Raw genomic sequence first — 111,266 nt, 5'->3', positions numbered from 1 at the left:
AGGCGTGCGACATCCGCCATGCTGCGAGCAAGGGGAAACATGCCGCCCGATTGTGGAAATGTGAGTTTGTATATTAAAAAAATTGGTGGAAAAATAAAAAGTGACATCAGAAAAGTCGAACTCACCGGGAAGAGCAGGCATGGCACAGGAAGCAATGGGTTTAGGCGACTTCTCCACCTTGACTAAGCACATCCCTGCTTCGTGGACGTTTGAATCGACGGAACCATCAAAACAGGAATGCCCCTGTTTTAGCAACTCAGGCAGTGCCTCAAAAACAGTGGACCTTGGCCATGCCGTAGACAGCAGCGGAAAGAAGCATGAATTGTCTCTTGTAGGTTATTTTCTTTGTCATTGAATGCTTTCTTGAGTTGCAAAGTTGCCAGGCTTCATATATTACAAAATAAAGATTTTTCCAGGTGCTATAACTTTGTGAGGTAGTGCTCTACTTACATCGTCTGAACCTGTTTGGTATCCTTTACACTATTTCTTGTTAAACAGGACCAAGACCCAATATGAAATTTAATAAAATGAGTCGGATCACTCGCACATGGCAGCACTCTAGATGGTGCAGAGATACTATGTTCCCGTCCGGAAAGGAAATGGGAGAAAAGTAATACCCAAGCAATCCCGCTGTCAATACGTCTCACATACAAATAGGAGCACTCACCGTGTTGTGGTAGGGTGTGGTGCTCGGGCAATCCATCAAGAGAGAGGGATGTAGAGAAAAAGGAGAAGAGAAAGGAAAAGAGGGAGCTTCCCGTCTTGGCCTAGAAGGCGCTGCGACCGGGCTCGAGAATAGTCGGGCTTGGCAGCCAAGTGATCTAGGGTAGCAGGTGGGTCCCCAGGGCTTAAGCCTCAAAATGGTCCACTTTGAATGCTCCTACCACTCTAGAGGGAAGTTTGGCCAGCAGCTGAGGTAGGCTAGACCGAGTCAAGCTAGGTCTAGAGGGTGGGGGTTCGGCCAGCAACTAGGCTCTAGCCGAGGAAGGTGAGAGGGAAGGGGCTTACCGCGGCTGGCTCCCGAAAAGACCTTAGGGCCTGGCCAGGGCTCAGGCAGACCAAGAGGAGTTTGTGGCCTGTGCTCAGACCTAGACCTAGTCCTTAGACCGGTCTTGGGCTGGGATTGTTGGCTCATGAATAGGTTGAGGCAGGCCTGTCCGACTGAGAGCTAGAGGGAGCTGGGCTCAACATAAGCTGGACCTGTTCTAACCTTTGAGACACCAAAGGTGTAGATCTAGACATACCACCAGAGAGCTACACATCCAAGGTGTAGTTGCTGCTTTAGATCTCCTCTAAGCGGGAGAGCTACACGTCTAAGCATAGTTGCTGCGCAATGACCCTCCTACATGGCCGGGGACGGCTGGACCTTGTGGCTGGAATTGGACAGGTGTGCGAGTGCCCAATTGGAGAGGAGTTAACCGACGATAGATCTTCATGATGGCTCCAAGGAAGAACCTCGTTGGGGCTCCGAACTCCAGTCGTTCCACACACTTCACAAGCATTCCTCACGTGATCCAAGAACATTTGCGCTCAAGGCTGTGAAGCAATTGAAACCAAGTTCGAGCTGACTCATTGTCGCACAGAACACAATGTTTTAAGAAAAACAATAGTAGACTTTGAGTTTGAAGCATATTAAGCCAATCCCAAATTAATTCTTGATCTGAAACTGCTTACTTGCAAACAAAGGCTTGAAGAAATTAGTTTCAAAAACACAACATTCTATGTTGCTTTGCTTAGTGGTAGATGCTTAAATGGGAGACGCTTGACAATAGTTGGCAAACCCCATGATTGGGACGTAGTCCTTATGATAACTGAAAATTTAAATATTTCAAAGTGATTTTGAACATACGAAAACAGAAAAAATCATAAGCGCTAGATAAAGGACACGTTGCCTTTCCACAAACATTTCTTCTTTTTCTTTTTTTTTCTTAGAATAAACGCTTTAAATTTGACTTGCTTGCTACTAGTCCGAATTGAGGGGGAGGGGGAAGATCTACAGGGGCTTTGGGTCTTGGGTTCTTGATATCTTCATCTCTTTGTCTAAATCAATACAAGAACGCTTTGTTTGACATCCTACGGCCAAGAACGCTTTGTTTGACATCCTACGGCCATGTGGGATCTTATATGTCATTATGAAAAAAATTTGTATTTCTTTTTGTTGACTTCGTGAGAAGAAAAAAGGTTGATTCAAATTAACTGAAAATTTTAACCTCAATAACGAATTTCAGACACCCACTTGAGTACATTAATTTGCAAACGCCTTTGAGCATGTATATATAACTAGTAGCTGGGGATCGCGCAGCCCTCTTCGTCCTCATGCAGTCGCAGTCACGCAGCCCTCTTCGTCCTCATGCAGCCGCAGTCACGCAGCGGCAGCCCTCTTCCTGCTGCCGCGAGTTCCTTTTCGTCCTCGTCGTCTCCTCGCCCTCTCACTCTCGTAGAAACAGGGAGAGAAATCAGAGTGAAAAATAGAGACATCGGTTGACAGGGAGAGGAAACGTAGGGGGAGAAGCTAAGAAGCAGGGAATGAAGAATTGTTTGGTCGATCATGGCGACGGATCAGGTAAGCAGGAAACCTTGTTTACCCTCTTCCTTCTTTTCGATGGTTTTTTGAGATATGCATGTTTGATGGAGAAATAGGAGAGGGAAAATGGGATATCGGTCTTAATATTCTGGATTATCCTGTTTTCTGGATCGGTTGATTTTTGTTCCTTTGTTCTGTCTTTCCATTTCTTCGTTTGGTGGACTAAGGGTTCTGGGTGGTTTTGCAGGAGAATCGGGAAGGCAATCTCAAGCACTTGGGGTTCTTCCGCGTGGCGGCGATCAGAGCCCTGGCGTGCGTCTCGACCTTGTATGGGCAGGCCAAGGAGAATTCTGGTTTGTCGCCGTGAAGCTTTTGGTTGTTGCCTTGTTGGATTTATTTCTTTACGTTTTGCCTTTTCTCTGTTCTTGATTCGCTGTAATTTAAGCATCTTTTGTGCTTATTAACGGTGTTTTAAGTGGCTTCTTGTTTTCCTCTGCCCTTTCGATGATTAGTGATAAATGGAAGTTTGGGTTATGGGCTTGCTTTTTGGCTGCCTATAAACAGTGGAATCGATGGTCCGATTAGTGTTGATAAAGTTGTTAATGATAAGGATTGGTAGTTGGATTAGTGTTGATAAAATTTTAAGGCTTGTTGCTGTGAATCGATTTTGCAACTTGTCTTAGCGGAAACAGCTTTCATGGATAATGTTGAATGATCTCCTGCATTATATCATTATAGTACTTTGTATTCGTATTGAAGCTACTTGTCCGCTATCCATTTAAAAAAATGTTGGTTGATCGTCTGGTTTTACGTAGTAGTTAGTGGTGTCTGAGATTGAACAGATGCACTGAAACTAGATAGCTTATAGGAATGCTTGTATCTGTTAGAAGGCAAGAAATCTTTTCCCTTCTTTAGATGAACCATATTTGATTCATTTTTCAAGTACGCAAGGTAATATCCTGGAAAGAAATGGCGAGCCTGTGTTGGGGATGCAGCTTTCTGGAACTGTTCTCCTGATTCTGCTGCCTGATAGGATTGTCTTCTTACTATATTCTGTTTGTTCGCATGGTTTCATGTTTCAAACTTTGACAATCGTGATATAATATCAAAATCTTCTCTTCCAACAATCTCCATCTTAACTTTAGGTGGATGAAACTGTGACAAAGTTGAACCTCTTCATCCCTCCTCCTGTGAAACAAGTCTCCTCTGAAGCCTACGGAGCAGCTCAGAAGGTGCCTCCGGTAGCAAAATCCTTTGTATCCAAGCCCCATCAAGAGCTTCTACACAGAGTACGAGCCAGCTGCCATGGAGTACATGGTGAACGTATACCATGCCCTCTACTCACTGCCATTGTTTTCCCATCTTGCAGAGGTTGTGGTCCCCACCACAGCTCACTGGTCTGAGAAGTACAATAGGACTGTTGTTCACAGGACCGCAAAGCACTATCCCTTCTTTAGCTATCTTCCTCTTGCACCAATTGAGAAGATCTCCGAGACATTTTGAGGGGAAGAAGAAGAAGAAGAAAGAATCAGGTGAAATGGAGGGCATCACCGAGATATGTGATTGATGATCATCGCTGGGTCTTGTCGGTGTTAAGAAGTGCTTTGGAGGGTTTAGGCTATCTTATGCCCAAGGTGCATGTATATTTCTTAATCAGCGTGCCCTGTATAGTTTTTCTTGTTAGATCATGTTGAACTTGGTTCAAATGCTTGTGTACGTGGTTTCATGTTCCTCTCTTGTAATTCTAGAAAAATATTTCCTTATTATCGAACTAAGAATTAATTTTCTGAAAATCTGGAAATATATTTCTTTATCATCAAACTCAGAAATATATTTTTGGAAATATATTTCTCAGTCATCACACACACATCAAAATGGGAATCAAAAAGATTTTTTCCATTCATTTTTTCCAGGAAATATATTTCCAATGCCAGATTTCCAGGCCATCAAACATATGGCATTTTTGTTCGTTTTGTTGCCGTTGGTACTTCAGAATTGATTTTTTTTTTCTTTTGATATTTTCACTGTTTTGATGATACTTTGGGAGTTCTTTTTTAATGTTATTCATGAAGCACCTGTAACGACCGCAGCAGTGACGTTTTGTGAATATGTATTTACTATATATATGTGTGTATAGGGATAGTATGTATTTTTATATTTTATTTTTTTGTATTTTTCCAGCTTGATTGGCTAGGATAGCCCCAACGGCTCCTTTTAGAACCAAACTTTGCTGGCCGGAAAGAGGGCTGGGCTGCCAACCTTTTTTATTATATATTGAGAAGAAAAAAGGAAAGCACTAAGGAACCTCTCTCTATCTCTCTCTCTTTATCTCTTTCCAGCATGATCCCCATTCAAAGCCACAATGATTCCTGTAAGATTAAGAAACAAAGAAAGAAAGAAAAGCTCATTTTTTTGGCTTCTTTAATCTAAACCATTATGTATTATGTATGCATACGAAGAACTTTAGCAAGCTTGTTGAATTTTACGAGCTTAAAAGGAAATGAGTTCCCTGAGTCTCCATCTAAACCCACAAGCATATGTGCTTAAGAAGATCTAATTAAGTATGGCTTGGTGAAGTAGAAATTGATGTCAACCATCGACATTTTTTGTCTGAATGAATCAAATGATAAACCAGAAACAAGTTTGAAATAATTAAATAGAGAAAATTCTTTGACAGGACCGAAGCTAAGTATTGCCCTACTAAGATTGTGTTAAGTGTTAACTTTTAACACATAGGGTTCGGGGCAATTTTTATTCTTATTCTGTACGAGGGTATTTTTATCCTTACGCCAATCCAAAAGCTCTTTCCAACCCCCTGATATCAGAAGATTCTCCTTTTTCTTATTTTTCGTTCGTTATAGCTTGCTCGAACACCACCGACCTCGACGGTGAGTCTCTCTGTTACGCTCGTAAGTTTTTCAAAAAGGCAGTTTATGAAATTTTTAAAATTAAAGAGTGTTTTTGAAATACTACTTAATATTTGGGTCGATGTTGAATGTTTGGTAAGGGGAGGGTTTATCGAGCCCGAACCACCTCTTTCCATCTTCTATTCTAAAATCCAAGAGCCCGGACAAAGTTTCTGCCCGTTGGGGCATAATTTCCTTTTTTTGTCCTTGCTCGAATGCTCGTGGAGAAGGGCTGTCTTCCCCTCGCAGAAGCTCTCTGCATGCAGCTGCTCATTCTCGTAGCGCACGTCTGCATCAGCTCCTCTTCCGCATCTCTATCGAGGTAAGCCGCAGGCTTGCCTCTATCGCGTTTTATTTCCAAACGCCTGTGTTTCCTGTCTGCCTTTCCACAAATCGCAGCCCTAGTCGTCTTCTTTGCCTTTTTAACATAGGGAGGGTCGTTTTAGATATACTTTATGTTTGAAAATGTGTTTAATTGGATCATTAGTTTGCAATGGACTGCTTACAACATGGATGTTATATGAATATCGAACATTCATGCGTTGTCGTTTTTCTTTGTTGGTTGCTAAATGCTTTTATCGGTTTAGTTATATTTGGGCCTATACATTGCACTTCCGAGCATTCATGGCATTATTGGCTTTTGCTTCAAACTGTGTATAGTTTCTTCTCCTATTCTTTCATAGTTCCAAATATTGTATTGTTTAGATCTTTCGTATAATTCTGTTTTTCTTGTATTTGCAGTTATGACTTGTGACCTATTTTTGTTGATGGCTGGTCAAATTTGTCGTGAGAAAGGGAAGGCTGAATTAGGCAGCCCATTGTTGTAGACTGGCTTTAGCAGTCGTTGTTTGGTATGCATTTTCATTCGTTTTCTTCTTCCTTTCCTTCTTAATTGATGGACTGCGCTTGTCTAAGACAGTCTTATTGTCAAAAAATGTTTCCCCTTAATGCAGCCCCAATTAATTGTCATTGTAACCTTTGGGAATATGATGAAGGTTCATGGTCCACTACAAGAAGCGCGTTGCTTTGTTCTTTGAAGAAGAAATATGTTTTCTATAAATTCTATAGAATAACATAGTTTGATTTCTTTGCTAATGTATTTTACATTTGTTCTTCTTTTTATTTGTATTATTCTTGCCCTGTGTGCTAAGTGTTGTACGTTCATCTTGGTTGCAAGCATTTTCCGTTTTGATCTTCTTGCATGTGATTATAGTTTTGTGAACTTTTTGTGATTTTTACTGTTCTTTAATAGTTTAATTAGGAAAAATTGTTTTTGAGAACTTTTATTCTGTTATACTTTGTATAGAAACTGGGCAGAATAAAAAGAAATACAACACAAATACCAAAATTGTTCAAAAAATTTTGTATTTTGGTTTTGTAAAATCCTCTACTTCTGTAGAGTCAAAAGAATCCTTAGTTTTGGTATCAGCTCTTTACAATACAATGTCTTTTTAAACCAGATTTGTGAACCTGTCAGAACTCAAAAAGTCTGCCTCTGTTCTACATCCGGACACTTTTTTTTTACTTTTGCTTTTTACAGACAACCTTATAGTCAGAGTCTAACAATGTCCAATCCCATAGTTGTCATTATCATTTCCCTAATGATTTTACAAAAGTTGCTACATACGACTGGTTTATCCTGGGCTTCGTTCAAGGACAAAGAAGAGCTTAACCTAAACTTCTTGCAAAGCTTTCGATCAATGACCTAACATTTATGCGAACTTGTCACCCTTAGACCAATTTTTTATGTAGAATATCCTACTTTTATGGGAGAGTTGGTTAAGTTCATTTTTCTACCCAGTCTACCCATCTTGTTTTGCATTCACCCCTCTCTTTAGGGACTAGAGTTCATGCCTCCTGGTGATATACCATTTGATGTCAAGTACTTTTGCAAAAAAAATTTTTTTTAATTGTTTTTAAAAACATTTTAAAGATGCTTTCTCTCACAATGATATGTCTTTGCTTTACTCTTAGTATCCTCTCGAGTATGAGAAAATTTCAAGTTTTTGTTGTCAACCAATGGAAGAGGCAAATTGAAAAAATTATGGATATGAACATTAAGGAAAATTCCTATGAAGCTGAGAAAGTCAAGACTAGAAAATGCTATTGACTCTAGTGTTCAAACATTTGCAAGGATTTAGCATGAAATATACTAAGAGAGAAGCCACAATGTTCTGTAAGATCTTGGCAGGTAGCAAAATGAGAGTTGAGAGATGGGCTCGGGGCTTGTGTAGTAGTTCCTCTCAGTCAGTAATCAAGAGTACCGGATAGGCATATAGTTGATTTATGTCTATTTCGCGAAGATAATGACTTACGAACCTTTAGCTCGTCGAAAACCCGTAAGGTGAAGCGGGTTGGACACGTGTTAAAGCTACACATAACCACCAAAGCGGTGGAGCTTCGTAGTAGCCTTTGAGGTGGTGAGGTATTCCCTCAAAGGTGAAGGTCGGTCTGAAAAAAAAAAATCAGAAGTCAAAAAGCTGAATGCAAAAGAAAGAAAAACAAAAGAAAATAAAGAAAAAAAAAAGCAGAAGGTGTCTGCCAAGAGATGAAAGATATGAGGGCTGAACTCGCAGGAATTGAATGTGACAATCTTTCGTGGATGTGCAATTTTGGGGTCAATATCTGCTCCTCTTTTTGATTACCTTAGATGTCGAGGATGATTCTTTTATGTTCACATTTTGGAAATTCAAAGATACGCCTTCTAGAGGTTTGACGACATTGATGTGAAATGAATTCTAATGCTCGTACGGTACTATGGGTAAATGAATGACGTATTATGTGCACAACACAAGCACTCATGCTTATGTCTTTAATTGATGATTTGAATTATTTCAAAGTAAAAACTTGACATCTCTTGTTATGTTTCGAGGTTTTCTAGGCATTAACCAATCCCCTTTAGTCTTGAAAGGTGTTTGCTATTTCATTAACAAACCTCATGGAATAAATGAAGCTCCTCAAACCTAGTCCAGTTATGTTGAATGTGACAAATTGTCCATCTTTTCCTCTGTTGTAGGTGAGGCAGAACATTTAGAAACCTGACCTATTATTCCATCTTGACCGAGTGTCTTCAACCTGTTGAAATGTCTTCAACATATTTTTCAATGACATAACTAAGACTTAGGGTTGAGGCTATCATGGAAGATCTCTTATCTGTTTTCAAAAGAACCAGTCAATTTTTTGAACTGTGACATTTTTGAAGAGTTTATCCTTTGAGGTTGCATGAGTTTTGTTCCTGGCTTCATCTAATATTTGTCTTGACTTGCAATACATGGTTTTGCAAAATGGTGTGGAGTTGTTCTTCATCGTCACCAACTACCCGCCCATGCCTTTGCTTTGACGACTGGGCCCTTCATTAGTATTCAGTTTCTTCTCGTGTCTTGTTTGTTGAGTTTGACTAGTATGTGTTTGTTTATCCATAAATCGGGACAATATCCTACATTGGGGAAAAATTATGATATTATTGAATTTTTTCTCATTGATTTTGTTTATGATGCTTCACTCATTTAAGGCTGGCTGGTGGACCTGTTCCCCATCGATTGAGGTTATTGCTTTTAATTCAGTTCTTCCCCTTCCCAAAACTGAGATGTTTTTCTAACATTGTTGGAGAAGGTTGGCCGAGGTTGGTCCAAAATTATGTCAGAATGTCAGTTTTTTAGGCATGAAAATGACACAATTAACACTTATTTCAGAATGTCGTGGAAAGCTTATTTTTGGATTTGTTATTGGTCTTGAATTTTTTGATGTTCTTATCCAGATGTTTGTTTCTACAGGTAAGGCCAGGATCATGAACTAGAAGGTCAACTAGAGGAGGCTGTAGAGTTGGTTGACAGCATCCTTAGGAAGTGTTCTTGATTGGCTGACCATGAAATAATGCCTTTTCTTTAGAGAAGATGGTCGGTGCTACATATTTCTCTTGTTCTAGTAGTCAAAGTGATGTTATGTCTACCTTATGTCTTAAGGATGGTAGTCAGAATCGCTTCCTCGATTCGGCACTTCCAGGGCACATGACATGATGTATATGAACTATTCAACTGCCAGTACATATCCAAACACCTTGCCAGACCACCCTCTCTCTCCACAAAATTGTGTTGAACTTCTTGCACCTCGCCTTGAGGAAAGCATTTTGAATACCTAGAGGGATGGTAGGAATATGCAACCAACAGTTAAACTTACCAATATGTTGGGCATCAAAAAACAAATAAATGGTGGTAATGATTGGGCCTGTAACACTTTGAATCTGAGCACTGAGGTGGGTATGGGGACAGAGTTGAGCATTTTGCAAGATGGACAAGATTTGCAATGTAACTGTTGTGCAAGGGAAAGGGCTATCTTTGAGCCTCAGCACACACATACCATCTCCAATTTCAGTTTCTTCTTTCCAATTTCGTTATGAAAAATACTGATGTTGCATTCGTAGTTTGCAGATTTTTATGGATTCAGTTGTAAGCAGCCAAGTAGCAACAAATGTTTCTTACTTTTACAATTTGTATTATCACAAGTGCGTATGTCGAGATATACTGTAATTTGCTAATGAAATGTTTTTGCAGGCATGTGATTTTCTTGAACAAGGCTATAGGCCCACGATTACCATTATTACAACAAGGATTTTTTTCAGAATTCACATGACAATGTTCTGCCTGGTAGGTGTCTTGAACAATCATGGTTCAATTTTTATTTTATCCTGCTAGAGGTTTCAGTTTAAACTAGTATACTCAAGTTTTTTCTTTCATTTCGCATCCACCTATATTGTTGAATTTTTAAATGTATTGTAAAACAATGAATTCCAAATAAGGTTTCAAGCCATTCTGTATTATATCCAACAACATGCATGTGTGGTAATGACCTTTTTTTGGGTCTTATTCTCTAGAAATCAAGGGGACAACGGTGCATTGGATGAATGGTAAACAAGAGGACAACAAAGATAGAGGTAGAAATTGGATCTGCTGGTGCACTGGATGGAACACTCTCTCTCTCATACGATACACACTGATGGGAAGGTCAGGTCAGTTTAACCTAACAAGAAGTCAGTTTTGTTGTTTAGGTACTTGTCCATATGTGTAAGGAACGGTTGCACCATTGGTGAGGGATAGTTTCTTTCTTTTTGTATTAGTCACTCTTAAAAAACATTGAGTACCTAGGGGAAAGGGATAAAAGTTCACCAAATACCATGATTAAATTCATGCAGTCCCACCTCATCTACAGCCCAACCAATCCGCATTCATAATTATGGTTAGGGAACTTGTCTGAATCACCCATTGCCACCTTCGTCGTTTATGTTACTTCAATAATATAATAGAAAGAGAGAGGGAGAGAGTGCGAGTGTGTGGGTGAGATTCCATGTGCTTGAATCTTCCGGCGGTTTGAGCCATAACCGACAGAAGTCCTTGGCATGGATGGACCGGTTCAATGGCAGACGCTAGCGGTTCTTCAGTTGATGCATGGGTCTGAGTTGTGGAAAACTAGGTAGTTTCCAGCTTCTGTGCCTGAATTGAGTAGTGTAACTCTCTTCCTCATAGATTCCAATTTTCTCAAGCATGGGCTATTAAATTTGTTTTACACTTGCCTTTTTTGTACACTAGTCAAAAAGAGCTATTAAATTTGTTTTAGACTTGCCTTTTTTGTACACTAGTCAAAAAGAGAAAATGATTGTACATGTACATTGTACCCGGTGTGCTGAGGACTGAAGATTTTCAATCTAAACTTAGATTAGGAAAATCTGTAAATTTTATATATATAAAAGATTTTCAAACCAAACTTGATTGGAGAAATTGTAAATTATATATATATATATATATATATATATATATATATATATATATATATATACACACACACACACACACGTGTGTGAGAAGGATTCCTCTCATGAGAGCTGGAGGAATCCACGTTATTTATATAATAGAAAGAGTTATTTATATAATAGAAAGAGAGTGCGACTGTGTGAGTTCGCGCCCTGTGGTTGAAGCTGCCTGCCCTCCTTTTCTTGTTGCCTGAGTCGAAACCGACAAAAGTCCTTGGATGGGCCCGTTCAATGGCAGACCGCCGGTTGAACGTGGTTTTGGTTGAAATAAAAAAAACCTGGTTTTGGTTGAAATAAAAAAGACGGTTGAAATAAAAAAGACCTGTGGGTTATAAACATATTCGGATGGGCTAGCTTCTATACTTTTGCAAACTAAGAAGTTGTCGGTTGCACCTCTTTTGAGTTTGATGGAAAACAGGCTTGTCCTTTACATATAACCTTTCCTTTTGTTGGGATTAATCTGTGCGTCCCGCTACTTCTTGTGTGATGAGTGAAGGGAACTTTGGGTGTTTTGTTTAGTAAGGTTGATCTCTCTCGCGGAAAAAGGAACTCAACAAAGGCAATGGAGCTTAGAAGCACAAACTCAATTGCAGAATTGTTGCTTATGACTATAAAGTTTACTCTCAAAACACCCAAACTCCATTGCTTTCCATAGAGCGACCTTACTAAACTAAACACCCAAAGTTCCCTTCACGCATCACACAAGAAGTAGTGGGATGCACTGGTGGTTAATCTCAACAAAAGGAAAGGTTATATGTAAAGGACAAGTCTGTTTTCCATCAAACTCAAAAGGGGTGCAACCAACAACTTCTTAGTTTGCAAAAGTATAGAAGCTAGCCCATCCAAATGTTTTTCTATATATGCACCCACCCACAGACCTTGCAGGTCTTTTGATAAAAGATTTCAACCAACTAAAATATATCAACACACTTCTTAGACAAGGTTAAGTTAGACAAGGTTAAGTTTTCCTTCCTTTGTAAAGCAAGAGGTACGCATTTCTGCAATGCAACTACTTTTCATAACGTAGTTGTTTTGGTAAAAAAGAAAATTATAAATGTTATAATTATACTTTAGTTGACAAGTCTACACAGGTCAACTACTTTTCATGCCATCTTCCAGCCTATTTCCGCCTGAAACTTCTCGCTGCCTTCCAACCTCAGCTGCCCGTCATCCGCTCCAATGAATGCGGAAGGGAGGCCCATGGACGCTGCAGCATTGAAGGTCGAGAAGGTCTACAGGAGTTATAGGACCAGACGTCAGCTTGGAGTTACAGGACCAGACGTGAGCTTGCTGACTCCGCTGTCGTCGCCGAAGTGCTATGGTTGTTCTCTTTCCTCATGCTTCCCTTCTCTTTCAATTCGGACATTTTAAACAAGATGTTCAAATTTGCAGGCCGAAGTGCTATGGTTGTTCTCTTTCCTCATGCTTCCCTTCTCTTTCAATTCGGACATTTTAAACAAGATGTTCAAATTTGCAGGTGGCAGGCCATCGATTTCGTCCGCCTAAACCACCGCACGATCTCCTTCTTCAATTACAGCAAGCCGGAAGCCCTTAGCGGAAAGGCATCTAAGGTCTGGTTTTTTTGGTGCTTTTGTTGCGACTTTTTCGTCCTTTGTTGGTCCTTTTGGGTAGTAGCTGAAAATTAGCCGAGATGATGCAGCAACTCATCAACCCTACCCACTGGCTGCCTGAAAACGGTTTCATTGGAATCTTGATTTTAAAATTGGTTTACTAAACAGTGACTTCAAATTCAATCTTAGTTATTGTTTTTATGCTATGTATTGCTCACGCACTAGAGAACCGCCTTATTGAGCATCTGAAAGAACTCTTCTTGATTGCTGCTTCATCTTGAACCTTTTCTTGCTTATAATGATTTACTTCAAAATAGATACATGTGGATCTACATCTTGTCAACTTAGCTCTGGGCGCCATTTCTTTCTTTTTCATCTATAATGTTGGAGGAGAAGTGGTGTTCAGGGCCCAGGGGATGGGACAACAGTAGATTGTTTCTGGTGGTTTACAGAATGATACAGAACAAGGAAAAAACCTTGTCTTTTGTGTGCAGCATGTTTGCATGCATCTGCAGATGCAGCATATCTCCTTTAGCTTTGCTGCATGCCATGGTAAGTTATGATTTATGTTGTGAGTAGACCCCATTGTCATCACACTACCCCAGCGATGACCCTTAACTTTTTACTCCTGCAATATCTATGAATAGTTAAGATTATGTTCATATACTAATCGCTGTTAACATGTTAAAGTGCTTTGGAGAGTTCTCTCCTACGTGCTTTGGAGAGTTCTCTCCTACGTGCAAGTTGACTTTTCCAGGAAGGATTGAAACATTAGTAAAATATGGTTAAAATTTGATTATTAAAAAACTGTGTGGTCTAGGATATGTTTAAAAAGGAAGGGAGAAATGAGGCTATATGTTTTTCTGGTCTGAGGTGGTTTTTAAGTTCTTGAGTAGATATTCTTGAAGGGTGAGGCTTCATAATTGAATGAGATTCCTTACTGTAGAGATTAAATCATGAGCTCTTTGGCTGTAACGAATCAACCTCATGATTCTGTAGGCCTGTCATCATTTTTTTTAATGTCAAATTAATAAATGCTTGCTGATAGTACGGTCACATTCTTCTGGAGTTTTAGAGAAGTTTACTTCTATGGCTTTGCATTTCTGTCAATGGGTGATGCTACTGTGCTTATTACAGAGTTTCCTGCTAGGCTGCTACTGATATTTGGAACATGCAGTTTGCTATTTATTTTTTAGTTATTATGTTTTTTAAATCGCTTACATATACAATCTCTATTTGTGTGCTATTTCAGCAAGAGAGGGAGCTCTATGAATATTCACCCAGGAATGGAAAAATCATACATGTGAAAAGTGGAGAGCTCCTTGACACAGCAATAGGTCAAGGTCACCCTCGTGCCAAATGGATCTTTGTCATGTGCACCAATAAGAAGCTCTATGCAGGCGTGGTAAACTACTTTCTTTATTTATCTTCAGATTTGGCTATGAAAATTTTCTGGTGTTCTCGTTCTTCTTGTCAACCACTTGACTCTAAAACATTGTGATTAAAACATTGTGATTTGCCTTGTATTATTGAAGATGATTTTCATGTATCTCCCGATAAGAGGAAGCCTTGTCTATAGCTAAAAGGGACATTGGTAGCTGAAGGCAGTTGCCTACTGATCTTAACAGTCTGTGTCTCCTTTGATGTCAAGAACTTTTGCAAATTAAAGATGATTTCTCTCACAATGATATGTCTTTGCTTTACTCTTAGTATCCTCCGGAGTATGAGAAAATTTCAAGTTTTTGTTGTCAACCAATGGAAGAGGCAAGTTGAAAAAATTATGGATATGAACATTAAGGAAAATTCCTATGAAGTTGAGAAAGTCCAGACTAGGAAATGCTATTGACTCTAGTGTTCAAACATTTGCAAGGATTTAGCATGACTAAGAAGCCACAATGTTCTGGTAAGAAAATGAGAGTTGAGAGATGGGCTCGGGGCTTGTGTAGTAGTTCCTCTGAGTCAGTAATGTAATCAAAGTACCGGATAGGCATATAGTTGATTTATGTCTATTTCGTGAAGATAATGACTTATAGCTCGTCGAAAACCCGTAAGGTGAAGCGGGTTGGACACGTGATAAAGCTATACATAACCAGCTTTAGCAAAGCGGTGGAGCTTCGTAGTAGCCTTTGAGGTGGTGATATACTCTCAAAGGTGAAGGTATGCCTGAAAAAAAGAAAAAATCAAAGGAAAAAAAAAATCAGAAAAACAAAAGAAACTAAAGAAAAGAAAAGAAAAGCAAAAGGTGCCTGAAAGATACTGAACTCGCAGGAATTGAATGTGACAATCTTTCGAGGATGTGCAATTTTGGGGTCAATATCTGCTCTTCTTTTTGATTCTTCTTTTTGATTACCTAAGATGTCGAGGATGATTCTTTTATGTTCACATTTTGGAAATTGAAAGATATGCCTTCTAGAGGTTTGACGATATTGATGTGAAATGAATTCTAATACTCGTACGGTACTGTTAGAATATCACTTAATAGGGAACCAGGTCCGGATATGGACCCGACACCCATGGGCGCGGGAACTGAGGATGGCTCGGTGCCCTAGGCGGGTTTCCTCTCCCTCTTATTTTTTGATCAAGAATTGTAATGTGTTGATTAAGTGATAATAGACTCTCTCTCCTAGGGTTGCGGTTTTGCCCCTAGGTTAGAGCTTCTCTGTGGTTTTTTACCTCTTCTTGAGATTTTTCACGTATATCTTGTGTTGCTTCTTCGTTTCTTCTTCAGTTGCGTGTTTCTGCCGGTCTTGTGTCGTTGCCGTCGTTTCCGCCGCTGCCGCCGGTGTTGTCTTTTCCGCCGTCGTCGCCCTTTGCTTTGTCGCCTCTTACGCCGCCGTCGTCTCCTGTGCACCGTCGCCTCTTGCGCCGTCGTTGCTGCTCTTGAGCCGTCACTGCCTCTCTTACGCAGTATTCCCTCTTGTGTTTTCTAGTGGATATTGTTTGTCTTTGGTGCTCGTGATGGCCGCAGAGATGACTCCCAAGATCGATGTTGCCTTTGGCACGGGCAACAAGGAGCGAGAATGTGCCTGTTCAAGTCACCTCTATTCGGCTGAACAAAGACAACTATCTCTCTTGGTCTGCTGCGCTGGAAATTGGAATCACGAGTCGTGGTCGTTTGCCCTACATCACTGGGGAGAAACCCGCGCCTAGTAAAACCGATCCTAGCTGGGCGACTTGGGCGTTGGAGGATAGTCAAGTTAAGGTGTGGATTATTAGTTCTGTTTCTACTGATATTCAGCCTTATTTTGCGAAAGTCAACCTCATATGACATGTGGATTGTTCTTGCGAGGATGGATTTGAATCCATTAGGAGTCAAATCCTCAACTGTGACGAGACTCCTGGGATTGAGGAGGTGTATGATTGAGGAGGTGTATGCTTTGGTGGAATCTGAGGAACAACGCCGTCAGGTGATGCATGTCGACTCTAGTCATGGGAGTTCACCCTCAGCTTTTGTTAGCCGTGCTCCAGGGACTGGGCAGCGTCCTATTCGGCGTTGTAGTCATTGTAACAAGTTGGGGCATTCTGTTGATTTCTATTGGGATATTCACCCTGAGAAGAGGCTCACCCGTGGTCGTCCCCCTTCTGGTCGGCGAGGTCCTCCTGTGCCCGACTCTAGTCATGGTAGCTCTTCCAGTGTTGAAAAATCAAAGCTTTCCTCTGACCAAATCAAGGAACTGCAAGCTTATATCAGCCGGCTTTCTACTACTCATGAGAATGCCTCCACGTCTGAGGGTGCTCAGTTAGCCCAAGCTCTTGTTGCCACAAGCGATCAAGGTAATCCCTCACTTGGTGATTGGATTGTTGACAGTGGAGTTACGCATCATACGACAGAGGACCCTAAGATGTTTCAAGAGTACAAATTGTCTTCAGGGCAGCAACGCGTTCTGTGGCTGGAAAAGGGAGTTTGTCCTTGTTAAATAAATATCGTCTTCATAATGCTCTTCATGTTCCCAATATCCATGTGAATTTGTTATCTGTCAACAGTATTACAAAAGAACTCAATTGCAATCTAATCTTTTATGCTGATCATTATTTCCTGCAGGACTTGGTGACGGGGAAGAAGATTGGGATTGGTTCGGTTATTGATGGTCTCTACAGATTGCTTCTGCTCTCATTTAAGCCACTAGTGGACAGTTGTCGGGCGTGGAGGATAGGTCTACCATTATGCGATGGCACGAGCATCTTGGACATCTCTCATTCTAGTTGATTAAGAAGTTGTTCCCTAGTTTTTTTACTTCTGTTTCCATGGACTCCTTCACTTGTGAAGTGTGTCAGTTTGCTTTGGTTCACTCTGATGTTTAGGGTCCTTCGAGAGTACCCACCTGTCGTGGTTTTCATTACTTTATGACTCTTATTGATGACTACTCCCGGTGTACGTTCGTGTACCTGTTGAAAGAACGTAGTGAAGTCACAGTCATTGTCAAAAATTTTGTTGCATTTGTTGAGAATCAATTTCAGACGTCTGTTCAACTTTGCGCACTGATAATGGTAGAGAGTATGTTTCCCAATCCCTGGATGACTCATGAGGAGCAAGGCTATTGTTCATGAGACGTCCTGTAGCTACACTCCTCCACAGAATGGCGTGGCCGAACGGAAAAATCGCCATTTATTAGATGTCACCCGTGCTATTATGTTCCACAGGCACGTTCCTAAGCGCTACTGGGGTGATGCCATTCTCACCAGTGCCCACCTTATTAACCGTATGCCTACTCGTGTGTTGAATGGTCGTACTCCTTATTCTGTGCTCATGCCCACTCATAACCCCTAGCCTCTTACTCCTCGGGTGTTTGGGTGTATTTGCTTTGTTCATAACCATAGTCCAACCATCAAGAAACTTGACCCTCGGTCTGTCAAAGCTGTCTTCTTGGGGTATTCCTTAACTCAGAAGGGATATAAATGTCTTGATCCTACTACTTCCAAAATCTATGTCTCCCGGGATGTTACCTTTCATGAACATGGGGCGTATTTTCCTGTGAATCCTCTTCAGGGGGAGTGTATAGGGAACATTGTGAAAGAGTATTCTTCAAATCAGCTTATTCAGTTTATGGACTTCTTGGATTACAAGGCTAGTTACAATGTGGAAGATACAGTTCGAGATGATAGAGACAGTCATATGGAAGGGGGCCCTGTGGATGATCAGCCCACAGCCCGTGATCATTTATTTGGCCAAGTGTACACCAGAAAGAAGAAAGATGTGGTTGAGGATGTTGATGTAACCAATCCCAATCCTGTGAGTTCCCCGAATGAACCAAGTCCAATGAATGAAGAGCTTTTCATAGCCTTGCGCAAGGGGACCAGGTCATGTACTTCTCACCCTATTCAGAGATTTGTCTCATATGCGAAATGCTTTATTACTTCTTTGTCTATGTCTGTGATTCCCAGGTGTGTGGAAGATGCTAGAGAGGATCTTAAATGGCTACAGGCCATGACAGAGGAGATGGATGCCTTGGCAAAGAACAACACGTGGGAAGTGGTTGATATTCCCGAGGGGACTCACTTAGTCGGTTCTAAGTGGGTGTTTAATGTGAAGTATAAACCTGATGGTACTGTGGAACGGTATGAAGTTCGCCTGGTTGCAAAGGAGTTCAGCCAAAAATATGGAATTGATTATCTTGAAACCTTTGCTCCTATTGCAAAACTGAAGACTGTGAGGGTCATCGCACTTGCAGTGCAAAAGAAGTGGGGCATGAACCAGCTTGATGTCAAGAACGCCTTCTTGAACGGCCATCTAGAGGAAGAGGTCTATATGAGCATGCCTCCTGGATATGCTCAACAGAAAATGTTGTCATCTCAAGAAGGCCCTGTATGGACTGAAGCAGACCCCCAGAGCATGGTTTGAAAGACTGAGGGTGGTAATGAAGACTAATGGGTACAAACAGGGTGATCATACCTTATTCATTAAGCAGAGAAATGGCCTGGTGATTCTTCTTGTATATGTTGATGATATGATTGTCACATGTGACGACGAAGAAGAGAAAATGAAGATGAAGGAGAGGTTAGCTGTTGAATTTGACCTTAAAGATCTAGGAAAATTAAGGTACTTTCTGAGAATAGAGATTGCTAGATCAGAGAGACTTGTTATGAGCCAAAGGAAGTATACTCTGGATCTTCTGAAAGAAACAGGTAAACTGGGATGCAGGCCCTTTCTAACTCCCATGGAGTCCGGTACAAAGATAAGTATCAAAACTGGTAACATCCTGGATGAGGAAGGAAAAGGACGGTATCAGAGGCTGGTTGGTAAGCTTATTTATCTTACTCTTACTCACCCTGATATTACTTATGCTGTAAATGTGTTGAGTCAATTTATGCATGCTCCTACTGATTGTCACTAGAAGAGTGCAGAAAGAGTGTTGGGGTACCTGAAGAATGACGCAGGTAAATGACTTCTTTGTGTTAATATTGAAGGATACTCTGACGCCGATTGGGCAGGGTGCACAGATACTAGAAGGTCTACTACAGGGTACTGCATCTTTCTGGGAGGAAACCTGGTGGTATGGAGAAGTAAAAGACAGGAAGTCTGCTCTAGGTCCAGTGCTGAGGCTGAATACAAGGTTGTTGCTATGGGGGTTACAGAAATGTTATGGCTGAAGATTCTTCTTGCAGATATTGGAATTGAAGTGGAAGAGAAGATGAAGATATATTGTGACAATTAACCTGGCAAATAATCCTGTCCTGCATGACAAACATGTGGAGATAGATCGTCACTTCATACGGGAGCGTATAGATTCAAAGGAGTTGATTCTTCCTTATATGAAGTCTGAAGATCAAATTGCAGATGTGCTAACTAAAGCCTTATGTACATCACAATTTGAAAAGAATGTTAGCAAGCTTGGCATGTTTGACATGTATGCCAAGCTTGAGGAGGAGTGTTAGAATATCACGTAATAGGGAACCGGGTCCAGATATGGACCCGGCACCCATGGGCGGTGCCCTAGGCGGGTTTCCTCTCCCTCTTATTTTCTGAAAATCAAGAATTGTAATGTGTTGATTAAGTGATAATAGACTCTCTCTCCTAGGGTTGCGGTTTTGCCTCTAGGTTAGAGCTTCTCCGTGGTTTTTTACCTCTTCCTGAGGTTTTCCACGTATATCTTGTGTTGCTTCCTCGTTTCCTCTTCCGTTGCGTGTTTCTACAAGTACTATGGGTAAATGAATGCACAACACGAGCACTCATGCTTATGTGTTAAATTGATCATTTGAATTATTTCAAAGTAAAAACTTGACATCTCTTGTTGTGTTTTGAGGTTTTCTAGGCATTAACCAATCCCCTTTATTCTTGAAAGGTGTTTGCTATTTCATTAACAAACCTCATGGAATAAATGAAGCTCCTCAAACCTAGTCCACTTATGTTGAATTTGACAAATTGTCCATCTTTTCCTCTATTGTAGGAGAGGTAGAACATTTAGAAACCTACCTATTATTCCATCTTGACCGAGTGTCTTCAACCTGTTGAATGTCTTCAACATGTTTTTCAATGACATAACTAAGACTTAGGGTTGAGGCTATCATGGAAGATCTCTTGTCTGTTTTCAAAAGAACCAGTCGATTTTTTGAACTGTGACATTTTTGAAGAGTTTATCCTTTGAGGTTGCATGAGTTTTGTTCCTGGCTTCATCTAATATTTGTCTTGACTTGCAATACATGGTTTTGCAAAATGGTGTGGAGTTGTTCTTCATCGTCACCAACTACCCGCCCATGCCTTTGCTTTGACGACTGGGCCCTTCATTAGTGTTAAGACGTGTTTATACTCAGTATTAGGCTTGAGAGGGCACTTGTGTAATAATGTTTCTTTTTAATGACTTTCTTGTAACTTATCCCTCTCCTCTAGTCTATATAAAGAGGAGTTAGGGATTCTTTCGAGGTTAATCAAAGTTTAGCTCTCTTAAATTCATCATGGTATCAGAGCACCAGCCGTCTCCTCCTCAGCGAGTTGTCGCCGACTGAGCGGCGCCGGCCGCCGCCTGATCGGCGTCAGCTGCCGCCGCCCGACCCAGCCCTGCTGCCCCTCGTCGCCCTACCCATTGTCCGCCTCCGCCTGCGCAGCCTGCGCCCGTCCGCCTGCACCCGTCCACCTGCGCCCGTCCGCCCGTCCGCCTGCGCCCGTCCGCCTGCGCCGCCGCCGCGTGTGCACTCTGCCGTTGCTCCGCCCAGCAGACTGAACGCCTGCGCCCGTTGCTGCTTCGCCGCCGCCTCAACGCTGATTTTCCTCTCAGCGTCTTTCCGCTGCTCCTGCTCCGCCGCTGCTCTGCACGCTGCTCCTCCGCTGCACGCTGCTCCGCCGCTGTTCCGCCGCTGCTCTGCCCGAGGTTTTGCACGCTGATTTTCTTCTCAGCGCCGTCTCTGGTATCTCTCTTCGTTCAGCTCTGCTGTTGCCTCTTCCCGCCGATCAGACTTCTGGATTGCTACATGCGTTAACTGCATATTGCTTCATGATCAGCATGTTGTCTTTCGATATGTGATTGTATTCTTTTTGCCTGCACTTCATATTCCGTGGCTCGGTTTCCTCCTTGTGTTGAAAGATGTCTGAAATTAGCAGTGGCGCTAATCCCTCTTCCTTTGTATCGTCGGGAGAGATGAAGAGTTCCCCATTTTCCAGCATTATCACCAAAATGGATGGGGGTAATTACGAGATGTGGGCCATGCAAGTAAAAAGAACCTTGATCGCTCATGAGAAGGAAGATCTCATATTGGAGCCCGAGCCCGTACAGAAGGTAGGAAAATATACTACTTGGTTTAAAGATAATTCGTTGGTTATGGTATGGATTGTTGGTACTCTCTCTCAAGAAATTGCAAATGAAGTTTTGCACAAGGACAGTGCAAAGGATATGTGGGATTCCCTTACTGCCACGTATTCACAGGCGAGAAATGAAACGCGCATTATGCAGCTTCATCATGATATTCATCAGATGCGACAAGATGGCCGACCTCTTCACACTTATTATTCTAGTCTCAAATCCATGTTTGAGAGACTGAATAGCTACTTTCCCGCATGCAAGTGTGAACAACAAAAGGCATACAGAGATATGCTTATGGTAGGGGTCTTTCTTTCTGGTTTAGACTCTGTTTATGAATCCGCAAAGAACCAAATGCTTACTAGTCTCTCGATTCCTCCTATTGATGAGGCTTATAGTAGGCTCAGCAGAATTCCGATCTCTGCATCGACTGTTCCTGATACCACTTCTGCTATGCTTGCTACTCGTGGCAGAGGTGGACCCTTTTTTGCCAGAGGACGAGGGGGCCGTGGCCGTGGCAATACCCCTTCGCGCCCTGTATGTCAGTTTTGTCACCGCATTGGTCATACTGTGGATAAGTGTTGGCAGAAACATGGCCGTCCAGCTTTTGCAAATCAGACTGTATCTATTGATTCTCCTGAGCAGCCTAAGCCTCAGCACACTGCCTCCTCCAGTGAGCTGCATGTAGATGACATTCTCTCTCAGTTGAGGCACTTGATTGGCGACAGCGCCCATCAAGCCCCTGGTGCGACCACTTCTACTGTTTCTACCGCTGCGAGTGCTTCTTCATCTGGTATGTATTCTGCCTGTACAGTCTGCTCTGCTCCTGACACTACAAATTGGCTTATTGATTCTGGTGCATCGACACATCTCTGTGGGGATAAGACGCAATTCACCTCTTACGTCCCTACTCCACCGGGTCGTTCGGTTATTCTAGCAGATGGAAAATATTCACCAGTTGTTGGACATGGAGAGGTCCAACTTACTTCATCATTGCCGCTGCAGCACGTTCTTCATGCACCCGAATTCCCCCATAGCCTACTTTCTATCAGTCAGATTACCAGAGAATTAAATTGTCGTGCTATATTTGACTCTTCCTCTCTTGTGTTTCAGGATATACTGACGGGCAGGGTGATTGGCAGTGGCCGTGAACAGGGAGGTCTCTACAGGCTAGTGCATTCCTTTCCCTTTGTTGGATCTACCTCGTCGGGGCCGTCCTCATCCTCGGCTTATACTTGGCATTTACGTTTTGGACATCTCCCGTTTCAGAAACTGCTGCATGTTCTCCCTCAGCTGTCTCATAAGTCGTCTTTTCAATGTGAGTCTTGTCAGTTAGGCAAACACCATCGGTCATCCTTTCCTCCGCGGTCCAGTAGAAGTAGCCACTCTGTGTTTGAGTTACTTCATTTTGATGTTTGGGGCCCGAGTCGTACTCCTGACCTTCAGGGTCATCAGTATTATCTTGTTGCTGTTGATGATTACAGTCGTGTTAGTTGGGTTTTTCTTATGAAACACAAATCTGAAGCGGGTCATGTAATCAAAAATTTTATCAATGAAATTCTGACTCAGTTTGATACTTGTGTCAAGATTGTGCGCTCTGACAATGCTCTTGAGTTCTGTGCTTCCTCTTTAAAACAATTTTTCAGGGATAAGGGTATCATTCACCAAACTTCTTGTGCCTATACCTCTCAACGAAACGGGGTTGCTGAAAGAAAATACCGCCATATTCTTGATGTCGCCAGAACCATTATCATACACAGCCATGTTCCCCATTCTTATTGGGGAGATGCTGTTCTTACAGCATGCTATCTTATTAATCGCATGCCGTCATCTGTGTTGGGAGATCTTATTCCTTTCTCTGTTCTTTTTCCTGACAGAGAATTGTTTTCTGTTGCACATCGTATTTTTGGATGTGTTGCCTTTGTTCAGTTGCTTGGTCCTGGGAGAGATAAGTTATCCCCTCGGGCTATCAAAACGATCTTTGTTGGTTATTCCCGCACTCAAAAGGGATATCGTTGTTATGATCCTTCTACTCGTCGATATTATGTGAGTGCTGATGTTACATTTTTTGAGTCCACCTCTTATTTCTCTCCAAATGGAACTCAATTAAGGGTGCCTGAATTTAGTGATGAAGTCCACCTTCCTTTACCTCTCATGAGTTATCCACAACCCGTTGCTTCGCGTTTTGGGGCTATCTACCAACATCGCACTAAACCTGTTCAACCTGCCCCCTGTGCTCCTGTGCCTTCGCCCAGCATGCCCAAGGTACTTCCTGAACACACAAATCCTGCTGACCATTCTTTATGTGATGATGACACAGGGGACTCTCCAGAGCATGCTCCTGGTCCTCATATTAATGAACTTGATATGCCCATTGCTCAAAGGAAAGGCAAACGCAGTTGCACTTTGCATCCTCTCTCTGGTCATTTGTCCATGGCTAGACTCACTCCTACTTACCGACAGTTTGTCAAGGGACTGTCGGCTGTAGCTCTTCCACAGACTCCCATGGACGCTCTTTCTGATCCCAAATGGGCCACAGCTATGCAAGAAGAGATGGATGCCCTTCAGTCTAGAGGCACCTGGACACTAGTTACTCCTTCATCTGATGCAGCTATTGTTGGTTGTCGATGGGTATTTACTGTTAAATACAGAGCAGATGGTCACATTGAGCGATATAAGGCTCGCCTGGTTGCTAAAGGCTATACTCAGACTTATGGGGTTGATTATTATAATACCTTCTCTCCTGTGGCACGACATGCTTCTTTTCGGGTTCTTCTCGCTGTTGCCGTCAGCAAGAATTGGTCTCTATCACAGCTTGATGTCAAAAATGCCTTTCTGTATGGTGACCTACATGAAGAAGTGTATATGCAGCAACCACCAGGGTTTGTTGCTGAGGGGGAGTGTCAGAAAGTGTGCAGATTGAGAAAGGCAATTTATGGTCTGAAACAAAGTCCTCGAGCTTGGTTCCAAAAATTATCAGAGAATATTGAGAATGAGGGCTTCAGACGTTCTTCGGCTGATCATTCCCTTTTTGTCAAGAAAACTTCTACAGGTACAGTGATAGTTCTTGTCTATGTTGATGATATCATTGTTACAGGGGATGATATTCAGGGGATTTCCAACATCAAGGGCGTCCTTGGACGACACTTTGTCACCAAGGATCTTGGTGAGCTACGCTATTTCCTAGGTATTGAGTTTGTCAGAAATCAGAAGGGTCTTATCATGTGCCAAAGGAAATACGTTACTGATGTTTTGCAAGAGACATGTATGCTAGGATGTCGACCTGCCTCTACACCCATGGACATCAATACTCGCTTGTATGATGATGATACTGAAGATGTTGATGCTAGACAATATAGAGGGATTGTTGGGAAGCTCCTATATATCACTGTTACTCGACCTGATATTGCCTATGCTGTCAGCAGAGTGAGTCAATTTATGGATAAGCCCAAGAAAGGTATATTGATGCTGATTATGCGGGATGTCACCTTGACAGAAAATCCACTACTGGGTTTTGTGTGTTTATTGGATCCAACTTGGTCACATGGAAGAGTAAGAAGCAGACAGTGGTTGCCAGATCAAGTGCAGAATCTGAGTATAGAGCTATGGCTCAGGCTACTGCTGAAGTTATGTGGGTTAGATCTCTGATGTTGGATCTTACTGTGGAAGTGCCTCTTCCTATGCAATTGTTAGGTGATAACAAAGCTGCTCTGTTTATTGCTAATAATCCTGCTTTCCATGAGAGAACCAAGCATGTTGAAGTAGATTGTCACTATACCAGATCAAAAGGGGTTTGTAAGTACCTCCCATATTTCAACTACAGGGCAAACTGCTGATATTTTTACTAAAGCTCTTGGAAGAGGACCATTCCAAAGTTGTTGTTCCAAGTTGAGCTTATTTGACATATACGCTCCAACTTGAGGGGGAGTGTTAAGACGTGTTTATACTCAGTATTAGGCTTGAGAGGGCACTTGTGTAATAATGTTTCTTTTTAATGACTTTCTTGTAACTTATCCCTCTCCTCTAGTCTATATAAAGAGGAGTTAGGGATTCTTTCGAGGTTAATCAAAGTTTAGCTCTCTTAAATTCATCAATTAGTATTCAGTTTCTTCTCGTGTCTTGTTTGTTGAGTTTGACTAGTATGTGTTTGTTTATCCATAAATCGGGACAATATCCTACATTGGGGAAAAATTATGATATTATTGAATTTTTTCTCATTGATTTTGTTTATGATGCTTCACTCATTTAAGGCTGGCTGTTGGACCTGTTCCCCATCGATTGAGGTTATTGCTTTTAATTCAGTTCTTCCCCTTCCCAAAACTGAGATGTTTTTCCAACATTGGAGGAGAAGGTTGGCCGAGGTTGGTCCAAAATTGTGTCAAAATGTCAGTTTTTTAGGCATGAAAATGACACAATTAACGCTTATTTCAGAATGTCGTGGAAAGCTTATTTTTGGATTTGTTATTGGTCTTGAATTTTTTGATGTTCTTATCCAGATGTTGTTTCTACAGGTAAGGCCAGGATCATGAACTAGAAGGTCAACTAGAGGAGGCTGTAGAGTTGGTTGAAGGCATCCTTAGGAAGTGTTCTTGATTGGCTGACCATGAAATAATGCCTTTTCTTTAGAGAAGATGGTCGGTGCTACATATTTCTCTTGTTCTAGTAGTCAAAGTGATGTTATGTCTACCTTATGTCTTAAGGATGGTAGTCAGAATCGCTTCCTCGATTCGGCACTTCCAGGGCACATGACATGATGTATATGAACTATTCAACTGCCAGTACATATCCAAACACCTTGCCAGACCACCCTCTCTCTCCACAAAATTGTGTTGAACTTCTTGCACCTCGCCTTGAGGAAAGCATTTTGAATACCTGGAGGGATGGTAGGAATATGCAACCAACAGTTAAACTTACCAATATGTTGGGCATCAAAAAACAAATAAATGGTGGTAATGATTGGGCCTGTAACACTTTGAATCTGAGCACTGAGGTGGGTATGGGGACAGAGTTGAGCATCTTGCAAGATGGACAATATTTGCAAGTGCAATGGGCAGATGTAACTGTTGTTCAAGGGCAAGGGCTATCTTTGAGCCTCAGCACACACATACCATCTCCAATTTCAGTTTCTTCTTTCCAATTTCGTCATGAAAAATACTGATGTTGCATTCGTAGTTTGCAGATTTTTTTTTGAGAATGAAGCTCACAAAAATGATGGATTCAATTGTAAGCAGCCAAGTGGCAACAAATGTTTCTTACTTTTACAATTTGTATTATCACAAGTGCGTATGTCGAGATATACTGTAATTTGCTAATGAAATGTTTTTGCAGGCATGTGATTTTCTTGAACAAGGCTATAGGCCCACGATTACCATTATTACAACAAGGATTTTTTTCAGAATTCACATGACAATGTTCTGCCTGGTAGGTGTCTTGAACAATCATGGTTCAATTTTTATTTTATCCTGCTAGAGGCTGATTTCAGTTTAAACTAGTATACTCAAGTTTTTTCTTTCATTTCGCATCCACCTATATTGTTGAATTTTTAAATGTATTGTAAAACAATGAATTCCAAATAAGGTTTCCATTCTGCATATCATTTTGCATATTATATCCAACAACATGCATGTGTGGTAATGACCTTTTTTTGGGTCTTATTCTCTAGAAATCAAGGGGACAACGGTGCATTGGATGAATGGTAAACAAGAGGACAACAAAGATAGAGGTAGAAATTTTATCTGCTGGTGCACTGGATGGAACACTCTCTCTCTCTTTCTCTGATGATACACACTGATGGGAAGGTCAGTTTAACCTACCAAGAAGTCAGTTTTGTTGTTTAGGTACTTGTCCATATGTGTAAGGAACGGTTGCACCATTCGTGAGGGATAGTTTCTTTCTTTTTGTATTAGTCACTCTTAAAAAACATTGAGTACCTAGGGGAAAGGGATAAAGGTTCACCAAATACCATGATTAAAGTCATGCAGTCCCACCCTACCTCATCAACAGCCGAACCAATCCACATTCATAATTATGGCAAGGGAACTTGTCTGAATCACCCATTGCCACCTTCGTCGTTTATGTTACTTCAATAATATAATAGAAAGAGAGAGTGCGAGTGTGTGGGTGAGAGTCCATGTGCTTGAATCTGCCTGCGACTGAGCCGGAACCGATAGAAGTCCTTGGCTTGGATGGACCGGTTCAATGGCAGACGCTAGCGGTTCTTCAGTTGATGCATGGGTCTGAGTTGTAGAAAACTAGCTAGTTTCCAGCTTGTGTGCCTGACTTGAGTAGTGTAACTCTCCTCCTCATAGATTCCAATTTTCTCAAGCGTGGGCTATTAAATTTCATTTACACTTGCCTTCTTTGTACACTAGTCAAAAAGAGAAAATGAGTTACATGTACATTGTATCCAGTGATGTGCGCTGAGGACTGAAGATTTTCAGTCTAAACTTAGATTAGAAAAATCTGTAAAGTTTATATATAAAAAAGATTTTCAAACCAAGCTTGATTGGAGAAATTGTAAATTCTATATATATATATATATATATATATATATATATATACACACACACACACACGTGTGAGAAGGATTCCTCTCATGAGAGCTGGAGGAATCCATGTTATTTATATAATAGAAAGAGAGTGCGAGTGTGTGGGTGTGGGTGAGAGTTCGCGCCCTGTGGTTGAAGCTGCCCGCCCTTCTTTTCTTGTTGCTTGAGTCGAAACCCCGACAAAAGTCCTTGGATGGACCGGTTCAATGGCAGACCGCTGGTTGAACATGGTTTTGGTTGAAATCAAAAAGACCTGATAAGGTCTGTGGGTTAGAAACATATTCGGATGGGCTAGCTTCTATACTTTTGCTGCAAACTAAGAAGTTGTTAGTTGCACCTCTTTTGAGTTTGATGGAAAACAGGCTTGTCCTTTACATATAACCTTTCCTTTTGTTGAGATTAATCAGTGCGTCCCACTACTTCTTGTGTGATGCGTGAAGGGAACTTTGGGTGTTTAGTTTAGTAAGGTTGATCTCTCTCGCTCTACGAAAAAAGGAACTCGACGAAAGCAATGGAGCTTACAAGCATAAACTCAATTGCAGAATTATTGTTTATGACTATAAAGTTTACTCTCAAACACCCAAACTCCATTGCTTTCCGCGAGAGAGATCAACCTTACGAAACTAAACACCCAAAGTTCTCTTCACGCATCACACAAGAAGTAGTGAGATGCACTGGTTAATCTCAACAAAAGGAAAGGTTATATGTAAAGGACAAGTCTGTTTTCCATTAAACTCAAAAAAGGTTGCAACCGACAACTTCTTAGTTTGCAAAAGTATAGAAGCTAGCCCATCCAAATATTTTTCTATATATGCACCCACCCACAGACCTTGTCAGGTCTTTTGATTTCAACCAAACCATGTAACTAAAATATATAGACACACTTCTTAGACAAGGTTAAGTTTTCCTTCCTTTGTAAAGCAAGAGGTACCTACTTTTCATAACATAGTTGTTCTGGTAAAAAGGAAAATTGTAAATGTTATAATTATACTTAACAAGCCAGCCTATTTCCACATGAAACTTCGGGCTGCCTTCCGACCTCAGCTGCCCATCATCCGCTCCAATGAATGCGGAAGGGAGGCCCATGGACGCTGCAGCATTGAAGGTCCAAAAGGCCTACAGGACCAGACTTGATTTTAAAATTGGTTTACTAAACAGTGACTTCGAATTCAATCTTAGCTATTGTTTTTATGCTATGTATTGCTCACGCACTAGAGAACTGCCTTATTGAGCATCTGAAAGAACTCTTCTTCATTGCTGCGTCATCTTGAACCTTTTCTTGCTTACCTTCAGTTTGTTTACATTTCACTAAGGAAGCAATCAAATATGTCCTGCAAGTAGCAAATGACAGGTGTGATCAATATCTATGAATAGTTACGATTATGTTCGTATACTAATCGCTGTTAACATGTTAAAGGTGCTTTGGCGAGTTCTCTCCTATGTGCAAGTTGATGACTTTTCCAGGAAGGATTGAAACATTAGTAGAATATGGTTAAAATTTGATTATTAAAAAACTGTGTGGTCTAGGATATGTTTAAAAAGGAAGGGAGAAATGAGGCTATATGTTTTTCTGGTCTGAGGTGGTTTTTAAGTTCTTGAGTAGATATTCTTGAATGGTGAGGCTTCATAACTCAATGAGATTCCTTACTGTAGAGATTAAATCATGAGCTCTTTGGCTGTAACGAATCAACCTCATGATTCTGTAGGTCTGTCAACATTTTTTTTAATGTCAAATTAATAAATGCTTGTTGATATTACGGTCACATTCTTATGTAGTTTTAGAGAAGTTTACTTCTATGGCTTTGCATTTCTGTCAATGGGTGATGCTACTGTGCTTATTACAGAGTTTCCTGCTACTGATATTTGGCATGGAAAAATGTAGTTTGCTATTTATTTTTTAGTTAATGCTTATAGCATGCTAGAAATTATTAAGTTGAAATATGAACTTATAAATAAATTTCAAATGAAAGATTTGGAGGCAGCCAAAAGAATTCTAGGTATGAAAATTCGTAGAGATTGAGAGAAGAAGAAATTGTGGTTGACGCAAAAGGAGTATGTTAATAAAGTGTTGGCTAAATTCGATATGAAGAATGCAAAATTAGTACACTTGCTCAACACTTTAAGTTATCTTTGAAAGATTATCCCCATCTGAAAAAGAGAGCAGCGTTATGAGTAAAATACCATATGCTAATGTAGTTGGATGTCTATGATTTGCACTAGGCCTGATTTATCTCATGTTGTAAGTGTTGTCAGTAGATATATGACAAATCCAGGTCAAAGACATTGGGAAGCAGTAAAATAGATTTTGCGATATTTGAATGGCTCATCAGATTTTGGTTTACTTGGTTTACTATTTTAGGCTGGTACAAATATTTCTGATGCTCTTATCGGCTTTGTTGATTCGGACTACGCATGTGACTTGGACAAAATAAGATCAACAACAGGCTATATATTTACTCTAGGTGGAAACCCAATTAGTTGGAAAGCTGCATTACAGTTTATTAACAACTAAATAAGAGTACATTGCTGCAGTAGAAGCTGCTAAAGAAGTAGTTTGGTTAAGAGGACTTGTTAATGAATTGGGTATTATGTAGGAAAATGTCAAATCACACTCTATCACTTTGTTTCACTGACAGCAGTTTCTTAAGGCTATGTCAGTCCATACTATACCAACTGGTCATCAACAGCCATTACTAGACTGTAAATGGCGAAAAGCTATGCAAGATGAAATGGATGCTCTCGTATAACGTGGTACCTGGGAATTGGTTGATCCACCTGAAAATTGTGACATTGTTGGCTCGAAATGGGTATTTACTATCATTCAAATGGGTCAGTAGAGCGATATAAGGCACGATTAGTGGCTAAGGGTTACACCCAAACATACGGAGTAGACTTTTTTGAAACGTTCTCTCCTGTAGCCAGGTTGGGCATTATTCGCCTCATTATTTCTGTTGTGGTACACTATGATTGGCCTATGTATCAGCATGATGTGAAGAATGTCTTTCTCTATGGTGATCTTGAAGAGACTGTATACATGCAGCAACCGCCAGGGTTCGAGCGATATGTGGAGTATAGTAAAGTGTGTCGTCTGAATAAGGCAATTTATGGACTCAAACAAAGTCTCAGGGCGTGGTTCCAAAAACTGTCTGAGGTAGTTTCACAGTGTGGATTTAAACGATCTCCTTTGGATCACCCTCTATTCATCAAGAAGACCTCCAAAAGTATAGTTGTTATGGTAATATATGTTGATGTCATTATCTTGACAGGTGATTGTGATCAAGAAATCTCAGCTACAAAGGCTTTCTTTCAGAAGCACTTTGTCACGAAGGATCTTGGTCACTTGCGATATTTCCTTGGGATTGAGGTTGCGCATAACAAAAAAGGTGTAGTGTTGTCTCAAAGGAAGTATGTACTTGACTTATTGCAGGATACATGGATGATAAGAACCAAACCGGCTGATCTTCTTATGAATCCACGTCTTCATCTTCATGATAATCAATCGGAACTAGTGGATTCACGATCCTACAGGTCTCTCATTGGCAAACTTCTATATGTTACTGTGACAAAACCATGAATTAACTTTGTTGTTGGGAAACTAAGTCAGTTCATGGAAAATCCTAGGAAAATCCATTGGCGTTGATGGTTTTGAAATATCTAAAGTCGTCCCTGGGCAGAGGTCTCTTGTTCAAGAAATGTGAATCCCTAGAAATTGCTGCTTACAGTGATGCCAATTATGCAGGGCCGATGACAGAAAATCCACCACAGGCTTCTGTATCTTTGTTGGGGGCAACCTCATATCATTCCAGAAAACAAAATGTAGTTTCTAAATCAAGTGCAGAATATAGAGCAATGGCTCAAACGACCACTGAGATGACGTAGGTTAAATCTATGTTAACAAATATGAGTATTCATGTTCCTCTCCCTATGAAAATGTATTAGGACTGCCACTTACATTGCAAACAATCCAGTATTTCATGAGAGAACATAGCACATATAGGCGAATTGTTCGGGACCTTATACAAGGAGGTGCTGTGTCTACTATTCACTAGCTTCTGAAGATCAAACAGCAAATATGTTTACTAAGGCTCTTCCTATTGGTGATTTTTTTCGATGTTGTGACAAGCTGAGCATGATTGATATCTATGCTCCAGCTTGAGGGGAGTGTTGAAATTAGAAAGCTTAGGTTTAAGTTTGGTAGTTTTTTTATTATTTAAAAGTTAGAGTCTTCTTTAGTCATTTATGATAAGATTAGAAAGAATAATGTTTTGATTAACCTCGAAATCTGCCCTAACTCCTCTTTATATAGACTAGAGGAGAGAGAGAAGTTACAAGAGAACCATCTAAAGGAAAAGTTATTACAAAAGTACCTTCTTAAACCTAAAACTGAATATAAACACATCTTAACAATTTACATCTTTATGTATAACTCTCGTGTGAAGACTCCAGTCGACTCCTATTCTCTCTTTAAATAAGAGATTAGGGTTACCAATAATATTACGATAGCTCTCTCTCTCTCTCGTTCTCTTTCATTCCATCTCTTTTCTTCATCGTCTACAGCAGATGCTATGATTGTGTTGTGATTGAATGAATGTAAGTTTGTGATGAAATGACTATGTGATTGATTTTGTTTTTAAAACTACTATGTAATTGCATGTACATGCTAATAATGATAATTGTTTAGGACAGATGAGATGAGATATCGAGTCGAGTATCTCTTCGACCCTAATTATGCATTAGAAAGCATCCTAGAATGATAATTGCATAAGAAAAATACGAGCCAATCACGAATCGAGACTACTCTTCGTAGTTGAGCTAAGTTTTGAAAGATGTGATTGATATGTTTGAATGATGTGAATGTTGCAACATATTTTGTATGTTTTGCCGTTGACATGATGCAATTGAATGACTTTGAAGGGTAGTTGTACCCGTAATGTTACGACGACTAGCTAAAAATGATGACTATATGTGTAGCCCTCATGGGGAAGGCGTTTGGAGGTTTGGGTGTACCTATGAAGTGAACCAACCTCATGTACTAGCCGGTCATTTTGTGAATGTGCTATCATAATGATAAGTAAGAAAGATTAATAGATGTGAGACCAGTGGGTTGTGGCAATGTGTTTGGGAGATGTTCCGCCTTCGCCACTAGTCTCTTCTGTTCGGAACATAGGCGGTGCAAGGCCTTAGGTTATCGTTGTGTGATGTGCTTGGAGCATTGGGCTCCCGCCTTCCCATCCTAGGTATCCTAGGAAAGGCTAAGTAACTCTCCTTGGAATTCACACATCGATGGACAAGTGCTCTACCGCTACAGCATGAACGAGTTCGTATCGTTTCGGGCCACCACTGAGGTTGTCTCTTACTGTAAGTTGCCCGTGGTGTGCACATGCTTGTGTTTGCACCTATAGGAACTGTCAATTCAAACTAATGTAAATGAAGTGAATGTGAATGATGTGTTTATGCATGAATTGCATGTGACTAATAAATATGTTGTTGCGGCTTCGTAGTATATGTGAGATGCTTCCATGACAAGTCAAGTGACTGCATGCTCCTATCATGACATGATAGTGTTTTTGTTTTCGTATTTGCTATATTCTATATTTGAGCCCTTACCTTGGAGGGTTAGGTATTTATTTGGTGTGTTGTCATACTACGAAGGCTAAGACTTCTGTTGTTTTCCTTTTTTCAGGTTTTGACAATCCTGTGGCAGTTGATCAGATGGTTCAACTTACATCCTATTGGTGAGATTTTAAGTCTATTGCAGTGCCGGAGCTTCATGTTTAAGTTTCTTTGATATCTTATTTTTGTTAGGCATCAATGTCATGGTTTTGAGCTTTGTCACATGGGTACTGCTGTAAAGGCAGCGTACCCGTACCAGCCAGGTACGACACTGGTGCTGGTACTGGTACTGTTCTGGGTACCTCTTGGGTACTGGTAAAACAGTACCAGGTACGGTCAACGTACCTAGGATTGTATCCGTCCAATTTAAAACTCGATCAAAGTTGACCAAGTCCTTTCTTATCCAAAATTTATGATTTTAGTTTTGTTCTTTACACCATTTATACTTACATTCAGGAAACACATACAAAGTTGTGTTTTCATATTTTTTTCAATAGTTTCTTCTTTAGAAACTATAAATTTTGAATCATGAATGCGCTATTTTGTTTGAATTCTTATTTTATGTTATATATATATATATAGACGTACCCCCGTACCCAAGGTTTTTGAAAATAGTTCGAACCAGTACCCGTACCAGCACCCATACCGGCACCCATACCTATATGACATAGGTTTTGAGGCATTTTTGTCCCGTGTGTTATTGAGAAATGTGAAGTAATTTTGTATGAATGAAATTTATTATATAATGAAAAGTTCGCCACATTGTCTTTAATTTGCATCGCTCCTTTCTTTTTGAATCGTTGTTTTATTGCACCATTGTTTTAACGAAAAAAAAAAGTTATTTGAGGGTCAAAGTGTTGGGGTGTGACAAAATTAGTGGAGATTCCATAAAACTCTTAATCTAGTATCTTTTTTTATTGCTTTTCTATCTTCTAAATTTTTTGAACTCCCTAGATTTCCTAGAGAAAAGCATTTTTTCCAGAAAAAATACAAGAGAAATCCCTACTGAGACAAAACCAAGAGTAATATTTGTTACCATGATTTTAAGTGAAAGACCATTATAGATATGATGAAGAAAATAATTAGAGAGATTTCACCATGTATCGTGTGCAATACATCAACAACATTTGCAAGGTTAAAGAGAACATCACAACTGAAAACTTTCGTCAGTAGCATATGGATGTAGAACACACTCTTATAGCCCTATTCAGCACAGGGGTGTGGGTGTGTGTACATAAATATTTCATTTTGAGTTTGGATTTTCAAGTCTCCTTCCTCTCTAGGATCTACAAATCCTAAGGTGGACATAGATACATACATATAGAAAGCAGTAAAATCAATTCCATCTTGAACTAGATATTCAAGTCTCTTTCCCTCACGAGGGTCCACCAATCCTAAAGTGGAAAGGATGGTTTTGAAGAAAAATAATAAAAAATCAGGAAGCAAGAGTTATGGATATTTCTGATTATTCAGCAAAAATATTTTACAGCTGCAGAAGATCCTTGGAGCAAAGCAAGAAAAGATGTAACGTACCGGTCCTGTTTCAAGAACATGTGATATGACATCAAATGCTAGTGACATGATGCGCTCGGGAAGAAAATCCAGCTTCTGCATGCATCACAAATAAACAACTTATCCCCAACTCATTTGGATTTCAAAGCGCAAAATGTAAGCAATTGAAGCACGTTCATATTTGGTTCTAGTAACTTAAGTTAGTGGGTTGAGTATTTTTTAGCTTACTCTCAAAATACAATCAAACTAGTTTAAGCTTGGGCTAGCTGACATTAACTAAATCTAAACACTTTTAACATAAAAGACACTAGAAGTTGAGTCCATGTTAAAGATTAGAGGTGCTATTAAAGATTGAGAACGAGTTGTCAAAAGTGTTCCAAAGAGACACCATTTTTAGATTTAGGATTTTAATTTCTTATTGCTTGTTGTGATTAGTTGTAAACATTTGTATTAGTATTTAGTTGTATTTTGAAGACATTCTTGTACTAGTTGGAAAGAGTTCATGCAACACAGTTAAGTGTTTTTGAACCATAATGTGGACTTTTAATTTTGTTAATAAAAGTACTTCAATTAAGTAATACATATATTGATATTCAATTGTTGTTTCCAAAGTTTGGACCGAATTCACTACTTATGACCGGCAAAAAATATAGCTGGTGTGTGGTTTCACTTTGTATTGCAACATGGTATTTAATTTTATATATGTGAAAGAGATTTGAATTATATTATAAGATTACATCAACATCAATTACTACAATGAGAAATAATATAAGGAAAAAATCAACATATCCTATCAATGTATCGAAACTTTAAGCTGATAGTGTTGCACATAATTGAAAAGATGTTTTGTTGTATAAATTCTCTAATCAACTTGATCATAATAATTCTCCATTAGGTGATTTGTAAGTTATGCATCAACATCTCCAATAATACCAACATTTAGATTGGACCTCCCTACCATCCGACCCTAAATCTATGCCACTAAAATTGTTAGTTTGTTTAGAGTGAGTATCTTCCAAAAGAGACCTTTTTATGCAACTTCAGATCTAAGATCCAAAGCTATGTCACCGTGGTACGCGGGATGGACCCGCGTACCTGTACCGGTACGCCGGTACGTGGTGACCAAACCGTATGAAAATGAAAAGCAACAAAAAAAAACCCTACGCCGTCTTCTTCCTCAATGCCTCTCGAGTCTCTGACTTTCTTCCTTCTTCCAACGGCGGAAGATTTTTAGGCAACGGCGGCAACCGGAGATGGACGACCGGTGGACGGCGATGAACGGCAAATAACTTGCCTCACTGACCCTCTCGGGCTCTCCCTCATTTCTCCGGAGCTCCCTCTTGTTTTCTCCCTCTCTCTCGCTTTCACTTTCTCTTTTGCTCATTCTCATTCTTAGTGCTGTTTTACTTTTGGCAGCTTGGGGAATAAGTTTTTTTCCCTCTTTCCAGCAAATAGGGAGTGTTGGAAGGCGGTAGCATACTGCCTTCGACATTTTGCGTCTGGCCGAACATTTGAGGGTTTGCTGCAGACGACTATATCTGTTTGAGAGCTGTAAGAGGGTAAGACAGTCAAACGAGCTTAATTTTTATGGATAATTGCCTTAAGGGGGTTGATAATGTATTTGAAGCATTTAGAGAGCATGGTAGAGATTTTTATAATGTTGGGGAGGTTCACGACTACTTTAGAGGAGTGTTGATCCATGCTACATTTTGTTGGATAAGCGATATGTAAGGGACAAAACATTTAAGTTATTAGGATCACATAAAAAAATTATGTTGTTTGCTGTAATGATATCTTTTATTTTGTTTTTCTTAATTTTTTTAATTAAAAAATTAATATTATCGCATAAAAAAAACATCATACCCATTATATGATTTGCAAAAACACTGTATCCATACCCATTTTCCCGTACCCGATCCAAAGTTATTAAACATAACCTAAGTATTATATAAAATGATATCTCACATCTCTAAAGGGTGGTTTTATAATAAATATACGTTTTACCTAAGTACTATTTTAAATGATATCTCACTTCTTTAAAGGGTGGTTTTATAATAAATATACGCTTTAATGGGAAGTACACATCAACAATATAATATTTACATAAAGCAATGAATATAAGTTGCATTGTTAAGTCCATATTTCACAAAATTATTAAATTATGTAAGTTTTGAATTATAATTACCTTCAACAATTCTTAATTTATCTTTTCTTGTCAACACTTTTTTATGATTCATACATCAAAATCAGTTCCTTTTCATCCTAGGTAAATTTCATGTCATAAGAACAAGCTTTTAAATTTAAGTCTTTTATACCATGATATATTGGTGCATCCTCTATAAGGATATTTTAACACGAAAATGTATTTCATCAATTTTTCCAATACAATTATGAAATGCCTAGTGCCAATGCAATATTGGCAAATTACAAACATAATAAAACTAATTAATAATTGTATTGCTTGAAAGTAGCAGCAAAATCTATTACTGCACAAAATTTCATTTGGCCAATTGATACATAAGGTCGTGGAATGAATTTTGTCATATAATTAAATGATTAGACTCAATACTTTGTGAAAATGTTGAGATATTGTCTATGTAAAACAATGAACTCAAAACTGAACTATTGGGTGTTTATACATGTGAGATAACATCATAAGGAATAATGCAACTTGTTCTTCTACTTTGCCATGTCATGTACCACATAGTCCACAATCACCTGAAAAAAAATTACATAATTCTCTAAAAGTTGTTCTTACATAATTCTCTAAAAGTTGTTGTACTCATATGTGTTATATTGCACCATTGTACATTATCATCTAGTTCCTATATGATTTGATCTATAATCATTTGTCTTCCTCCATAACATAATTTAATTGATCAATGCACAAGATGTTGCCGCATGAAATAATAAAAAATATAACATAAAAAAAAACTGTGACTTGCATTCTTATCCATGTCCTTAAAAAATATTCTTCGTTGTGATCTCTCGTGCCACTGTAACATAAAAAATATTCTTCCTTAAAAAATATTGCACCACTGTAACATAGAAAATATTCTTCCTTAAAAAATAAACAAAATAATAGTACAATGAAAATTAATAACTCAAATTGTAAAGAACAAATAAGTTTAATTACTTGAACATGCTAGTTACTTGTCAATTATATATATTTCAATGGTAGATGGACAACGTACATCATTCAACAAAATGTCAAAATATACTAGTTGGCAAAAAAAAAGTTGTTTAACATAAAGCAAGAAGACTGTAATTGTTAGTCAGTTGGCCTAGGAGCAACCACATTCAACTAAAAAATATTTTTTTTCATAAATGGTAGCATCCGATCTTGCATATATTATTTGTAAACATCTCTAGTCTTACATATATTGTTTACACAGTGATGTGTATCTCAATATTTTCAATTGTATGACTCCTTATAAACGCAATATTTAAATTGTAAGACTACTTATACATATGGAACATTGAATCAATTCAATGTTCTCTTGAAATATGGCACTGCATATTCCTGTATAATCATATTTCTCCCATGCTCACATTCCTGTATAATCATATTTCTCCCATGCTTACAGCAGATCTTTCTCTTTCTCTCTCAGACGAAACACACTTAATGAATGCAGTAGTCTTAAGAAAAACTATAACAAAATTATTAAAAAATCAAATATGAAAAATGAGTTGCCATCGACGGAGCAGACGAAAGACGACCCGCGTGCTGCCAACGGCAGAGAAGAGGGAGGCATCGAACCTCTCACCCTTCTCTGCATCGCTAGTACATTGCCACTGGCAGTTGCCGACGGCTGAAAAGGGGCAGCAGGAGGGCTGTTACCTATCCACTGAAAAGAGGTAGACAAGGGAGAGTCGGCCTTTCTCCTTTGTAGTCAAATTGGGGAACGCCCGACCCTTCCCCTGCTCTGTCATCAGCAGCAATGCCATGCTCCTCTCCTTGCTCTGCCGTCAGCAGCCGACGACAGAGCAAGGAGAGTCACCTGAATCTCCCCCTATAAAGAGTAGAGAGGGCCAAGCCCTCCTCTGGAGAGAGAGAGAGATTGTGTACCTGTGATGGAGAAGCTGATGGCGCTCCTATGTGCTTCTTCTCCACTGTATGCAGGATGCCCGTGTGCAACAGACGACACTTTTCCATGCACGCAGATGTCAATGGGTAGAAGACAATCTTGGGATCAAGAAGAAACACCCATTCATTTCCCTTCCAGTCTCTCCATTTTTCGTTACAAAATCTTGGGTGTCTGCATGGTAGACTTGATTTTATCAAGGACCTGAACTCCTAACCATTCATTTGGAGAGACCGTTTCTTATTTTGCGCCAAGCCATTTATAAAACACAGACCAAAACAGATGAAATGTTTGATGATTCACCGTTTTATTATCTTTTTAGATAGCAATTTGTTTCAGGTGCTTTGACATAGAGAAAAGGTTGGTGTTATTGTCTGTAAACGGCAGCAGCTGCAAACTGTGACATGAAGCGGTCAGAAGTTCGTTATTTCAGCAAACATAAACTTGTTGTAGGTGAAATGCAATATGGCAAAGTTATTATGAAGTTTCGAGTAAAAAAAATTGTGGCAAAAAAGAAATTGGAAAGTTTTCGAGAGGTTGGTGGTGCGGTGCCTGGTAGGTACCTTCAAAATGTTTGATAACTACTGATATGTAATTCGGAACACGATGAATGTAATATTCTACTAAAAACATGCCGTATAGAACAAAAGCTTTTCAACCGTCCAAAAAAAAATTAATCGTTATTAACATTTACTATTAAACACGAACGTTACCAGTGAGGTGCTGGATTATTCTAGCGAGAACGAACGTCATCCGTGAAGTGCTAGATTATTCTAGCTAGAACGGAGTGAAGTGGTAGATTATTTTGTCGTGATAGATTAGTCTATCTAGTTTAACAAATGCTTCTATTATGAGCCCTTTTCTTGCATGACTAACACGCGTATCATCGGACGGCTCTCCGGCCGACACGCTGCCCATGTCTTCCAGCATCCCTCGGCGACGTGTCTGACATGTGACGGCGGAATATCCGTATAAAGATTGCCTTCTTGCGTCTTCATTGTTTTGTGATCGAAAGGGGAGGCGCCGTGGTAGTGGCGGCGAGTAGTTGCAGAGAGGCCGGCAGGATGCCTGGGTTAACGATTGGCGATACCATTCCCAACGTTGAAGCGGATTCTACTCGTGGAAGAATAAGGCTTCATGAGTATGTGGATGATAGTTGGACCATCATCTTTTCGCACCCTGGTATTAAATATGCATTTTTTGTTCCTTTCTTTCTTCGTCCTACCGAAGACTACTGTGTCTCCATCAGAGAAAGAACTCTCTCTCACTCTCTCTGTTTCTCTCATAAATCGATGATCTTTTGAGCAGGGGACTTCACACCGGTATGCACGACCGAGCTGGGTAAGATGGCCGCCTACCAACAAGAGTTTGACAAACGTGGAGTCAAGTTGCTCGGCATCTCCTGTGACGACGTCCACTGTCACAACGAGTGGATCAAGGACATTGAGGCTCACACAGTTCTCTCTCTATATCTCTCTGTCTCTCTCTGGTTATGCCGAGTTTTTAGAAAAGTTTTTGTCATCTTTACGGAAGTTCGATTCTTTCATGAGCGTCTGAGGAAGATTATACGGTTAGACTGTAACTATAAATTGCAAGAAGGTGATGTATCGGTTACTGATAGTTGATTGGATTGGACTGCAGCCAGGATGCAAGGTTGCATACCCTATAATGGCGGACCCCAACAGGGAGATAATCAAGGAGCTCAACATGATCGACCCAGACGAGAGAGACCCACATGGGAAACCTCTTCCCTCTAGGGCTCTGCACATTGTTGCCCCCAACAAACAGGTGCTCTACACAGATTTCATGGTTAAAACATGAAGGAGATTTGTGGGTAGCGGTTGTACTGACTTGCTTTGTCTTTCTTGTGTGGTGTGTTGTTCAGGTGAAGCTGAGTCTGCTCTACCCGGCGACGACGGGGAGGAACGTGGATGAGGTGATAAGGGTGCTGGATTCGCTGCTCATCACTTCAAAGCACAAGGTGGCGACCCCTGTGAACTGGAAGCCCGGGGACAAGGTCGTCATCTCGCCGTCTGTTTCTAGCGATGAAGCGAAGAAGATGTTCCCTCAGGGCTACGAATCTGCAAAGCTGCCGTCTGGGAAAGACTATCTTCGTTACACTAATGTTCCCTAGTCCCGTTCTTCTTCTACGTCCTCCACTCCTGTAATTTTGTGAATCACCAAGTAGATGCTAGGTCTCTCTCTCCAGTGTGGAACTGGTTCCGCTGCCTATAGATTCAGAGGGAGAGAATCCTGTTAATGGAGCGTTGCGGTCTGACTGTATGGTCATATGGACATAGTTTATGGTGTTTTAGTAGTGATGGTTACCATAGTCTATATGATGTTTTAGTATTGTTGATTTGTGGTGTGAGAGAGAAGCGGGGTGCTTGTGAAAGTGTGTATCTTGTAAAAAATGTAGGGCGAGGTGTTTCTTCCCATTGCAATGAAAAGTTGGATCTATGTCAGAAGTAGCTGATTGCAGAAGAATTTTTAAGAAACATAGCAGACCAGAAGCTGTGCGATTTAAGAGCGAGTTTCACTTGTTTTGAAGAAAATAATTGAAATTTATCTTTTTCCCAACTCTAGCGCCGTCACTTCCATCCTTGAAGAGCAAAATTGCGTGTAATCCCTCAAACCATGAGAATAGAGGTGCAAATTCTTTTGTTCATAATGCAATTCCATGGGAGACCACCGGCCAGTGCACAAAGCAGAGGTAAAAAAGAAAAGGATAATGCCATCCTAAATCCAACATTCGAAATAAAACTAAAACTTGTTCATATCGAATCACGTGATATATTTTTTATCTTCAGCTATTGTATGTTATTATTTTTTGGTATGGGACGTTCTTCGTTAATAATCTTGTTTAGTAAAAAGCTTTGGATAGAATCCAAAGCTTCCGTAATATGGAGTATACGTGTTTGCTTGTTTTTGTCACACATACGCTTGGCTATGCATAAGTGTTTTTCATAAGATATATGTTCTCCAGTTCATAAATTTTTCGCTGCTTTGACAGACAGACGGATCACTTGTTCTACCACGTGCTCATTTGTGATCAATGTTGTTAAATATGATAATGCAAAGCGATGCATTTGTAAGTGAGAAAGCAAAGTGAGGTGAAGGATGCTTAAGCATCATGCTTAAAAATGTAAAAGTATATAATATTCAACAAACAATGTAATAAACGAAAAATAACAATTTAAAGTGACAAGTATGCGAGCAAAATCATATATATATATATATATATATATATATATATATATAATTCTGAAAAGGGAATAAGATATTCAACTTTGTATGTTAATAACTTTTTTTTAGCAGCGCAAAGATTTGAATGAATTTGCCAGCACTCATCTCATCTTTGGCCAATCCTTTGGAGACTTAAAGCCTGTTTAGATAGAGACTTACAGCTTAGAGGGAGAAGGAGAGAAAGAAAGGTCTTTAATTAAGATGGATTAAGATGGAGGGAAAGGAAAGAAAAATTTGGATGCAAAGGAAAAGAAAAGAGAAAGAGGGTTTGGATGACTAATTAATATAGAGGAAAATGTGTTTGGATGACTAATTAATATAGAGGAAAAGAAAAGAGTAACTAATAACTGTATTTGGATGCAAAGGGAATAAAAAAAGAAAATAAATGATTTTTTAATATAATTTCAATAATTTTTGAGAGATTGAAAGAAAAAAAAATGAATATTCATTATCTTTCCTCTCATCTCATTTCCCTTCCCATACACTTCCATTTTTTTCCTTTCATTTTCTTCCAATTCATTCTTTTTTCTTTCTTTCCCTTCGTAGCGTTAATTAATTATAATACCGACTCACACACAAATAAGAGGGAGGTACCGTTTGATGGCCGTGAAATGTACTGTAGGTAGGGGGAAAGAAATCCACGCTCTAATGGCTGTCTCCGCTTCATCACGCTGGGGAAAAAAAGTCCGCCCTCTCCGGGGTTGAGAGCGGATTTTTCTCCCTCGAAAAAAAGTCTGACCTCTGGGCGGTCAGACTTTTCTCCACGGACAAGAATTCTTCCGGTTAGGGCATCGTTCTCGTTTCTAGCCTCTGCTTCTCCTCTCCCTGGCCGTCTCCGCAGCAACGCCACCTCTCCGCAGCAGCTCTTTCTCGCTGGTAGGCCGTCTCTCTCTCTCTCTCTCTCTCTCAAGCGAGTATGTCATATCTGCAGCTTGCGCATTTTATCCCTTCAACCATAACTCTTTCTCCATCATCAACAGCATCTTCTTCTAGACCATCGTACAGTCATGGTTCTTCAGCGGCGATAGATAGTGTGGTCAAGCTTCAGGGTTCTGTACTTCGTTTCCAAGTTCTGATTTTTTTTTGTTTTATTTCGTTCATTGGTTGTAAATCTGGGTCGAGATTAGGATTTTGTGGATCGGAAGTCATCAGAAATTTAGGATTTTGTCTTAGGGTTTATCGATGAAAAGTCACGAGATTCAAACGGTCTAATTTGTGAGGAACCTCTCTGTTGTTCCTGAAATTGGTATCCTCTATAGATGTATATATTCAGGCAGGACTCTAAGAAAGTAATGGTGGTGCCAGATCCACGAGGAGAAATGGGGATCCCTGTTATCCTGGTAGGCTCTCCGCCGGCTTTCTTGCTGAAAGAAGTTTTGTATTCTCTTACAATTGAATATGTTGGGCTTAGTGTCATTCTCTTCTTTCTTGAAAATGGCATTACTTTAAGGTTTTCTTGGAGTCTAAGCTTTTCCGGGGTTTCAGTGCGTCAAGATTTTTGTGAACATTGCCAAATCTTTGATTAGTTTTTATATCCTTTTTTTGTTGGACTAAATTGTGCTGATTAGCAATTGGAAATGCTTATTAATTTTTTCCCTTCTACCATTAGTTGCGACAATGGCCTCCGTCCCTGTTTGTGTGATAGCACTCCTTGTGCTTTTTTCTTTATTTGATGGCCTGATGCTGAGGCACAGTTCCACTTCTTCAGATGGTGGTAATGAGATTTAGAGGAAGATTGAAGCTGTCATTATTGGGAACTTTTCTACCCAAGTTTTACAATGTCTTCTCCATCCCTATTACGTCTCATTTTGCCTTGAGCTTGAGCGACTTTACTCGAACTAACGGTTGTACTTTTGTAGGCACTGTTAGTTTTCATGTCTCAATTTTCCTCATTTAATCTTTACATCTTAAATTGTCTCAAAAAACTAGTTCTGAAGAATAGGTATGACATTTGCGGGTCCACTAATCACTGTATTTCGTCTGCTGAATGGTTAAATCCCTTTATTTGGGATGTCGGTTTCTTATTAAGGAGATGTGTTGGTGCCATCCATAATCCTAGTTGCACAGTGGTAAAGGAGATGTGTTGGGTACCAAAGTCTGCAACGTTGCACAGTGACAATGTTAACTTTTTTATCCCTGAGTTCTTTTCCACTCACAGTGGATTTTATTTCATTCTCTTCACAAACAAGTAAAGAATTCAGGGCAGGGACTTTACTTCTTGGATTTTCATCCATGGATTTTTGTCTATTAGATTTTATCTGTGGCCATCTAACAGGGCCCAAAGGAATCCAAACAAAAGGAACCAAAAAACTTGATGGCATCTTCGTAATTAATCCTCAGAATGAGGATAAATTTATACTTATATGCAGTAATACCGCAGTGGGCCAGAAGAGAGGAGAGGAGAGGAGAGGAGAGGAGGAGGAATGGGCGAGGGAGCAATAGAAGGCCTTCACCCTCAGGTCATGGAGTGAAGAGGAAGGAACAGGTGGAGAGGAGGAGGAGGAAGAAGAAGGTAGGAGGAGGTGAGAGGAGAGGTGGATGGAGAGCATGTCCATGCTCAGCCAGGTCATCTCTCACCTCCGCCTCCGCATCCTTTGGGAGCTCTACGACGTTGACTCAAGGCCCTCATCGGTGACACACTCTTCTTCGCCCTCGTCCTCTTACAGGAATCTGGAAAGGCAAGCCATTTTAACCCTGTTGGTATTCTTTGATCTTGCTGCTTGATCTAATTGCTTTGATTGGTCCTACTTTTCCTTGTTCTTGTGCCTCTCTTGTTCTCTTGTTTCAAGCCATTCTTCTTCCTATTGTTTGGTTAAGAAACTTCAACTATGATGCTTGAATGGACTACCAAGTTGGGATAAGTTGGTATCCTGGATTATGATTCATGGTAGAAAATCCCAATCCATCTCATTGTTTGTAGATCAATTGGAGGGTCCTTACTATGTACCATCTTTTGGATATGTTTGCTGTCTAGAAACGTAAGGTGGCTGTGTTTTGGTCGACCACAGAAGTTTCTTGGATTGTCCTGGATGTTTTGGGATAAATGGATTTGTCAGATACACACACAAACTAATCCACTGTAATGTTCTAGCTTTAGGCTTTTCTTGGTTCATGTTTGGGAATTTTGTTAATTTCGTGCGATGCTTCTTTTCAATTTATCAAGCGGATATTTCATAATCACTGTTCTTTTTTATGTTATTTTTTAATGTTTCTCATTGATGATTTGACTTTTTTCTTTAGAAAAAAACTTAGGATTTTTTTTAAGATATGGGGTTTAGTTGGCTGCTTGCCTTTTATTTGAGAAAACAATTTCTTGAGGTCCTTTATATACTTTTGTGTTGCAACTGGAAGAAATTCTATTTGAGTATTTCAGGTAACTTTATTCTTGTGCTTACTATCATAGAGTCAAATTTGCGGTGGTAGTAAGATTTTCTGTGGTGAATTTTCTTTTGATTTCTTTGAGGTGATTCTTGTGATTTCTGCCCTTTTGGGTTGTTACTTTTGTATTTGTGTATTTGAACTTCTTTTTTCTGGATTTTTCTCAATCTTACTATTTGTTTCCACTGGCAAAGCATTTTGATATTGATTGAAGATGTTCTAGTTGTTATTCTTTTCCCTGGCTTGTGATTTGCTTCGATATTCCTTTTCCTGTAGTGCTTTTATATACATGTTTTACTAAAGTAACTAATCACACAAACTATTAAGCCTGTTTGTTTCAATGCTTTCATATTTGAACTGTTAAGTTTCTGTAAGCATGTTATACATATGATATTGCACCAGGCTACTAATCTTCAAAAGTGAAAAGCTGTCACACTAGGCCATTAATTAAGGGTCTGCACACTTTTATGCTTAACGGAGTAAGTGTTAAGCTGCCTTTTTTGTTCTGTTTCTTTATAGACTTCTCCAATCTGTATTAGTTCGAGGTTGTAAATGGATTGCACGTTGCAATCGTTTACCGGCCACACATCCTCATCTTGGGACATGAGAGTACATGTAACTTAACTTGTTACAGAAAAAAAGGTGCATTGATGCAAGAAACTTTTCTTCTTTACAATTTTGTTTGAAAAAGTTGTATTGGTTGCATGTTATAATTTTTAGGTCATCGTGAAGTGGTTATGATGATTCCCAAATTTGTGTTGGCTGTTGTATTTTCATTGGAGAGGAGTTGCAATAGTTGGTTGTTAGGCGAAAGGCCTTTTTAATAGAGAGCCTTTTAGTTTTTGAGAAATTTGGAAGCCATTGTTGATTGCAAGCACCGCTCTTTTCAGCATTGCTTTGTTTACCAACCATATGATGGTCTGACAGATTCTGCTGTTAAAGAATATTGGTTAGGGATATGACTTTTGTTGGTTTTCATGTTGTTTCATGTACCAACCATTCTCAATATTTTCCTTCTCAAGCTGTAGTTTTGGTAAACCAATGAATCCTTTTCCATTATGGTGCGATATGTTTCTCCTTTTTCTGAAAACCTATCCATTCTTTACTCCTATTTATCTGCTTTGGCATTGTAGTTTTCCAAAATCTGCCGTTGCCATTTGAACTACCTTTTTATACTATGGTTACTATGGAACAGTGGAGTTAACTTTGATTTCATTGCCTTCTGAGCAGAGGCCGCTTGATTGAGCTAGGGAGTGTCTCCAACAATGATGATCACTGCAGTTTTGTGAAAGAAGTGAAGTCTGACACAGTGAAGACAAGTGAAGCAATGTGCCCTCCCTCCAAGAAATCACGTAGAGAAAGCAAGAACCATGAGATAGTTATGGAAGAGGATATCTGGAGAGAATTTCCAGAGGATTTGTTTGAGGTCGTTAGTGCAAGATTGCCCATTGCCTCCTTCTTCCGCTTCCGTGCTGTATGTCGCAAGTGGAATTCTTTGCTCTCATCACATAGTTTTTCACAAGAGTGCGCACAAGTTGAGCAACCACATCCATGGTTTTACACGATAACTCATGAGGACACTAATACTGGAGCTATGTACAATCCTTTGTTGAAGAAGTGGCATCACCCATCCATGCCTTCATTCCCTGCAAAGGAAATAATTCTTCCAGTGACTTCAGCTGGTGGCCTGGTTTGTTTTCTTGATATTGGGAATAGGAATTTTTTTGTCTGCAATCCCCTCACTCAGGCTTTCAGAACTTTGCCCTCAAGGTCTGTTCATGATTGGTCACGTATTGCAGTTGGGATGACTCTATCAGCAAAAGGAAATGCATATGAGATCATGTGGTTAGAAGCTAATGGAGATTATGAGGTCTACAGTTCTGTTTGCAACAGCTGGACTCGTCCAGGAAGCTTGCCTTCTCATATAAAGCTTCCTCTTGATTTGAACTTCCGGTCTCAGGCTGTTGCTATTGACCAAGTGTTGTATTTCATGCGGGCTAACCCAGACGGCCTTGTCTCCTACAACATGGAGAGCCATGTGTGGAGACAGTTTAGCATACCACTTCCGCCTCATTCAACGGATCACATACTGGCGGAGTGTAGGGGTCGTATCATACTCATTGGCCTGCTGACCAAGAATGCGGCCACATGCGTATGCATATGGGAGCTCCAGAAGATGACTCTCTTGTGGAAGGAGGTTGACAGAATGCCAAATATGATGTGCTTAGAGTTCTATGGCAGGCAAGTGCGTATGATGTGCTTAGGTAACAGAAACCTGCTTTTGTTGTCACTGCGCTCTAAGCAGATGAATCGCCTAGTACTTTATGATATATCAAGCAAGAAATGGCAGAAGGTGCCAGGGTGCACACTTGCTCGTGGAAGAAAGCGGCAGTGGATTGCTTGTGGCACTTCATTTGTGCCATGCATAACTGCTTCTGCCTGATACAGTTTAACATGTTTGATTTCTCAATTTAGTCCTTCACTTTTATAGATGTAATTTGTCTTTAAAGTAAATATTTCCCAGAGGTGCAGCAGTTGTTGTGATGGCTGATGAATGCTTAATTTACTTCAGGTGGATGTAAAATCCTACATGTATCCAACACAGTGAAGCTGATATGCTTCCTTGACAGTAAAAGGTTACATTTTTAACTTTTCTGCACTGCTGGATGTTATACTGCTTTTCTCAAGATTCTGTTTCAGATTGCCATGTCCTTGCATATATTACAAACTACAGAAGCAGCTTCTCTGCAAAGTGTAGGTTTCTTTTACATGTAAAGCTAAACCAGTTTTCTGAAGTTTGGTATAAGTATGAAAAAGTTGTTATTTCTCTTGGGAAGTGAAATAACAATTGTCTGAACTGTTTTGATGATGGTACATATGAACTAGAGCCACATGGAGAGAGATGCGATTCCACATCCCTTTTTCTCCTTCTTTTGGGGCTTCTTTGTCATTTATCATGTCAGTATCTTACCTGAAATCTAAGTACAAAAAAGTTAGAAGTGCAACGCCAATTCTATGCTTTGGTTTAGTGTCAGTATGTCACATAAAGTTAGCAACTGGAGTTAGCTAGAAAGGTTTTGTGGCCATTACTTTCCAGTGAACTAAGCATATTCCTTTGTTGGATAGATCCTTTTCTTGATAACAAAGCAAGCACTTGGGCTGCTATGGCATTGTCACATGTCCTTAGCAGTGGGAGATTCCGTGGTAAAAACTGCTTCTTAACTATTTAGGGGGTATTTGATGGCAGTGAAATCTACTGTAGCTCACATATAAAAAGATGCAATTTGAAGAATTCACCCTGACCTCTCATGCACGGGTAATCTCTGGTTATGGAGATCCCAACCACAGATAAAAATCTGCAGAACAGGTCAGACGTTGCTAGGTCCAACTTTTGTCCATGGATTTTTTTTTCTTGCCTGTTAGGGCATTTCACGAGCTTGCAACAGCCTTATGCCTTCCCATCCTTGATGCCTTCTCCTGAGCAGCACATTTCCTCACATATCAGCGGCAGCAGCGGATGCCACAACCATCTACAAGTGCTCTGTTACTCTGAAGAGACAGGAGGCATGCATACGAACGGGGTGGTAGTGGAACCCTGTTTTTGGGTTTCCCCCTCATGAGCACCACCTTTTCTTCCCACGAGTGATGGTGAGAAAGTTTTTCCTCTGAAATAGCACTATCCATCTCCTTCCTTCTTTTCTTCTTTTACTTGTGTTACATTTAGTCAAAGTGTTGCAGGTGGGAGGTAAGTGCATCGATGCTTTGTTGCTGCTGGGTTTTTCAAGAAATCAGATTAACAAGACAATTGAATCATTGAAGAAGGTAATTAGTTCCTTGAAAGAGTTGTTTCTGGTGCCCCTTTTTTTTGCGATTATGATTCTTTTAATTTGGATCTCGAGGTTTATGGTGGCAAAGAAGTATGGCAGTTCATCCAAGAAGTCTCCTGCGAGCTCTTGATTGAGATTCTTTGGAAGAACAAGAGTGAATGCTGTGAATTTATAAATTTCTTTTATTATTTATGAGCCATGACTGTCAATTTTAATAGTTGTTTTTTTCCTTCAGTATTTTTTTTGGGGTTTTCGGTTGTGACATCTTTGTTCGTTTTTTTTGAATGGTTGGTTTCCTGTGATGCATATTGCTTTTAACAAATGAAGTTGTTTTGATGTGTCGTTGTCAATGGCTAGCAAATTCACTTGAGAAGGGCTACTTGGTTGGGAAGCTTCCTTCTGGAGGAGAGCCATAAGAAAGAGTTCTTGCGTTTCTTTATGTGAAATGAAAGTTCCCTCTTTTGCTTTTCGATTTTTTTGGTTATATAACTAATATGTTTCACTAATGTCTCCACTTATCGAGTTTTAAGTCACCTTAAGGCATTTGAATAGAAGCACTTCATTTCTCACATCCCCATCCTTGTGCTGATGCTGTGTTTTCTATTTTACAGCCCTGTGATCCTCGTGCATGGAAATTTTCAGTTAGATGTATCACACTGTAACTGAAACAGAAAGATAGTTTGGTGGTCACCGATCAGTTAGCAAGTTGCACCTGCTTAATTGTTGCTGCAACATGTGCCGTTTTGCTTGCAAAATTCTTTTGCACCGACTCTTGACCATAATACTGATATTGGAATTGGTTCCTTTTACGCGAGAATAGATGGATACTGGATAGTGTCCATTTATTTAGATGCTTGCAAATGATTTAGCTATTCCTTATGTGAGCTTCTTGTTCTTTTCATGTTGACACTTTCATCACAAATCAGAAACTGAGATGCTAAGGCATCTGAAGCTAAAATAAACTATTTGGATAAACTATGCAGCTATTTCAAAGAAAAAGAAAGTTGTGGTACTGAACTTCAATTTTCTATGTCATGTTTAGCATTAAAGAATTTCGATTCTCAATATTAAGGCAATTCTCTTTTCTCATAATGAATTATGAAATAGTGAAGATGATGCACATTTCTCACAAAATAACGTTCCATTCTTGCAATGTTCAATTTTCCAACGGTCATTTTCTTTATCTATGGATTTTTGTTCTCTTCCATCATACGGTAAAAATTATTTCAGGGATTTTATTCCATGCCCATCACACAGGTAAAAGAAAAAAAAATCAGGGAATGGATTTTTATCTCTTGAATTCTCATCCGTGGAGTTTTTGTCTGTGGCCATCGAACATGGCCTGAATAATACAGCCAAGAAACTCCAACAAGGTAGTTCACTGTTGATGGTGAGGATGCCCTGTAAGAGTGCAGAGTGTTCGTTCCGCTAAAGCTGAGCAATCACCAGTGACTACTGAAAAATCAAAAGGAAGTTCCAAGAGTAAACAAGGAGGATTGGTGCAAACTATCTTAGCCACTTTGTTTGAGAAAGTGCAGGTAAAGGTTAGGCTATCTCAATGTTGCTTTGAAATGAACGAGTAAATGTCGGTACCTATTGACTGTCCGGTGTCCATTTAATAAAGGCAATATGTATATTCATTCAAATGTTTCCTTGGCATTTTAATACAGTTACAGGTTATAAATTTGCCACCTTGCATGTGCTTGTTCTTCTTGTAAGGTATATATAACTCAATAATTATTGGTTAAATTGCATATATCTGATTATGTTGTGCACTTCACAAAATTGAATCTTCATCTGGAGTACTTAGATTACATTAAAGTTATCTTAATTTGCATTGCTTAGGAAAATATGGTGGTGTTTTATGTGGCTGCATGCTGCAGTATCAGCTCCATCAAGTGGTACGCTTACAAACCAAGGGATCAACTCATCTTTTTCATGTGTAACTTATAGGCCTAAACATGCATATAGGGTTTTAATAGGACAGACATGACATACTTTTGGGTAGTTCTACTGCCTTTTGATCAGTTATTCTCCAGTTTGGGCCGAGTTCAGAATATGTCACAAGTATCACGATATTAACAGATAAAATAAGAAAAACAATAAAAAAGTGAACAAATGTTTTTTTTTTGTAAAAAGTGAAAAATAAATTTATTTATTTTTTTCATATTTTCCCTTTTTAATGTTGATATCATCATATATTCATATTTAAACTCAAACTGAATTGTTCATCATCATTAAAACATTATTTTTATTACTTTATCTAGTTTTTTATGTCTTCTTTCTTTCAAAATAAAAAAGGGAGAGAAATTACCATTTTGTTCCGTCTTTATAATTTATGCATGCCACAGTCCCCTACTGTGGCTACTATTATGTATACAAGTTGAAGAATCTGTCAAATTACAAACTCAAACGAGCATCTGGTTTTTGGATTAGACAGGCACTGGTGTGGTCTGGTTGAACAGTCTTGAGTTGGCTTGGGACCAAGCAAAGTAACAAATGTTTGGATCGAAACCCACCTGAGGAAGATCTGTGTCACAAGTGCTTGTTAGAATTAGTTGCCAAAAGCAAGACAAGAAAAAATAGATAGTTTCATTGTTAAATCCTGACTGCTTAGTCGTAAACAACTTGGGGAATAGATTGAAAATTTTAGGTGCATATCTGCAAGAGTAGGTTATGCTATGCTTATAAATGTTAGATACGCCTGCTTTTTTTTGCCTTGGATGCCGTCATAGGCAGTTTAAGTAGTTATCTGTTCAGCTTTATCAGTTTAACTTCATGTGTAGTTCTTTAGTTCTAAGCTACTCATGGTGGATTTAAACTTATTACGATTATGTATCTTGTATCAAGTGATGAATGAGGGCACAAATGGCTGATGTTTTTTGCTTTTTGGTGGGGATGGTGTATTTTAGAAGTCAAAAGAGCAGAAAAGCATCCCCAGCATTAAAGGGTGCCTTTTTCCGCTTTGTTGCTTGCATGAATTCCTAGGAACTTATCCTTCCTTTTAGTTTGAATGTCTCTATGGAAATTTTTCCTTGCCTAGAGAAAAACATAAGCGGTTCTGTGTTTTGGCATGAGCGGCAGAAGCTTAACTTGGTGTTGTCAGGATCTAATCGAAAATCAGCAAATTCAAAGAGTAAGCCGGCCCTGAGGAAGTATGCGGATGCTATAGGAAGATGGTGGCCGTTGCTGTAGTCAGCAGAAAAGTGTATTGGCTCTTGGTTTATTTCCATCATCGAACACTTAACGGATCACATTCAATTGTATTTTCTTATGATATGAAATTTGATGTTTATTTTCAGGATTAAAGGACCTATGAATTATCAAAACAATGACAAATGGAACACGTCAAGATATGATTTCCAACTTACGAATTTGGTTGAACGTGCCAAAATTCGATTCCCTGCAAAATGGAGAATAACGAAACATTAAAGAGCTGAAAAGAAGAAGCAATTCTTTTCTCAACCATTCGTGCAAGATGACTAGATGAGGCTGATGCTAATTTACCAAATGTTCCTTTAATAGTCTTTTGGTCAAAGTAACTGCAAGAATGCAAAAAATCAGTGTATTCCTTTCGTGTGGATCTTTAGGGTTTAAACTGTCAAGATTCGCTCAAGAAGGGTGAAGAACAGGCCGACAAGAAGAACTACGGAGGCAATTTGCCTTTTTACCATTTACAAGATGAGGGCTGATAAGTTACCATTACAAAGTCTTACGACTGTTTAGTCGTAAAGTAACAGTAACAGGCATGTCTCGTAGACATTCTATGACGTACTGTGCCTTGAAGATGAGCCTGGTTTCTGCGGCCATGGATTTTAGACATTTGTTCCCAAGTCCTATAGGCGTTTCTATGCTGATCTGTTTAAAATTAAGCCATTATGCTTTTCTCTGACTTGTTCTCCGCATTGTTTATTTAGATCCTTGAAGCCATTTTTACAGCTATCAATTGCTTTGGCTTGGGCTTGACTTAGGAAGGCCCATTTGCTTCCAACCGTCTAAGATCTGCACTCAACATGGAACCAGGTTATTTATACAATGCAAATTTTGTGAGCTTCTTGCCTGGTTGTTGTGGTGGAGCCACATGTGGGCAATTTTTCTCATTTACATGTTGATGCCCCTTAAGCATTTAAAATATACTACTAGCTATAATTTTTTAGCTCTGCCTCGGGTTAAAAGAATAGGAAAAAAAGGACATGTAGATTGCATTGTTCTATGCTTGTCACATGTAGCAGAATGTAGATGCTAGATCTAATTCGCCTAACTTAGCGAAGTCCTCATTAAACCCACTTCACAGGTTCCAAGTATATGGAAGGCCCTTAGGGTTAGCTTCATTGGCATTATGCACCGTAATTCTTGCATAAAGCCATTGAAGGAAGCTGGTTGCAGAGCTGTGAATTTAAGCACATCTTTTTGCCCCTATCTTTATCATTGTGAACTTTTACTACCAACCATCAATGAGGAAAAAGGGGAAAGATTAGTGTCATTTTTTTTTATATATAAAGGAGTTGTCCTTGTTCCTCACCTCTCTGTCGAATGCCAGCTTGAAACCAACACAATTGGCGGTCTTCAGTTGTCGAGTTGGTGTGTGCATTCCATCAGTTTGATTCCTCTGGGTGTTACTCTCCTCAATTGCAAACAATACCAAGCACAACACTTTAGTTGATGGCTATACGACAGGTCCTCCAAGGTCCTTAAGCAGCTCTAGACCCTAAGGAAAGTTTCGGCGGCTTTTGCTAATAGAAAATAATGAACGGTTCCTTGTTAATATTGTCTGGGCTTACCTTGGAACATAACAACAACAACAACAATAGTAATATCTAGTAGGTGCATTGCTTCAAGGGTTGTTAATGCCTATGGTTTGCTCGACTAACGGCTCCGGTCTGGATTCATTTATTAGGTCCGAGTATGCAACTATTTAGGTGGTGCTGGTAAAGAAAATGCAGTCCGGTTATTTGCATGATGAGTTGAAAAGTCTTCTTTATTAAAAATTATTTAACTACTCTCATTTCATATTGTTTCACTTTTTCATCTACTCCTTGTCTCTTTTTTTTTCCTTCAATCATCTTTCACCCTGTTAGGGTTTAGATAGGTTGTCTCGAAATTGAAACTCATCTGGTAAATATATATTTACGTGGAACCGGATGCAAGCAGGTGAATGGAGATATCCATGTTAGTGTTAGTTCTTGAATTTGTTTCATTGGTTTCAAAAGAGGCCAGTCCTTTTTTCATCAATAATAATAATAATAATAATAATAGCAATACCTACCAGGTGCATTCCTCACTGCCTTCTCTGGGGATGTCATCCTTGTTTCTGGTTTGCTCAATTCACCACTTGAATCTGGATTCAATTTTTCAGGTCAGAGTTTGACCTATTGGAGAAGGTTTGGATCTGGACCCATGTAGGCGTGTCTAAGAAAATGCACTCCTCTTTCAAAACCCAAGATTTGTCAAAACTATGTTTTTTGTTGTAATGACACATAAACATTCCAAAAACCTCTTTTTAGATGCTAAACGAACATTTTAGACTGTCATCTAAATGCCGCCTTAGTGACGTGGAAGCCTTCATCCTTCCTCCAATCTCCTAGGTATCAGGCATGCTTTCGGTACCTCGATGTGGCTTCAACTTGCATATCAATACTCCTCCTTTTGCAGCACCAAAAGTTGATGCTTTGAAAGCTGAAAACGGAAACTGACCGCCTACTATCCCTACCCCGTCCATTGCACCTAACCCGTTTGGTGTGGGGATCATATGCCTGTGGTGCCATTCATTTACTATGCTTTAAAATTTAAAATCTACGGTTGTACTTGGAGACAGGTTTCAAAGCTTCAGTCTTTGAGAATTTTAACAATCAATCACAGACATACGGAACAAAGTTACCTTATGATTTCCACGAGATCCAAAAGTTCTCATAAGCTACTTGTCCGTCTTCTAACTATTTCAAGGCGAACAGGCAGTGCCATAGCTGAAATTTTTAGTGATTGAGGTGCAGAATACGGGCCATGTGTTATGGTGCTGAAAATGACCGTAATGCCCCTGCTAGTTGAATAAAAGATCCCATAATAAGGGAAAAGTGGTATTAAAAAAATGTCCCCATAAAATAATAGAAATGCCCTTGGAGTTAAGCCGTAAGAACACAGTTTTCCTTGTTAGCGGCAGAGCACGGAAATCATTCTCAAGTGAGGCATGCACTTGTATTTCAATCTTTGTAAGAAATGGTAGAATAAGGCTTGGCTACTGCAAACAAGTTTCTTGTTAATGGTGAGGAAGACAATGGGCTTGCAGGAAAACTAGAGTGCAGAAAAAGGAAAAAAATTCCATCGAGCAATGTGGTATGAAGGCATCGGTCCCATCGAAGGAAAACCAGAGAAAAACAAACGGCCGTTTGAAAATGCGATTACTTTCCATGGTTCTGGATTTGGAAACAAACTGGCAGGTAAGAATTTTATAATGTCTGAGACTTTAAAATGTTTAATTCATCGCTTTTGATGGTAACTTTCACACTTATTGATGATCCAACTACGACAAATAAATAAATGAAATTACTATTTGGGAGGGGAAGTTGCTACCTGATCAATGCTCAAGATATTATCTTGGATTCCACTAAGTGAAGGAACCTGATTCGGCAGGTTTTAACTATAGTCGCTTAAAATAAAAGAGAGAAACATGCATGCAAAGGGATCCAATGAAGTTTTTTTTTTTTTTTTTTTTTTTTTTTTTTTTTTTTTTTTTTAAAGCTGGATTCAATTACCAATCAAATACGGATCCAATGTGTGGCTTTATAGCTTAATCTAAAAAAGATATGACCCAATTACAAATGAATGTAGGACCGTATATGTTAGTTAGGTCCAACTTGGGTTTTATGAAGTGGAGTCCAAATTCAACTAAAACGAATTTAGTAAAGGTTGGATTCAGCCCAAATCCGAATTGGCTTAATCCAAAATGAAGTTCGTTTTGAGCCATGATACTGTAAGCTGTTGGTAGCTTCACATTACCCAAAATCACATGACTATCAACAAGTTGGAATCACCCAATTACCAACTTGAGTCTGGACCCATTTTATCTAGTCTAACTAAAATGATAATTCGATCATTAACTGATCCAGATCTTGATGAGCCATTTTATATTTAGATCCAGATTTGAGATTGAAACACAACAAAAGTGACATATTTTTGTGTGCAAACCTTATGCTTTTAAACCCTGAAAATGGATTCAAAATTCAGATCTGGAATCAGACCTAAATGCCAATTTCGTTAAACCAAATCTGAATAAGTTGGACCTGTTAAGAAGCCTAGACGAGAACTAAGTCCAACCCGTTTAGTTACCTGCCATTTCTAGAGTGCCCAACCTTCTTTTTCTTCAAAAGATCGATTGAATTTTATTGCTGTAAATTGAAATTCCACAAAAAAAATGCAGTTTTTCGAATAAACGACTGAACTGGACGCATCTCGGCGAAAGCTATGCGAGAGATGGAGGAGAAGCAACGGCTAAATCGTAGTTCAAAAGTGGAGGAATAAAAAAAGAGTGCTGGGGCACTATTGATATTTTTTGAGGAAACGCTTCCCTTTTCTTTGAACCCCACTATCTGACAACTGGGTTCCTTATTAAAGGGAATCCGATTTTTGAAAATGGGCGCCCATTTTCGATTTCAAGCTCGAGAGGACCCTCTAACGGCGATGATGGCAGAGGCTCCCGATTTCCCTTTCTCGTTTTGTCTTTGCCACCACCTGCTTCTCGCCGTCATCGCCACTCTGCTTCGCTTCTAGATCTCCTTATCGGTGGCTTCTCCTTTGGAGAGAAAAAGAGAGAGAGGTGCTATAACTCATAGCCTTCGGCGTTCCTTCTGAGGTGTTCCAACTTGGAAACCTCGATCTGAAGAGTTAAATCTGTTACCACTTTCTGATTCCAGTCGACAGAGGAGATGTCTGAATTTCGGATCACGGGGAGGAATGTTCGCCCTCAGAGGAGCGAGAATGAGTCTGAAAATGTGGTGGATTTGCCTCCTTTCCCGCCTATGAGAACACCCTTTTCAGATTATAACCAAAACCCTAGGTCCGGCTTGGATCATGAGAGCACCAAACTTGGAAAGACTGGAGTCTCTGAAATTGGAAGCAATTTGGTGGAAAGTTTGCCGCTTGCAAACCGGGGTTCGGGTTTGAATTTGACGCCCAGGTCATGCCGTGGAAAACTTCAATTTGAGCCGAATTCAGGGCCGAACACGCCCACTCGATGTACTGGCAGGTTAAGTACGGGTTGCTTTGCCGGTGGTGGCCGGAATAACCCGCAATCGGGGTCTAAAGGAGGCATCCTCTTGAAGACAACGAGAGGAATTTCAAGCTGCGCGCCCGCATCCCCTGGGGTGGAGGTCCCACACTTTGCCCTGGAGGAAGATGGGTCTTTCTGGACGGATCACAATGTGCAGGTTTTTAAATTTGTTCTTAGGGTGGATAATTTCTTTTGTAAGCCAATTTTTTAAATGCATTGATGTCTTATCTGATTATAAGATGGTTGCATGACGGGACAGTGTTAAATCAAGACGCATTCTTAACTAATGGCTACTAATATCTAGTAAAACAAAGAAAAAAGATGAAAATTGGAAAGAAGTGAAGCTAAATTGAAGAACTAATCACAATAAATTCATCATGACATGCTTGTAACACTAAACGCTGATAGCTGTATTCATGAGAAACCTGTTGAAAATTATTTACTCCCTAACTTTGTGGTGTGCAAATGTAAATTGAACAAGCAGTTATCAAAGAAGTACTTGGCAGGAATTACATTTTATGGTGATGGAGAATTCTTCCTGGGGTTTTGCAATCAATGCTACTTCCATTTATGCCTTATTTTAGAACTTCATTTTCCATCAGCATTGCTGGATGCATTTTACATAAACCATATCCAATTGATAAGGGCGGAAGCAAACTCTTGCAGTTCAAGGGGATGGGATGCTCCCTGCAGCCAATCAAGCAATATCGTAACAAATGAGTGGAATCTTTTTTTTTTCGCGTGTTGATTGTTAACTGTTACGACAAGTTATTGATCTTACATCCACGAGCTTTAAAATTTTCTTATTATTTTCCCTATAATTTGATGTGTCTTGCAGTTCAAGGGAATGCAATGATCCCTGCAGCCAATCAACCAAGGTTGCATCAAACGGGGCACGGTTTATTATGTGTTAGGTTAAGATACAAAAAATGAACACGATCATCAATGAGAAGGTGTCGATCTTACATTCATAAGTTTTAAATTTTTTTTATTATTTTCCCAATAATTTGATGTTCCAGCAGCATTCTAATTATCCTGCTTCACTTAAAATAATTCCGGATCTTGAAAGAAACAAACTCTTGCTATTCTTGGGGATGGGATGCTCCATGCAGCCATTCAAGTAACCTTGCAGCAAATAGCGTGGGGTTTTTCATGTGTCAATTGTACCGCACAACAAATGGAAATGATCACCAATATGAAGTTATTGATTTTACATCCCTGAGTTCTAAATTTTATTTATTATTTTCTCAAAAAAAATTTGTTGTTGCAGCACCACTCTGGTTGTTCTGCAGCTCCTACTTAGAACAAGCATGTGCTCTGAAAGCTGTCTGCACTTCTTTCATGGAAAACAAAATGCATTAAGACAATTTATTTTGTTATATATTGTTTTCTTCTAAACTTGAGGCTGAAAGCAAATCGTGCTTGTAATTAGTTAGATTTGTTTTTTGTGTTAACATTCTTGTGTTGTGCTCAGATGAGTGTAATATGAACATTAGCTCCGTTTTTTTTATTAGCTTATCTTGAGAAAATAATGTCCATTAAGAATATATTTCTTAAATTGAACTCACAATGTTATTGATTGAAACAAGCAGGTACTACTACGAATTCGTCCCATCAGTAAAATGGAGAAGGAATTGCATGGAAATAGTAGATGCTTAAAACAGGAAAATGCACACACTGTGACTTGGCTTGGAAATCCTGATACCCGATTTACATTTGACCATATTGCTGGCGAGACCATCATTCAGGTTGTGGCAAAAACCAATTGATGTGCAGTAAGGCTGAATCAGTTGCCATGTTTATCTTTTCTCCACCTGAACATAATTGAATATTACATAAAAATTTCCTGCAGGATATGCTTTTCAAGGTGGCAGGCTTGCCAATGGTTGAGAACTGCATGTCAGGTTATAATAGTTGCATGTTTGCCTATGGGCAGGTAATTTCTACTTTCTTATGTTCAAACTCATTACTGTGTGGATATTTTCATTGTTATGTAATTGCTAGCATCTTCATCGTTGTATCAAAATATAAATGTGCAGACGGGCAGTGGGAAGACATATACCATGATGGGTGAATTATATGATGCCAATGATGAGCTTAGTGAAGACCGTGGAATGACACCTCGAATTTTTGAGTACTTATTTGCAAGGACAAAATTGGTGCGTGATGCATAATAAAAAAAAAATGATAATGGTTTACACATGATTGTTTGTTACAATCCTCTCTTCACTGTCTTGACGCAGGAGGAATCTAGCAGGAAAGATGAAAAATTGAAATACAGTTGCAAATGTTCCTTCCTTGAGATATACAATGAACAAATAACTGACCTCCTGGAGCCATCATCAACTAATTTGCAAGTAACTTTTCCTTCTGTGTCTATTTGGTTTCTGCTTTTGAATTATATGCAAACATTATGGGAAATGTTTTTTGTATTAATTGTAGCTGAGGGAGGACCTGAAGAAGGGCGTCTATGTTGAAAACCTGAGAGAGCTTGAGGTGGAAACTGTGAAGGATGTTCTCGACCTTCTTTTCCAGGTGGAACAATCTGTTATACTGCTGAAAGTTAATTCAGTTTATGTATTAATTGTTCAGTTCATGTATTAATTGGTTGTATTATATGAAAACACAATATGTTTCAATGTGGTTTTCCAGGGTACAGCCAATAGAAAAGTGGCAGCCACAAGTATGAACAGTGAGAGCAGCCGGTCTCACAGTGTCTTTACATGTGTAATCGAGAGCCGATGGGAAAAGGATGGAATGACACATTTTCGCTTTGCAAGGTTGAATCTTGTGGATTTGGCAGGTTCAGAGAGGTGACTCCTGCAAATTCCTTTCCCATTGTTATCTTGGTTTACGATTTTTCATCTCACAAGTGAACCATGTCAAATGCCCATAGACAGAAGAGTTCAGGTGCTGATGGGGAACGCTTGAGGGAGGCTGCAAACATCAATAAGTCCCTATCAACTCTGGGGTAACTAGTTTCATTGATATGCTCTGTTCATTGTCCTTTGTTGAGAAAAGCTGAGTTAGGCTTGGGAAAGTCATGTTTTACTGATAAAATGACCAGCATTTACCAATCTGGTTGTCTTTGGGTACTTATTGGTTTTCAGTAACATTTATTGAAGGAAACGTTATTATTATGCAGCAATACCTTTTGAAGATGACTTTTCAGTGGACATGATGCTCCCATTCATAGTTATTGTGGAGCACATTCACTTTGACATTCATATGCATGGATAGGTCATCTAGGATTCTAGGTGCTCTTATGATTTCTTTCTTCTTGATCTTGTCCTGAAACTCATTCTTGCAATTGCTTAAAGAAATAGGGATGTGCTAACCTACAATGGTTGAGAGATGTTTATTAGGCAATGGCTTGCATGTGTCCATCTAGTGTAGGGTTTTCTGAATGTGTCTGTTGGCTCCTTGTTGCAGAAAGCACAAATTTGCTGCAAGTTTTGTCCAGAAAAAAGAAAGGAAAAAGAAAAAGAGAGAATATGTTCAGTTTCACTGGGAAAAAGAGAGAATATGTTCAGTTTCTCTCAGAATATGTGCATGTGCATCTATGAAGGATATGTTTATACTAGTTATTAGTATTAGATTTGTAGAAATTTGAGAAACTCTTCAGTTTCACTGGGAAGGCCTCAAGTTTCTGAAACTACTGGTCTTTTAGATACCCATTGTACCTCTTACTGACCTTTATATTGAGTTTTTTATCTGCCATTTTTTTTATCTGAAATTGAATAACAATGTTGCATGAATGCATGTGAAGCTTGGTGATAATGACTCTAGTAGATGTAGCACATGGAAAGCACCGCCATGTTCCATACAGAGACTCTAGGCTCACCTTTCTTCTTCAGGTAGGCAATGTCAAGTTATTTTGTTCCTATGGACCCACATTTTGAAGACCAGACTCATATCTTCCTTGGTAATAACTGCAGGACTCTCTTGGTGGGAACTCAAAGACCACAATTATTGCAAATGTCAGTCCATCTATCAGGTGCTTAAAATTCCAAGACTGCAACATACTTTTGTAAATTCGGCGTTTTTCACCTTTTCTGAGTTTCTAACTTTGCTTGCATAATGCATTTTTACATATTCTGATTATTGAATTTTGTTTGTGCAGCTGTGCACATGAAACTTTAAGTACTCTGAAGTTTGCACAGCGAGCCAAACTTATCCAAAACAATGTAATAGTTTGAAGGATATCAATCTTATCAAATTGTATATTTCTTGCTTGCTTTAATTTGAAGACTTGACTTGCTGTTCTGTCATAGGCCAAAGTAAATGAGGATGCTTCAGGTGATGTTGTGGCATTGCAACGTCAAATACAAGAACTGAAGGTACTTTTTTCTTATGCAGAATTTTACCCCCCTCCTACCATCAAATTGAAATGTCTAAACAGATGATGATGCTACAGGACCAACTAAGTTTCCTTGAACATCAAAACATAAGGAGACCCCTTTCATTCCATTCTTCAAGCTTTTGTTACGAAAAGCTCAATGGTTTCCTGAAATCTTGTGGCATTTCTCATGGAGATCCAATATCTGAGGTCACACCTATAAATGATGGTAGTTCTTTGGGGATACACATCTCAAACAAAAAGGTATTAGTTTCTATGTACAACTAAAAGAGATATGGGTGTCAACAATCAATAATATGAGCTTCTGTTGGTTGTTCATACTTCAATGTTTAGTTGAAACAGTTAGAAGCTATGCTGGTTGGTTCCTTAAGGAGAGAGAAAATGGCTGAAACAACTGTCATGCAGTTAAAGGCTGAAATGGAACAGATGAACCGCCTGGTATATTTTCTCTCCTTAATCTTGCACTTAAGGATCATACTTGCTTTATGTGGTCCTTTAGTCATTTTACTTTCCTCCATGTGATCTTTATTGACAAGCTATGTATATGCTGTGCTTATTGGTGGTTGAAGGGGATTGAACTTTTCTTAGAATTTATTAGTATCTCATTCATTTCTATGAATATTAGTTGCTGCAGTGCCTTACATTTTTATCGCATGGGCTTATGTTTTATCATTATTTGCATGTAAACAGTGCAACGAAAGAGAGGAGGATAGTCAGCGGATGAAAGCCACTATCAGGCATAGAGATGAAAAAATCAGGAGACTGGAATTGCTTGCAGATAGCTTACAGCCAGCAGATGAGTTCCTTATGGAGGAAAATATTGCACTAAGGCAGGAGATTCAGTTCTTGCAAGCCAAGATAGACAGAAATCCTGAACTCACTCAATTTGCACTGGAAAATATACGACTTCTTGAGCAGCTACGCATGTAACTAAGTGTGCCACTAAATTGAGTTATCCGTCTTGAATTTATAGAGAATCCTCATGTTGGTGTTTCTTAATATGTCTGGCAATGTTTTCGTGAATATGTATCTTAGGCTTCAAGATTTCTATGAAAAAGGGGAAAAGGAAATTCTGTTAGCTGAAGTGTCAGAATTGCGCAACCAGGAAAGCTCCTAAACTACTATCAAATTTAGGGCAACTCCGGTTGTTCTTACCATGTGACTAAAGGTTAATTTTGATGATTGCAGCTTCTTGATGTCTTTGATAAGAGAGATGGGCAGGCCAGAGATATGCCAAATGTAAAAGTTCTGTCCTTTTTGGATGTTTTTTCCCTTAGGGTTCAGGAATTGAATTGGAAATGTCAATTTTTCATCTTCAGGACAGGAAGGACATGGATCAATCCATTGCTTCCCAAGAGAAAGAGTCTTTAAGGCTCAAGGTTAAACTCTCATCTTTGTCTTCACTTTACTGAGCTTTCATAAGAGGTTGTTTGTTAGTTGTTACTGTTACCCATGTAGCATCTCAATGCTTGGCAAATGCTCCTTTGAATCTTCAGGTTCTGAACGCAGTGGAAGAGCTTGAGGACATCAAGAAGAGTATTTCTGCTGCATTTAAAGCCAACACAAGATTAGCAAGGTATCCTGCATTAGTGTGAAGTTCCATGTACAATCAGCAGCGTGGTTGTTGTGAATTAGCTGATAAAAAGAACCAATAGTTCATAGTTCTGTAGGATATTGTTCCAAATGGCCTGTGAAATTTTAATTGCATGGAGTTTATTTTGCAAATGGTTTTCCTTTTCCATGTATGAATGAGCAATTTGGTTTGCTTGCAGAGAAGTTGATGAACTGTTTGTCGAAGTGAAGGAAAGTTTGAACAGCACGGAACCTGCCACTGAGGCTGTAAGTGTGATTGTTTTCAAAACAGCAATTGAGGAAAACATCAGTCTATTTGACTTATTACTAATTGTACTAAATAATTGAAATTTCTAGAATCCCATATCCAGAGCATCAGATAAAGACAAGATAGGGGTAGATTGCAATGATTGGAAGCAGATTAGAGAGAAATATATGGAGGTCATGTTTCTTAATTCTCTTAATACTGTGCTCAAGTATTGCAAGCTTCTTTTCCTTTGGTCATTTCAGTTGGCCTTTTCTTCTGCACTTGTGAGCCATATCAAACAAATGTTCGCTCCAGAATTCACCATTTGCTTTAGTAGCTTCAATGGCATGACCACCTCGACTCCAGTAATAACATGTATTGCGGGCTGAGGATGGAGAGAGCAAGATGCATAATCAACTATTAAATGGTAACATTGGTGGTTGTTCTAGGCTACTTGTATAGTTCTGAGGCAGTTCTAACTTTTGCAGATGGAGAAAACCTCACAAACAACAAATATTTGCAAAGAAAATATGTCACACAAGAATGATCGGGACTGCAAGGTCATGGCATCATCCTTGGAGCTTGAAGAACTATTAAATGCTAAAGAAGAAGCATGGTCCTTACTCGAAACTCTGGAAGCACAACAAGTTCATTTAGTCAATGAACTGGCTGACCTCAGAGAGGAGAATAGCAGAAATTTAGGCACTTCATCAGTAACCGAATGCAAAGACATGTTCTCTTTGCTGCCACCTATGACTTTCCCTCAACAGGTGGAAGTATGTAGTGAAACATTTGGGCCAATTTCCAAAAATGATACTGTCAGGTCTGAAAGCAAGCAGAATTTAATATCGCCAGTAAACATTGAAAACATGAATATGATTTTTGAAGACATTGAGAAGCAAAGCCATCAATCTAGTCTAGCTTCACAGCCATCAGATCTGCATGAGATGGGAGATGTTTGCGAAAGACTTCAGGAGGCAGACCAAATGGTCCTAAATCTACAAGCACAGATTACTGTGTTGCAGCACGAAATTGACAAGAAAAGTGATAGTGAAACAATTTCAAGGAAAAAATTAATGCTCTTGAGGACTGAAAATGAAGAGCTGCAGAACAAATTAAGCCTCATTATCCAAGAAAATACAAGATTGACAAAAGTGCTGGAAGATAAAGAGGAAAAGTTCACAGCATTAGCTGAGTCGGAGAAAGAAGCTGACAGTCTAATAAACTCTCTGATGGATGGCTGTCATGCTCTTGAAGATGCTTCTGGTCAGGTTAGTAGCATCCTTGATTTGTTTCCAGAAAGAAAAATTGGTGAGGATGAACAAGTTACTGGAGCCATTATGGCAGCACATGAAAAAGAGAAAGTAATCTTAGATCTACAAACAAGACTGGAAAGTGCACAGAAGATAGGATACAGAACAAACACAGAATTAAGTTGTCTGAAGGAAGCAATAATGGCGATAACTAATGCCCAGATGCTGGAAAACGTTGAAAAATGCAAGGAGGCTATGAACTTGAGAATGTCATTGCATGACAAAATGTGCCTTGTACATATACTAGAGGACAAAATCAAGCATCAACAAGCTAAACTAGTTGAAGCAAATAGACGTGCTAATGCTTCATTTGCTTTTGCTGGTTGGCTACTTAATATGAATGCCTTAGAGCAGAAGAATAAAGAAGGGGCACATATGCACAAACCTATGATGGACACCTTACATGAAAGAATTTCAAAGTGGAACCAGAACGGTGAACTTTCTGAAGCAGTTTTATATATTCAAAGCATGCAAAGACATACTGAGAACCTGGAGAAGGAGGTGGAGGAGCTAAAACTAGCTCTTTCGACAAATAATATTGGAATGGGTGAGGGGCAAGAGCCTAAAGCTTATGCTGAGGAAAAAGAAAAGCACAAATTACAAAGTAGATCGGAAAGTCAAAAGTACTGTATTCCCGAAGATCTAATTTCCTTTTCGCACCAGGATATTGAGAAAAGTCTGACATCTCTAGTATGTGAAATCACTCACACGTTTTCTTTTGTCAGGCAATCTGTTGAGGATCTGTTCAGGGATGCCTGCGATGTCAAGGGGCTGCTCAGGGAACTTACAGATGGTAAATCAAGTGTCCTATCTTTAGTGACCATAGGTCCTCATACATCCTCGTGCAACGGTAAGCTGAAGGACTATATCAGTGTGCCACAGTTTCCTCAAACTGATCTCACTGTGATAAATGAAAAATTGATTGAATTCAGCGCTTCAGTTGAGAAACTTTGTTGCAAATTGTTACCTTCAGAAACACTAGCAGATTCAGGGAAGCAAGCTGGGATTGAAACAAATTGCTGGCCAACTGTGGACAAGTCTGCTAAGGTAAATTATTCAGGCTACTTTAGTGTGGATTATCCCACTAGGAAGCTGGTAAGCTTAGCTTTCTCATCTCAGAAAAGTGAAAGAATAACAATCTTGGAAAACGTCTTTCTTGTTCTAGCAAGAAGCCAATGAAGCATTTTAATTCAGTTATAGAATCTACTCAATAATATAAATATCTAATTTGGCATCAACATTTATTTCCTTCTTTTTTCAATCATTTTGCAGGTGGCTCCAGTTACAACTGTCTCAAGCATAGAACCTCATGCATTAAAATCTGCCAAAAATTCAAGAGATAAGCTTATGCAAATTAGTTTTGCTGTGGAGAAGGACAATGTTGAATTGTTAACCCAGCCACCCTATACTTCATGTTCATCAACAATAGAAAGTCTTAGCTTGATACCTCAAATAGAAGGCTTTCATAGCAACCACAGCAACGATGAATTTAATTTAAAAAATGTCTGTCACAACTGTCAGAATGCAGTGGAAATAAAGAAGGAGTTTGAGTCAACTTTAATCAAACTGAGGGAACTGCTACCGTTATTCAAGATGCCATACAATGAGAAAACCAGAACACAGTATATTGAGCTGTATGGAAGCAAAGATGGCAACATTGACAGCATTGGGAATCAGCACACAGGAGGAAGCAATATAAAACAGACTGAGCATCGTTTCCTTGAAGCTGAGGATTTCGTGCTTAATTCTAAGCAGAGGATGGGAGGGAAGGATGTCTTTTGTCGTCAGAATAGTGAGGTAAGAAATGATCGCCTGAAATCTTGATCTTGTTGTGCTAGGTGTCTGATCAAAAGCAGTTATCTCATTCTTTTGCTTGTCTTTTTACACGAATTCTCAGTGTGATTGATCTCAGGGAACATGCAAATTGGTTATACACTTCATTCCTGAATCCCTGATATATATTGACCAATGATTTTTATTGTTGTTTTACTTCTTTTTTTCTGAGTCAGACCGTGTACTTGGCGTTGTTATTGTCCTCATTCCTTCTAAAATGCTTGTTACATTACAGCTGCCAATTCTTGAGTCAGGCCATGCTGCATCCTTCGCAGCTGAGAGAAGCAATGAGGCCCAATCTCTACTTATGAAATTTGGGGAAGCACAAGAAACCATGAAAGAGGCAGATGATGTGCTCAATGCATTGTTAGATGCCTATGAAGCTGCTAAGCATGAGACTGTAAGGTGGAAGAAACTTGGGGAAGATTTGATGGTGGAGAAGGCTGCCCTGATTCAGCAAGTTCAAGAACTAAAAGATTCCATACAGCTGAAAGAGCAAGAGTATGCAAACATAGAGGATCATTTTCAAACGTTCATGTCTGAAGCTAATGATTCACTTTCATTATTTGAAAATTTTTTCATCCACATTAAGAAAAGCTCTAGTGAGTTTAGTCTTATTCATTCTGATGTTTCTACATTCATTCAGAAGTTGCTAGTTTCCATTAGAATGTTAAACTCATCTACAGAAAGCGTTTCTTTGATGATACTGGAAAATAAATTTGCATTATCCACGATAAATCATTGTCTGTTGGACTTCACCTTGCAAAATACTTCATTGACTACTGCAGATTCAGACTGCTTTTATCTTAGACATTCTGAGGTCAATGGATTAGCAGACAGTTTTGGGGAAACAAGTATGCCTACAGTGAAGGATAATAGGAAAATTGAGGTCATAAATGACACAGGGAAGGGAGTTAAAAGGGGATGTTCAGAGTCAAAACTTCATGTGTCAGAGTGTATGGGTGGGATGGATATGGCTGAACATGTTCAGAGTTCCTCTAACAGGGAGGATACTGAAGTCGATGTCATTTTTTCATCCAAAAGGCTAAGCTTGGAAAATGCAGTAGAACATGAAAATGGCATGGCAGCCTTACTTAAAGATGTTCGGTTGATGCAGGATATCATCAACCACTTGTTTATATACCTGGACAGAATTGGTCCATGCGTAGACTTGTTGGAGAATGTTTCAGCCAATGAAAAGCTGGCAGGTGATGGTGTAAAGGAAAAATTGCTCAAAACTAACAGTGTATCAGCAGAGTTCGCTCGCTATAATACCAGGAATGATGTGAAAGAATTCCATGAAGTGGATCGAAGCTCCTCAAGGGCAAATGATAGATCAGTTGAATGCCAGGCTGGTCTAACACTAGAAGAGGCACCATTTCTGGTGGATTTCCAAAGTCTTAAGAATCAATGTGCTGACTTGCTGGTAATGCTTTGTGGAAGGAGTGAAGATGGACATACTTGTCCATGGTGGAGAAGTTCAACAGCAAAGCAGGGCCAAGAAAATGATGGTTTATCTACAAAAAGAGTATCTGCGTTTTCAAATTCCCCTATAAGTTCAGAATTATGTGTCCCCATAGTTCGAGGACTGATCAACCTTGGGGATAAGCTAAATCATTTAGCAGATAGCATAAACCCTACAAAACCTAATGGTTCTAATCTCGATGTGACAAGCCATAAAGTTGAAAAGCTATTTCAAGATATATGCAACATCGAGAGAAAAATGAACACTTATCATGCAAAAATATCTGAGTTAGACAAGCAAACAACTTGCCTACTTCCAGAGAACTTATTGTTATCCAAGGGACTGAACCGTAGAGATTTGGTCATGGAAGGTCTTCTCTTCGATCTCAAGTTATTACAGGAGTCAAAGTCAGATGCAAAGGATAGAAAAGATGAAGCTGAAGAAATGTCAGAAACACTGAGAAAAACCCGAAATGATCTGGCAATAAAAGCTGCTAACATTGATGGCATTCTTGCTCGACAACAGAAGATTGAAGAATATCTCACTGATAAAGAAACTGCAGTGGCTTACTTGCAATCTGAACTTGCTGACAAGCAAGAAGCTTTGGAGCTGATGTCAAGAGAAAATGCTGAGCTAAGAATTCTCCTGGATGACTTATATGTGAAGAAACATGATTTCGAGGAGCAACTGGTGGAACAACAGGAGGTCATTGAAAGCCTGAAGAAGGAAATTGTTCACATTTCTTCTACTGTTGAGCAAAAAATTGTAAGTTCACTTAAAGTTGCAGAGGATGAATTGCATAAAGTCATTACTGAGAGGGATTCACTCCATGCGGAACTTGCTGCCATCAGTGGTCAGCTGGAGACAGCTCTTTCTTTGGCTGATGAAAATGAAGCTATGGCTATTGAAGCACAGCAGGTAACTGGTCGAGTTGCTTTGTTAATCCCTAGTGGTTCTTACTTATTACTCGTTTCTGAGAATTCATACTCATTTGAATTTTCAGGTATCTGAAGCTAGTAAAATCCATGCTGAGCAAAAGGAAGAAGAGGCAAGAGTTCTTGAGCAGTCAGTTGAGGAACTTGAACATACCATAAACATGTTAGAGACGAAGGTCAACTTTCATCCCTTCTATTTTGTATGGTGTTCAACTACAACTTTTTCTTGCTATCTGAAAGTCATATATTGTTGATGTCTGGTCACTAGTTAGGGTCTTAGTGCCTAAGAAACTAGTCATATGCCATAATTGCACCGAATGCTCAGAATCAAGAAATTTCAGTCCATAGCAACAGAAAGGGGGACCGAGTCACAGATCTGATTTCTTTCTATCTGCTCATTGTTTGAAAATTTTTTCTGCCAGGGCAACTGAGCTAGTGGAGTCTAGCTAATAATCACTCTTGAAAGGTTCTTATGAAGCTGTAATTCCTTTACGTTGTTGTGTTGTTTCAGGTATATGAAATGAGCAAGGAGGTAGAGATACAGAAGTTAGTCCGAGAAGAGCTTGAACTTGAGTTGCAAGATCTTAAGTTGAGGGTACTGAAAACTCAAAATGATCCAGGAAGCTTCGATTGTAAGAGTTCAGCATATCATGAAGAAGGAAAGGACAATATTATCTCAAGGTCTGGGTTGTTCCTTGTTCCTGTGTCTATTGTTAACTATCAGCGGTTTAACAACGTTAACACGCAGGTACTTGGAAGAAAGAAGAAACGAGCTTATGGAGGCAAAACGGTATATACGCATGCTTCAGAACGAAAAAGAGGATCAAGCAGAACAGGTACATCACTGGGTGTGTTGAGAACTCTATTTGTTAAACCGTGTTTCTTTATTTTTTTCCTTGTTGTTGGGTTTCAGATAGCGAAATACCAGGCTTACATTTCTGAGCTTGTCCTGCACTCAGAAGCCCAGGCATCCCAGTTCCAAGAGAAGGTATTCAATTCGAGTTTAAAGCAGACAAACTTATTTACCGGCAAGGAAGCTAATAGTTGCTTTGCTAATGTTTCTGTCTTATTTCTGTTGAGCAGTATAAGGCTCTGGAGGCCATGGCTTGTGACGCCCAACATCGGGCTCCTATGGCAGCTTCAGCAGCAAAAAGAACAGAAAAAACTCCAGTTAGGACAAGAGCCTCGGGTTCGCCGTTCAAATGCATCACGGGCCTTGTTAATCAGATGCATTCTGACAGGGAACATGAGTTACACGTGGCTAGACGTCGTATGGAAGAACTAGAATCCTTGGCTGCTAATCGGCAAAAGGAGGTACTTTCTCTCCCAAGTTTTAGGTTTCTGAAGCTTCTGAAAATGATAATGTCATCGTGAGCAATAAAGTTGTTCAGATAGAGTTGACGCACAATTGGGTTTTATACTATGAGGTTCAGCATCACCTCCTGCTTCCTCGTCCTTGATTCTCCGTTTTGAATTCTATCGGCGTCTCGACGTCTGTGCATGAATTTAATACTACATTATCTCCGATCATGGATTCATTCTCTTTACATCTTGTTTTAGCCGCTGATTTGATGCCATCTGTTCGGCTTTTTTTCATCACGTTTCAGGTCTGCTCCCTGAACGCCAGGCTAGCCGTCGCAGAGAGTATGACTCATGATGTAATCAGGGACCTGCTTGGTGTCAAATTAGACTTGTCTACCTATGCCGTATGTCAACAAGAATTAAAAAAAAAAAAAAAACTCATAAAGAGTGTTTTTTCTGTCCTTCGTTACATTCGATTTTTTATATAAATCGGACTCATTACTATTTGCATTCTCTAGAGCCTGCTTGATCAACAAGTGGTACAAAAGCTAGCAGAGACGGCGCAAAGACAAAGAGAAGAAAATAGATCGAAGGTTCAAGCAGTTATACTTAACTTTTTCACGTCCAGTGAAAACGTAAGGCTCGCTTTTAGCTTAACATATTTGATATGACAGGAAGATGAAATCCTGATGCTGAGAGGGCAGCTGGATGATTTCATGGAGGAAAGAGAACGGTATTTTGCTCCTTTCCTATATCGATTTATTGGGGTTCAGGTAGTATGCACAGGTTTATAACTTCAAACTCGTTGACTGGCGCAGGTTGATCGAAGAGAACAATCAGAAAAAGTCTGAAGTTTTAGATTCGCAAGTGAAACTGGAACAGCTTAAACATAGGCAGCAACTGCTGACTGCTCAGAACGAGTTGCTGCAGGTTAGCTTTTATCTATTTACGGTTCTAGTAGTTCTACGTCGCTCTTAACAAGGCATATTCTGGCAGATGGATAAGCAAAATTTGAAGAAGAAGGTCGAAGAGTTGGATGAGGCTGTAAAGAGCTTCTCAAGTTCTCACGAAATCCAACAGTCGGTTCATCATCATTCAAAATACAAGGCAAGACTCATGAATTTGTTAATTCGACTCTTTGGACCTTTTTCTTATTTCTAGTTACCGAGTCTGGTTCGTTGGACTGCAGGAGAACCGACAACCGAGGGTCTGCAACGATGAACTCGACAAGAGGCTGAAAAATTCCGAAAAGATTCTTTCTCATGTCAAAGACGAACTTGCTCATTATCGCATTGGCCGCGGCGGAAAAGCTCCTGCGTTTGGCGTTGAGCTGCTGAAGAGGACGTAAAAAAGCCACCCAGAGGTATATTCTTATTCAGAGAGTTTGCCATTCCCCCCTCCACTAAACGTGAAATTACCAATTTAATCTTAGGGGTTTTCAGTTTTCACATATGTGCACTGGATGCCATAAAAACTTGTGCCTTACCTTTGGAATTGCTTCACTAGCCAGCAGCCATGCACTAGTTATGGGTTATAGGTGTGCATGGAGGGTGTAAAATGCTCTCCCCTCCCCACTCCATCTTAGGGTGCGTTTGATTCCCCTTGGATCTCAAATCTGAGGGAATATAAAATCTGTGATAGTTGAACTGTGGATTTCAGTTTCTACCCCTAACATGGACTTCAAATCCACACTGTAATGTATAAGTGCCGATTTGAAATCGGATTGGGGGGGTTTGGGTTTGAATTTGAAAACTGGGGAACTCAAATCCAAAGTGATCTGAGATCTGCGGTAATCAAATGCAACATTAACGACACAATTTCTATTGGGATGGCATCAAAGGAATGGGGAGAGGGGTTTCATTTCAAGAGGAAACCCTCAGCCACTCTTCACGATATCATTTGATGATGAGTAAGATTTCTCTTGGGAAACACGTTCAAAGCAGATTTACAAATTGAGTATTTGAACTACTTCAAAGCAATCTTTATTTTGTGTGCTTGATCGGTTGCTTTTTCATATGCTATTCCTCCTATCGAGCTGTCGATGCTTCCCATCTGGTAAACTCTCACCAGCAATTAGCTGGTTTTAGTTCTAACCAAAGTTATTTGGTTTAAGGAAAAAAGAGAGAATCTCTAGTTCATAGTTCCTCTGTGTTCTGCCAGGTGATGTGCTTTGTACCCGAGCATAGAGACGTCTGGTCTCCTCTTTCGACGCAGCAACCATTGAAGACCTGGGTTTGAATAATCCAGAGAACAAAGAAGGGGATCAGCTGTCCTCGATTATTTTGCAATTAATGTACATGGTTAGTTGGTGTTTTTTTTGGTTTTTTCGTTCTCCTCCTGTAATATGGTCATTCTTCTTCTTTCTTTTGGTCGTGTTTGACCCTTTACTGTCGATGGATCAATTGTTGTCACAATCAGAATAGTCATGAAGCATGACTTTCACTCACTCTCTTCCTCATGATCTACGCACCCGAATCGGAACTCTTTTTCTTCTTCGATGGACAACTTGGAATTGGCGTGCCTCGGCATCCTAAAAGCCACGTTCCCCTTGAACGTGGCGAACTGCATTCACTTTACTCGGAACCTAAGCGTGCCGCTCGGTTTATGTTAACCCATAAAAATCCAAAAATATGGGCATATAATCGTCTCCAAGAAAAAGAAACATGCTACATTTTTGCATGCTTGCAATGCCCTATCGACGCTTTTAAATTTCCACCTTGTAAATTATAAATTGAAAGCACAGGGTACGCACCAATTTGTATTCTGCGGTTGATCCAAGCGCAGTTTCCATTATGGTTCCAACAGAGACAGATCCGGGAGGGGGTTTGTGTATGACAGATAATTTGCGTTGCTAGGCTAGTACTGGTTACAAAATCTAACGCCCATTGATCGATAAGGACTATCATAGTGCACGACTCAATGAAGTGATTTATAAGTGATCAACGGCTTAATGCTCATCAAGTTGCCCTCTTAGCTTCACAAAAGGTTACATGTTCATATCTAGTAGACCTTTGTCTACTCTAGGGCAGCAACAAGCTTGATTTATTGAAATCCGATCCCCAGCGAAGAAAGCAAGAAGAAGTCACCCACCAGAGAAATGAAATAGCATTCGCAGTAGCCCAGGAGAATAGCCCAACTTGGACCATGCAGCGAAAGAAATTCACATTTGCCCAGCAGTTCTGTGCTGCCCTCACCCAGGAGACAAGGCCAAGAAGACAAACTGCAAAAAGGAATTTCAGCATCTTAGCTTTGAACTAACCAATGACAACCAGTTTAACTTTTAACCCTTGCCGCCGAGTGCATGAGAGAGATAGAGGGAGGGAGGGAGAAAGAGAGAGCGCGCGCGGGAGAAAGAGTCTACGTTTGCATATTCATTATATTTCATACTTCCGCTTGTTAAGAATGTGAAACAATGTCAAGGTGAAGTAAAGTTGATTACAGACACCTGCCGCTATGTAACACAACATTATCCACTCAGACTGAAGGCACCAAAACAGTAAATCAATTAGCGAAGCCCAATTTACAACAAGAGAAGCTGACTATTGACCTAAAGACAACCATCTTCTTTCCATACACAAGAAGCTTGTGCCTAAATTTGACCGATCAGACATACTTACAAAACACAACCCAAATGTCGTGCAGCCGCGGAAAGTCATCACCATATTGCTACTACTAGCTAGAGCTTATTCTGTCATTGGCGCATGTGTAGCCTGTACATCCTTATTTTCCTTTGAGCTCAAAACTACGGCTGCAGAAGCCTTATCATCCATTAACTGCAGAAAACGCACATCTACTAAGAGACCAACAGGTAAGAAATTTGAACATTTGTCTTCTCAAACCGACATAAAACAAACACATACTGCAAATACTATAAGAAGGAAGCATGAAAAAAAAGCACACCACTGAGATGAAGCTTTATATCCAAAGTAGAACAGAGTCGTTTGAAGATTTACAGCTCCACCAGCCAAACAAAGTGAGCTCTTAGAAAAATCAAACAATGGCAGTCAAAATATGCAAAACACAGCTTGAAGGCTGCAGACTTTGGAAACAGCTAGCTTGCCATCTTGAGTAGAAATAAGCACCAAACAACAGAAGGGTGCACTTAAGGATGAAACATAGAAGAACACAGTAGAGAGAGAACATAAATCCTATTCGTCCATAATTCCCCTCTATTGTGCACAATCTAAGTACCCTCCCGGCGAGCAACTTGTCTTCCGGGTGCATGTGACTTGGAAACAAGTCCAACGGACTATACAAGATTTGATTGTGGTGTTCATTAATTCATGTAAAGTAAAAACTCATCTTTGTCATGAACCAAATGACTTATTTCTGCTCATGAACTACTTAATTATACAATAAGTTGGCCTGTAAAACATAACTCAAGCTTCAGTTTGCAAGGTTATAAGTCTGACTCAGCAACTGAATTAACATGAGATCAACTTGAGCTTGAAACTGTAAATCTCCTTTACCTCATAATGTATATGAGTACTTCATCTTATAGACGAAACTAGATAACAAAATAAGTTAGCTTATTTGTGGTGACACGTGTCATAGCAAGTGGTTCGGTGATTCACAGCAACATGAGCTATGCTGCTCATTAGCAGCTTATTTGATTAATGAGACTAACCAATCCAAGTCTGATAAAAATACCTGTTCAAGTAGCTTACCAAGCCACCACATGGTTAATCTTACAGCTTGTTGAAGCGAACTGGGACAAACTCGATATAATATGAACAAATTTGAGACAAGAAACTGCTTGTATCACTTGTCATATCCAATGTATCAGGTCACCTGGAAAGTAATGATTACTTGTAAAGATACCATAAATGTTAAGGACAACACGTGAATTTTTCCCACTGCGTATAGCATATATACAATGTGGGGAGCCCTCGAAGAACAAGAACTTACCAAACTGAATAACATCCCACAACAAGTTCATTCTCACCTAATCTTTCAGTTTCTTTTACATGTGGCATATTACTAGTTACACAACCCTCGCTGAACTGTTTTTGAGAACCCCTAAAGAGCTCTTCAACTCACAACAGAACCCCCACCCTGCATAGGTCTTTTCCACCAAAAGGACTCTATCACATCAAAAAAATCTAGAATTTCCGACCTACAAGGACTGTAAGAGGAATCGGAGAAAGACAAGAAAGGGGAAAATAATAGTTAGATAAATTGTATGAACCTGAAAACCCTAAAATCTAAACTAGAAGCCTGATGAACCTATAATGCCCATAACAAGCATAAGTAACCATGGCAACAAACAGTTAGATAGAATCATCATAGAAGCTTAGAACTTGACTGGAATCTGCAAAAATTAACCCATATCTTCTAGCAATAGATGTTGTTTAAAGGTTGCAAACAAAGAGGCTTGCTAACAGAAAAGGTGGATGACTGACAGCATCAACTATAACCCAATTCAGTTTTGCTACCCCCACCACCCCCACCAAAAAAAAAAAGAAAGGCTCTTCCCTTCATAAAATCGTCCAGTTTTATCATAAACGCCTAGAAGGAACTCTGGTGCAAGTTCCGTGTAGTAACAGCCAAGGAAGACTCCTTGTTTTAAAACATCAGATTTCAAAATGAAGCCTCAACACATCTAAAGGTTAACTTTCATAACCGAAGGGCTTTCTGAATTTTTGTTTTCTCTAACCGAAAATGGGGGACCACAAAGAGCCATATTAAGATTGTTCTGCCTAGCTAACCACCCACAATGAAATAAGCCTCCTGTTGAACCTCAACAACCACTCGCAACAAAGATAAGACCCTTGTTGAACTTCAACCAGTCAGTCAATCAGTCATGCTAAGATGTTCCTCACTTTCTTAACAGCATCTTGGTACTCTTTCCTTTCCATGATTGATTCTTTGTGCATTCAAAATCCTTCATTCCTCTTTCCCTAAAAGTGGAAAAGCTGTGAAGTAACAATAACGAGGGTTGCCTACCAAGATTTCTGTGTTTAAAGACAGTAAGAAACACTTAATTTATCCTAACAAAAAAGCCAAAAGTTCTTTGTGTACGATAATGCTTTAGAAAACCTTTGACAATATTCTAACTCAGGAACTAGTAAGTTATATGGCCCTGTTGACATACTGTGGCTGAGTCATTAGAACCTTTGCCGCTAGACCTCTTGGTTTAAACTTGAAAAAAATTAACACACTTATATCATGCTTGTGGCTCAGGCCTACAAACCCTTATTTGCACCTTTTTTCTTGCCACAAAAATATACTACAAGAAAAAACATCCACTAAGAAAGTAAAAAGTAGGCAAGCATTTAATCTGCCACAGGCCCATTCCTGAGGCAAGTCACAGGAAAACATTCAAGCAAGACATTTGGTAAAAGATGATCCTATAGGATGGTAAGAGGCATGTTCAGGAGTCATCTGAGACACACCTTTGCTTTCTGGAAATTCGTCACAAGTCTCATGTATTGATCACGGGCTTCTGGGTAACGAACCATAGATTGCACTCTGGCAAGTGCCTTTTCTACACCAGCAACTTTCTGCTTCCGACCATCGCGTAGGAACTCATATTCGTCACTTTTTCCACCAGCAGATTCTGCATTTTGGATGGATCTATCTGCTCGAAATCCACGCAATCCAACCCCCTTCCGTCTCCAACGTAAAATAGCTTTCTCCACAATTCCCACAGACCAAACCACCTTCTTGTACTGTTTGCGAACTTGATGCCCTCTAAAATGTGCCTGAACAGGGGAAAACATCTTTATTCAATGCCAAAGGCACATGAGAAATTTCGCTAGACACACATGCATTTGTTATATAAATTCATCTTACAGCTTACCTTTTCATGACAAACAATATCACACTACCAAAGAAAACGAATATGTATTTCAGACAGAACTAAATCATTAACCAAATGAAAATAAGTTGATAAAATAAAGAACAGAAAATACATTGAGCGAATTGAACAGCAAAGGTAGCAGTTGACAAAGGATCCATACATTGGAAAGAAAAAATCTGCATTTTCAAGAATAAAGGAAATTAGAAGCATAAGCAAAAATGCATTTAGTATGCCCCAAGAGAACGATGACTCTAAGAATCACGTTCTTTTCTTGTTTTTTGAAAAAGAGGTCCATTCAGGTCCAATTAATTGTTCAACTTTGGCGGTTTTGGCCCCCTTGTCAAGATAACTAGTGCCATGATAAATACATAAAAGGGAAAGGTCTAGTTTTATATGAGACAAGTAATTTCTAAGTGATAACATCTTCGTCTACTGAAAAAATATTCAGGAACACAGAGCAAAAGAGAGTTGCGGTTTAAGCAAGTATATTACAAAAAGTAAATAAGAAAAAGGGAAGGAAGAAAGTGAGGGGGAATAGGAGTTACGAAGTTAATTAAATGAATTGAAATAAGGTCAATCCCTAATTGGATCGCCCTCATGCAGCAACATGGATCATACATCTGGCCCTGACCAGGTCAATGTACTGATCGGAGTAAACTAGCAAGCAGATGAATGGCTCTCATGGCAGCGCGTGTTTGTAAGTTGAACCAGTGAAAACCTGACCCTCTCTCCTATTAACTTGGAGAAAAAGTAAGAAAATGAGGTCAGATCACACAACCAGTGTCCTAAAATTTGAAGCAACCAACTAGTCAAGAAAATGCCATTGGCCCCATACGGGCCCTCACATTGGAAAAACTTTGTACCTTCCCATATAGTGCAGATGCACACATTTCAAGCTGAATTTTTCTTTTCTCAACAGGAACAAAATGTCAACCAGCAAAATAAAAGGAACCGTAACTGCTAAGCAAGGCACAGTTTGTGTATAGAGAAAATTAGTTTGTACAATGGTTTTCTAACGACCTTCTGTCTCACGTTCAAAAACAGTTACTTAGAAGATCCATTGTTTGAGAAATATAACCTGCCAAAACAACAAGTTCAACAAGAAAGACACAAAAATGCATCCAAAGATCATCTATAGTCTCATTTAATAGAGCAGAAACAAAGGACCTGAATTTTCACAATGCGCTCACGAATCTTCACAAAATCTTTGCGGGCCTTCCATCCACGATACTTTTGCTGGATCTTGACTGCTGCAACATCAAAAGTGCTAGATGACTGGCCCTTTCTAAGTGACATTTTTGCGTTAACCAGATTATGTATGTCACGTGGATTATCAAGGGATCCACTACTACTCTCTGCCAAATGCCTCTGTCGAAAAGAATGAACTCTAAAGGCAGCTTGAATCCGAGCAGCTGCTTGAGCAGACTTTCTAACAGCAGCAAGTGATTCCTTCAGAGATAATTCATCTTTCATGTCTCCATCAAGAGGATGGAGAAGCCTCTGCTTCTCAACAGTTTCAAAAGCCTTCTGTACTGCAAGTGTGGCAGAGACGTTATCCATTAAATTTTCCCTCAATGAGATTGATGAAAGGTGACTAGTTAGATCTGCTTCTGCCAAATAACCAGCTATGCCTTTATGTCCTCTACTAGAAGCCAAATCGGCAGCAGTTTGCCCTTGAGGAAATTTTGCTGTCGGATCTTCTAATGCGCCTGGAGCAGCACCAAGCCGTATTAGTGTAACAACTGTTTCCTCTCTGAACATTTAAAGGAAAATGAATTAGCAAATTTTACACCTGATGGATCTGGTTCAATCTGCATGAAGAAAAGTGCTTCTACGCATAAACCTATTACTAATACATCTTAACAGTGCTTTCTCATGCAACAAACAAAAGATGAAACTGCTAATCACTGACGTCCAAAGATAGGAAGACCCCATATTGCAAAACATGAAAGAAATCTATAGGAAGTGCTTGAAGAGGGGAGGGGGGGGAAGGCACTTAATGAAGCATGTCAGAGAACAATGTCAAAGAAACTGCTTAAATGAAAAAAACAGTGGAGCCTGCCAAATAAAGGTGTGGATGTACATACAAGGAAAAATCCATAAAAAAGTAGGTGCAGCACATGCACACGTACAAACTGTGACGTGTGTGCCAGCAGCTATACAGCCTAGCTGGATAAAAGAAGGATTCTTTTGTGATCTTCAACTTATCATCCTTTGTCAAGATCCATTCAGGAAAAACTCTGTCTCTCCCTCTCTCTCTCTATGGAAACATGACCTGGATTACCAGAGGCAAGGGCATGATAAAGCAGTTCATGGCCTTTGACCAGGTTAAAACAGAAGAAAAAAGATAAGGTGACTATTGGACCAAGTTCCAGCAGCAATGGCTTACTATTTGCTGGAAAATCACTTTTCCTTCGGTGATTTGGAAAGTCTGGCTGTGCCGGAATCAGATTATGCATGGAGACCACACTCAAGCTGTTGGTCATGCCATGCCGAAAATGATATGGAGAAGCTGCCAGGAAGTCTATCGTTCCCTCAGTTGGAAGGAGGAGGAGCAACCTATGTTGCAAATATGGCAGCATACTGGTGTAATTGTCACCGACAGGGGAGACCTGCAGGTGGAGGACAACAGACTGACTGAGGTGACATATATGAAAGATAGGAAGAGATGGGTAGGGGGCTTTCTTATGCTAGGAAACGGGAGGCAGTTTTTCAAGTGGCACCAAGCTGCAGTGGCCGGAAATGATATCTGCGAGTTCTCAGTGCTTGACTGGGCTTCAAGGACTGCAGAGCAAGGTAACAGCAAGTTCAAAATCACCACCAACAATGGTGGTTGGAGAAGGCGCCCCACCAATTTTCTTAACAGGAACTGAGCATGGCCAAAAAAAATGGCAACACCTGACATGTTTAATGCATGTCATGATGGTCTCCAATGAAGGAATCTCTCCGTAGGTCAGCGAACTCCTCATTCGGCATAGAGACAGGGCCGTGTATGATGACCATGCCGAAGCCCTTGATCTTTCTGTTTTTCCGGTCATGAGACTCTTTTTATCTGGTTTTGTTTGTGGTTCTGAATTTGCTATGGCCGGTTTTCTGTCATGGAGCTTGCAGTGACAGTGTTTTGTAGCTGGTTGCTCAGTTTTGAGGTTTTCTGGTCATGATGCCTGCATTCTTTTTGTGTACATACTGATTTTTTTTGTTAATAAAGGCAGGCAGACCACCTCACAGTGATCCTTCATTAGACTTGTTGAATTGGGTATGTTATAGTTATAGACTGAGCAATAGCATACTTAACCGACCCACAACAAGCAGTGTCCTGGAAACAGACCACCATACAGAAAAAGCAGATAGCTTTCACTTGGATCTGAAGAAAAAGCTGCTCCTGTTTCTAGTTGAAAGTGACATAAGATGGTAATTACTTCTGCAAAGTTGTCCCCAAGAAAGCAGATATTCAGACCCCTAGTTCATGTTTTGTATTATATCTGAGATTCTGAAACCTTTATAAGATATGCAAGTACTATAGGACAGGAAGATTCCAGATTGAATCCAGATTAAGGCTGGTTTTTGAAATCAAACAGGGATTCAAAAAACATCCAAATCTATAGTGATAAAAAAGATTGTTGAAAATGGACGTGTAGATCAAATTTTAAAGATATCGAAATTAATGCTCCATAAACTTCAGAAATAGGGGAACACAAAATCATATTTACATTATTTCGATGACTCACTTGTATGAATTTGGACAAATCCAACCTCATCCATGAGGTCAGATGGATAGGAGGATAGAACAACTAAAAATGCAGAAATAATAGCCTACTTAGTAAAGATTTTATTAGAATTTAAAGTTAATTAGTAACATTTTTCAAATTTAAGCATTAATAGTCCAGTACCCCAAAATTAAGGGGATGGACATAAGAAATCGTTGATAATGTCAAAAAAAAGGAGATTTCATTTTATAAAGGAATCACATGCATTTTTTCTTTTTTCCGCAGCATGATTGCATGTTTGTTGTGAACTGTTCAACAGATAACTTGTATTCATACTGGTTAGACTTTAAGAAAATAAAGAGAAAATCAGCGACAATTTCGAAGAACTAAGGATAGGGAAAAAAAAAAGCATCGGAAGAAAGGATGGTGAGAATGTGGTGAACTGAAGCAGGCATGTACAAGAAACCATCCAAATGAATCAGACGTGAACTTTGCTGAATTAGTCAAATCAATCAACGTAGGAGATTTGCAAATAGTCATTCTGCTGTTGGAACCTGTTCATGTCATCATTATTCATGACCACCCCCAACTCGCACGGTATCTCATCCTATTGACATCAAACTACTAAAAGGAAAAGACAAAGCAACATTAATTTCCCAGGCCTCCAAATTTTCAGTGACATTGTTCGCATTTTCTCATGTTCCAAAATACTACCAGATATTGTAGGTCAAAAAAAGAAAAATGCAATTTACTAAAAAGAAGGGTCCTCAGAATGGACCAAAATTAGACAATTGAAAAACCACTAACCTGCCAAAATATGCAGCCCAATGAAGCCCCGTCCTACCACGTGCATCCCTAAAACTTGGGCTGACACCAGCAGCAACAATTGGCCCCATTGCCCACTCATAGCCAAGTGCAGCAGCCAAATGGATTACACCTTGCCCTTCATCATCCAGGAAATTTGGTCCCTTTCCTTCTTCATGGGATTTACAGACAAGCCATTGATATAACTTGTCCTTGAGCATTTTCTGCATCAAAAGCTCCCTAGCACTTCTATAGTTTCCATCAATGTGCTTTACAGACTTCTCAATCTCATCCCACTCATTTGTATCATCACCTCTAAGTGAAAGAATATCTTTTTTCAGGTGACATTTTTCACAATTTTGAAGAGAGCAACTAAGCCACCTCTTTTCAGAGCCCAAGACCAACATCTTTGCAAGGCGAACCTGAAGAACAGTTTCATCTTCAGTATTTCCTTTCAATCCAACAGGAAGCGACAGAGCAGAAGGTCTTTCCCGATAATCAAACTCCCGAACCTCACTGCACGCTAACCTGTTACTGCAGGTAATATAAAATGGAACTCTACCCGGGGAATGAACAGGGGCTTGACAACGAAGAACATTGTTTGTTAAGATCTCAGCGGAAACTTCAAGCTCACCAAACATACAGCACCATTTAACGGCCCTGCGATATTCTGTGTCTGCTAAAAACACCCCTGAGATCAGAACCTGACCAGATAAACAGTAAGGTCAATACAAAAACTGAAAAGAGTAGCTGCAATGCTTAGTGCCTACTGAATAACAAAAGCTAGATCTACCGTGGAAAAACCATGACTGACAGCCACAGGTGATTATGCTTTTGATGAACGTTGCAAACAACTAATTGGTAGACACTAGACACCATATTCACATATTGTAAAAGGCCAAAAGTTCCTCTATCATAACAGATGCACATCCAAGTTACAAACTTTATTACATACCTTTGTCTCAACACCTGAATAAGCCCAGTCTGGTGAAAAATCAATAATACTGAACAACTGTTCTTGGGAAAGAGAAGGGCCCAGTGGATCAACATCCAATTGCATATGACCTGACAAGCTAGAAACATCCTTGTCACTGACCTGGGGATTAAGAGTACTCCAGTAGTTACCAGAATCAGAAGCTGTCAGTGGTTCATCACAGTCCACACCAATTTCCCTGCTCATCCATCTCCCAAAGCTATCTAGTTTCTTTAAGCCCAAGTTTTCATCACTATACAGATTGTCAACCAAAGGACCTTTTGAAGAATCAGCAGGTTCAGATTTTATCCCAATGGTCTGCAGGTAAGAAGAGGGATTGACATGTGATTTATTAACTTGACATTCAGAAGGAACATGATCATGGCAACTGAAAGGCTCCTGGTTCATATGACTGATGTCTGATAGATTTTGCCTATCCATAGCAATGCTACCAGGTGCCACCACATCCCCTTGACTCGCTTGCCCCTGAAATTACATAAAGTGCAAATATATAATTGAAAATTAGATGGCAAGTGAAAGCCACAAAATCAACCACACTAAAACATGCAAACAGATGAAACTTTCCAAACAAAACCTAAAACTTGGGTATCTAAGATGTTTAAAGAAAAGATGAGAAAATGGAGAGTTAAACAATAAGCACAGATGTGCATGAACAGTAATTATAACCAAAGCCTCGTTGTACAAGAAAAGACAAAGTTGAGACTATCTTAGTAGAGCTTGTGCTTTAGCTACTATGATGTATCTAAAAATTACCTGAAACAACCTATGAGAATCTTTCATCATCTCTTGTGGATGTTCAGGAAGTGCTTGGACTCCAACTTGGTTACTTTTCAGTAAGCCGGGATGAACATTAAAACCAGATCTAGTCATATCCCCCATGGAATTCGTAGTATTGAAAAAAAATCTGTCACCATCTATATTACCATAGCTTTGACTCGTACCCTGTACCTCAGGCCATGCAAAGGAGCCAGTGCCATGGCTCAAATTTGTTCCACAAAATGGCTGTCCAGCAATTTGTGTTGCTGAGAACTCTGGTAGACCTATAGGGAAAAACACCATGCCACTTGTTATCAGCAACTCAAAGAAAAACAAAGAAATGATAGTTGATAGCCTTTCGTTAACCTGGATTAACAATGTTATTAATAAGTTGTCAATGACAAACTACTGCAATATAAAAGTCAAACTTCTAAGCTATCAAGAAAAACAGGACATTACCAGCTTGCCCAGAAGCTATGAGGCTTGCATCATTAGGCTCATTGGTCATACATGTCCCAGTAAAAAGTTGATTGACACTAAAAAGATCAGGAAGTCCATTGTTCATCCCTGCTATGTTTGTCAAACCCCTAGAGAAAGATGAGGGAATAGAACCTCTACACCCTGAAATATCTTTACCAACCCTATCATTCAATTGTAAAGAAGAATTCTGAAACCCAGAACAAGATATGTTTTCAGAAATACTAGAGGCACCAATATCATCCCCAGATTCAGCTTCATCGTATTCTGGAGAATGAGCATGTCCATTCCAATCAGCTGTGCTTGGACTTGATGCAAAGGATGCTTGAGCTGTCACAGCAGCAGAATTTGCTTGAATAGAAGAAGCAGGTGAAGAATTTGTATTGCCAGGCAGTGAACTTTGAGCTCCTGCTTCAGTACTTATTGACCGAGAAACACCAGACCTGTTCCCCTGTATATAAATCATATTATGAAATCTTCTATAAAAACATACAAAATTGATGCGGTACCCACAAATATGGCAGCCATATACCCCTACATCCTGGTCATCTAACATTATTGCAACATTACACCACTCAACACATGCTCACCCTTATGCAGGGGGGAAGAAAGGCAATAAAGCTATGCTAAGAACATATTTCTATGTGTTAACATCATGAACTTAAAGACAGACTGGTTCAATTCTAATCATGAATATGCAAGGAAAACAATTTTTATACGTTAAAAAGACCATGAAGATGATAAGCCTTCTTCTTTGCAGCAATACATGGACTTTTCTTCTAAACATTCTCAAATCCTCTGTTGTCAAAACACAAAAGCACCACAGGCTGCCTACGTGGTGATCTGAGCTCACAACTTAATCAGAATTAAGCACATAAGCAGACCAGAAAAGGAAACCAACAAAATGCAACATTAAACACTAAAATTACGAAAAAATTTGAAGAATTTCTCAGTAAAAAAAATGACTGTCAACTTACAGAAACAACTAAAATGCACGATAGCACTACCACATTAAACATTTCATAGCATGATAAAAAACATAGTTAAAAGTTTAAAACGTTAAATTTCAAAAAGTTAAACAATAAAAATTTAAAGGTTCTATAGCATAAGGAGAGCAAGTTTACAATTTAACAGCATAGTTCTTCAATGTCACAGAGCATGCAAGATCCTCTTCTCCACTTTTAAGTTCTAAAACCTAAAAACCTAAACTAAACCTTAAACTACTAAACTAATTATAAGAAAAAACAAATAAAATCCTCAACATACTCACGTTTTCCATGTTAACATTTTTTGCCATAAAATCTTCCATTATAACTCTAATCAACAAAGAAAAAGTATTAGGAAGAATATACATGTATATTCTGTCATACATAACAATCTCTATGCATAAAGGTCCCCTTTTGCATATATGTACAGTAAAGTTTAATATATGATTTGCATATATATGTGTGTGTGTCTCTTGTACATGAATTCTATATTTATTTTCGTTTTTTGTGTATTTTTACTCTTTTTATTTCTGCTGCTAAGATGAGCAAAGCTAGCTAACCGTAGGGGTGAACAACGAGCCGAGTAACTCGGACTCGGCTCATTAAAGCTCGGCACAAACTCAAGTTCGAGCCAGTTTTTCTACTCAACGAGCCAAGACTCGAGTTGATCGTTCAGCTCGTTTATTTTATCGAGCCGAGCTCGAGTTCGTTTAACAAGCTCGCTTAACCCAACTCGGCTCGTCAGCTCGGATATATTGTTTTCCTCATTGATTCATGTTCATTTTTCATCTTTTTCTCTCTCTCTTCACTTTCTTTCCCTTTCATCCTCGACCTTGAGCCTCTGCAGATTGTTGCTGCCCTTAGCAGGCCCTCTCTCTATCAACTATGTTTTTCTACTTCTTCCACCTCCTCCTCTTCTCCCACCAGAGATGGTCACCTCAGTCGTACACCTCCTTCCCATCCCAAACCCTAACCCTACTCCCAGCCATCACCGCAGGCCCTCCGCCATCGTTATCTGCCTCCTTCAATTAGCCCTGACATCCGGCGATCAGTGGAACTGCTGATGGCAACCAACAATGGTATTCTTCTCTCTCTCTCTCTCTCTCTCTCTCTCTCTAAATCAGATAAAACAAGAAGGATTTTTCCTTTTCCTTTGCAGAAGGTAGCTACTGCCATCTTCTTTCCCGTTCCACAGCAGAAGCATCTGGAACAAGCAGAGTTAAACGAGTCGGTCGAGTCAATCTCGAGCTCGAACACAGTTGATCGAGTCAAGCTCGAGCTACCATTGTAAAGCTCGACTCGAGTTCGAGCCGAGCTCGAGCTGACCAAAACAAGAGTCGAGACGAGCTCGGGCTCGACTCGACTAGTGTTCAGCCCTAGCTAACCGTTGGAACTGGCTGAACAGCTAATTCCCCTTGCTTTCTCTGTGTTCATTACCTATAAATAAGGGACTAAGTCCCACTGTGTTCATCAGGGCCTGAGTACCAGTTTGCATTCTGTTTCTTTCATTAATAAATTTCAGTTCTTCCAAGTGTGTGAGACTCTTGTCCGCAGAGATGTATGCCTGATTAGTTTGGGTGTTGGAGCTCTGATTTATATGGCATCAGAGCCAGGTTGACCTTCTATCAATTTGTGTTATTTTCTTCAAGCAGTGGGTCAATTGGAAGATTGTGTTTTGGCTGCCCCTACCATTTGGTGTGCCGAGATTGCTTGCCCACCAACTGTTTAGTGTTATTCCTATGACTGTTCTATCCTTTTTTTTTGTCATGGGTCCTGCTGAACAGTTTTTATTGCTCACATGCTGTTTTTAATGGACGTGCTGAGTTGAAGATAACACCTTGTCAATGAAAAAGTCTCTTCTATTCCTCTTACAAAAATAGTTGATGGTAACGCTTAAGAATTAGAAGGTTCAGAAAAAGAAAAGGTGGTTGCTGATTATGAAAAAAAATGGGAAGAATGAAAGGTAGGACACCACAAGATTATTGCTTGGATCTTCACTTTCCACAAATGGCCAAACTTTTAAGCTCAATTATGTGCATGAAGCTTGTGATTTTTTAGACTAAACAATGAAGAATGTTGCAAATATATGCAACATGCAGGTCAGAATTGTCAACCTTCAACAAGGTAATAAAACAATCAAAGAATATGTTGCAGAGGTCAACTTTGGGATGAGATGGCTATGCTTAAGCACAATTACATTGATGCTCAATACATGTTGTCCATGTTGCAAGCTAGAACTAGCAAGCAACCACTATTGTTCACAGTAGGCAACCACTTCAACAATACCATCACAAAATGACTATCACTACCCTCCTCTTCCCCCTTACAAAATTGTTTTATATACAAAAAATTTACAAAATGCCGCCCAACTCATGAGTAAATAACAAATTAACAGTTAACAAATAGACAACTTTTCACTCAAATTCTCAGAGGGACACCTTACGAATGCATGGTGATGGAAAATGTTAACTTTTAGAATTACAAAAATCACCCTTCCATTTCAACCTTCTTTACTCTCGCATTCAACAACTTTGCTTTTGCATGGCACTCGACCACCTGCTTTCCTCCCACTATGCAAATGACCCACCCATTTGCAACTCTTTCATGGCCACCATCAGGCACGCCCAGGTAGTGCAATACTAGTTCTCCACTGACACTACCAATGTCGTTTCCCCTTCCCTCATTACTCAAGTAATAACCTTCATTTTTTGCCCTCCAACACAGCTTCAGCATGGTACTCAATTGCTTGCCTTCCTCCCACGATGCAGGTGAGCCACCCATCTTCAACTCCCTCCCACATGAACATTCATAATGCAAACCAGCACTACCAATAAGATATTTCACACAATTGAACCCAAAAATACGCCCTCAACCAAAAAAGGACTTTCATTTATAAAAGAACAAAAAAAGTAAAGGATGTTTAGTTCCCTTTCTTCTTTTTATATCTAAGCTCTATAAGTTTCACTTCAAGGGGCATAGCGCAACCAGGTGGCAAGGCGGCTCACACTCAAGAACCCAAGGTTCAAATCATGGGATCGCCGCCACGCTCCAATATGTTACTTAGGTTATAAATGGTGGCAAGCACGACACCCAAGTTGAAGGATATACCATAGGTCTACCCAGGTCCCGAAGTAAGCCAAAACCTTGGAGGCAGAAGGGTATGGCCTTAAGAGTTTTACGCCAAAGGAGGTTTCTCCTAAGTAAACATTACAAAAAAAAAAGGTTTTTCCCTTTTTCTAGTCAACGGCAACCTGGCATTCTTTTTTTAAATCTTAGAAGAAGATGCTGACTATTTTTAGTACCCACATCAGATCTTCTCTAGCCTCTATGCCTTCACCATTAGGTTCTCCTTACGAATCATGTCCTGAATGTGCGGCTTGTATCATAGATGCAGTTATGTTTGTTCAGAATCTTCAGATACCGATGCAGGGCACAAAATATTCAGCAATAGGGATGTGCAAAATGCAGATCTTCTGGAGCATGAACTTCACTCCAGTAACAATCATCCTTTCTCCTTCAATCTCACTATATCAACATGTATCTGACCTTAATCGACCCTCTCTCCACCCTTCTGGTGATCACAACACCCTGCAGGTTTGATGATCAAAAACATCTTCAATTGTGAGAAGGAATGGAAGATTCATTTCCCTAGCTATGTAAAATTGAAGCATTACTGATGGTGTCCATGAGTTTGTAAATCTTGTCCACCCAATTGTTGTTCTCTCTTTTGATGATGTATTTGTCATTAACACCTCGATGGCAAGCATTTTGAGACAATGGGAAATTGGGAATGTCATCTCCAGGGAACTCTGCAAGAGAAAAAGGTGGGCTCGATTGCGACTTGCCAGGAGGGGAAGAAGAGAGGCGTCAGGGCAATCTTTTCGTTTTGAAAAGAAGGATGTTTTCATCCATCGCCTGAATATATATGAAAAGTCGAGCATGTATGTGTTCACCTGTGGTGGTGATTTGTTGTTAATGGCTTAAAACTTAAGCAGCTTATGCAATTTTTTCTTGTTTATACTGCTGCAATTTCAATGGTGATCCTATTAATAGGCACCACACCACTGGTTTCTTGCTCTCATGGAGATGCAAGAAACAAAACAACGTTTCTTTACCCTCAACAAAAGCTATGTGCCATACCAATGGCAACTATTTCAATGGAGATTATGTGGATAAAGAGTCTAATTGAAACTATTTGTTATAATAAAGGTGTTGTCTACATAGCTAGCAATCACATATCCATGAAAAAACAAAAGAAATAAAGATAGATTTTCAGTTGCTAGAGAAGAATATATTCAGAAATCCATAAACTATTTTAGGTCCATTCAAAGTATCAACTTGTAGATTTCATCAACAAGGTTCTTGCATCCAGCAGATACCAATTTCTTCTTGAGACGAACTCACTGAGGTTCTCACATTCAGCAGATTTCAATTCCTTCTTGAGACAAACTTTCGGAGGCCACACCGTAAGTTTGAAGGTATATACATATATAAATACATGCATACATATTACAATCTGTGTGCATATATGTCTTTTTCTTCATATATGTCCAGCAACTTTTTAATATATGATTTGCATACGCACACATATGTTGTACATGGGTTCTTGTTGTACTTGTACAGTTGTACCATTTAATTTTTTTCCTGTGTATTTTTATCCTTTTTTTGTGCTCCTCAGCTGAGTGAGCTACTTTCATTAATATATTTTCAGTTCTTCAATTAATATATTTTCAATACTTCCAACAGTAAGAGTTCTAAGCTGTTTTTCATAAGGCTGTACGCCAGATCAAAAAAGGTGTTTGTGCTCTGATTTCAACAAGAAAAAAGAGGGTAAGGAAAAGAAAAGCTAACTACTTAAAGAAGAAGACACCTAGTTTGCTCAGTGCCTCGTCAAGCCTAGGCAACATAACTAATAATAGCATAGGCATTTTTCATGTGGCAGGTCCCATAGGAACCGCTAGACCAGGTGACCCAACTTAGCCTTTGGGCTTAGGAGCACCTTGGCAACCTAGCTCAAATAAGAATATTGTTGTTTGGAGAGTTTTTTGTAACATAACAGCCATGTCGAATAACCACACGAGATTTCCTTGGAAACTGCTCTCAGTTCAGATGGAAAAAAATTATCACTACCCAAATACAGAATCTACTGGTTCTGTGATAAATATGGGGCAAAACAATCTTTATCATCAAAGGCAGCCTAGGCACCTTTAGGAAGGTGCTGGTGCCTGGCAGCCTGGTTTCTGCCTAGGCTACCGTACCTAGATGGTCCCGCCTAAGATGCATTGTTCCTTTTATTTGACTATCATAAATATTGTAACGAGGATAACTAATATGCGTGTCAATTTCCAATATTCCTACTTGTTCCAGCCCACCTAGGCCCACCTAAACTTTTTTGAGAGTCCACTGCCTAGAGATGCCTAGCACTTTCGGCTACATTAAAAACAATGACTCTCTTGGGAAAAAGAAATAGGTAAACTATCTCATATATCTACTCTGTTTAGTTATTTTTTTGTGGAAAACATGTTTTCCATACCCTATCTTTTAAGATCAAAAAATGCAAAATAAAGAAAATCCAACACAGTTAGAACATGTTTGGCACCATCATGATGCCAACACATAAATCAAGGTAGACCATAAGAAGAACATGGAATGCATCAATGCAAGCAGTTTTGTGTGTGTGTGTGTGTGTCAACAGAAACCAATAAATGATGAAAGGAGATTGATCACTCACCTCTTTAACCTCTCTGTAGTGCACAAGAACAATATGCTCTAATTCCCTGCAAGAAGCAAGTACCAATGTAACATAAGCGAAGCACGTAAAACAGGCATTTTTATTAGCAGAACCCATTTACAATACGCAAATAGTTACTCCCTGTTGCAACCAACAACCATCCCAAGTCCAAGACAGATTAGCAAGAAGCATACAGACCAGGAAACTTTGAATCATAAACCATTTGAAAGAGCACCAGCACACAATAAAGTACAGAAGCAACAGGCAAATGAAGGCAAGCAATTTCAATGTGTCTTGTTCTTGTGTCTTACTAAAGACATTGCATATCATGATGTTATTGCTTCGAATAGACAACTATAGTTTCTACCAAATGTAATTATTATCAGTGCGTAGCATGCTAGCAGCATGTATGATGTATCAGAAAGAACATGATACAAGAAAGGCTCAAGACTGCCTTTTCAAATACCAGCAAGCTATTGGCCAAATCCCTTGTATCAGCCAAAACAGCAACATACAAGCTGATGAATTAGCAAAAAAAAATTTTAAAAATAATAATATTAGTTTTTATTTAGCTTTTTGTTGTCACTATAGGCCAATACGTATCCATGACGGGTATCAGCTTTTCAGGATTCCAATATGAAATGGAATCCAATACAGGAAAATTGCTACTATACTTCCCTGACTTAATAGGTAATTCTAACTCCCCAAACCCCTCCTTTCTCACTAAACACTTGAGAAAGAGGGAAGATGGAGAAAATACTTTTATCTAACCAAGAACGTACAGCATAAGGTAAATGAAGAATTATAAACCCTAAGGGAGTGATAGAAGGAAGCTGTCATAAAGCTGCCATTGCCATCACGCTACAAATGCTGGAACAGGTGTTCATCAGAAGTATTTACTATCTAGGCTGAAATGAAATCCGGCAATTCAGATACCTCTTCTTTTTAATTGTTTTTGAACTGAATGGACCATTTTCAACCCTCGTAGTTATATTTCATAAGGGTTTTGTCTCTTTTTTTTATGGTTACAACATGCACAGAAGCATATGCAATATAAATGCGGTGGTCCATATCTGGATAGCCTTTCTCATGGCTTGGTACGTTTTGTTAAAAATCAGAAGAGTGACCTAAGAGGCTAAGACTTCATCTGCCTACAACTCATTGAGTTCAGTCTGAATATTTTCCTGTCACTAGGGTATTTCTTAGGAACCTTCTTTAACCCCCCCCCCCCCCCCCCCACAACAAAAAAGTATACCAAAAGAAGAAGATTTTATTTTATTGGGAATGGAGACTGTTCACAGCAATCAGGTTTCATTTGACTTAGAAAAATAACAGAATTATACACATGGAAGCTTGATTGCAAGAAATATACTATACTGATGCATGAAGAACATAACAAGCTCCAGGACAATAAATCAAGAATTGTATTTTTGTTTACCTTGATTTATGGTTAAATCATTGTATAAAGATATGGCCAGTGAGGTGAAAGCACTAGATAATAACATGTGATGGTGAAATGATGACAGAATACAGAGTCCCAGGGCATGGCAGGAACCATGATGAAATATAGCATTGATGGACATGGGCACATGGCAGACAATCAAAACCATGATTTTAGATGACAAAGTCACATCTTCTATTTGGTGTATGTTGCTTACATGTCATGGAGATATTGACAGTGGGATGTTGAATCTAATAGATATTCCATGGTACAAGCTTTGTCACCCTTGCAGAAATATCTTATTGCCAATATATATGTAACAGAAATTATTGAGAAGCAGCAAATTCTATATAAGTAGTCAATGACTCATTTCAGCATCTTCCTCATGTCTGAGCAAGATCAATCAAACACATGATGAGTTGGTGAATGTATGGTGGCTCCCATGCTGCAGTTAGATGATACTAATATGAACCTGAAGCACGTTGGAGTCCACAGGTTTCCACATGTTCAGGTTCCATTGGAAAAAAATATATATACATACCTGACAAGTTGCAATTGTGGTTATTTTCATGGTACCTAGACTCTACCAAAAGTGCATTTAAACATTGAACTTACATTTCATTTTTGTTGCATCTAAATAACTGATTATGAAAAGAGTATGATATGCCCAACTCCAACTGATAAGCATGTGCCCATCTCGTCATAACTTTATTACGAAATAAGCACACCAATCTCTAACACCAACTTTGTATCATTAACAAGATACGAGTTCCTAGTTTTATCCCACTATGAGTGTTCATAGTCCTTTTCGAAAAAACTAGATTTCACATCATCATAGTTCCGGGTTCTCTTGCCAACTCATTCCACATTACAAAATAAGCATACCAGTATCTAAACACCATATTTTTTATCATTACAAGATATCTTTGAGTTCTTATCAGTGTTGTACATATCGTGCGATACGGACCCGTATCGTACGATACGTATCGAATCGTTTTGAAAATATGATACGATACAACCCCTGTATCGTATACGATACGGGGCGTATCGTACGATACAGGCTGATTTCCAGAAAGGGGGGCTAGAATCCCTCTTTTTCGAGTTTTCTTTATAAAAATCCTCCCCTTCTTCATTTCTAACATAGAGATTGTGCCGCCGTGGAGGGAAATCATTAATTTCCATCGTTAAATCATCGATTTTCAAAGTGAAATCATCGATTAAACCATGGATTTGTACGTGGGTGGCTGATTCCCGTAGAAGGAAGGGGTTTTTTAAAATCGTGAAGATGAAGATGAAGAAGAAGATGGAGATGAGGATGAGAATGAATATGATGAGGATTATGAATGAGAGTTGAGAGTGCTTTCATTTTACATGTATTGACATTGAATATTTTCACAATTTCATCTTGATGAATTTTGATGTTTAAGAATGATGAACCGTAACTTTATAGCAATAATAAGTCTATCATTCTGTAAAACATGTTTTTTATGAAGAATGTATTATTCTTGATTTTTACTTATTTTTTATGATTTTTTCGAATTTTTTTCGAATTTTTTCTGATTTATTAAAAAAAACAATACGGTTACTATATGTTACGATATTTTACGATACAACGTATCTTAAAGCCAGACCGATACGGCTTATGATACGCTTTTTACAACATTGGTTCTTATCCAACCATGATTGTTCATAGATCCTTTTCGAAAAAATAAATGTCACATTATCATAGTTCTGTTCCCAAGAAAAACCAAATGAATAGTACTCATTCTGCTGCCACCACAACCACCACTCCTAACGGTAATCTAAATGACCATAAAACTACATTACATCACCACTAGACCTCTAAAATTACATGTTCATCACCAGCTCCTTCTCTCTTTAACAGGCAAGTATGGACTATTCAGTAATTATTTGATCACTATCGTGGATATCCATGGCCAGGAACCATGTGGAACAAATTAGATTTGTTTGCTACATTCTGTCATCAGATACAGATAGTAAACAGGCATGAGTTTCAGAACTTATACAAAGATATTCATCAATAATTGTAATGCTGTATGGAACAATTCCACCAGTTCATCAACATGAAGAGTTCTGTCTGTCCTCCTTCTCTGAACTATGAAAAACTATATATATATATATATATATAGAGAGAGAGAGAGAGAGAAACTGACCCCTCAAGCATCCAGTAACTTCTCCTCTGAAAGTTCTCATTGTCTTCACCATGTGCATAGTAACAATGCAGCACATCAACACTCCCAGCCTACAAAAGAACAAAATCAAGGCAGTAAGGACCAAGCACTCACCCAGGGCAGAAGCAGATATTTACGGGATTACAGGACCCGGTACTATTAATAGCATCTCAATATGAAAGACGAAAAGCAAGTGAACCTAATAAATTAAATTATCAGCCCAATCGATTCCTTTTCCTGGCATAAAAGCATCTCCCATCCACATCTATTTACAATTACCAACAAGTCAACAACCAATGACACATAAGGAAGTTTCCTTACATTTGCTTTGAAACATCTACTAGACCCATCTCAACATCATCTGAAATGCCTAAATTTATACTTAACAGAAAAACCTCGTAGTGTAATTTAGTTTGAACCTAACGCAGGATGGAGGAGCGCCTAGTTCATTACGATCCCATTGGTTTAGTTATTTTTATATTTTATACTTATGTGGTAGTCATTAGGGACCCGTATTCATTAAGATCCAAATTACGGCTCATGTGCTTAAAGACCCTATTCTACGGTCATGTTTTTGTTTTGTCGATGATTCATTGATCAACATTAACAATTATTAGCCCTAATTTCAGTTTTACATTGTTTTCATCGTTCTCTTTGTTCTTCATTTGTTCAACCTTGCTTTCGTTGCATGAGATTCGTGCTCTAAACCCCACAGAAGAATGCAATAAAAAGCAAATTTGAACATTGAAGAAGGAAGAGAATGATGAGACTATGTCACATGGGTGCGGGTGCGGTTGTTGGTGCAAGTGCCGGTGCGTGATGCAACAAGTTGGGTGCGGGTACAGCAACAGCAAATATATATATATATATATATATATATATATATATATATATATATATATATATATATATATATATATATATATATACACACACATGTGATTTGTTATATAAGTAATTTTATTTGTCTATATTTTTGAACTTTTTGTTTATCAAGTTTACCATAATCTCATAGAAAATTCAAAGTTTTATTAAATAAAATAAGGGAGGAGATGGGGAAATAAATACAAAAAAGTACAAGTATACCACCTTTAACTTTTCATGGGCTTCTCTCACTGTCTTCCCATCCTTCTTCTTCCTCCAACGATGACCATCTTTACGAAAATATCGAAGTGCTTTTCGGTCGAAAAGGAAAAGTGAACCACCTAAGACATGCAGTGAAACACTATAAATATTCAACTTAAAAGATCGACACACACAAAAAACCTTCTCCCTTTTAAGGAGAGAAAAGTAGGGTCACCTCTATGAAAATATGGTGTCTGTGAAGGGAAGAATAAGTTGCAGTCTATTATTATAGCTGGGTGCCTTTCAAACTTCAAAATTGGTGCATACAGAACCCAAGATGCATAGAAAATGCTCAAAACAAGGTGAAAACAATTAAACAAACTTTATTAGAAATAAGTTTACGTCAAACAAAAGTGACGCTAAAAGCTAGCACATGCATATATCGATGCATACAAACAGAATATGTTTCAATCATATAGAGAAAATGCACATTTACATACTTTACATGCAAACACGTGCATATATGGTATATATCCGGAAAATTGTAGGCCACATCTACAGTACTACACGCCAGCGGAAATTAAAAGGATTGAGCCTCATGTGATCAATCTGACCTCAAAGTTGTGTTCAACATGATTGCTCCTACAACTTGGTATCTATGTAAAACATAGCTGCATAGCCACACCGGAGTCAGTGTGCAAAAGCTGACCTACATCATTTTTCCATCATTTCTGCTTCAATGTTTTGCTCCTTCATACTTGATAGCTTAATTGCTAAATGTTGCACTATCTCAAACATGTAGTTGTGTTTCCTTCTTCGTTTACTTAATTTGCATGATTATGGTTTTGTGTGATAATGTGATTGTGATATCATATGTTTGTTGGTTCACTAATTCAACATTTGATAGTTTAAGCCATACAATAGGATTGGTCTACTGTTGATCAGAATTTTGATTTTGACCTATTATGTTGTATTAAAAAATATTTTGTTGCTTGTTCACACTATATAGTATATAGTATATACATATATAATTATATATACATATAGTTATATACAAACCACAGCCAAAAATATCGTTCTTGGGTTTTTATCGGCAAGGTATTTCTCGGATATTTTTCAGCAAAGTTGTTTTTTTTTTTAAATTTTGGGAAAATCTCAGAGTTTTTAAAAATAATAAAAAATAAAAAAATGTTAGGTAAAAATTCAAGAAATGAAAAACTAATAAGAAGTCATTGAAAACATCTACTTAAAATGGTAAAAATGATAAAGTAACAAGTACGTATTGCATCTAGGAGGTCATGTTAAATACCTAAAACAAGAGGGAAATAAAACAATGGAACAAAAGTTGAAAAAATAAAAACAGAAAAGAAAATAAAAAATAAATGAAAAAATTCGTGATAAAATCGCAGTAACTTGATTTTTAACCTCATCCATACCTGCACCCTACACCCTGCACCTGCGTCATGTAGCTTGCCATGGAGAGATATTTTGCTGTTTCAGATTTTAAAAAACAACATGTTCACTTCATTAACTTTTAATGAATAGTCTAAATCGATTCTTAAATATGTTAATGTACAAATGAAAAAACCCAAATCATATTTTGTCCAAAGAAACCATGTTGACAATAACCTTGGGAGCTTGATCTGCAAAAGCACAAACAACGTTCTTCTTAAAGTCCACCTCATTGGAGTCAACCTTTTCCATAGTACACTCGTAAACATATATATGAGTGTGTACTTACAAAGTTGATGTAGTTGTCAACCAGATTTCCCTATGATAGTGTACATGTTGTTTTCACTTTTCATACATGTAGATACCTAATGCCAAATCTAACCCGCATATGTTTTAGCAAGATTTATTAAATGTCTAAATAGTATGCTGAGAAACCTACTCCATAAAATCCAATTTCCAGAAAATCTAGAAAATCAAGAGCCCCTACTTCATAAAAAGGAGGATAATTTGAAATGGCCCCAAGCACAACAATGAAGAAGCTTTAAAGAGTGAAAAAGATAAATTCGTTGAAGTTTAACTTGACCCACAAACTTAAATTTTGGTTCAGGACATGACCATAATCAAGAGCACATGACCATAATCATGGTGGCTCCGAATAAATATATCAGACCACAAAATTATAACCTATAATAAGCCACTTTTTGCTGGCCTAGCAGACCAGGGATTAGGAACAAAAATGAAACTCATTACTGGCAATCATTCAATTTTTAAATTTTCCATCCATCCAAGAAAAAAGGTTGCAAAAAGTAAAGAGTTGATCCAAGGTAGCTAAAAGAAAACGTCAAAAGATTCTTAGCAAAATAACTCAAGGTACCATAATGACCAACAGCAAGGAATGCTGATCCATTTTTTTAGGTAAATAAGAAGAATTTTGAAAAGATCGTGGACTGGCCCCATTGACTATTTGGTAGAAGCCAAAGTGAGAGACTAACGAAGAATGGGTAAAAGTAAACCTGTGTCAATGGATGTGGAGGAAGAGGATGGGTACAGATGCAGCAAGGGGGTGCAATACATAAATAAACATACATATATGAACATGCACACACACACACACACACACACACACACGTAGGTAAAGCATTAAAAATAAGGGCAGAACCACAAAGAGGGGGAGGGAGGGAGAAATACAACTATATACATTTCTTGTTGAGGGACGCACTCACATGCAAACATTTGTATTATAGAGGAAGTTTTGACAAGCCAGGAGGGCACGTGGCTCTGCCACTGATTAAATAAGAAGAATCATGATCATATAATATAAAAGGTAATATTACTTAGCCAATAAACATCAATTCCAGCTTCATTTTATTTCATCCCACTTCACCAAAATCATGTTGACTCAAGTGGAGCAACTGAAATGTTGAGTACATGTAATTTAGAAGCAAAAGGAATGTAATTACCTCCAATCATGCAATCCATAAATTTGGACATAATTTCAATAATACAAATGTGCATCTATGCTACAAAATTCATAAATGCAAATCAACAGTTTAATAACACACCTGGAGGCTTGTAGGGAGGGTCTGGGGTTAGACAGAACTTCTGGTAGTTGCGTAGTATCTCACATACTTCAGTTGGACGAAGCCAACGGTTTTGAGCCTCCAATAATATCTGCCCAATGTCTGTTTGAAACTTTGAACAAAGTTATTTGATGCAGCAGCCTCTTTTGATAGTGACTCAAGATGGAAAAAAAAATCAAAATGATATTATCTGTAAGCATGTCCCAGTCTGTGTGTATGTGCCTATATGTGTGGGCTTTTATTTGTGATGCATTTCATACCAAAAATTTCAAAGAAAAGGAAAATTTCAGGGTTGAAAATTCTGATTCTCACCGAGAAAACCGCAAGTTTCTGCTATCAACAATAATCTGTTCATTTCAGATCGAACAAACTCACATTCTGGGGCTGGGTTTGATATATGTCTCCATCAGGGTATGTGTGTACTGTGTAGAGTCCCAATGTTATAAAAGGCGTAGCGTATCGCGTATCGGTCGGGCCGACCTATACGCCGTATCGTAACGTATCGCAAACGTAGCGTAGCGTATCGTAAAATTAATTTTTTAATTTTAAAAAATATTTAAAAATCATAAAAAATAGAGAAAAATCATTAAAAAACTGAAAAAAATGAACAAAAAATCAGAAATTAAGAAAAATGTATTCAAATATTAAAAAGATTATCATACATAAGGAACATTCATGTGTATTAACGACACATTCCAAAATAAGAAATCAAATTTTCAAGAATAACATATAAGCATCCATCACAATTTTAAACTTGAAAATTTTATAGAATCTTAGGACTTAGAGTCTTAGGACTTGGAGTTTTAGGACTTAGATTACATCACAATTTTATAAGTTCAAAACATATAGTTATCATCTTTCCTGATTCAACGATAATATCTTCCAAATTGATGAATCCTTGGTTATTTTTGATGAAAATGGGCAAAATCTCTCCCTCCTACGTCTATTGGAGTCTTTAAATACAAGAAGAGAGAGGGGGAGGAGTGTTTAAACTTTTAAAAAATAAAGAAATATGTGTTTTCTCCCGTATCGTACGATACGGGGGTGTATCGCCCGTATCGTACGATACGGGGGTGTATCGCCCGTATCGTACGATACGGCCCCCGTATCGTACGATACGGACGATACGCATACGATACGGACCCGTATCGTGTTTCAAACACGTATCGTATAGGTTTTCTTGACCTATACGATACGTATCGTACGATACGCGTCCGTATCGTACGATACGGATAACATACTGTAGACCATTGTCAGAAATATCACTCTCAGGTTTTCAAAGATGAGGTTTTTCTCATGTTTTTTTTGACAAAATTGTTTTTCTCGAGCAAACCTCGGCAATTTTTCAAAAAAGAAAAAGATTCATAAAAATTATGTAAAAATAAAATAAGTTAGAAACTATAAAAAGATAAAAAAAATGAGTAGATAAGATGATTAAAATAATGTTTTAATGATGATAAATAATTTAGGTTAAGTTTAAAGTTTACTTCATGTTGATATTAATTGACAAAATCAAAAAAAATGTGAAATAAAATGCATAATAAATGCACTAAATTGGTTTTTATTTTTTATCTTTTCTTAAAAAAAAAAGTGTTTTTTCCTGTTTCTCACTTTTCGTTTTTTCAACATTAACATTGCAATGGTGTAGACACGTAAGAAGAGGCTGAATGGATAATCCTTCTGCTGCACAACCTTTTCTTCATGCATAAACCTATTACTGAAAATTTAGACTAGATCATTTATCTCAAGGTATCCAAGCAGCACAAGAAGTGCCTGATGAAATTGTCCAACTTGTATCAAAGCATATTCCAGCTTATTTTTTTATTTAAGTTAATTTCAGTAAATATATCATCAGATTCCATTGAGCTGATCACCCATACCCAATTTTCCTTGGTTTTGACCTTCAACAGGCAAATTTTAAAAACAATGTTTGTTTAAGGGAAAAATCATTTTCAAAATCAACCAGAAATGCAGTCCCTGCCCAAACAGGCGAACACCTACTTCTTTGTTAAATTCTTCCACTAGGTTTTACTGGCCAGTGGCTTCAAATCCCCTTTCATTATTGCATTTGCACCATTTCACAGTCAACTTGTTCAAACTATCGAGGCATATACCTAAAGAAAACGATGATGCATTGTTTCATGAACATAGTTAATAGAATGCCTCAACACCAGAAGCTAATTTCTCAGGAATGTACCTCCCAAGAACCATAAACCGAAGGAAGCAAAAGGAATGGAATGCTGGACCTACGAATGTAACTGAACTGGATTTGGGTGCAAATGGCAGCCCATACAACATCCATGATCCAGCTAGTCAGGTATTGGGCAATTGGAAATTTTTGCACTTTGGACCTGAACTCAGAAAGGATGTTAAAAATATCAATGAAGGAACAACCCAACAATTGTGTCCGCAATCCAGCCAGATACTTAAATAGTCTGTCTGCGTACTATAGGAGTTTCAAACAAGGCATGATGGACATTGGACATATAAGATATAACTTGAGCATGATTGGCTAGATCAAGTTTGTGGCTCTTTTGGAGTATGTGCCTATGTGGTTGAGCAAAACTAGTAGGTCAGCTTTGCACGAATTAAAATCGTCGTTTTCTGATAAAACACCCTGCCTGGTGATTGTAGAAGGTCTTTGCAGCAATTTTAACACTTCAGATGCATATTAAAATGAATGATCAATCTTTGAAATCTTGGTAGCACAGTGCTAAAGACACAAGGACATGCATCAACATCTTACCATCCTATAGCATAATATCCATTAAGTGGCTGCTGACTCCATGATACCCTGAATATGTTTTGAATCCAAAGGCTGTGGTCCTTGTAATTATTCTGGTTGGGAACAGGTGCCATAATCACTCCATTTTTGAGCACCTGAAGACACACAGGATGTATGGAAAAGTGAGGAGATACTGGTGCTGGCTACTAGTTGAGCTAGGATTCCATATGTTGACGACGAAGTACATAGTCAACATAAGTCAAGTTATTTCCAAGAATTTGGAGCAACTACTCTTCAATCTTGCAAGGGAACTGTTAACCACCTGCCATGTCTAGGTTCATATACATTATCGATTGGATTTGGAACCGTGTCAGGGTTCTACTTGGAGATGAATGCTCAAGTATGATGTTCCAAAAAACACATAGGTAACGAACATGTGAATGCAGCCAATGGTGAATATGACACTTGAATATGTCAACATTTGTGGGTCCTTGGTTGTTAGGAATGGAGTGGGAAGAGAGTTGCACTATGAACATGTTAACACTTGTGGTCTTCGGTTTTAGGAATGGGTTGGGAAGACAGTCGCTAGTTTGGAAACATCACCGTATGAATCCTGTCCTCGCAGGAGTAATGTTTCCTCCGATGAAGCATCAAAATAGTTTCCAATAACACAAAATGCATCTAAAGAGCAGCCTATCACTTATCAGCCATATTCTGAAAAGATGTGCAGAAACCAACTCTTAGATGCACTGCACCACATTGTATCCTAGCAAGGAGAGTCGTATATCATGCATAATTAGGCCCAGCACATATATCACTTCATGTCCATAGAAACTTCGCTCTCGTAACTATTCAACATCATATGAAATCTCCCGCCAAAAGAACAAGTGCTACTCAAGTTTTCAAATAGCATTTCTACCGATTGAGGCCTGACGTTCGAGTTCCTTGATGCAATCTCTCCCCATTCTCCGAATTTTTCAGATGGCGAAAAGCCACAAACAAAAACCATACGTTATTTTCAATTTCGAGCTACCAAATTCAAGGCCTAATATGGAGAATACTCGCAGTCCCTTTAAGTTTACTAGAGAGAGAGAGAGAGAGAGAGAGAGAGAGAGAGTCAATTTCGGTGTCATTTTGCTGCTTTGATCAGTTGTCCATTTCCCAAGTAAAAACCCCATTCCGACACAGAAAGATAAGCGCAATTTCTATACCTATAAAGAGTAGGTAAAACAGAATATGTACAGGAAAGCGTCATTTTCACCTCCCAAAGAACGACAGACGTGGCAGTGTCAACGGGCTGGAAAATAAAGCAAGAACAAAACCTATCAGAAGAGAAAAAAGGTCGAAATCGAGACGTACCCAGCTGAGAATTCACAGCACATCTTCTACTATCAGCCATCCACAAGCGAAACCTTCCCAAGAAGGCCCTCGGTCATCCACGAGGTCGCCGGAATGGTGCAGAAAACCCGCCAGATTAATCGACGCGCCTCCCCAAGACAAGAACCAGTTGGCCGGGAATCCCTAACCGGGCCCGAACGGATCAAACGTACGTGATGCCCGGAAAAAGGAAAAAACATATAAAACAAACAAAATCAAAGAAATGGAAATCCCGCTAGTTCCCGAAAACCCTAGAAGGCTATATGGTGATTCCCCTATCTTTCTCCCTCGTTCCGATGCCAACAGAAGCGAGCGAGAGAGAGGGAGAACAAAAGAGAGAGAGAGAGAGAGAGAGATTGTGACGAAAGGAAGAGACTCTTCTTGATTTCTTGATTGAGGGCAGAAAGAGGAAAGGCAAAATGAGGAAGAGAGAAATACTGAAATAGATAGAGAGGGAAATATTCTTTTCCCGTGTTTTCTTATTTTTATTGAAAGTTTTACAATTTGATGCTTAACTTTTTGCGAAAATAACAGAAAGAGCTTACTATTTACGAAATTTTCTTTTATCCCCATAACACGAGAAGGCAACTTGTGTGTCATGTTGTAAGTACGCCAAGTGGCATATGGTAGACTGATAGTTGGTTGTAGAAACAAAACTACAATTTTTTTATGAAACGATTCAAATTAAAGCTTTTAAATTTTAATAAGAAATAAAATATTATTTTTTAAAATTTTAATATAAAACAAGTAAAAATTTTTAAAATTTACATATAAATTTTTTTAAAAATTGTGGTGGAATCAGGGCCCATGCAAACACTCCTTGACTCCGTTTCTGATTGCTAGGCTGTTAACTTCTCTACTGACATAAGACTTTTTTAAGAACCTCCCCTTTGGTGACCTATAATCTCAAGAAGAGGCTCAGAAAATTTTACTTAGCCTCTCAACAACACAAAACTGAGCCGATAAATGAAACAGGCAAGAGAAAATATTTAAATCTTCAGCGAGCTTTCTTTTATTTTCAGAAAACTAGGTGTGTTTCTGTAAATTTTGTTTTTTGCCTCGGGTTTCGCTTTAGGGGCGCGTCCATGTGGAAATGAAATGGCCCCAAATAACAACGTCCCCGAATGGGAGCCAAGGCCAAAGAAAGTCAAGCCCAGGACTCCGTCTGCCTTCTTTTCACATTGTGGGGCCCACTCTCTTCTCTGATTGGCTGAATTGCCACGTCAGACCGGCGGTCCCACCCACGCCCTTATCTTTTCCCTTTTCTCGATCTTTATTTTTTTGATTTGCACGTGCCCGCTTGCGTTTTGGTGGCTGCCCCAAGGTCACGAGTCTCTGCGTATCAAAAGTGGAAAATATCGTGATAAATTTGTTCTTATCCGTATTCTATTTTGCATTTAACGTGGCCTTTGGTGACCCTGAAAGTCGTTTTAACTTTTATTGTTGTAAAATGGCCTTTATTTAAATAAATGGATTTGAAATTTATAAAATAAAATAATGAATTATTTTGAAAATAAACTTCTTTTTTTATCGACGTTTCCACAGTTGAGATAAGTTTCATTCCAGAAAGACTAACAAGTTACCAAGAAGTGAGACAGTTAAATCTGAGGGAAACTTGGCTCCCTTTGATATTTGTTCAGATGCAAGGAGGAGAAAAAAATTTTCCGACTCCAAACCATCCGAGTTTTTTTTTTCCTCTTATTTTGTTGCTTTGGTGGAGTCCACCGTGTATAGGGGTGCCGGGAATTTGGCAAACACGTGGCCAGGGCACCCTTGCATGTGGTAACCATTCGTGGCATGCAAGGGAGCTCGTATCGTGTTTGCTAGGATTTCAACACCTGTGTTCGCCAAACACGACCCGCAGCGACAAGTGGATTACTTCTGCCTGTAGAGAAAAATAGTTTTAAGTAGCACGGTTTGGTTTGACGCTGGGCTCGAACTGGCTCCACACTCAAAACCAAACCAAGGCTCGCCACTCGAACCAATCATTAAAACATAGCATGAGCCTGGCCTCGATTACATTTAAATAAATAAATATATATATATATATATAAACATATTTAATCATAACAAAATATTTTATTATATATGTACATATATATCAATAAAATAGAATTCACTCAAGCTTATCAAATTCATCCGATAAATTATCGAACCGGTCTGGTGCTCTTTTTTTCGAGCCCGAATCGGGTTGAGCACCAGGTACCTACCGACGGCCCAGTTCGATACCCATTTTAAGCAGTGTCATAAAAAACCATCAAAATTATTCATGTAATCAAGTGTTTCTAAAATTAATTTTAGATGGTATTGACTTTTTAAATGATTTTCTAATTAAAAACATATTTGGCATCTTAAGACCAATTCATTGAATCGATAGCCTCACAATTCAGTTAAAAAAAAACAAAAAAACAAAAAAAGTTTTAGCAATGAAAATAGCAACAAACTATTAAATAAATATCCGCCAAATAGTATGGCAGACTCATAAAATATAGCATTTTATAAAATGCTGTTTCAAGATTTTATAAATTTGTGTCAATCTTTGGAAATGAAACGGGCAGTTCTTTTATCGTTGGACTCGATCCCGCCGTGAAATCAACGGCTCGGATTGACCGAGCAGTCCCACATGGTTATGATTAATGAATTTTCAGGCGAGGGCAGGAAGGAAGAAGGAATATAATATTAGGTGGCAGGAAAGAGATATGAGCGGTCAATGCTTGACCAAATGTTTGGTATTAAAGGAACACAAAGTACTTGATTTATCTTTCCAAAATATCAACTTGTAATTCCATGAGAATGCAGGCGGAGCTTTTCGCATTTAAAAATCTCCGTCGTACGGACAACCGACGCCGGGAATGAGGAGCCCTCTCACGTGGGCTCGCTTCCGACCCTGCGCCCAGTGAGCCCACCGGCTCAAATGATACTGAAAGAAAAAAAAATAATCACAGAAAAGCACCTGAATTTCAATAGAATGACAAAAAAATGCCCCCTCCCTTGAAATTATTGTCCGCTGCCGGGTTGGATTCTTTGTCGTTCCTTCGCAGGGAACGCGGATTCCTCTGCAACTCTTCAGCTTTATATGAGCAAGTGGGTGCCTGCCTTCCACTACAAAACCACGAAGCCTTCAATTACAAAACCGCGAACCCAATAAAGGATATTCAGTTAGAATGGGTCTCTTTTGGGTAATATTGAGAAAGCAGATGAGGATATCAGTCAATGCGAGTAGGTTGTTTGTTACGGTGTTCTACCGATTCAGCGCCCTCACTCATATGCACCGGACTTCTCTTATGGACCTCTCATTTTATTAACTTTTAAAAAACAATTATATAATTTAATATATTAATAATTTACAAAAATGTGAATATGTCTTAAGTTTATTGGGAGCAACGATTTTTTTTTTTTGTTACCAATTTACAAAAAAGAAAAACGAAAAAGAATGTTGCATATCCAAACCTCCACCTCAACACTAAAGTGGTTCACCTTTTATAGGAACTCGTGTTTGAATCATGAAGTGATTATTATCACGTTTCACATATTTAAAGGTAAAAAATCGTTAAGCATGTTATGTGAACCTAAACGAAAGAGCACCTAGTTAGTTTAATATGGCGGTCAACCTTGTCCAATAAGAACTATAACTACGTCACTTTGATTCCACTTTTTTTTAAACAAAAAACATTTTTATAATTGTATATGAAGAACTTCTTTTTTATTTTCATTTTTCCATTTTGAGAGGAGAGTCTTCCATTTCATCAATATAGGTATTTTGGTTCCATAGCTCATGGTCCCTTATTAGAAACCATAATATTTAGCTGCTTTGGCAAATAGTAACTAAAATTTAAACCACCGATATGCGAATAAATAAATTGTATGGGCCTGTCATGTAAAACTTTGAAGTTCGTCACAGCCATGGTTAAAATAATGTTCCTCATATGTTTGCTTTAATTTTTTAAGATAAATTCAGATTTTTTTGTCCAAATTTTTGGGATGGAACTCTAAACAAGTTCATACCACAATTATTGAGAAGAAAGATATATCTGGAAGAGGCGGAAGTCCATACGGCATTTATTGAGTCAACCATAAATGAAAGGGGCCGCATCAAGCCCTTGTGGCCAAATGTTGCCTATACTTGTTTCAATATTTATAATATATAATTAAAAAAATATAAAGTTGATATTAGTTAAATTTTTACCTAAAAATAATTAAAAGTTTCAGAATATCGTACACACATATATATATAATAAAAATTACGTTATCCAAGCTGTTTTTTTTTTAACTTTCCAAGTAAATAAAAAAATAAAGGTGACATTTCCGTGGGTCCCTGGCGACAAGAACAACTAAGAGTGCATGGAAGTCTACGTGGAGATTGCAGTTCTTGGAAATATCTTTCCAAAGCCAAGCACCTTTTCAAGAAACTTTGCCCCTCAAGAGCCTCTTTTGGAAAAAGAGTAAGCTTTCGAGATATCCTTATGCGGTGCGCGCGATGGAAAAAGGTGTTTTTCGTTTTTCTGGTTTAAAATTTTCATTATTGACGTAATTCTGAATCCGGATTCGGCTCGACCTGACTCGAAACTTGAGGTTGGGCTCTAAAAAAAATATAAAATAAAAAAATTTAAATATAAAAATGTTTTTTAATAATAAAATATGTATTATTAATAAATAAAAATAATATTAATTAACTTACCAAGCCAAATCGAGCTCGTCGGACCGACTGGGTCGGCTTTTTCGAACCCTGGAAGGCTTAGTTATTACTTATTCGTTTGATAAGAAAGATAAGCCCGCGCTTGTTAGCCTTGGCAGCAAGCGGGATGTCAAAAGTTACACTACTAAAACTACGACTTAAAAGTCTTGACTTCAATTAGCTTTCATTTTCACTTTATGAAGAGCAGTAGCGAGATAAATATTGTATTTTATGTATTTTTTTGTTTGGAAAATACAAAAACATGTTTGCCTTTTGTTGGCATAATAAATGGATACATTTATGCCCGCATTTTTTCTTCTTTGCTATCTCAAATGTGGAAAAACTTATTTTGATGAATATTCATGGAATAAATAAAACATTTTTTATATTTTAAACAGCTTTCTACTTTAAAAAAATTCACAACTGCTTGAAAAATTTAGTTTTCGAAAAGTCTGAATTAAAATAGTGGAGTAGTTTATATTTTTGGGAGAAAACTAGAGCAAAAAAAAAGTTATTTGTTAAGATATTCCACTTGTGACGGTAAAATGTCATAATTTGCATCGAAATGCCTTAACTTGTCTTGAACATGAAAGAGTGTATTCACTTGTCCTCAACCTTTTTTTTTTTTTCAATTAACTATTAGGCTCAGCTGGAGTGCATGTCAATGACATAAAAGTGGCTTTAGTATTTTTCCCTGCAACCCACAATAGTAAAGTGTTTTTTTATGTTATGTCGCTACCATGGAAAGACATGTTCCGACATTTTACTATATAGACATTTTTATATTTCTATACTAGACTTTCTTTGGGTTTAATTTTTTGCCCTTACATGTATAGAGGCTTTCCTTTTAACCTACTCTGCTAAAATAGGGCATGATGGACGAAACTTGTGTATTATGTGGTGGTCTAAAAGGAGCATTCCATAACACATAATTTTCGAGTGAGCAGCTAGCAAAAGGCCGAAGCCTTCATCCAACATTTTATATATTTAGGGTATAAAGCTTGCTTTCGGTGCCTTGGGGTTAGGGATGAACAACGAGTCGACTCCTGAATGAGTTCGATACGAGTCATTTGTTTAACGAGTTGAGTCGAGTTCATGAGTCGATTCATTCAAATAATCGAGTTGAGTTCAAGCTCAACACGTAACTGCCGAGTCGAACTCGAGCCTTAATCGAGTTTGTCGAGCCTTAATCAAGTCGATATATTCAGACGAGTTTATGAGTTTGTCAAGCCTTAATCGAGTCGAGCTTAAACTCAACACGTAACAATGAATATCAATTATATTCGAACGAGTTTGTCAAGCCTTAATTAAGTCGAGCTCGAGCTCAACACGTAATGATGAATATCAATTCTATTTAAACGAGTTTGTCGAGCCTTAATCGAATCGAGCTTGACCTCAACACGTAACCATAGATTCGAGCTCGAGCTGCTTCCGTCGAGCTATTCTCGAGCTCAAGAAGAGTCGAACTCGAGGTTTCATTAGTCAAGCCGAACTTGAGCTGACTGAACTCGGGCTCAACTCGGCTCGTGTTCACCCCTACTCGGGGTATCATCTCACTCCATACTTCAGCTTGCACATTAGGTGGCTCCCTTGACAATGTAAAATGTTGACACCTTGGAGAATTAAAACAAAAGCTGGCTGCTCACCAGTCTCCGCTCTAGCAATTGCACCAACCCCTTTGAAAGCCCCATAACAGATAACTCGATGCGACGCACTAGTGTTGCAAATAAACTAAATTCAAGGCAAGAAAACACAGTAAGAGTTAGATGTGGCTTTATTAAAAATAGTTTTTTATTATTTTTTAAAAAATGGTTTATATGTTTCAATAACACTCTTAAAACACAATGTTCTTTATGAATGATATTGGACCAGTCCATTCAATTCCTTTCTAAAGTACATAAATCGGCTCTTCTTCTCTTCTCTCTAACTTTTGGCAGCATTTTATATTTTAAGATATTTATAACAAACGTGAATGTGATCAAAACTTGAACATCATATTCAACTTTTACAAGTTTTCCAATAAAGCATGTCGGATAGAGTATGAAATTAACCTTTTGAGGTTTTTTCCCACTCACAAGATATATTCTGAATTGTATTTTTGCCTGTAACTTTTTTTTTCAAATACAAAATTTATATTCATGTAGCTAATTTATTTAATGAAACAATAGCTGAACAATATCATAATGCTGGAAATTGTTACAATATATGTGCGAAATGAGCTCGCGTATATAAATTAAGATGGTTGGTCCTGCCGCCAATATAGGTACTTTTAATGTATCTTTTAGATTGTAATAATATGAAAATAAGCAGCATTAAAACTTTATAAAGTACTTCATAACATAAGATTCTATCTTACGTCCAATAAATCAATTCACAGTCAACTTCTATAACTTTTCCCCACGAAAGCGAAAGTTGTCAATTTAACTCGGACGATGACCTTAGAAATAAGGGTCAACTTACCAATAGATTGAGAGATAGGTGGAAGAAGTCTTGGCAGGTAGAGTAGACGACGAATAGGGCGAGTCAATAAAATGACCATGCATGTATGTTCACTCAAGTAGCGGAGCCAGAAAAATTTGTTGGAGCGACACTTGTTTAAAACTACTCAAATCTGGTATAATAATAAATATTTAAGATTTTCATTTAAAAATAAAGAACTTTTAAGTGATTGGTGTGGGCAGATTTGATATCAAAATAAATATTTAAGATTTCTATTTAAAAATAAAGAACTTTTAAAAGACTAATGTAGGCAACTGCCCACACCAGTTACAATGCGGCTACACCACTAGTTCACTATGGATCTAATTATCCATATCACTAAGAAGGCGTTAGATAGCTTTGGATTTGATATTCTTAAAATTTGACAACCATGGATTTAAGATTGTACCCTCAAACCATATCAAATCCAACATTTTCTCAATGTAAATTAAATCTGACTTAAGATCCTTAGTTTGACGAACCATGCATTTTACAATTGATCTGTTGCTGTATTAGGAAAAGGAGAAGATGTCGTATTCACATCAGATCCATAGATTTCAAACCCCGAGTAATCAAACACCCCCTAATCCAACGTGAGAAATATTTTTTCATGAATGTTAAAAGTGATTTTTTTTTTTAATCTTAATCTTCTCACTTGTACAGACAAATATGAAATGAAATGCCCAAGAGATTTGAGACTAACTAGATTGGTGCCATTCTTTTATTAGTTTTTTTAATATGAAGTGTTTTGGGTCTCATGAAGTCAAACACGGTCTTTAATGTGGAAAAGTTGAATCCTCAATTGAGGGGACTAACATTCTCTGGGGGCGCTGGGCAAGGGGAGAGACAGTTGCTTCTCTTAGGGGAAGTGGAGATGGACCACTCATCCTAAAAAAAAAAAAAGAAAAATTAAGAAGACTGACATGCTGGATGAAAATAACCTTATGTTGATTTTATGTATTATTTTATTTGGCTTATAAAGAAACCTGACA

The 111,266-nt window shown here is 38.9% G+C and overlaps 4 protein-coding genes across 30 annotated transcripts; 3 read left to right on the top strand and 1 right to left on the bottom strand.

Moving 5' to 3' along the window:
* Window positions 1-4,030: 4,030 nt before the first annotated feature.
* Window positions 4,031-41,813, top strand: LOC116263208 (1-Cys peroxiredoxin). 25 transcript variants are annotated; one of them, XM_050080004.1, is made up of 18 exons: window positions 4,031-4,158; window positions 6,172-6,281; window positions 9,204-9,326; window positions 9,981-10,073; window positions 10,301-10,435; window positions 12,394-12,554; window positions 12,711-12,804; window positions 14,057-14,209; window positions 26,045-26,756; window positions 26,862-26,954; window positions 27,196-27,331; window positions 33,765-33,816; window positions 35,184-35,362; window positions 36,623-36,765; window positions 40,219-40,473; window positions 40,600-40,748; window positions 40,933-41,079; window positions 41,177-41,813. In XM_050080004.1, exons 15-18 carry the CDS (start codon window positions 40,356-40,358, stop codon window positions 41,423-41,425), a joined length of 663 nt encoding a protein of 220 aa, XP_049935961.1. In that variant the 5' UTR covers window positions 4,031-4,158; window positions 6,172-6,281; window positions 9,204-9,326; window positions 9,981-10,073; window positions 10,301-10,435; window positions 12,394-12,554; window positions 12,711-12,804; window positions 14,057-14,209; window positions 26,045-26,756; window positions 26,862-26,954; window positions 27,196-27,331; window positions 33,765-33,816; window positions 35,184-35,362; window positions 36,623-36,765; window positions 40,219-40,355; the 3' UTR covers window positions 41,426-41,813. The 25 variants fall into 25 exon arrangements, 21 of the variants coding, with proteins under 21 accessions (XP_049935961.1, XP_031498712.1, XP_031498713.1 ...); XM_031642852.2 differs by having other exon boundaries at window positions 9,204-10,073; window positions 10,301-10,430; XM_031642853.2 differs by having other exon boundaries at window positions 9,204-10,073; window positions 10,301-10,430; window positions 12,353-12,554.
* A 1,346-nt stretch (window positions 41,814-43,159) lies between these two features.
* On the top strand, window positions 43,160-48,568 carry LOC116262127 (F-box only protein 6-like). Its single transcript, XM_031641228.2, has 2 exons — window positions 43,160-45,215; window positions 47,146-48,568. Exons 1-2 carry the CDS (start codon window positions 45,076-45,078, stop codon window positions 48,356-48,358), a joined length of 1,353 nt encoding a protein of 450 aa, XP_031497088.1. The 5' UTR covers window positions 43,160-45,075; the 3' UTR covers window positions 48,359-48,568.
* Window positions 48,569-57,392: 8,824 nt separating this feature from the next.
* Window positions 57,393-73,478, top strand: LOC116262302 (kinesin-like protein KIN-12E). Of its 2 annotated transcripts, none has more exons than XM_050080110.1 (36): window positions 57,393-58,162; window positions 59,598-59,753; window positions 59,858-59,941; window positions 60,045-60,164; window positions 60,249-60,362; window positions 60,448-60,540; window positions 60,658-60,818; window positions 60,902-60,976; window positions 61,775-61,862; window positions 61,944-62,002; window positions 62,129-62,192; window positions 62,280-62,345; window positions 62,423-62,608; window positions 62,708-62,803; window positions 63,056-63,291; window positions 63,401-63,470; window positions 63,554-63,604; window positions 63,685-63,744; window positions 63,862-63,941; window positions 64,138-64,204; window positions 64,295-64,378; window positions 64,673-66,544; window positions 66,770-67,294; window positions 67,566-69,713; window positions 69,799-69,906; window positions 70,242-70,411; window positions 70,479-70,566; window positions 70,644-70,718; window positions 70,814-71,044; window positions 71,338-71,436; window positions 71,551-71,625; window positions 71,707-71,765; window positions 71,851-71,962; window positions 72,029-72,139; window positions 72,222-72,395; window positions 73,193-73,478. In XM_050080110.1, exons 1-35 carry the CDS (start codon window positions 57,662-57,664, stop codon window positions 72,378-72,380), a joined length of 8,343 nt encoding a protein of 2,780 aa, XP_049936067.1. In that variant the 5' UTR covers window positions 57,393-57,661; the 3' UTR covers window positions 72,381-72,395; window positions 73,193-73,478. The 2 variants fall into 2 exon arrangements, with proteins under 2 accessions (XP_049936067.1, XP_031497397.1); XM_031641537.2 differs by having other exon boundaries at window positions 62,699-62,803.
* A 900-nt stretch (window positions 73,479-74,378) lies between these two features.
* Window positions 74,379-103,547, bottom strand: LOC116262303 (calmodulin-binding transcription activator 1-like). 2 transcript variants are annotated; one of them, XR_004174444.2, is made up of 13 exons: window positions 103,104-103,547; window positions 99,002-99,121; window positions 96,012-96,127; window positions 94,905-94,993; window positions 91,290-91,335; window positions 84,555-85,023; window positions 84,093-84,379; window positions 83,301-83,804; window positions 82,349-83,049; window positions 79,002-79,587; window positions 77,428-77,736; window positions 75,683-75,823; window positions 74,379-74,805 (listed from the first exon to the last, which is right to left on the bottom strand). XR_004174444.2 is itself a non-coding variant. In XM_031641538.2 (12 exons), the coding sequence occupies exons 1-12, from the start codon at window positions 103,141-103,143 to the stop codon at window positions 74,716-74,718; spliced, it is 3,357 nt and encodes a 1,118-aa protein (XP_031497398.1). In that variant the 5' UTR covers window positions 103,144-103,547; the 3' UTR covers window positions 74,379-74,715. The 2 variants fall into 2 exon arrangements, 1 of the variants encoding a protein (XP_031497398.1); XM_031641538.2 differs by lacking the exon at window positions 75,683-75,823.
* Window positions 103,548-111,266: the final 7,719 nt, after the last annotated feature.

Source organism: Nymphaea colorata, chromosome 10 (assembly GCF_008831285.2).
Source record: "Nymphaea colorata isolate Beijing-Zhang1983 chromosome 10, ASM883128v2, whole genome shotgun sequence".
Lineage (NCBI taxonomy): Eukaryota > Viridiplantae > Streptophyta > Magnoliopsida > Nymphaeales > Nymphaeaceae > Nymphaea > Nymphaea colorata.
Note: the sequence above shows the minus strand (reverse complement) of the source record. Positions and strands in the feature narration are given on the sequence as shown.

Bases quoted from the DNA above. Each gene is read 5' to 3' on its own strand.
- LOC116262303 (XM_031641538.2), bottom strand. From the start codon at position 103,143: ATGGCTGATAGTAGAAGATGTGCTGTGAATTCTCAGCTGG. The intron at 79,588-82,348 runs GTTAGTGGTTTT...TTAAATGTTCAG, and splicing joins TGGGCTGCATATTTTGGCAG to AGAGGAAACAGTTGTTACAC. The intron at 74,806-77,427 runs GTGTGTCTCAGA...CGTTTTCTGCAG, and splicing joins CGAATTTCCAGAAAGCAAAG to TTAATGGATGATAAGGCTTC.
- LOC116262302 (XM_031641537.2), top strand. From the start codon at position 57,662: ATGTCTGAATTTCGGATCACGGGGAGGAATGTTCGCCCTCAGAGGAGC. The intron at 62,193-62,279 runs GTAATAGTTTGA...GTTCTGTCATAG, and splicing joins CCAAACTTATCCAAAACAAT to GCCAAAGTAAATGAGGATGC. The intron at 62,346-62,422 runs GTACTTTTTTCT...ATGATGCTACAG, and splicing joins GTCAAATACAAGAACTGAAG to GACCAACTAAGTTTCCTTGA.
- LOC116263208 (XM_050080007.1), top strand. From the start codon at position 40,356: ATGCCTGGGTTAACGATTGGCGATACCATTCCCAACGTTGAAGCGGAT. The intron at 40,749-40,932 runs GTTCTCTCTCTA...ATTGGACTGCAG, and splicing joins AGGACATTGAGGCTCACACA to CCAGGATGCAAGGTTGCATA. The intron at 41,080-41,176 runs GTGCTCTACACA...TGTGTTGTTCAG, and splicing joins TTGTTGCCCCCAACAAACAG to GTGAAGCTGAGTCTGCTCTA.
- LOC116262127 (XM_031641228.2), top strand. From the start codon at position 45,076: ATGGAGAGCATGTCCATGCTCAGCCAGGTCATCTCTCACCTCCGCCTC. The intron at 45,216-47,145 runs GCAAGCCATTTT...CCTTCTGAGCAG, and splicing joins TCTTACAGGAATCTGGAAAG to AGGCCGCTTGATTGAGCTAG.